We start from the raw sequence: 144,179 nt of genomic DNA, 5'->3' as shown, positions 1-144,179 counted from the left end.
GCTACTCTTCCATCAGGATTACTAAACTATGTCTTTGTGTAGTACTCTATGTACTAAATGATGTCATTAAGTAGTGTTTGCTGTTGACTTACATTTGAGGTGACTACACATGATGTAAGTACCACATGTAATTAACAGATGATGAGGATAGTTTTCCAAATTTTACCAAATGTATTTTTTTTCTGTAAATAATTTTTCAGCTTTTTATCTCTGCGATTATTCCAGACTTAAACCAATATAAACAAAATCTGATCTGGGACACTAGTTACCTTACGATTTCCAAAGCAAATGATCTTCCTACTACAAAGTCACTAGTTCTTGTAGATGGGAAGCAAAACAGAATAATGTGGGAAAAACAGAAAGTCCCCTTTACCTGGCTGACCTCAAAGAAAATTGCCTTCTGAGAAGGAAAAATGTTATTTTCCTTTGGTAAAAGTCCTTTTTTGTCTTTCTCATAGATTTTTCTGATGATGAGACATGACTGCACTGAGTAGTACCTGTGGAACAGACAAGCTAATCTATAAATAAAAGTCTTTCTTGATGGTGAACTCAGCTCTTTTTTGTTCTTCTGTCATAAAAAAAGACAACTACAAGTACTACAGTGCTACAATGTCCCTGTCTTTTCTAAACTGACTTCAGTTAAACTTCATGGAGAAGCCAAAATGACAAATGGAATTATTCTTTAAATGAATGACTACCAAGTGCTCCCAAGGTTAACAGTGTATTAACATAAGTATTTTCAGTTGTTCTGGGCTATTTTCTATTCTCCCATTGGCAATGAAGAGAGCAGGACCCAACCCCTTGCTTCTCACTATCCTGAATTACTTTCTGCACACGTGTACTGCAGAAAATGCAATCTAGTGTCTGTTTTCTGCTGTGATCTCATCTTGTGGCCACTCTGACTCCCTTTTCTTACAGCCACTTCTTTCCTGACTCTTTAATAAGTCCTGAAGGAGTTGCGCAGCATGACTTGGTATCTGCTGCTACCCTCACATGCTGCTGCATGTGAGAAACACATCTTTTCTTCATAAATGAAAGACTTTATACTGAATTTATTAAGACACTGGCTATTTTCTACATACAGCTCCAGCTCCGTGATTTTCCCTTTACAGAGATTTCAGAAATTTGTCATGAGAACAACTGCAGTATAATGTTAGTCAATAAAAATATTTTGTTTTTATGTTTGGAACGGAACACTTGGTGTTTAACATACAGAAGTATGTAGTAAAAGGTGCTGTTTATCATTCTTTGTTGCTCTGGGGCCCTTTAGATTGCATTTAATATTGGGGCTTTTCTGTGACAGACATTGTATAAATTGATAAGGATCAAATTCCTTTTCAGATCATATGATCTATATTGACATTGCAGACAAGAAGTAGAAGAAGAAATAATCATAGAGTGAAGATGTGACTTACTGAAATTGGTGTGAGCATTATCATTTCAGAAAATGATCATTTAACTCTTTTCATTCCAAATTCTGTATCCCATAGCCCCTGGAGTTCATCAGTATAGCTCAGAGACTTGTCATGTCTTTTGGTCTTTCTCACCTTTCCCACAGATAATAGCATGATCTATATAGATCCTCATTTTAATGAAGCTGAGAGTTTCAGTTCTCCCTGGAATATGTGCCAAAAATCATCTATAAAAATCTATATTGTATTCAAATGTTATGTCATTTGATTTTTGTTCAGTTACCAACTCTGTCTAAAGCAGCAACTTTTCCTCTAAAATGTTGACATATATGAGCCAAAACCAACCTTTCCTTTGTAATAATTTGTAACATTCTGAGGTTTTTTGGTGACTCTAATTAGATGCATATTTTTCATAAGTCTTCTTTTTAATAATAACATTTCCTGTTTATTTATTTATTTATTTTCAATTTCCAGTTCTTGCTCTAAGGTCATCTCCAATTTTGGTAGCAATGTCAATGGGATGGTTCTTGGCAAATGTATTGCTCACATTTTTGTTCTGTGTTTGCATTCAGTAAGGCCCTGCTAATATCCTGAGACCTTGAGGGGGCAATAAAAGTCTGTTTTCTGTTGCAATTTTTTTTTGTGCAATCTATTTCCTTCTGCTGAATTAATAATGACTTTATCTGTAAAAAGTTCTCTGCTCTTTTAATAACTTGGGGCTGATGTAACGGTAGCAATTTAAATACTTCTGGGCAATGTTACTCCTTTGTGTGAGAATATGGTTTAATCTACCAACAACATGCACTGGTGATTTATCAGAAGAGCTTCACTTTAATAGTCTCCTACCTTGTACTAGGAATCAATTTAATTTGGAACAAAATGAATTCCCTAGCTCTCTCATATTTGAGTGTGCTTTCAGAAAGACAAATTCCACTATCCTATAACTGTGCAATTATTTCATGTCACCTTTTCTTTGACTTAGTGACAGCCATGATAATTCCATATTTCAAAGTTACGTGCTTTATAGGGTTTTCTTCCTTTGCAATGTGACTAATTTATTCCACCCCTTATTTGTTCTTGCTAATCTGATTTTACAAACTTAACAACATTCTTCTATTGTCACACATCAGGCATTTCTTTTCCTTCACTCTATGTTGGCTGACTTTGCCATTTGACTCTCAGCATGTCAAATGGTTTTCCACAAAAATTTCATTGACTGTTATTACTATAAGTTTTATTACTCTCCTGCTTTGGCTAGGAGACCAAAACATTCTAAAGAAGACCTTTTTTCCCTTTGTTTTCTTCTTCTCCTGTTTAATGGCACTTTTTTTGTCTGCTAACATTTTCACAATTTGTTGGAGCACTTAATATCATCCTTCAATCTCTATCGAATAACCCTGATTTGCAACCTTTGGGAGATATTTTCTTGCAGTTTCATGTACTGCGGACATCAGAAATGAGTCCTTTATCATGTTAATAGGACTTTCCTGAGAACAATCTGTTACCCAATCTTAGTTAAGTGATCCACTTGTCAGAAGTGTCTGCTGTGTGAACTTGCTTTACAAAAAAACTACAGTAAATCTGAGTTTTTACATGCAGTATGTTTTCAAGTACATCTGACATATCTGAATATTATCAGGACACTGTGGCTATGGCATGCAGATTTGCTCCAGTGAAGTTACTGTGGTACAAAAATCCAGATAAATTATAGAATGATGCTAAACTGATGCTAAGTCAACACGTGTGCTCCACCTGCATTGGTTTCTAGCATCATTTGGCTTTTCCTGCTTCGGATGGGTCTCTGACATTTTTAAAGGCTCAGCTCCTTTTAAAATTTGCTAATAAAGATCCTTCCTGATGGAGCAAGATCCCCCAATAGGAAGTTTCAGTAATGAACAGCATCTCGCGGAAGCGTGTGCACAAACTTATCTACTCACTTGTGTTCTGGAGGCCCAGATTTGACTGAATGGTAACTTCTCTCGTTCAGTTTTGTAACCTGATATTTAGAATACTTTTTAGACATTAGTATTTGTTTTCATTTCCTTTGACATGAGTTTCTGGATGAATAAAAACAGTTTGGGGGAGCATCAACTGTTTCCTGCATTCATGAAACCTACACCACTTTCCAGTATATTCAAAATGGATACTGGTGGTCAAAATGTTATCCTTATTTATATCCACTTCAAACTATTTTCTACAAGGGATGGCAGGGGTACAACTGGATATAAAACATAGTTCCCAGAGAAAACAACAGCAGGGAAATTGGATTTCTGCTGAAATTGCACTAAAGCTTTACTGGAATCAGATTCAGTACTCAGAGTAACTCCAGATTTGAAACTCTGTTCTTGTCTAGATGGTTTTTAGCCAGACTTCATTATTTTTGGTGAGCTCATTTAAATTTTTTACTTTATTCTTCAATCTGTGGGCAGATGGAACATTTAACTTGCATTTCAGTTCTTCTTTTTCTTAAGATTTTGGTAAAAGGCTGTGCAGTTCCCTGTCTGTTAATCTTCTGGACTCAAGCAAGAGGCAGCCTCCTGAATACTAACAGTGTATAAAGAAAAGGACTGTCCTAGGAAATCAGAATAATGTTCAGCCCAGTTTAGTATCCTTTTTCCAACAGCGATCTCCAATGAATTTTTGAGAGCAAAGTGCCGAAAACAGATAATTTTTGCCATTTTTGTAAGTTTTTAGAAGTGAGTTTTCAATCCTACCTGAAGATCCTATGCTACAAGGATGAGCTTGCTTAGTTGTAGTACAAGGAACATCTTCACTAATTTACTGTTCAAGTAGAAAATGCAACAGATGTGGTCTGCAGCATGAGGGGCCCAGGTAGCCAGAACTGAGAGTGGCTATAAGTGTTTTCATTTTTTTTCTAACCTGCTTGGGTTTAAGCTCTGGACCTCAAGCAGTGTCCAGTGACAGTGGGTTCTTCAAGTTAATCAGGAGTTCTGAGAATAATTCCATTTGTTTCACATCTGCTGCCTTTCAGTTTCGTTGGAACTCCATCTTTCTTGTATTATGAAAAAGGCTAAATGTAAGACTCCACATGCTTTTTCTATAACTTCCCATACTTATTTTGATAACCACCATTACATCTGCTCAGCATTCATACTCTCTGCAATGCTTCATATGAAAGGCTCTGTGTCTAACAATTGCTGTCACCAGTCGTGGGCTTCTTTCTATGTTTCTGTCTTCCCCAGAACCAGTGTGGTAACCAATGTGGTATTTCTTGGGGAAAGGTGCTGCTGATTCACAAAGGGAAATATACACAATCTGCAGGTTCTTTCTGTGCCCTGACTATGTGCTGTCACTTCTGCTCTTTCAGTGCTGATGCAGATGGGGGATTTCTGTGGCTGACCTCAAAGAAATTCTTATGATAGGCAGGAAGGATGGCATGTTTGTCCAATGACTTTATGCCCTTTATGCCTTTGCCTCTTATATTTGAGTGGTACCAGATAGCACCCATTAAAAACAAAACAAAAAAGTGCTCTTATAACTTACGGCTCTTCATAACAATCAACCTCTGTCTTCTTTGGGAAGCTCAGTGCTAGAGGAAACCACCAGCAAAAGGGTTGGATCTGGGCAACAAACCTCCATAAGGGCTCTTCTTTGCTGGGTTTCTGGGCTGTGCCCATCTGCTAAAAGCCCTTGTTGTTCTGCCATTGCACAATCAAAGATAGATCTTGCATTCAGATGTTGAATTCAGAAAGTTTCAAGTCTAAACACCATGATGGCAGTTAAGGAAAAAACACATGACTGTTTTGCCAGGAGAAAAAAAAATCAGTAACAGTTATTTATATTTAGATCTTGATGCTGGATTCTGAGAATCCCAAATGTCAAAACACTAACGTCAATAAAATGGAAACAGTACTACTGACAATTCAACCGAGTGACAGAATAAGTTTTTTAAGTAGTTATTTGTGAGTTAGCGAGTGATTAACAAGTTACTCTTTTTAATTACTTTTCCAGAAGGGCTTCAAAGACTTCAGCTGGGATTTCAGATGGGTTTGGGTAAGTCCTGGCAAGAGCTAGCCTGCAAAATTGGTCAGGTGTTGGACAGGCGTTTTGGTGATATTTCTAATTCTTCCATCTAGCCACTTGGGAATCTCAGGACTATGTTCTAGCTTGATCCTTTCTGGCATTTTTAATGCAAGTTGAAACCAAGGAATGAAAAAGCAAATGAAAACCAAGATGAAGACAACTCAGAATGTTGTTGAACAGATTCTTTTTCTTTCTAAAAAGATTTTGTTAACCCTAAAAATAAAACATTTCCAAATCATGGTAGATTTTAGAGAAAGTACCTTTGACTGAGCAATGAATTTGAATGCACCTGATTAAAATCAAGTAACACGGGATAGCTTACTTTTTTTTTTCTTAATAATGCTTATTAAACAATGTGTACAAACTCTGCATTTCACAGACTCAAAGTCCCAAAACAGAACCAAAACCACTACCAAAACTGATTTTGGACATGGGAGGTCCAATAATACATATATTGCAAAACCACAAGACTTAATAATAAATTAACAATTCTCCTTAGCTCTGTCTTGCTTTTAGGTAGACTAAGTACACTACTGACTAAGTTCTCAATTTTAGAGTGTGGTGTAGGCTATGTAGAAAACAAAAATATTAAATGAAGTATCCCTGATAAATATTGACGCTCTGGCAGGTTTGAAACCCATAATGCTAAGTAAAATATGTGGTTTCTAAGTGACGCTTGACAGATTAAGTCATTTCCAATAATGTTATAATACATTGGAACATGAACAAAAACCAAATGAGGTGTCTCCTGGGACCAAATGGTCACAACAGCTTTTGACTAACTGTCTTCCCTTTCCTTTTCCCCTTGCTGTTTGCCACCTAGCACTCAAAGCTTATTTCTTATATTTTAAATGCCTGGCTTTCCTCTTTTTTGTAAGTTCACAGAATATTAAGTGTAAACATGCACAGCAGTTTAATAGTTACGATAAGAAAGATGTAATTAACAAAACACTTTGCAAAGGGATGGAGGGATGTGATACAACACTATCACAGAAGCACCTTTTGAAAGCAAAATGTCTTTTTTTTCACTTCTTAAAACCCTGTAAATAATCCTCTACATGTTTTTTGCAAAGATAACTGTTATAAATTTATGCAGCTCATATAAACATGAAACCTCCATAATACGATTTGGGATAACCCTCCAGCCACTTGTAATCTTCCCCTGAATACTGTGATGACATTCAGTAGTCATGCTTACAAAGCTCATTTTGTTTTTAATAACTCTCAAGGATAAGAGCTAAAACAGAATAAAATCAGCCAACTCAACTCAGCTGAAAAATTTTCTGTGCAATAATGATCTCCAGTTTACAAATTCATCCTGGAACTACTATCATATATAGGCCTTAAAGCGGTCCTACTCTACATGCCTTATGTTAGTAGTGCCACTGAACCTAATAAGACTGGGAACAGTGCATTGCTTGATAGAAGAAAGCAGAGAAAAGTCTAACTATTTTGTGATAAAGACTGATGAATTCTTACTTTGCTATGGTTTTTAAGTGCAGTTATGGTTATAGAACCATGCAGTTCCATAAATTAGCAAAAAAGTGGGAATAATGAGCCAAGTCCTTGGTCTTTATTTTCTGTAGCCAAGTTCATGATTGTCCTGAGGAGAATAGGACAAAACATTGCCTAAGCCTATGCCCTGACTACACCTGATCTTCCCAAATGGTACATTTGGGGTAGAGATAGGTTAAAGCTTTAGCTTACAGTTCCCACAGTATTAAGCTGTGGGATATTTGATATCATGAGGTATGTTGTGTGCCCACAGCAATTACAGCTTTCTTCTGAGAATGACCTGTGAGGTACACCACCCCTGAGACCTCCCCTGTGACAGTGCAGCTTTGCTCAGGACCATAGGGAAGGAGTAATTAAATGATTATATAATGTATCAAATTCTGTCTTCTTAATCAAACAAAAATTCTGTTGTGGGTCGACGGTTTTTTGCTTTACACAAGACCACCAAGTTCAGGAAAGTTCCTATTTTTACTGTTGGCTGGATGCCACTGAAAGAAATAATAAAGTAATAAAGGTAATTATAACAAAAGTACATTACAAAGAGAAATACTATGGGACTCAAATAAAGTCTTTCTACATGCTTAGAATTTTTACAATTGACTGGCATGTTAGTAAAAATCTGTAACTACATGACAACTGAAAAAAAAATTTTGCTGCAAAGCCAGCACTGCAGTTAACACTGCCAACAAACTAACCTGAATGAAAAATACTCTGTAGAACAAGAAAGAAAAAAATGAATCTTATAAGACAATAAATGTAGTGCTTCTTTGAAATGTTCCATTATTAGATATTAGGCACCTGAATTAATAAATATTAATTAATAGGATTTAAATTAAATGTATATTAAGCGAAACAGTAGATAGCAAATAAACTACAAAGGAAAAGGTTTCCAGTACAGTGACTGACTTAATGTATCCTTTGAGATATAAACAAAACCTCTGTCAAGTGAAGAAAATACAAGTCTAAAACCATCAAGCTTCTTTTGTTGTTTTGAATGGTCTAGATCTAAATTAATGATAACAATGATTATAATTATATTATTATTGTTATCTAATTAATTTAAGCTTTCAACATGGAAAAAAAAGTGCATATGCCAAGTTTTAGCCAGGTGTGAATTAAAGTGTCTGGGTTATAAATTAACTGCAAAACAAGGTTTATAATGGAACTAGCAACTGACCCTCGGCAGTCACAGTGTTAACTGCTGCTGTAGTATTAAGTTACATCTCTGTTCCCTGGGCACAATCTTACAAGTTATATAACAGAAACCATTGCCTGATTACTCAAGCCCTTTACCTAACCCTAATTGCATGCTGGACTTGTGGCTCCCATAATAGTTCTCTTCTTTGACATGCTTAGAAGAGTCCTCAGTGACAGCACCAAACCCAGATCCTGCCTCATGCACTGACCAATAATGTTCTGCTTACTAGTACCACCCACCCTAAGGGACATTATTTTGTTTTTCCTTCTCTCCTTTCCTCGCTGGCAACCAATTCTTGCCCAAAATGATCTACTCCTGGAAAAAATCTGCACAAATAATAGATGCATAAACTACAGGTACAGTACATACTGTACTTTAATTCTTGGCATTTGCCTGAGACAGCCACCCAGCTGCAGAAGGAAAGAATAAGACATATTAAAATGTGCTATACAAGGCTATATTTTTACTTGGATTTTCTGGAAATCATCTGCACTACAGCATCAGATATTAAGTGTTTTTTTGTATCTGACACAGTCTTTAATATGCTGAACTTGACTAAGCCAAGATTTTCAAACTTTGACTATTTATATTAAACAAGGCAAAAACCTTGTTTAAATTGTCTCAAGGGTGATCTGATTTTTCAGAAAGCTAATCATCGGGTAGATCCCTGTTAATATCTATTTGGTACCACCTTTCAAAGATAACATTTTAACCATCTTTCAAAGATACAGAGCAACTGTGCCTCACTGTTTTCATAATCAGGAGCTTATGTGATTACTGATTTCTAGTAGCACTCCAAAGTCCTTGATTCAGGTAGAGTCCCCTTTACCAACTGATGGGCAAACAAATACTGAGAGGCAGTTTTCTCCTGAACAAAAATACTTATTACTGCCTCAGCACTTTTGACTTTTCTAGCTCATCTTATAAAACTTTTCACAGAGGGGAAAAAAAACCCTCTGATGCCAGACTGCCCAGTGCGAACCCAGGCCACTGACAGCGCAAAGACAAGGCTACAAAGTGGGACAGACTCTCTGCCGTCCCATGGAGCCATGCTTATCTAAAAGCAAGTGTCTTTCTGTGATAAAGTGCCTGCAGAAGTCCAGCCCACTCAGTTTTATATATTGTCTGCAGAGTCATCTTGCTGGCCAGTCAGACTGGATAAGGAATTTAGCTACCTCATGGTGTTCAGAGTGTCATACAACAGATGGAGATTTCTCAGAAATCTGTCTGGCACAGTTTCAGCACAGGAAATATCTGCGTGAAAGGCAATGGGTACGTAAAGAAGTTAAAAGAGTTCCTAAGTGGCGTGCTCTAACAGATTTGGTTATTAATGAGGCAAAAGGCAAAGAAGGATGTGATGTTATGAGAACATGCTGCTACCTCTCCTGACTTGAAAAGTTAGCAGATATCCTAACTTGGGGATGGGTCTCCAAGGAGAAGGAAAATTTGGTGATTGATTCAGGTATTTCTCTGCTTCAATTCCTTCAGTAAGAAAGTGCACAAAGAGTCCTGCTTTTCTTTGAACACAGTGGAGCACAACAGCATGAAATGGTGTTTGCTCACTGTTTGAAAGCTTCTTTCCCAAAAGCATTCTGCCCAAAAGTACTCTTTCTGCTTTTCTTTCATTTTCCCTCAAAGCAATGTTACCAGACATTTTCTTAATTCACTCTACATACATTTGGCCACCTTTATTCTTTTCTTCCTCCCTTCCCTTAAACAATAGTTATAGAAATCACTTTCTATTGCTCAGTTTTAAAGCATTAGACCTAAGTTTGGGTGGTAACCTTCTCATTCTTAAAAGGAGATCAACTGTTTCCTAGATTTATGTGGATGCTATTCAAACCCCACCGTAACAATCTGACCATTTCCTTTAGTGTTCTCATAACATGCTCTACAAGTGGCAAGACCCAAATGGAGCTGCTGGGTATATATTGCATGATGTTTAATCAGTGAGGCAATTCAGTCATTTCATCTTTTCTCTGGCACACCTGGCAAGAGAGGCTTCATGTTCCTGTGTAGTCAATAGATCAAACAAAATGCCTATTACCATACTTCTCACTGTGGTGATAGCTGTGCACTTCTAAACTAATCAAAAGACAACCACTAAAATACAAAAAGGAGTACATTTTAGGGAAGTGAGATTGACTATATGCGAGTAAAATGCTAATTAGGAAAAGCTGGGTCAAACAAGTATGCCCTGCTCTTTATTTCTAATATTGGCATTGTGGTCTTTCTAATGAATAATTCCATAGTCTATCATATTGTTAAAGACAAACTTTGTGTCATAATGCAGAGCCACAAGATTATGCTTATGGTTGTATACATAGCCCTACAGTTTGATCTCAACACTTCCACTGTTTTTGTGAGGAACATACACATGTGCTGTATATATTGCAGTGAAGTAACCCTACTAAAGGGGCGTGCTCAGCTATAATGACTCATTTTTGACATTGCTGTTAATGAAGATTGTCCTTTAGCTAAGTGCTAACTGTACTTGACTGTATTTGGAGCAAGAGGATCTGTGCTCTGTCTCTGTTACCATGGTCAGCTGGTTGTACAAAGTGTTCAGGATTACAATTGTCTCAGTGGGTAGCTGGAGCTAGCAGATCAACACTATGCTCTTTTAGAAGTATAATAGTGGACTAACCAAATCAGACAAGTGTAACTAGCTGAAAACATATTAGTGACCCTTTCCTGTGTCTCTCATAATTTTCTGCCACAGAAGGGCAAATTACTGATCTATTTGATCTGACACTACTGTCTGCTCACAAATTACCTAAGGCAGACTTCCACTTTATCAGTGGGCCAACTATTTAAACTACAAGATGGATTCATGGTTTACAAAAATATTCCCTGGGAATATATTGCTTTTAGCATTTACTAATCATAAATCTCCTGATGTTCAGCTAAATCTTGTGATATTACTTCAGTTGCCTCTGTGGGTAACTTACATCTAGAAACAAGATGAAGATGAGCGTCAGACAGCTTTGATCTGTTTACAAGATGATACACAAGCCTTTCTGTGGAAATATATTTGTACCTTATTTGCAAGGCTTTCATTTCCTATAAAAAGTTACAGAACTGTATCTTTTGTGGAGCTGTTCTAGTTTCTACCAACGCAAGTTTTATCTCACTGAGCTACTCCAGGAAAAAAGAAAAGCACCGAGCTGCACAGACAGTCATTGAGAAAAATACAGTGAGCAGGAATGTGGACTGTAACCATAAAGCCACTCATCTCTGTAATACAGAGACTGGGGCTGCCTGCCTAGCTGCAACATAGCAGGGCCTGTATCCCAGCTGGGACCTCTGAGAGCTACCAAATATATTTCCGAGTAACAGTAGTAATAGGACAGAGGACACACAGAAATCCGGCTTGGTACTGACAAGTGATGCTGAAGAAGTGCCAAGTGATGTCTGCCAGAAGGTTGATGATGCGAGCTGGGCCCTGTTAAAATGCCTGCACCCACCACCAGAGCAACCTGTGTTTGCTCTGTCACTGCACAACATTTCGGAATTACAAAGCACGGTATGTTAATGAGAACAAGGGCTAATGGGAAAGGCAGTTGAATTGGAAGCGGGGATGATTTTTGAACTTAAGTTGTCTGCCAGTGCTGCCGCTGCTGACGTTGCAGTCTTTCACAGGTCCCCGTGGTGACAGCCCATGGGTATATAGGGCTAGATAATCTGAATCTTTGTTCTCATTCAGACAAACTTCTCTTGGCTCCAGAGGAAGTTTGAATGGAAACTGGATAAGGTCCCTGGTATTTTGCTTAAAGCTACTAGAGTTAGAAATAGGCTATCAGGTTGTTGGGAAACACTATAACATGTCTATGAAGGTTTATCAAAACTACATAGGAGCAAAAGAGTTACACCCTCCCACAAAAGACTAATCATGACCAATCTTCCAGAGCTTACTCCTACTGCTGATTTCATGTTTACAGTCTCTGACTATGCTGCAAAAGGATTAGTAAGGTCCTGTGAGATAGCAGTGTTTACTTCAATCTCCATGTCGATACGCTTCTCAGCGGTATTACTTCATAGCCTAGATATCTACTATCGAGCAAAGACATTGGCCAGCTCATGAGACAAACATAGTAGTCAGTCAATAACTGATTGCAGACATCTGCTGCGCTCAGGAGCAGCATTCAGTGCTTGTATTAAAAACCTTTTGTGGCTAGACAGCAGGACTGGCTCGTTTAGAGCTTGGTAACCATAACAGTCCCCCAAGGCAATGACGCATAGGTTTAGAAAGGAAGCAAATTCTCTAATTTACAAACCATGCTCCCCCTCTTCTATGCCAAATAGCTGGAGGGTCTAATTGCACCTTAAAAAGTGGGAGGGATCTGTAAGAAAAAACAAGAAAGTTATACCTTAGTGCTGACTGCAGTTTACACAGCCTGTGTATTTGCTCTTTTCTGTATCTTGCTGCTAGCACTTTATGTGTTCAGCCAGAGCCCAGGGTGGGGGACAGTGTGTATCACTCCAGGATCTGTCCTGAGAGGCACTGAGATTCAAGGAAACTGTGGTTTTCTTAGTCCTTCTGTGAACAAGCAGAGTGTCCAGGCAGCACTATCCTCAAAGACTGTGTCCTCCGTGACAACAGGACCTGCCCAGTATACCTGGCCTGTGGAGGGGTTGGTGCTTCCTCTGCGCCTCTTTAAAGAGCTGTTATTTCCTTAACACTTACCCATTCCCCAAACAACAGCAACATCATGAGTACTGGGTTTCCTCGAGACTCTGACAACCGGCTCATTAATTGGTCCAAATTTCTGGTGGCAGTTAAATTTGTGGAAATTTGAGTATCTCCTTCATGGTCAGGGGCTTATTTTCCTTGGTGATAGGTGTAAAGAAACTCTGAAACTGGTCCTTGTCTTTCTACGCTGGTACAGCTACAGCTGACCAGTGGTGGCTTGACTTTTCTCCCTCAGTGCTTCTCTAGAGGCCTGATCTGGTAATGTCAGAGAAGGCCCTGCCTGACACAGTAAAACTGGGGGAGACAATCAGTTTTTAAAATATGAATTTACTTTGAAAACACAAAGTAAAGCATAAGAGCAAAGAATGGGGTTCTGAGACATGACCTAAAAGCTTGAAAAACTAAAGCAGCCTTGAGAGTCACCCTTTAAACCTCCATTGACAATAACCCTTCACATTCTCAGATTCAAAGAATAACTAAAGCAGTTCTGGATTACTGAAAATGGTGAAGACATGAGAAAAATTATATGGCATATTTAAACCTTTTTTTTCAAAAATCTGTCACTGTAATCTCAGTTTCTACACATGTATTTGGCAATACTGATCCAAATGTTGGTAGTCTTGCATGTCTTATTTGTATTTTCATAAATACTGCTTTTGCCTGTTCATCATTCATTGTTTGATCTGTGGGATCTATTCCCTACATTTTGCACTCTGACTGGACTGCTGAAAGTTTCCAAGCAAATTAATTACTTGTGCTCAAGCACCCTTTTTTGATTATAGAGAAAAGTGAAAAACTGACATTTCTCAAACACTGACATGAAAGAAAAAAGAATCTCTGAGTGAATGTGGGCAAGGGAGAGAATTACAAACAAATTGAATGCTGGAATGTGAACAAATATTCTTCAGCACAGTGTTTGTAGCAATCAGGCATCTCTAACTACAAGAAAGGCAGTCATTCCAGGATGTAGTGAAAGGCTCACAAGTTTAATCTTTCAGTATTTCTGTGCCAAACAGGTTGACATAGTTTGGACAACTTTTGAATAAGCATTAGTCTTCTGGATACTTATCTAAGACAAACTTCAGAAAACTTTCAACTGCTTATACTGGAACTAATTAACCCCTTGAGTGAAAAGCAGCACAGCTGGGTTTATGCAATTTTCCAAGGAAGAGAATTATTATATGAAACAAAGGGTTATCAATATATTTTTAAGAACAAAGATAGGATGCCTTATTTAATAGAACAAGTTTCTACTTTTGAAGCTAAAATCATAATGAACTGGATTGTATTCTATGGTGTTAAGTAGTAGATTAACAGGTGACTCCTCCATCTACTTTTCTCCGGCTGGTACTAATCAATGGTGCAAGGATTTTACCTTAGAGCTTCTACTTTTACTTTTATGTGCAGTACAGTTCCTTTATTTTTGTTCCTTGTCAGAGCAACCTACCCCACTTCATAAGTGCTAGAGAAGTCATTTTCTGAGTGCATGAATAAAGCTCAGCGCTGAGCTGCAGATATTCTTGTGGACTGAAGTACTCCTTCCAAAGAATAAATGTGTTTCCTTGATACTTTTCCCATGATCTCCTTGCTTATAGAGCTGGAGAACAGGGGAGGTAGAGGATAGGTGAGCTGAAAACATGCAGAGCTGTCCAGAAGGTGACAAGTCTATTATATTGCAGAAACCCATTTCCATTCCACAGTGAAATGATAACAAAATCTTCCAATATTTCTGTAAAAACTGAATTGTTTCAGTCTTTGCTTTTGTTTGAATCAGACCTCAGCTTTTCATCCCAAATTCTTTCAAATCAGGTAGAGCATGGACTTTAACCCCAACACCTCTGGCTAATATATTTACCAACAGGCTGTAAAATATGAGAGTGTTTTTCTTCATTTGTCTCATTTCCGTGAAACATACTGGCTTTGATGATCTGACCAATTCTAATACCAAGTGTTCCCCATTACATCATTGTCTTCTCAGCTGATGAATATTATGTCTATGCTTGTTTGTAATGTGAAGACAGAATTCCAAAGTCTTGTAGCTCAGTTATGCTTACATAAGATGCATACTCTTGCTATTCTTCTCCACTTCCCTGCACCCCCAAAAGCCCAAATAACATGTTTCTGGAAAAAAATACCAAATAGCTCAAAAAAAGAAAGATCCAGCATCGTGAATTCTTCCCCTCTGCTGCGTTGTTTGTCCTTTTCATACCTGTCATTATGAGGTATATAATGATTTTCTATCACATTTCATGTGATTTCATTTTCCCAAGAGAAATACCTGTGTTTTTCTTTTTAATGACACTTAGATTCAGGCAGAACCGCTTTTTTTTTCCTTTCTTTCTTTTTTAGGGCTGGAAAAATGAAGGCCCAGCTTGAAAAAATCCTTGTTGGCCAGGTCCAGAGCAGAGCTAAGCTGACTCTCAGGTGCAGGCACGCAGCCACCTTGCTGGGTAGGAAAGGGTCTGAACTTGCAAATGACAGCTATTTGCTTTACATCCCTGCCCTGCAGGACATCCCCATTTTTCATTTAGGGTCAGCTACCTCCCAGTTACCTCAGGGTGAAAGACTGCAGCCTGGGGTGCTGACACACTGGTGACTCACAGGCACTTGCTCACCCAGATGCTCATGTCCTGGAGCAGCAGTGTTTTCCCTAACCAGCTGCTGCTGCCTCCTCCATGCTGGCTCTTGCACAATTCCATAAGAGACCATTTTCTCTCTTAAAGATTTTTGTCAGTGATCAAAATCAGAGATAGTTCCCCAAAAAAACCCATAGCCTCATGGACTCTTCTGGAAATTAAATGTCCTTTTGTGGTTAGGAGTGCCTGATTACTAGTTTCTAGTCCAGGGTATTTCTTTATCAGGCAGTAACTGCAGCATTCAAAACCAGGTCTGAACTTCGAAACAGAAAGTTTGTGGATGTTTAGCTTCAGGACAAGGACATCTCTAACTCATTATTATTATTAACATACCTCCATCTCTCATGCTTGCAAACACATGAGGTTTCCACCACAAGTCTGCAGAAAGCTTCAAGTGGCTGGATAGCTTGATAAGTTCTAATAAACCTCTAAACTTCCAGCTGTGCCTCATCCAGACTCCAAACCTTTCACCCACATTTTCTTTTGTATCATTTGTTTTCAGTGCTGCAGTGAGTACGTAGCTTCAGGATATATTACAAAAAAGTGTATCTAAGTCACAAATGACAAATACAATTCCAGTGCTAGTAAAGACCACCTATTGCAGGCATGGACAAAGTAGAAAAAGATTAATGAAAGTTACCCTTTTCTTGGTTTCACCCGTTTGTAACAGCATGATTTATGCAAGGTTCTGTATACCCTGCACCTCCGCTATGAACTAATAGGACATTCACATGACAGCAAAGCTCAAATTCAGCCCTTAAAAAGCTGCTTGCTGAGGTCTGAGTTGACGTGGAGGGAGTAAAACCTCCCTAATGCTTAAATCCTCCTGCTGCTTCAGAACAGTCAGCACCTCATTAGAGTTAGCTCTTTGTTTGATAAGAAATGTCAGCTCACAACAGGAAATCTCCTACATCCAATGGCAGAAGCATCTGTCTCCATCTAGTGTTCATTAGTCTGCATTCGTACTTGGCTCCCCCACCAAAGAAATTTTAAACAGAGAAAGGAAAGCAGGGGACATGCTTGTTTATTAAAGCATCATGAGATGTCAGAAGTAAATGTCTGTCATAGTTAGAGGTAATAGCTGACATATTAACCCTACTAATCAGCTGCCAGGACGTTCAGCACCTTGGTCTTTGTCTTGTGCTAAAATAGTGGGAAGAAAAAGGAGTGAGGTAGGATAAGTGACAAAAAGAGTTAGGAAGTCCTGTCTCTTTACAGCATTGCTTTCTCCATGAATAAAGTTAAATTTAGACTTTTTCTATTGTTTGATACTGAGGGAATTTCTTAGTATGAGAAGTAAAATGTTTTATTAAGTAAAAATCTAATGCAAACATTTATAAAAATACTTTCCACAGCAGCTCCCAAAATAGCAGATGAGAGTTACTCAATTTACCTCAGAACATCATGGTGAAGAAGAGAAACGTCACCCCTTTTTTGGGTTGTGAAACCAGGATAAATTTCACCAAAAAACTTTTGGGTGATCAGAGGGTATTTGAAGAGAAACCAAAGACAGACTACTACCAAGGCAACCCTCCACTCCAGATGGCTGGCTTTTCACTGTGCATCTTGCCTGATCATTTGTAAGAACAGAAACCTGCATACAAAATGCTCCTATGCCAGGATAACCATTTTGCACTGGTAAAAGCAAACCTTGAAGCAGGATGGGAGGCCATACAGGCACTTTTGAGATGAGCATGATTCCCTTCAAAATGCTTGAAGGGAGCCAGAGGGAACTGAGGCGAGGCTTTGAGCTGTCCACCTGGAAGGTGACTCTGCCTGGAGAGATACCTCTGAGACTGGCAGGGACCCGCATCTCTCCACAGCAGCATCTGCGGAGCCACGGTTCCCCTATGCTCTTGGTGCAGGGGCTCAAGGACCCCCTGCATTTAGGAGTCAAGGGAGGCGCTGTGCTCCTTCAGTTGTTGCTCCTCGCAATGGCAATACACTACTGCTCAGCCCGGTGGGTTTCCCTGCCTGCTAGGCTGAGCCTTCATCCATCCTGGGAAACTCAAAATGGATATAAATATAAATTCTTAGTTTTAAAACAAGTGGTGGAAGACAGAGTCTGCAAGCTCCATCAGTGGCAGAGTACGTTAAGAGCCTTTGTGGCAGCCATGGTCTTTTTCAGTCTTTGGAGATTTCCAGAAGTTCCTTAAATGCTGAAATAATCACTGGCTGAAGGCATTTTGGCTCTGCTATCCACTTCTTTCCACTTCTGTAGTTCAGTAAGTGTAACTAGTTCTAAAATCTCAGAGGACAGTCTGGATGTCAGCAGGGTGAACCCAAATGATTTTGGTGAAAGCCAAGAGAGGCAAGCAAGGAACTCATGCAGCTCTGGCATGTAGTTAGTATGTGTACCAGCTTCTACTGCTTTGGTATTGTCTCTAGGTAAAATCAAATTTACAGCAGCTGTTAACATGTAGAATTTCAGTTCTCCCATCTCAAATCTGACTGTCTTCCCAAAGCATCTTAGCCTATTGACATGTAGGATGCTGAGGGGAGCAAATATGTGAGAGACCCAGACTGTCTTTTGTGGTGGGGAAAGAAGAAGAAGGAAGCAGAGAGGACCTTGGCAGGAAGGAATTTAAGACAAATATATTGTCTGATCTGTAGGAACCCATAAAGTCTTCAGAGAGTTCCTGAAGCACAGGAGGATGGGAATTAGTGCATAGGACACGCCTGAAGAAAGGCTGTGGGAATACAAGGAACTCCAGCTCTGGCCTAAAATAAATACTGTGCCTGAGACTCCAGGAAATGACATTATTCCACATTTCCTGTTTTATTTGAGAATTTACTCTCTTTTGTTCAGTCACTCTGCTCTAACATTTGACAGCTTCTCCTTTATTCTGAAGACTCATCTCAATTATAAGCTCTACCGCTGAGTTCTCACCGACCTCCAGTTAATGAGAACAAGACAAAGACCTCCCGTGATCTGACTCACGCAAATACTGCAAGTGTTGCTGATGGTGAAAATGTCAGTAAGTGAAAATAGGTTAAAGCAGTCTGTAGAAAGATGATAGGCATTTCATCCAAGTCTTCTTTTCATATTCCACTGCCCTCATCTCTCCACCTCACCATTCCCCTGAAGAAAAGACTTTCCATTTAGATTTTGAAACAGTCTTTGCTCGAACACGTACACCTTGACTAGAGACTGTTCCAATTGGCATTATATATATGAGGAGGTATAATTTCCTCCGGGTGCTAAGGGTAAAAAAGGATGTGAGCATAATGTGTTTTTCAATATACAAGGGCTGAATTTAAACTTTATAACAAAACCAGATGAGTTTTTCATACTTCTGAATTTCACAATGACAGTTTCACATGGTACCAATCATTATTAATGGGCACATGCAAAAGAAGTTCAGTTTTGGTTAAGCATCCAAAAGCTTGGATGCATTTGCAAGCCTTCTTGGTTTGGAAGTGCACAGGCATTTTCATCAGATCCTGAACATTTTCCAGGGATCTTCTGCTCCAGCCAATTCAGAAATGGTACAAAAAGAGTCACTGGGGCGTTTCAGTGTTCATGTAACTGGCTGACAACAGACAGAGGGATGCAACATAAGATGAATTTTATTATTGTTATTATAATTTTAATATTATTATTATTATCACTACTACTACTATTATTTGCATGGTTTTATATATCTCCCAAACTTCAAAATGTTTGTGTTCTGAAACAGTTTTTATTTCTGCTGAACTACTTTACCCCTTTCTAGGAAGTAACAATAGTTCTGTTGACTAGGCAAATACATACTTGTGGGTATACGCATAATTTAAAGTGAATGTTGCGCTCAGGAAAAGGCCTGGAGTGGTAAGCATTAAGTCCTTTATAAATTCCCAGAACAGTAAAAGCACTTGCAGTTGCAATGCAGGCTTTCTCATACTACCAACATACCTCCAGTCTGTTCTGGCAGAAATGCCATTAACCATGAGAAGACAGTACAGTTTCTGAGGCCATTCAACTCTCAGCTTCCCTGCTGAAACTACCAACAAAGTTATTCTAGAGAAAGAGATGCCTGATGTGATTTTGGATGTGAACAATGGTAACAGCAAAAATGGTAACAATGATAGCAGTTAATTTGGGGGAATTTGGGTATTGGGAATCTCAAAATCTCTCATCCTTCAATGCCTTAGTGCATGTCAATGCCAAAGCACCTACATCTGGGGTACCAATTCCACACTGTATTATTCTATGCAGACTGCATGCAGACAACTGTCATTTTGAATAAAATCAAGTTCCAGTCACTTAAGTAACAAGGGCACCATAGAACTGTCTTGGGTTAGCTAGGATTTTAGGACATATGTAGGGAAACACCAAATTACAAAGCCCCCCCCAAAAACCTACATTTGAAATTTCTCTTAACCTGTAATGAGGCCGCAAATCAGTAATCTACTTAGTATTTAAATATATTGTATATGGCCTTTACCACTCTCATGGTAACTCTTCTGCCCTGTAATGCATACATGTGACTCCAACTAAGTTTATGTGCATTTTATGAAGGCATAATCTGCCTCAAGAGCAACTCAGGAAATAATGACTGGAAAGAATAATGATCTGTGGGAAATCTGCCCAAACCTATGAGAACTGTTAGGATCATTTTCCCCAGACTTATGAGCCCTGGGCAGCAGCAGTTTGCAGTGCTGAAATCAAGAGCATTTTTGAGGGAAAAGATTTTAGAAGAATGTCTCGAAACTGCATTTTGTAACTGTGGAGAATAAAGCGAAGACTTTGTGTGGGGGGTGAGTTCGAGACTGCTAAAGGTAAGATGCATGTCACCTAACTTCTGCCATCTTCAAGGCAGATATTTCATTTAAATTAGCCCTAAAATGTTTCCTCTGTAATCAATGGAGAGAGACAAGTCTATATTTAACTTGGATGAAAGACTTCCTTGTGACACCTATTTTAGGACATGACGCATTATCGTCTGAAAGTGTCAGTCTTTCTCCACTCATTAGCACCTAGACAACTAGATTAGACAGGAAATCTATCTTTTAGAAGGATAAAGTTAGATGAGATAAATTCTCCTCTTCCATACCTCGGAGAGGATACTGCATATTCACTCCAGAACCTGTGGGCAGGCTGCAGTTTTATTTCTGTCTGTGTGAAACCGTTTGGGTTTGGCTGATGGAAGAATAGTTGCTCTGACACATTGTGGCCCTGAAGGTTGGAATCCAGAAGTACAGACTTGTTCCTTGCTGATGTTTGGCCCTTACCCCTGGGATGGACTGAAGAGGTGAGCTAGTAAGCAGATGGTCTGTGTCTAGTGAAATGTGGCTGTGATCTCTTTCAGTCCCCTAAGATGTTGCCTACCTCCTTCTCATATGAGAACACAGGTCTGTAGCCATCTGCACAACATCCTTGTGGAGGAACCCCAAAGATACGTGCTTATCAGTGCTGGAAGCTCCATCACTGGACTGTAGTTCACTGTATGTGATATTTTTAAGGAATCTCATTGTAACTTTATGTATAGTTCCCAAAGACTCACACCTTCTTCCACACCTTAACTGCAGATCTACCTATTGATGACAGTTTGTAGTGCTAACTGCCTGGGCTGTACAAGGATCTAACCAAGCATCTGAATAAAAATTTTCAAAAACATTTATCATCTTCATTCTTTAGATGTGTAGGCCACTCCATTGTAATGACACTTGTTTAGCACTACCCCACAATGTTGTCCTTTGCAGAGTCTAGTACAGTTTCTGACATGGAATAGATTATCTTAGCCAACTTTGGAATGTGTTGAAGAAAAATCAGATCTTTGTCCAAAGGCTCTCTTCTCTCATCTATAAAGGACTTGGCCAAGACATAAAGAGAAGGATTCATCTCACTAGTTTGGTAGTCAATGAAGAGAAATAGCCACCCCCTGAAGTTCTGATCCTAGACAGACATCTGACACAGGAAAGATGGCTCAGCTTCGGGGGGTTTTATTTGTGCCAGGATGATGAGTTTAGATGGGATGAAATAAATCACATGAGATGGTGTGTCTAGCAAAACTAGGAGGCAAATTTAGCTTTCTCAAGCCTGATAAAGTGGTGATATCACAAAACCATCCTTTTTGTTGTATAATATTTAGCTTCAGAAGAGTTGCTGTTATATGTCTAATTAGGTACTTTTATTTTAGTAGTAAAGGCATTAAACAGATTGTCTGATTTATTATTACCAGTTATGCATCATGCATAGCTGATTTGTTGGCCCCTTGGAATTAAATATAAACAAAATATTTTTTTTAGAGTAAATCCAAAATGAAAATATATGAAAATGTCAACTCTATCATGATTACACTGAAGCTGGAGAAACTTGTAAAATAACTGTTCCTAAGAAATGAAATTAGAAATGAAAATGTACCTGTACAGCAATGTTCACAGTCATTTTCAGATGACTATAGCTCAGTGACGATCATTTGCTTTAGTAAAAAGCTTGGCATAAAAAGAAACATTGGACTCACCACATGCTGTGGCAGCGGGTCTCCCAAGCAAGTCTGGGACATAGACACTTTAACAATTTATCCAGCCTGTAGCAGGTAGCTTAGGCAAAGAGGAGGGAGAAAGCCTCCAAGATGGTCAGAACCCTCAAGGGCAGGGGCATTGCCAACTAATTTCTTAGAATTTCACTTCAGAATAATTCCTTCTTATGCTAAGGACTGACAGAAAAAGGATAAAAACCAGCTGGGGCTGTATATGCACATATATCTGAGCCCTCATGACACCTCTGTGTTCCTACAGCAAAAACATCATCATTCTCCTTCATTCCCTTTCTTACTCTGGGGTTCAGAGCATAGCTGCTGCCTTCTGTTTGTTAATGCAAAAGTAGCCTAATCCTGAGGTATGCTGAACGCTTCCAACACCAGTGTTAAATCTACATAAAGTGAGCTGCACAGTGGGCCACAAAAGTATCTCTGACTCTTGGGCTGGGGTCTGTTTGTTAGCTGGAGAGTGAGAGCTCCACGGGAGTCCAACTGACCCAGAAAAGCAAGACTGCCTCACAGGAAATCTGGTTCAGTCCACTTGGAAAACAAGCAGTAGCAGAGGAGTTGCCAATTTTCCTCTTAATTTGTTTGCCTTTGAAATAAACTCGGCATCTTTGAGACCGTAAGAACAAGTGTGAATATGATCATCTTTCCAGAGGAGTGCAGAGAGCATGTGGATCAATGTTTTGACAGGGCACTACCTTTCCTTCTTACAAACTGGAAAAAAAGATTGCATATAATTATCTAAATGCCATCATACTTAGGAAAGCTTCTGGCACCTTTTCACTCAAAATGTTCACTTCTCCCCAAACTCCATCACCCATTAGAAAACATTCTGCAATGCCAACAGATTGTTTGTGGGAAGTTTTAAAAAGAAAAATATAATTGATGTAAAAAAAAAAAATCCCTTTTAATCAATTCCTCATGCCAAGGATTAGCAGTGATCCTGACATGTGCAACATAATCAGTCATAATCAAATCCTAGTTGGAGTAGTACCTCAAATGTAATTAATTATATTCCCATTAGCCTAAATTTGATTTACCCATTAAGGATGAAGCAGAAACTTGTCCAAGATACTGTATACTTGCCTTTGGCAGCCTAATCAAATGGATGGAAATATATAGCAGGGGAGCACACACAGTGCCAGCTTGGAAATGTCCATAGGGGTTGGACTTTGTGGTGCATTGTCTCTCACAGAGCATTTGCCTGATCTTCCCTGCCTCTGAGCCTAAAGACTTCTGAATGCTACTGAAAATAATACCATCTCTACCAGATATTAAATTATCCTTCCAGAATTTAATTGTGAATTATGGAATTCCCCACACAGTTCTTGTACTACTTTATTAAACTCTAGAGGCGCTTCCCTAAAAAGGTACAGACTACCCTGATGTTTCTCTTGGCTTTTCCACTGCCCGAAGATTTAGATAGTCTGTTACCATGCGCACTTAGGCACTGCTTGGGCCTATAGAATTTGTTATCTCTGTTTAGAGTAAAAGTGTGTCTTTCCTGCAACTTATATGAAACCTGCAAAGCTCTTGGTCCTCTCTGAGACCTCCCACTGTGTCTAGGGAATATTTTTGTTGAAGTTCTCAGATATTACTGGATCTCCCTGCTCTTCTCACCTCAGTTCACACTGCTTTTCTTTCCCTGTTATGTATTATGCTCCACTTCTTGCTCCTTCCCCATCTTCTGCCTTTTCTGCAATTAATGTCACTTGCCCAGGAATTATGAAATAATATAGAGAAAAATGGAAAGATGGATATATTTTTAAAAGGAAGAAAAACAGGCAAATAACTTCTTCAAAAAGGTGTAGGCAAGGCACTTATGATCACTGCAAATGCACATATCTAAACAATTGAGGCCTGCGTATTTTAACACAGTATAAATTCATGATCATATAGCTGCTCACCATATTCCTTTCCTCATATACAATCATACCTGGCTTTAAACCAGAATTCCCCCTTCTTTTGTTCAAAACTTTTTATCAACCTAAAAAAGGGTGAGAATCCCACTGAATGAGGCTGTAGTTTTCCAGGGAAGTACAGATCAAGTGTTTTACCTACATCAATAGGTGTTGAAAAAATGGATGAGTGGACATGACTGAGAGCCCTGCATCCTGCTGGAGCAGAAATAGCATATGGATAGTAAAAGTAGCGGCATGTAGTCTCAAACAAGTATCTGCACCAAGTGTCTGCGAACCTACTAGCCCCTTAGGGAAACACACCAGTAGCCGGGATTCCTTAAAGAAGGAAAGTGCCCTACTGAACCCTTTTTCTCATGGGTCTTTTCCAGCCTGTAAAAGTCCTCCTAAAGATGAAGATTATATGACAACAAAGATGAAGCTGTCACAATGCAGAATGCCAGACTTTGTTTCTACATGCCTCTTCCCCATGTTACAGGCCAAATCAAAACAACAGAGCCAACCCTGGCTGTGCGCACCGGTTATTGTCAGCTGCTGATAAGAAATACCATCTGGTTCTTCAGGTAACTAGGTAACTAAAACAGTCTCTCATTTTGATCTGCTTCATGTAAGGAAAGACCCTTTGCTGTGGTCAGTCAGATGTCTTCTATTGTTAAGGAGGTATCGCTTCACCATTTCTTCCACCCTAACAACGTTATTTTGGCCCTGATGAGAGAACAGTTACTTTCTGAAGATGGGATACACATTTTATCTTTCTCCAGGGTTAGAAAAGCTTGATTTTTCTGTATATTTGAAAAGATATAAGTATTACCAGTATTTCAATTTGCAAAAAGCAAAGCAGCATTATATCTTGCACCATGCCTCTTACTACAATGCTTTCTGTATCAGAACTAGGACAGACCATAAGAAGAAATGTATCAGTCAGACCAAAGGTCCATATAGCCAGTGCCCTTTTCCAACAGTGGTCAATGTAGGTAACTAGGGAAAAGTATAAAAACAGAGGAAGAAAATAGAGATATTTTCCCCCCCAGAAAATCTCCCTCTCTTCAACAGCTTTTGGTTCAGGCACCTCTGGAGTCAGAAGAGCTATTTTTGTATATAACATCCCTTGATGGTTTTTTTCCCCACAAATTGTTTATGTGGACAATGCAGACTACACAGAAAACATCTAAGCTAAGGGAAAATTTTTGTTAAATGTATTTCCCTACTTCTCTCAAAAACAGTTTGTTAAATAAATACCTTGGTACTGTTACTTCCAGTAATAGTCATGGCAAGGACCATTCTAAGCAGTGGTTAACAATCTGAGAACACTTTTTACTCAGCTTGTTTTCATGAACATGCCTTTTTTTTCTTTTAGATTCAATTTTAAACATCATCTTGCATAACAGAAGAGGGATCAGCAGAAAATAATTTGTAATTCATTTCCTTTGTTTTCCAAAAAATCCTCTGTACAGTCATTATTTGGAAGCATGGCTGGTCTCAGTTTTGCTCTTGAAACATGGTTCAAGTACAGTTGCCAAGACGTACTTTCATGTCACACATTGTACTGATTCTGCAGCCTGATAAATGGCTTATGGGTGCTGCTTTCTGTTTACTGTTATTGTGTCATTATATAACAATGACATCCAGGTAAATACAGCTCAGCACAGTTCATTCTGCCTCAGCAAGCAATCATTCTCCCTTTGGGGGTTTACTACAGCAGTCCTGCAAGACCTCAAGACTTTCACATCAAGTCTTTTCCTTTTGTGTTGCAAGTCAACAAGTTCTTTGGGACTGGCAACACCACAGACAGGCAAAATGCATTCTGGACAAACATGCCAGAATGCCCATAATTTGCTTGGATTATTTTGGTGTCTACCTCTTCCGACAGGAAATGGTAGGCACTTCCATTCACCCAGGATCCAGTTGCTCAGTTATGCCTGCTTGGGGTACATAGAGCAGAGGTGGTAATGACAGAGGTGGGCTGAGCAGAAAGTGGCCAAACTAAGTTGCTTAGACAGATTCAAGACGCCTGAGCCTTAGACTCACTGGATCCCACCTTAGTGGTGCCTGAAAGGCAGCTGATGAGAATTTCAAACATGCTGTGACAGGTCAAATGCTTCGATATTTCTGAAAATCCCAGGAGAAGTCTGGTTACACAATGTCTTCAGAAATCTAGTCCCTGGTGTGCCAGTGCTGGCAGTGGCATGCAATCTTGAGTGAGAATTTTTCGCCAGCTCTTCAACATCAAACACTTCCTACATTTTGTTGAGTCTTGCTCTTAGACATTCCTAAAATGCAAGGGGATCATGCAAAAATCTGTGCAATGAGGAACTTGCTTTGTGATGAAAGGAACTCAAACTAGGTCCCTCCCTGAACAAAAACAGATGGAAAAATACAGACAAACCACATCAGCGCTCCATGCCCTAGATCAAACCTCCTTCCAAAACATCTCCTAAACTGTGCAAGAACCACATCAGAATAAACTTCCTATTACTGAAATCTGTCAGACCAACAGCTTACAAGCACTGGGGCATGACCCAAAAGTGGGTCACCAGAGGACACCCACTGGGCTTCATCCCACCAACTGAAAGGGCAGTAAATCCCTGTGGCTGCTAAAACCAAGCTGGAATTTTAAGCCTGGAGAAAAGGAACAATTCTCTCCCTCACCCACACCTTCTCTGGCTGCTCCAGCTGCCCTTACCCTGGTTTCAATCTTCACTTGCCCACAGCTAAGTAGGAGACCTGCTCTTCAGTTGCCCTTTTGTCTTCCCATTGCTCCAGCCCAGCAGTGACAAAATGTCCATATGACCCTGTGGTAACGTGTCAAAGTAACATTGTGCAGGTGCCGAAGAGCACAAGAATAGTCCTATTTCACCCCAAGTGTCTCGTTTTATCAAGCAAGCAACGTCTAGTGGTCCTCACCCTGCAAACCCAGGTGTAGCAGTTTCGTAGTGTTTGAGTTTGTGTCTAAGACTACCAGCCGTGCTCTCTTACATAAGTCCTTTTCCCCACATTGATAGTGGAATCCTCCTCAAGTAAAGCAATGCTTGCATTTGATGGCTTGACATTTTTAATGCTCCTACTTTTGTTAAATGGGAGGCAGTGAATAGAAAATGTAGTCATGCTTATGTAGCAAGAGCTTTCCAGGCATCTCTAAGTGTATGCGCAAATGTAAATTTAATGGAGAAAACAAGAGATCTGGTAGGCCACCAATCAGACTTAAAAGTCCTTCATTAGAGGACTCTTTTCGTATTTTAGCAGATAGAGCTGACATTGATAAAAGACTAGGATTGCAGCTATATATTAGCTCTATTGAGGGAACAGGTGGAAGAAGACTTGTCTTTCAATCCTTTCTGCATAGGAACAAATCAAAATGCAGGCATTCCTACTGGATAATTATTATTATAATAAGTAACAACAAGAAAAAATGAAAAAGAATAAAAATAGAAAGAACACTTGCATACCCAGAGTGTTTTGTCTCTGTGGTAAGCACAATGGAAATACAGAATGAAAAAGCTGTTCCTGTCCTTGTTTATAATCTAAAGAAACAGACTGACAGTAGAGCACAAGGAAACATGAAACCAATACTGGTAAGCAGTGGTTTCAACACATCAATTGTTATTAAGTTTTTTTCTAAAATCATAGCAGAAATCCTGAGGCAAATTCTGCTGGATAGCATGTATTAGGACTGCTGGCATCATATTAGATTGCAGCAGGCCAGAGATGTGACAATGATATTTGTGATGTAAGCACAGAAAGTGCTGCTGTTAGGTACAGGCCCCCAAAATCTCCTGTAGGAATGGTACCTAATGCAATATTAATACTTCTTTTGTCTCTGCTAAAGAGCTTTAGACTCCAGTCTCAAACATTTCATAGGCTTTATGGTATTAACATACTGTGACATCCCACAGCAGTTGAAGCACAGATAATGTTATCATGCAGATAACAAGCATGCATGTGGGTAATCCATTTAAGTTCTTCCCTAAATTATCTCCTAGCTGTAAGTGCATTTAAAAAATAATTGCTCTTTCTGTTGTGTTTTTGCTCTGAAATCCATTTTTTTCTTATCTGTAGTCAATAAAAGCTTATCCAAATATTAAGATAAATAAATAGTCCCAGGGGAGTTTTAAAACATGGTTCTAAAGGAATTCATAAGCATGTACTTTGCATGACTGAATTTTACCTTTGTTTCACTAGTTGGTTTGGGATGTCTACATTGACACCTTATGACTGCGGCTCAAAAACCCCTGCCCCTTGTCTGACATCTCTTGTGTTATGTACACATGCTTGATGTGGTTTTTCTGGTGTTCACAAGATAGTCATGAGCTCTTGATGTGTTTTCTGTGTCACTGACGTGGTTTGCTTGAGATTTATATGAGTGCTTTCATTTGCTTTTTTTCAGGGAGGAATCTGGTTTGAGTTCCTGTTAGCTGAATGGAGTGTATATTCATTGCTACTGGGAACAGCTAATGGTTTCCTGGCGTATTAAGAAGAGTCAATGGCAAATTCAAGTTTTGAAAATATTCTGCCCTTAGAGAATGGCTTGAAAAACTATGTGCTGTTTACATTATTTTATCTGATGGCTACTGCATTCTCAGAAGAGCTCTGGAACCACACACAAGCATAGTGAACATGCAAGTCAGTACAACAATACAGATCCATAGGTGCTGACTCGCTAATAGGGCAGACAACTGGCTTGGTAAGTGCACAGCCATCTTCATCCCATGGGAAACATAGGCTAAAATTCAGGAGAAGCCTTTTTCTCACTCTTTGGTAAACTGATTGCTGATCTCCTACAAAGAAAACCCTCTGCAGTTGGGAAAAAAGAAATCCCAAACCGAAACACACCAAAACACTGAGAAAAACTGTTGCATGATATTCTAATTCCCTGGAGCAAGGAACAGGGAGAGAAACAGCTTCCTGTGTTTCCTACAAATTGTCCTTAGGTGTTGGAGAATATTCATGAAATGTATTTTAATGGCCGCTTTAGAGACTCTTTTCATCTGTTCAGTATAACCACTGCAGGTTAATCAGAGCTGGTTTAAAGTGATACTACTGTTATATTCAGCTGAGCAGATTTTAATTGAAGTATGTTCATGGTATGTATTTATCTTCAGTTTTCAGCTCTGGTTGTGTTTGACATGAAATAGCCAGACAGCATATTTAAATCTGCAGAGGATTTGCTCTGGGTGATTTCAACCCTAAAGGATGGGAGAAGTACTATACTATACTACCTTTACTAATTCCTTCCGCTCCCCAGGACAGGAACTGTGCCCAAACATACCCCTAAATTTTTGAAAAACTGACTGCCAGAGAGGTCCGTTGTGCCTTTTAGAAACCATACATGAATTAAGCACAGACGCTGATCTGTATTATACATGGAATCTGGCTCACTCCTATTCGGTTTCAGGGTCAGATTTCATATCCCACCCCCTCCTGAACCTGTGCAGCGTAACATAGCAGGAAGAGCCAAAGCTAAACATGCAAGTATGATATACACAGTGTACTCTCAAAACTCTCTGTGGTGCAAAGCCAACACTGGGTTGTTGAAAAGCCTGATAGAGAGCTGTTACTTACTATATTCCAGCTGTTGTCATAAAAAATCATGTTGCTTTAGGTAAATGGTAATAAAATATCACATTCCTTCCTTTAGTAATAAATTAGTGTCATGAAAATATTACAGAATTAATAATATTTGGGAGGATCTAGGTTTTTACAAAGCAGCTGGATCTGAAAATTCTGTGATTTACAGCACAAGCTTGATATCTTTTGAAGTAGAGCATGGCAGTTAATATCCCATTGGCTATTTTCACTCTGTCCATTTCTTGCAGTGGAGGCCTACTGGATGGATGAAAATTTTCAAAAAGAAAAGTAAGGTATAGAGGCAATGCAGTTGACAGCAACTGAAATGAATACCTAGGAGATCGCTGTTGTAATGGCATATTCATAGAAATAGACTTCCTACAGATTTTTCAGATATCCTCACTAACTTTTGTCCTGATCCAATGCTGTGGTATTGACTATTCCAAATCATAAAATCCTGCTTTCTTCTCTCTTTGAAGTTGTGGCACAGGCTCAAGGGGAACAGGAAAAGGCCAATGCAGCTTTTGTAGGCTTCTTGCAAGATACGTAAATAAAATCTGTAGCCATTATTAAGATTAAATAATAATTATATTTACATGTATAAAAACATAAAAAAGGACAGAAGACTAATACAGATGAAATTCATTACAACATTAAGTTAGATACAACACAGATCATGTGTCATATGTATAGAGGTTAGAATAGCAAAGTGAATAGGCACAGCAATGATCCATTAATTAGATCACCGTCTCATGATACGAGGCACATCATAGAGTAAACTGAGCTGGGGCCAAGAATAATGAACAGAGATCTCATTATCTGAGATTCTGCAAGTTTCTAAATTTTACTAAATCATTTTAATACAGCCTCTCACCACTAAGTGGCAAAAATAATACAGTGAAAGCAGTCTGTATTTGCAGTACTAGACATACCAAGCATACTCCCCATGCCTCCACTGAGCTTATAAAAATATAAGCAAATATTTTTAAATCAGACCCAATTAATTTATTCTTAATCCTTTCCAAGATTTTTTAAATAATAATCCTGGTGCTTTCCCTATAAAATTCTCATCACACATGGAACATTATTATTTATAAAGTTATAGGAATGTACATGCAAACATGCTTTGCCAGTGTGTAGCAAACATGGAGAAGGTTATAATTTATCTGGGACTAAATGGAACAAATTCCAGTTCTGCAGAAGATTTAAGCTAATACATTATTTTATGTAGCTAAACAATTTTGGCATTTTTGTGGCATTATGTGCCATAATGCTTCATTCAATGATAATTTAACAATTTAGGAGAAACGGACATATGGAGTTAAAGAAATAAGCACAGAAGAAACCCTGTGGCTATAGCAGAAAACCTTGTCACACCGCTCATCTCTACACGTTGCCCACATTCACTAGTTGGTACCCCTCTTGTCTGATCCTTGTAAAAGTACCAAGTTCTCCACCAAGGAGAAATCTCACACAAAGCTGAAGGATGGCTTTTCAGGAAGGAGGAGTGTGGAATTTGATCAGAAAAGAAGTATATCATTCCAGTGATAATAAGGAAAATCAGTGAAAATTTATGCAAATACAGTACAAGTTACAAAAATTAATCATTTTCCTCTCCAGAAACAGCATGAAGGATGAGCGGTAGACTGGAATTATGATCTGTCTCAGCATAGATCACCTTGGGATATCTACCCTTTACTAGAGGGTACTGAGATTTTCTACCTAATACCCATTTCTCTTTTTCTTTCTCTCTCTCTCTGCCAAATAACTAAGGAATAAAAAATTTACTACCTTGGGAGACTCAAGAAAAAGTGTGCAGGGGCAAATAATCAAGGTAAACTGGATTCCTAAAATGACAAGGCAAACTCAGTTTCAGTTCTGAGCTTTGTGGTCCCTCATACGTTACTCAGAGCTGACTGTGAGGTAGTCATGGCTGACCTCATCTTTGTTTTACTTAAGATGATGACATTTACTTCTGACAATATGAAGTACCGTAAAGTCCCTCCATGCACAGTGCATTCACACTGTTGGGAGGACTCCCACATGTACAGGACTTGCAGAATTTGATCCTATAGTTATTGGTATCTCACTTCTCTCTGCAAAAGTTTTCCAACTTTAATCAGAGACTATTTTGTCCAGTCTTTGTAAACCTTCAGTCAGCCAGGCAGGCCTATAACCCGGTTTCAACTCTCTGGCTTCCAGCACCCAATGGGGATTCCTTAGGTAGGAGCACAATTGCCATTTATAACACCTATAGACCAGGGAAGGAGAGGGGCTACACCTCAGGGAAAAGTGGCATCAGAGATGACTGCATTGGACTGAAAGCCAGGAATAACAAAAAAAAAAAAAAAAAAAAAAAGGCAAGAAAAAAAGGAAGACTACCTGTCCAAAGACCTTCTGATTTCTTAGTCTGGGAATAAAGAGATCACATTAGTCCATCTGTAGAACGTCATATTGTTTTAAGTATGCCACTCACCTTTGTACTGATTTTTTTTTTTTTAAGGGGCAAACAATCTTGCTTCTTCTTTATGGCAAAGGAAAAAATGGAGTTCAACTCACTGGTCCCTTTCTCTGAGGTGATGCAGACCTATGAAGTTAAATTTATGCATTTCCTTCTTTCTTTCTAAATTGCTGATTCTGAACTAGAAGGGCAGGTAAAAATTTATTTGGAAAACAATAGAGCAGTGAATTTTACCTTTGTCAGAGTTTCTTTGCCAACAAAGAGTCTACCAAGCCATTGGTCAAGTATGGAACTCCTACAGAAATCAGCAATATTTTTCAGATCTCAGAGCTGGTGCCTCCTCAATGGCTTCAGGAGAGGAGATGAATTCTTCTCAGGGATGTCTGCTGGCTGAAATATTATGTGTTCAGTGTTTCAGGTGTTAAAAGATCTGGGATAATCCAGGGAGTCTATTCCAGGCCTTTCCTGACACTTCTAACCTCTGTAAAACATTTCTGCTGGAATCAGTGGCCACAATCTTATTCCAAGAACACTTTGAGCAATTCTAGACTAACTCTGCGATGAATTTTATGATGCATTTTACAGGAAAAAAACCTTTTCATGTTTAGAGCAGGTCTACTTCAGCAGTCAAGAACAGAAGAGTCTGGAAATCAGAAAGAACAACACATGCACAAACGATTACCTTTACTGTTTCATAAAGTAAGTGAAACTGAGAAAATGCTGAGCTAAGTAACAATTAAGGATTTCTCTTCTGTAGTAAAACAAGCAAATTGTCAAATTTCTTGTGAACTGCCTGCTCTTTTATAAAACAAAACCCATGAGAATAATAGCACTGCTTCTAAGAGCTATATTGTGGATGATCTTCTCCAGTTCACTATTTCCAGGTAATACAGTTTCAGTTCTTGAACACAAATCAAAAATAAGAGATTGTCTGTGACAACCTGCAGACTGTCAAACCAGCAGTGCACTTAGATGTTTTCTGTGTGCGCTTCAATGCTTTGATTTTGCCCAGAACCTTTGTAAAGCCTCAACAGCAGCCAGAAATGTACCAAGGCAACCAGTGGGTATGCTACCAAGATAATTCATTTTATTTGTGACAAAAAGCCTTCTTTCCCACTTCTATGAACGCTATTATATATGTACTATATATATGTATTTATAATTGCTTACATGTAGTATGATGTGTGTCTTTTTATATAAAAGTTTAAGGATAATTCAGACCATCCTCAGAGGAATCCATTTTGTCCCAATATCTCATCTGTCCTCCGTGATATGTGTAGATACAAAATTTTAACTGTAGAGTGTCAAATTTGCTATGGCTCTCCTTCGTCAGCCTGTTCTTGAAGCATGCCAGGACATGGGGAGAGGTATGTCCTCTGTACAGCCATTTCTGGAGATGAAGAACAGTGTGGAAAGCAGAGCCCAGGAGGGCAAACGTACCCCACCATCTGTCTGCGTCACGCATGGGGTACAGAAAGAGGGCACCCCCTCACAGACCCAGGAGGCAAACCAGCAAATGAATCCCTCCCTGTCACATGGAGTCTCTCCCTCACTGCTTGCTCACTGAACCATGTGCTAATGTTTAATCAACCTATCCCTCTTTAATAAATGTGTCCGTAACTTATAACTAGAGTTGGAGGAAAAAATAAAAACAAACAACAACAACAACAAAACCAAACAAATCTCCTCATTTATGATTACTCTCCTATACAAGGTTTGTTATGCTGTATAAACTTAAGCTATTTTGTAACTGGTATCTGTTTCTGTAATCTTGGAAATACCTATTATTCACACATCTGAAACTTTACACATAGATTTATCCTGAAAGTTATACAGTATCTGAACTTTTTTTTTTTAGTTCAAAAGAACTGTTATGCTTACCTAAGCCAGAAAAAACCTGCACTATGTGAATTATATAACTCAGCACACAATATTATTAATAATGAGCTAAGTGAAGAGGTCACAAACAACTTGAGGAGTGGTAAAGAAGGTACACTTGGAATTTGCCATTGAGAGCTGTCAACTGAGGGGAACAAGACAAATCCATTAAAAAACAGTAAATATGCTATTCTAGTTAACAAATGATGAGTGAAAACCCCATCCCTGCTGCCAAACCACAAAATTGATTTTAAAATCTTGATTTTTTTTTTTTAAGAAGATCCTGAAGGGGTTTTATATATTGCATTGGGAGAGATTTAGGTCCCTTTCTTGAGTTTTGTACACCCTGTAAAACACCAGCCAGAGTGATAACTCTCACTGACATACTCAGAACTGCACCAGGACAGGGTCCCAGCACGCCAGCCCTGGGGACGGCATGGCCTGGCAGGTAGGAGAAAATTGATCAACTAAACATCCCTCTTCTTCCTCCCTGGCTCTGCAGATGGGCAGAGCAGCTGTGCAAAGCCCAGTGAGGAGGGCTCTGCTTTCTCTCACTTTGCATCTGAGTCCCTGCCTGGCCAGGTGCCTTCACCTGCCCCCCAGGGAAGCCACTCTGCTTCCAGCATGCCCCACCTTACACATCACAAATAGTAGTCTGGGGAAAACCATTGTAGCTGCTAATCAAACTCACATTTTCTTGTTACAGCAATTGCTCTAATGGGCCTTAAAAGACCGCAGGTTGTCCTCAGGCCACAAACTGGATAGCATTGATGGAAAATCCTCCCTGAGGGCTTTAACTTGCAAGTTAAATAAACAGTGCACACACAGATGTAAAATCAGAAAGGTGCATGTGCACTGTCTCTGCAAGCAACCCATGGCACATTACAGGAACTGGACATTGATCACCTTTTAGAACTGTCATTGTTTCTTAGTTCTGACTGTCTTTTAATGTCACTATCTATATATTGGGAATTTGACCCCATGTGCAAACATGGCAGCTGACTGTGAGATTCATGATCACAGGCAAACTCATGGGTACCCATTGCTCTTACTCAACTTCCAGGGCTCCAGAATTTTCTGTAAAAATCAGTGGTGTATACTAAGCTGAGAATATTTCACAATAAAGATCCCCTCAGGTGAAACAACCATGAACCTGGCAATTTAGGCTTGCCAATTAAATCACTGTATGGAATACTTTTCTTCTAGAAATAAATTTCACAAAAACTGTGACCCAAATTCGTCTTCAAAAATGCTAGACTGCTGGTCATCATTTTGTCAGCAGGGCAGGAACCATTCGAGATATTCTGTTTCCCTCTTCTTGAGGAAGTTGCCAGCAGTAGGACATGGAGGTTCAAGGGCTGTCACACCATGCAACGAGATGCCCAACGAGATGCCTATCGAATTACAGCTCTCAACCCACAGAGTGAGTGTGTTGGTTCAGAGAGACCTTAATATGTTTTCTAGGCAAACTGTGGTATGACTTTGAGTCCACTCCGGATATCCTGATGAGACATAATTAGAAGGACTGTGCCGTGCCCAGGGGCCCACCACCCAGGAACAGCGTGTGCATTGCAACCTGCCTTGGGGCAGTGTTTCCAAGAATCTCTTTGATGTGATTTACACCCATAAAGGCAGACAGTAAGAGCAGTTCCTGGCTGCGCAGGAGTGCAGAGGCTCAGACGGTTGATAATGTTTGTGCAAGTGGGCACCAGGATAGAAAGTGTCTTTGTTCCATGCCCTCCCCTTCTCCTTCATTCAGCTTTCAAATGTGGGTGCTGGATTCAGATGCCACTTTTCAGCACCTACAATGACATGATTGATGCACTGGGTATCCTGTTTGCTGGACTGAGATATTTCATTTAGGCCTCATGTTTAAAAATTCATCAGATGTTAAAAGTTCAAAGTGGTTTCAAATGATCTGAAGCTAAAGAAGAGGTCTGAGAGAGAGTACATTAGAGTTTGATTTCTCTCTCTGCCACCACCACTGGATACTCCTTGTCTAGGTTTCCTCAGCTGGAAAATGGCAATAACATCTTGTTCATTTGCTATATCGATATCATCACACTGAATAGTCTGAAGCCATTATCTTGTTATGATGTTATATTTCATTAAAACATCGTACTGTGCTGCCTTAAAAATCAGCCCTCACCTAAGTGTCTTTTTTTTTTTTTTTTTTAATCTCAGAATTAGTAGACTGAAGTTAGTGGTACCCCTGTCTTTACAATAACATTGGAGAGCATACAACTGCTGCTTCAGCTTAAGAATTAGCAGATTAAGGCATATGAGGCTTAGAAGGAAACAGGCTATTAATAGAAAAATCACAAAGGGTATGTCTTCACTCTGCAGTCCCCAAACATTTGCTTTTAACCATCTTTTCATCACTGTAATTTCAGAACTTATATTCTTACATCTGTTCTAAAGGACATGGGTGAAGGCAAAAAGATCAAGACTGAATGTTCCCGTCAACCTCACCTGGCAACTCACCTATTTTGTAGTAAAGGTGCTACTCAGTGTTTGTCTCTCTAATTATCAGAGAAAACTAACACAAAACTACCATTTTTCCTCAATGCATAGGGAGATAGAAGTTACACCTTTTTAGCTGCACCTTGTTTTTTTATTGCCAAACACACCTCCTCTTTGCCTCTCTCTGATAATAATTTTAGGCACATGTTGATACTCAGAGTCTCCCAACAATACCACAGTACCATGCTGTACCCCTGAGAGGAGCATTAGGGCTGAGACAAGATGCTGGAGGACAACAGGAGCAGGTGGATGAAGGAAGTTGTGGCTCAAACTGTCCTGTGTACGAGCAGCAGGGAGAGAAGGGTAGGAGTATGTATGCGTGTGTGTTTCTGGAGGGCTCGTCAATACTCAGATTAAACGTGGAAGCCATAGCTAGACTGCATTAGGCTTGGGCTGTCAAAGTATAGGTAAGAGTAGAAATCTTAAGCCTTCAAATCAATAACTATTTTTAACCACTTTTTTTCTTTCAATTGTCAGGAGCAATTTCCAGTTAAAATGAACCTGACTTTGTTGTAACAGTGAAAGCTAATCAAACCTGTTTGCCATCCCACATCAAACTCCTCCCTTTTTCTGCATCAAAATACTTTGGATGAGTTTGGCCTGACATCACACTAAATGTTCTAGCTGCTAAGCATTGTTTTCTTTCACTGTCTGTCACTTCCCTTTCAATAACAATAAGGTATTTTTATGTGATCTCATTTAAGTATAGTTTTGTTCTCCTGTTGCTTTCATGCTTACGCAAAAAGAAACTTTATGATGGAAAGAGATGCTGGGGGTAGGTGGAAGAACCAGACAGAGAAGGCAGGAGGAGGGCCCTGAGAATGAATTATTAAGTTGGCCTAAACTAGAACATACAGAGAAAGGGCAGACTTCCCCTCAGAAGTCCCTCCCACCTAAATACGCTTGTGCAAAACTGCTCTAAATGCAATTAGATGGACCTCACGTAGGGATTTGTAGTGCGAAGCACTAGACAGCCTCAGCTAGTAGCAGCTAGCTCTGCAGTAGATATGTCCATTGCATTGCACAGGTCAGAGCCTCTGAGCTGTCTAGAAGCCATTGGTTTGCAATGGTGGGGCTGTCCATCACACAGACACAAGTTTTAACATCTCTGTTTAACACATCTGGCAGAATTTCATTCACTTTAAAGGAAACCAATGCTGGCCACACCAAAACATCACCGATGACTGGCTGGCTGTAGAATAATAATAAAAATGCTAATTACACTTATTTGCAAGGTGAACAAAGGTCATGTAATGCTCATGAAAAGGTCACCTTGTGAGGTGGCTGAGAATGAGGAATTCTGACCTTTAAAATTGAATGTAGCCCTCTGAAAATATTTGGTTTTGCTAGCTCTGAAAACAAAATAAACTCCCAAAAAATGGGCACTGGCCGGGGAAACAAAGAGATTCAGGGAATTAGGCTGCTGCCTTTCTCCCAAAGAACCCCCTGTTATCAAGAGAAGTGAGTGGTCTGGAAGAAAAGTTGTTGATGTCTCTTCCCTGAAGGTATTTCAAACAGTAAATGAACACACAAGATCCCATGTTTATTTTCTTTTAAATATATTTTTGAAAATATTGTGTGATCCAAAATATGTGTTTTTCAATATTGCATGCCATAGCCCGGCCGTGAGTGATGTATTTTATCCATATTCATAACAGTGTACAAACTTTCTATTCATAGCTCTCTCCACAGTATAAATTTTGGTGGGCATGCTGGAATTTCCTTGTGCGGCATATGGTAATCCTTCACCTGAGGGCCTGCTCCAAAAAAATGTTTACATTCCTCTGACAGCTCACTTCAAATGTAAAGGAACAAGGTATGTGCGTCTTCCATTAAATAACTGACTGCATTTACATGTTTGAGGGAGGAAGGCACATACTGTTCTTACACTGGACCGGTCGCAGGAATGTCCAGCCTTGTTTCCTCTCATAAATATTTCATAATAGAAAATACCTTAAAAATATGCCAATTCAAACTGCGGACTGACCCTTCCGACTGTAGCTAGGAGGGACTGAAATAAACACCACAAGTAAGCAGTGCCTGCAGTGGGCAGTCATCTGTGGAAACCACAGCCTCCTCTTTGGTTTTGGGGAAGATCATTTCGTTCGGCAGCTATTACAGGGAGGGCCTGGTGAAAGAGAGGGTGGTGGGTGGCAAGGGTCACACATCAAAGGTGCCAAGGAAGGTGGAAAAAATCTGGAGAGAAACTTCCTAGTCTGGGATTTGGTTTTATTTTATTTCGCCCAGTTCAAGCAAATAACATTTTTACTTACCCTGATGAAAGAGTGTCGCCATAACTAGGGTTAAGTGCACTGAAGTAGTAAATAGGGTAAATGTGTATATTCTACATATACATCTAATTAGTGCAATAAATGTGCCGCTGTTCATTTCTTAGAGTACCTGGTCTACTCATGCTCCTGTGATTCCAGCTAGTCACATGGGGCTTTTTTAACCTTTTAATCATTATTCATATCATCAGAGCTATTTGTTTGGCCCATTTCCATTAGGCTGCCACCAGGCTGAGGCTGGCCAGTTACCAAACGTCCCCAAGAGAAAGAGTAACACAGGAAATCAGGAGTTTGTTATTCTGCAGGAATCCAAACCCACAGTTTTCTCTGTTTATTCCTGACCACCTTCCTTGGCAATTTAGCTCTAATAAGATATCCTTCAGCTGCCTTTGATATACGTTACTGAGGGGACATGTTGTTTGGCCCCAGGAGGAAGGTGAAACACAGAGGCTTTTTCTCCTCAGTAACATTATTTACATTCCAGCCCAGTGAAATATCTCACATTTCCCAGTTACGAGTCTTGTGTTTCCCATAAGTGCTTGTCAAGAGGACCATATTTTTTACCATTCCTCTTGATTGCTATCAAGACCACTTGCAGCACTCTCTGAATGGATACAATGAGTTTGTGAAAAATGAACAGAATTAAAATTAGTACTGGAGCCTCACAATACCTCTCAAAAGCTGAGAGGTGCCCGAGTGACTGCTTGTCTGAGATGCTTAGTGGCTGATAGGTAGCCAACATCCTCACTGAAGATGAAGAAAAGCTGCATGGATGTTGCATGATTTACACTGGCACAAAACTAGAGGAAAGCAAACAGACCCCAGTAACTACAGTAAATTATAATTACCACAATAATAGTTTGTAACAAAAGCCAGCCTCTTCTCTGAGGGACAAAATTGCCTTTGCAATCTTTAATTAAGTTGGGTCTTGAACTCTTTGTGGCCTAAATTTCAGTACGGCCCCCAATTTACTATGTGGAAACCAAGTCATGCCTATGTGAAGTAACTTATCCAAGTGTCACAGAGGAAGTCAAAGCCAAAGTCAGGAAGGGAAACAAATGAGACCGTAATATAAATGTGCACAATTCCCACTGGAATCTGAAAGCACATTGATTCAATGCTGAATTTGGCCCTGATTTAATGGACTTAAGTCCTGTGCCTTAAACAGAAATTATTCTTTGTCCACCAGTATTTTAAAAATCAACCACTGGGAAGATGTCACTATGAATATATTTTGGAGAAATGCAATAAAGAAAACACATGCTGAGGAGGAGAGAGAGGTTCTTTCAGATAATTCATAAGTAAATGCACATCTATTACTGATCAGTTAACCTTGCATGTATATTTACAATCAGATTTTTTAAAGCAGATGAACAATATTTTCACACCCATCTTAGGAACATCCATCAGTACTTGAGATTGTATACTTGTGATTAAACATTCATTTCAAAGATTATCAGACAGTATGGCCCTTGAAGTCTCTGGGGACCATCTATAATCAATAACCAGAGCCATATACACTAAAGTTAGTAGAAATCTTGGGACCCAAAACACACAGGGCTTTATAAACTAGCTTGACATAAAGGTATATATCCTTCAGCTTAGGTAATAGCTTACACAATAGCTTACTGAGAAGCCAGATGGGATTTCAGGTGTGTTAATACATTGTACACACAGATACAGACAGGCATCTCAGAGGTTAATATCTGTGGTTGTCAGCAATGACATAGTCAGAATGCACTGCAGAACTGTACATTTTTTTATAATCTTTATTAAATAAGTGACTAGCTCCCTTGCTCTCAGTTTCAGCTATTAATGAAAACATGATCAACCTTTACTTCTTCTCTTCTGTAACTGTTCATGCATCCTAGTTCAACCTTTAAACCAAAGCCCCACAAGGTAACTTTTCAGCATGCCCCCAAAGCTGACAGGTCAAAATTCTTAACTTTGGCATTTCTTAATGGTGGAGATACAAATCTTGCCACCTTAACATTTCAATCAAGTTTTTTTAATGGGATTTCCTAGCATTTGGAGAAGTTCCATTGTGTTTAACTGTTGAACTGTAACATCTATTCACAGTCCTACACCAAACCAGTTAGAAAATCACTGTGAGGGGGAAGACTCACACTTAGGCTTGGGCCATAGTGTATCCCTGGGTCTTGGTTTCATATCTTCAGCGGAAATGTGAGGAGACATCTCTTAAATTAACAGGATATTTCTATGCATATTTCTGTAGTTCGTGGCCTACTGATCATCACACCATCAGTCTCATCCAGTTGGCTCCACAGAAGTGGGAGTTAAGAGCCCTGTAGTACTAAAATATTCCTCTAGCACATGGATAGTCTCGTATATTTAAACCATGCCTGGATTAAAGCCTGCCATTGCAACCACTCTTCAGGCCCTTCACGGAACTGTCGTGCAGCAGAAGTCAAGCTAAGGGGTTGCAATTTGTTATAGTCAGGGACAAATCCATGCCAGGGACTGCAGTTAGGGGGAAAATTGCCACTCAGCAGCCCTGACATGATCACACAAATAGCTGGTCACACAATCTCTGTCCTTAGCAGAGGGTAGAGTCATCCCTTGAGACAAACAAGAGAAGCTATGTAACATTGTGTGACAAATAGTGACCAAACTGAATCACAGATTACAAATTACAAAGCAGCAAATCAGATAGTCTCAGTGAGATTAAAGGTGGAGAAAATAAACATTTAAATAATATACATAAGTCTTCACAATTTTTTCTTGATCTTTACATTTTGAAGACAGCAAGATGGTTTTGAAAAGTACTATATTCCTCCAAATCAGCAGTGCACACACTTGCACCCAAGTATTTAATTTGAGCTGGAATGCTGTTTAAAGCTCATAAAAAGAAATTTTCATTCTTCTCTAACAGAATAGAATTTGACTTTACAAGTTTTGAAATACTTGTAAATTTAGCTAGGTTTGCAAAAAAAAAAAAACCCAAAAAACACAACAGTATGTGAGATGTATAAAACCTCAAATTCCTCAAGGCTTGTTTATTGCAAGTTAAGAAACCAAAGCATTTGATAGTTACCAGAAAGAGGACTGCATACTTTTATGCTGGATACACCAAATGCAGTTTCCCATTGTCTGAAGAACAGTTTTCTGTCAAGAAATCGTTTTGACTGAGCTTTGGGTAGTAACTGATTTTTTACAATTAAATACAGTTCTGTTTGTCACCATCAACCCAATGGCAGACTGTGGATCAATTCCATTTGGTAGTCCACTGGCATCAATTTTTTTTTGTGAAACCAGCACACTCTTGCACCATTACAGACATCTCGCAAAAAATGCAATACACATGCAATTGTGGCTGATATTGAAAAAACGCAAAACTCTGAAATGTAATTACTGGAGTTTAAATCTCGGAAATGTCCTTGGTTTGGTATATTTAAGCTTTTATTAAATATATTTCAGACCAAATTTGCTTGCATCCATATAGGTTTTAAGTTAATGGGAGGAGCACATGATGAACTTAGTGGAGTATAGTTCTGTGTATAACATGACGTCCATACCAGGAAATGACAAAGTGGTCCACAGGGAAGTTAGTTCTCTGATGTCAGATCATTAGCTGTGCATTTACTAGCCCCTAAGCTGTATTAGGATTTTTGTATTACTGTTATTTATTGCTACCAATATTACTCCATTGTAATTTTTATTCTTGTTCCTAGGCTTCCCAGTCAACAACCTAGATGCTATTGTTCTAGTTTCTGCAAAATTTAGAACAAAATGTGTAAGGAAATTGTATTTTTTTATGCACATTGATGTTTTAAAAGCTGTAAAAGAGACAGCAGTTTAGCTGATAAGCATCATTGAAATGCATCCAGCTATTAGCAAAACAAGATGTTCTTTATGAATCAGATTTGGAGTGGTACTTTGGACCCTGCATTAAAAACAAGTGGCCACATCCAGTGAAGCAATAGAAACATAAAAAAATCAATATTACAGTCTGTTTCAAATCATTTCTCATCATGTCTAGTCCTGCCACTTTGCAGACCCCCTTCAGGACTGCTGGACAATGGCAGCAACAGGCCCTGACTCTGCCAGCCTCACAGATACCTCAGTTCTCGCAAAAATCTTGTCAGTTATTCCTAAATTCACTCATCCTTCTTTGTACTGGAGGACTGAGGTCAGGGCTAATTAAAATGTCCAGTCCCCTGTTATGCACCCTCCTTCATAGAAGCTTGCTCTTTCATGCTTTCTGGCACCAGCAAATGAAAGAATAGTTCATCTGTTGTTACCTACATTATTTTTTTACTTCACAAGGATGCAGTAGCTCTTTTCAGGAGACCACGGATCATCTGAAGCTCAGCCCCACCAATTCCAATAGAGCACCTTGAAGAATATAGCCAGCAGCAAAACCCTGGGGTATTTAGCTGATTTTCTTGTCCCATGATCTGAATTGGCTCTTTCAAACTCTCCTGGGAGGAAGACTTAAATATCACCCTTGGATGTTGCTTTTCAAAGGCAGCCACATCATTACTCATTTTAAAGTAAACAACTCAAGTGTTGCACAGTAGAATGAGCTAGGTGTTCCTTGTACTATCTATAAATTGTTGGGTTTGTCTATGTTCTCTGGTATCTTTAGTTCCTATGGATAAAGGGCAGTAAAATATGAATAAACCTAAGTACCAGTTTAGGTTGGTTATTGGTACATACATTTATGGCAAAATCAGTTTCCAATATATAAGCTACGCAATGGCCTTCTCACTCAGCAATATTTGGACCTGCTCACCACTCCGATGAAGCTGTGAGAAGATATAATTTGACCAGAATTCTGTTCTGGTAACCTTATTCTTTAAGTGCCCCGTTTTCTTCCTCTTCCCTCTTATTTCTATTGTATTTTCCCCTTTTTTCATTTTCCTTGCCTCCCTCTTTAATGATTTTTTGCTAGATTCTGCTTTTATGTACTCTTTCTTGACCAAGATAGCTCAGCAATCTTTTTTTCTTTTATCAGAAAGAAGCCAAGAATGATAGTCAAGGCCTATCTCTAATAGCCAATTTAAACAGTGAAGAGTTTAAATGGATCATAGATACTTTCTGTAGTTGATCCATAACTGTCCTACGAGTTGGCACAAAAGAGGAGCTTCTGCAGACATCATTACTGGTGGTATTAATGATCTCATCTCCTGTGACATAGGAAACAACAGCTAGTGATCAAGGTGGCTGGGAAGAAGGAATGTGCTGTATTTTTTAAATGGAAGAAGACCAAATGACCACACAACCACCGCTGCTAGTTTGGGGGGGGGGGGGGGGAGGGAGGAAAGCACTTTTGCTTACATTTGTGCACTAACTTGGGGAAAGTTCCGTTACTATATGTGTTTTTTTAAGAAAGTGAAATCATCCTTGTGCTTTGTGACCCTGTCACAATGAATTCAAAGTGAATGAAACAATAGAACTATATGGTGAGAGCTTGTGGACTGAAATTTCTGCTGTACTCACTCTGTTCAAGACACTCCTATTCTGTAAAGTGCTGGGGGACCTTGAGAGCATATATCCTACTGCCTTCTTCACATGGGGCCATACTTCTACCAGCAGAAAACCAATAGGATTGTTGATGTATGTGGTGCAAATGAGGAAAAGGGAAAGCAGATTTAAGCATAGTATTATACTGAGTTACCATAATAACTTCTCTGTTCTCTGTGATTTAAGAAGCACTGCATGTTGGGTCTGGATCATGGAAAAAATACAGTGCTGACATAGGAGGCAGGAAAAGCAGTTCTCCAAGAGACATGTGCTTTTCATGTGGAGATTCACTCACATGATGGCAAAGTAGTGTTTCAGTCTCTCAGTTGACTGATTGTTATAGTATTTGTCGCTGTGGTGCGTATTTGTTTAGCTAAAGGAAATGCTTTAGCAGGGAACGCACACACAGCTTGGCATAAAATGGAGAGTGCCCACATTTCTGACAATAGCAGTTTACTTAGCTGTGTGGGGGAGGCTGTTTTCAGCTGGATGTTTAGAGCACCCATTTTTTCCTGAAAAAAGGAAAATGTAATAATATCAAAGAGAACCATGGACTTGAGCAGCTTGATTTCACCAACAGATCTAAATTCTTCCAAAACAAAAAACCTCAAAATATCCAGTCAGCAACAAGGTGCGTATTTATGCACAGCTGTAGCAGGCTATGGATCATTTTTTTCATGGTAAGATTCAGTCTGCTTATTATTACAAACAGAGGCACAGTAGCCTCATGTATCTGATGGTCCCCATTCTGTTACTATGGACTAAAACTTCTCCAAAAACTCTGCTTTATGCTGCATAAGTTTTGTACTTAGCACATTAAATCCCCAAGGGGTCAGCTGAGGTAGTTTTAGGAGATGAGGCCACTGTGAAATCCCCCCAGCAAGAGGCTGGGACTGTTCAGTTTGAAGCAGAGGAGGCTGAGAAAGTGCAAGACTGAGGTTTATAAAACCAGGAAGGTGGTGGAGAAGGTGAGTGCAGAACTGTTGTTCTGCAAATTCTGCCATAGCAGATCAGGGAGCACACACTGAACCCAGTAGGAGATTATAAACAGGTAAAAGTACCTTTTACAGAGCAGATGGTGAACTTCTGGGACATGTTGCCCCATGAGCCATGGTGAAACTCCAAGTTCAGAAAGGGATTACATGAAGGACAATAGGTCCAAAACAGACACTGCTGTGAATGGGGAGGGATGTTCCCACTAGCATCCCAGATCCAACAGCTGTTATCTTATGCAATTGTTAATTTTAATGTAGAAAACCTGATCTCCCTCAGTTGCCTTCCTCTAGAGAGCAAGCCAGAGGAGGACCCTGTCTCTCCCCAGTGCCTCTATAGTGAGTTCAAGGAGGCTGGCTGATTTAGGCTGAAGTTAGCTTTGGCTTCAACTCTCTCCTGAGATGAAGAAAAGTTTACTTAATGAATCCACAATAAAAGTAAGAAAGTCATATAGTAGATATTAGGAAACCAACCCTTTGGACATTTTTAGGGTGAAAAAAAAAATGTGCAAAACCCAAAAGAACTGGTGCCAAATTTTGCTCTTACCAAAATCAGAAAGTATTGAGCATCAAAGGCAGAGCTTGGCCACAGTGGCTCGGTTATGTCTGTGTCCCCTTGGGACAACTAGAGCTGAGAAAATTGCACTACTTCAGCAAAAGTGGCCAGTAACTTGGGCCACATTCTGCCAGGAAACATCATTGCTAGTCTTGCTCTAGTTGGTAAATGAGGATATTTTTTAAATATTCTCATGTTTTTAAAATCATTCTCAGGAATAAGATTATAGCCTATGATTCAGAAATGACTTTCAGTATTCATCTTGTTCTATTTCTTTGCATTTATCAGGTCTAACTACTTCAGCATTCAGTCATTGTCTTCCCCAATAAACACATGCCACAAATTACTTTGGTATAATACCTTTTATTTTATCTTTTCTCACAGAAACCTCAAATTCCTTGATGAATGGTAACCTATGTGTAAGCTGTTTGTAAAAATGAAAGATAGCCTCTTACTGGAAAGTGTACCACACGTAATTATGATTCAGTCTAAAAGACAGCAAAAACTACACTGGTGTTTTGATTTGTAAGTTCCACTGTATAATCCAGTTTTGGTAATCCAGGGCAATAACACAGACTGCCCCATTCCAAATTTTATTTACACCATTTACTTAAGAGGGAAAATACATTACCTTTTCCTGTTATTACCGCTGTCTTGCCTCTGCACTACCTTTTGGTTCTCTGTGGCTCAGCAGACTTCTGATGGGCATAATTTTTCTGGTGTGACACTGTACTGTCTGCTGTCTTATGAGAGACCAAATCTTCACCCTCTCCACATGAAGAACCAGTGGGTGTTTTGGGCCTTACTTCCTTCCTAGGAAAGATTTTTTTATATGGAATGACACAGTCCATATTTGCTTCAATCTTATTCCCACCAAACTATTCTGTGCAAAGCAATTTATTGACTTTATGCTTCATGCCTTGCTATGAATCCAAGATTAGCATGGGTTGTTTGCTACTGTTGGGATTTACTGATATAATGAATTTTACTAAATTTAGAATTCCAAGAAGTCTGTCTCATAGGGTAAAGGGAAGTGAAGGAAGAAACAGAGAATGCGATAGAAAAACATTCTCTTGACTAGTGCAGGTATCAACTTAATTCTCATTGAAACTAGTCACAAAAAGTCATCCGTAAAGGAACCAGAAGTAAAATTAGTCATCAGCCTGGTAAAGCTGTCTGCACTCGGTGCTCTTTGTGTGTTGCAACAATGTACACAGTTAGTTTAAAGTAATAGTCACCAGAAACCAAGACAAATATGACTGATGCTGACTTTTTATAAATGTAAATGAAACAAAACAAAAATAAAAAATACCTCAAAGATAAATACGTCTTTTTTTCCAGTAGGCTCATCTTGCTCTACAGCAACCCTTTCTTTTTCTGTTCCCTTAACTTTCTTTTACTTAATTTTTAGAAATCTTTATAGACTAATATTAGCATATTCATCAGTCTGATCATTATGCCTCCAGGAATTCCTGGAGCAGAATAAACAGTCTTCTGTTTCACACAGCTCGTTCTCAGAATATAACACTTTTCAACAGTGTGGAACTCAATTAACATTTGCACTTGGGCTGTGGATGTGCATCCTCTTTGCTGGCAGCTGCACCAGCTGAAGAGCTAAAATCTCACCCTGTCCCCACATTCTCGGCAGCTTCTCTTTGTGGCCCCTTACCAATATCCAGCAAAATTAGATGAGTCAGTTTTAAGAATTTAAAGAATGGGTCACTGTTACAGCAGCTTATTTTGACTGAAATGGGTTACAGGAAGTCACATGAGCAGCTTGGCCAGCAGATGAGAGGGAATGATAACTCCCAGCAGCGGCGAGAGAGGAGGGAAGAGAGGGGAGGAGGCTGGGGCAGTTACCTTGTCATTGGCACAGCTGCAGCTGGAAAAGGACAAGTATCTGTAGACTTGTACAAACGCCAGCTTAAAGAGAGGAGAGAAACCCAGAAGAAATGCCATGTAGGCATCTCAATGTACATGCAGCTGGAAGCAAAACGTCTTGGACTTGTAGTGAACTTATTCCACTAGAGACAGTGGGACGTTTGCCATTTACTCCTGTGACAGAATTTCTTCTGAGTTCTCCAGCTGGCTTGAATGGCAGTAAATGAAAGGACAGTTTATCACACATCATAAGTTGAGTGGCAGCTTGCAAAACCACATAATTAGATCAAGTGTCTGAGTTCTAAATTCTTACTTATGCACCTAAAGAAATAGATTGAATATCATAAGCACTGGGAACCCAGGCATCTGCTGTTGACTTAGTCATTCCAAAGGCAACTGTAAGGTACTCAAATTTTAGGAAAATAAAACCATTTATATCCTTACATAAGGGCCAAGGGACCTACTTTTAAGTACATTTGTGTTAATCTTTCAGTCTGTGCAATTGAATGCACGGAAATAAAGCCCATTTGGAAAGGAAAATTTTAAATATTGCTTCCCTTACTCTAAAACACTGCAAAAACTGTAAGAATAATCAAACAGACTAGATTTTACAGCAGCACAATTATAGTGTTTTAGATGACTGTGGCAATATCTTGGCCTAATGAAGTCATGTCTAAGCTTCTACAAATTATATAAAATATCTCTTCAGAATAGAAACCTGTTATTCCCATCAGCTAGAAGTCACTTTGTAATTCCTAATTCTAAAAGGTTGGAGTGTGTCAATCACTTCAGCAGGTGGTGTCTTTCAGATACATGTAAGATCTTTCAGCCTTTGTGTCTAGTCATAAAAGAAACTACTTGCAGTAGTCAACAACGATCTCAACAATGCAAGGACATTTGGCCTCCTCACTGATTATCCCAGATCTTTTACAGCATATTTAGAGCTGCAGCTGGTCCACAGTCAGGGATGGAAAATTTTAGGGTGGTTTTATACATTCTGTTCAGAAGTTTCATGAGAGCAAGGATGAGCAATTGCTCTTGCAATGTGGTGGTTTCTAGATTTCAAGGTGCTTGGTTTACTTGCAATGAGTTAGGGATGCATATCCGGCCATATCTCAGCTGACTGGTGGCATTTTCTTACAACGTGATCATTCAATTTCTGACCATGTGAGCATTCACAGGTGGATTTAAGCACAAAACTCCAGCTTAACTGCTTTGAAGGTGCCTAAATTCCAAACATGGTTCATCTTGACCTTTACTCAACTGCTTTCAGACCCTGCAGGCACTTCCATTCTCAGTCAGTCAAATTCTTCAACCTAAACCCAAGAACTCTCAACCTAGTCCTGGTCTGCTTCTCTCATCTGATTTGATAAGAGTTTTTGGAGCACTTCTACTAAAGAACTGTCCCAGTAGTAGAAGCACTTCCACCTTTTTGCCTTAAATCATGTTCAGCTCCATTCTCCTTTCTCTGTTGAACTGTAGGTAAAGCTGTTATCTGGAATATGAGAAGATCATGCTCAGTTCCATCCTCTGATGAAGGGTCTTTGAATGTCCCACATCTTTAGATGCAAATAACATAAATTCCAGGCAGTAGACTACTGTGATGATTTGAATAATAAACTGCAGTGAGCAATTGCAACTTTATTAGGTCAGAGAGAGAGAATGAATGACTTTACAGACTCTTAGGTCACGTGTTCCCGTGGTAGGGGGAAACATCTCACCTGTGGTCATTCTTGACTGTATGACTATGTTGTATAAAGGATTTAGTTGTGAGAGAGGAATATGGAATACCTCTCCCTTTGCTCACAGCTCTCCCAGGCTTTGCACTGTAAAATATTGCTTTTGCCATATGCTGTCTCAGAACATCTGATACCCCTGTAGCGTAATGGTTATCTAGGAAGTAAGAAATACTGCTTCCAGTTCTTACAGACAAAGGAAGGTATTTAAAATTCACATTCTTCTATTTGCTGGTCCTATTTCTCCTAGCCACTACACTGCTGGGGGAAAGAGTACCATGACTGTAGTGTGTGAATTCAGCACAGTCCAGACAGCAGGCTCTGAAGTAGAGCTCAAGGTGACAAACTCTGGTCAAAGATCACCAGTTCCCTGCAGTTTGGAGTCCTAGGAAGAGGACTCAGATAATATTTCTTCTAGTTTACTTATAACCCTCATGGCTTTTGTGGATCCAGTTCATAGGGTTTTAGACTTCACTGCATATTGTGAAAGGATGCTAGGATTTTTACCTTTGAGGCAGTGGAGTTCATTAGGACATGTGAAAAAGTAATGCTTTACTAAACCACTGCAGGTCGCATTCTGAGTATCAGTCTTGTAGGAGCCTAATTCCCAATGATTCAGATGAGACTAGGTACTTTTTAAAAACTTAACTCTGAGACCTTAGGTTACAGTCGCTTCAGGGCAGGGACCTGCTATTTCCTCTGGTTTCAGAGCAATATCCATTCCTTGAGTTTACAATAATAGTGAGTGTAACAGCTTGGTCAGCAACTTAGTAACAATTTAAATGCAAATTTTAGCACCTGGCCTAGAAGTATTTGTTTCTTCCTCTGTGTTTTGTCTCTGCAAAGACTGTTGTACTTGCCAGTCTGGTGAGCAAAAGCTTCATCACTATCTCCCTCCAATGGTAAACTTTGGTAATTTCTTTTGTGGAAAGAAAAAGATATTCAAAGATCTTATAGCACCAACTATATATTAATTTTTCTCTAATCTGATGAGTAGAGGGAGACAATGGGAATTTTAGAAGTCAAATACTCATTAGGACATGCAGGGACTTCTAAAGAATGACTTCCATTTACCTTAAAGTTATGTGTTTGCATGCCATAGAATCACAGAATTGAGTCAGGGAATCGTTCCAGCTGGAAGGGACCTCAGGAGGTCTTTAGCCCAACCTCCTGCTCCAAGCAGGGTCAGCTCTGTGGTCAGACAGGTTGCTCAGGGTTTTGTCTGGTCAGGTCTGAAAAACCCCCAAGGATGAAGACTGCACAACCTTGCCGGACGACCTACTCCACTGTCTGCCTGTCCTCATGGGGAGAAAGTTACTCCTTATACCCAGTCTGAACCTCTCTTGTTGCAACTTATGCCTTTTGTCTCTTGGCCTCCCAACATGCCCCACTGTGAAGAGCCTGGCTCCATTTTCTTGACCACCTCCCTGCTGCTGTTACACCCATGAAGCTGTCTCTTCCCCTGACTGAACCAGCCCTGGTCCCTCAGCCTTTCCTCACATGGCAAGTGCTCCTGCCCTTGGCCACCTTGGAGGCCATCCAAAGAACCTGCTCCAGTTTATTGATGCCTTTACTGTGAGGGCCAAAACTGGATGCAGGATCTTGGTATGGTCCAATGAGTGCTGAGTAGAGGGTGATAGTCACTTCCCTCAGTCTATTGGCTGTGCTTCTATTAATGTCATATAAAAATACCTTAGAAGACCTCGTCACGTTTTTTTTCTTGCTAAGATGAGTAGTGAGAAGTCTTACTCAGCTCCCAATATTCAGATGAAGACAGTTGTAGCTGGGCCTCTCTGATGGCCCAATGCCAGGTGAGAAGTGTCTCTCTCCCTGCAGTGCCCGCAGGGGAAGGCCTAGCATGGCAGCTTCTGTCAGCTTTGGGCCCTTTCTTTTCAGGGGGCGCAGAGGAGCTGCGCCGGGGCAGACAGCTCTTTTACTCAGATCATGTATGTTTTTACTGAAAATGTGGAAAATATGAATATAACTCAGCTGAGAACACAGATCACACAAGTCAAGGTCAGGTCTTGCTGCGGTTTTACAGTTTCCCGGTAGCAGTCGCAAGAATTTCCATGCTTTTTTGACTTGATTTTCATTTGGAAAGTATGTAAATGGCTATTTTCATTGCTTGTACTGGCTTAGTCAGAAACTCATGCTCAGGGACATGGGCATTTTCCAGAATTTTCATAAATAGTGAAGCCATCATAATTCATTCAGAGATGCTAAATCAGAGAGAAGATTTGACAGCGTAGCTGTGGAACAAGCCAGTATGGCAGAGTTACTGGCTGTTGTGATATGGTATGTGGCACTGGAAGGCCTGTATGAGCTAGTAAAAGCAGTGTTATTGGACTCCAAAGCATCCTTATTAATATCTGCAAATTTTCCTCTTGCTACTGATACCTTCTTCTCCCAATTTCTTGGCAGGGTATAGTTAATAACATGCTGATTTAGTAAATAATAAACCACCAAGAGTAACACATTTCAAATGGTGAAATACTTCCTGAAAGACAAAAAAATTGGTCTATTGTGTTCACTGTGAAGATTTACAAACGATTTCAAAGACTATACTCACATAAAGAATTTGTAACTTATTCAGGGAATTAAAACTGTGTGTTTGTGCACATGTGTATATGCATTGTAAGATATGTGCAGTAAAATTTGAGAGATTATTTATTCACAAAATATAATTTGATGAAAGAAATTTTTCAGAAGCACCCCTAAGAAGGTGCTCAGCCCTACCAACCATCACTGAGACAGGAGCATTACTCCAGCTGTCTCTAGCAGAGAGCCATCATCTATAAGATACTCAAACTACATCAAATTTTAAAACTTAAATATACAGAAGCAGAGAAAGAAAAGAAAAAAATCACTGCAGGCACAACCAAAGCAAGGCATTTTGGTGCCCATGGTGTAATATCAGTGAGGTTTTCCTCCTCCCCCTGTCCTCAGGGAACATCAATACAACTGAAGAATCAGGACACTTTGCAGAGGACTCCTGATGGTCTGACATATATGGGGAACCAAACTTTGCAGCTTTCTGGTTGTCAGAAGAAAGCTAAAGACCAGTTCCTTAATGTCTGTAACTTGTGGAGGTTTGCATCCTTGAGAGAGCTGCCAGCGAGCCAGCTGTGACAGGCAATAAGTAAGAGCCGTGTCTGCGTTTAGGCTTTCCCCAATACGCAACACAAGAACTATCCTTACTGTGATATGCAAACTTTGGAGATTGTTTCTCTTCTTTTGCTCCCATGAAAAGATTATTTACTTGTGAAAAAGGTACAGGTAAGAAAGTCTATCTTCTGATTGCTCCAAACCATGATCCTCTAGCTGTTGATCCAAGACGATGCCTCAGGACATATACAAATAACAGGTATGATATAGCCCTGTATCTATTTCTTGGAGGTCCATTGCTCTGGGCTAAATTCTAAGCATGCAATGAACTAAATGCTGGTTTTCTTCCTGCTCTTTTTATATCCTTATTCTTTTGATATTGTTGATTGTCACGTTTCCCCTGACCTTCTCTGTGACATGCCAAAGTCCTATAGAGAGAAAAAAGCCAAATCAAAATTGTGGTATGAAGATCTGCCTCCTGGTCTTTCACTGTAGTATAATATTGCTCAAAAGCCTCAACATTTCAAGATTAAATTATTTTACACATACATAGACCTAATTCATGAGCAATCTAGTATATTCAAATGAAAAAAATAGATTGCAATGTTAACTGAGAAGCACTTAATGCTCATCCTTAATAAAAGTTTTTTCCCCAGTATTAAGTACCATTATTACTGTCCTCATAAAATAAAAATAAATAATAATGTGATACTCCAATTTTATGTCAGCAACCTGAGAAATTGTGAGTAACTGTATCAAGGTAGAAACCTTCTGGGAGGATGAATGATAGTATACACAGCAGAAAGAAAAGAGATAGCAGCCCAAAGGTCAAAGAAGAGGGTGATATCTTCAGGTGAGGAGATTCATATAAAATTCAAACTGGGACCAGTATTTCCTAGGTCTAGGGTCTTCCCTCTCTTTTACATTTCCTCTCTGTCTGAATTGCTGCCTAATAACTTTTCCTAGTCAATTTTCACACTCAGCTGCCTAAACTGCATGAAAGTAAAAACTACAGTGGTACTTTTAGACAAGAAAACAACATATTCTCAGCAAGAACTCTCAGTATCTAACTTTTAAAATGCTATTGGTGAAGATATGCTGCTCCTTTTATCTGAAGTAATCTAGGTCCATGTTCTTCTTTGATATCTTTTAATGAAAAACAGAAGGGATTACATATCTAACTAAACAACACTAATGGTATTTTTCCTCACTGACAGGAAACTTGCTAAACAAGTCAGTCAATGTGTTATAGTCCTATCTGTACCCTGATCTATCTTCTTTCCATCACTTCAGCTGTTCCCCATTGCTTGAATTTTAACTGCTCTGGCCTGAGACCCTGTCCAATGCCTCTGCTTAGTTTCAGTACAATAGGATTTCAATCCTGAAAATGGTCTTGGCATGTTACTTTAACAGAAATACATTATAAAATGTTTTTTCCAAAGAAGCAGAGAAAATAGGAAGAGTTGAAAGAGAAATGCCATGCTATATAAGCAGTTAAAGGTCTGTATGAGTCCTGCCATGGACAGCTCTGAAACACATTACAGCACATAGTGTTCTCTATGCAGGGTCCCATGGACATACAAGAGAGCAAATATTTATTTCACAAATTTGGATCCTGTGGTGGAACATAAACATTTTGTATGTTGCCTGTAGCACATTATCACAGATACAATATCACATTTCTCAAGAATCAATCACATAGCACACAATTTGTACTGAGATCCAGCCTAGGCAAAGAAAAATAATGCTTTGTATTTCAACAATAATCCAAATGTAAGTATAGGTGTATTCTCCAGCAGCCTGTTACAGAGCTCTGAGTAGTTTGATCTCTGGCCAATCACATCAGTATTGTACTGTTTACGGTCCATTCCTTGTGTTCATAGTCAGCCCTGGAGCTAGCTCCATTTGGACAGTTCAAGTGAACTGGGTGCTCTTGGCCAAGGAGCGGGTGATTTTCCACAGCTGGGACAGGAAGGACTCAAGTGGGTACTCATGAACACAAGGAAAACTGGACAGGTTTCTTCAGCTGGAAGGAGGTAACTTTTGGCCAGTGGTAAGCTGACAGTGGACGAAGAGCTATATGCACGTCTTTCAGGTAAGCAATGAAAGAAGTCCTGGCAGTGGCCACATTCATTTTTCCACTGAAAAAAATCTGCTAGTTGAGATGCCACCTGGAGGTCTTAATTGAGAGGCATAAGGGACTTGTAGTCTTGTGTGTTGCCAGAGATGTTTCTGCACTGGAGGAGAACACTAGGTGGGATCTCTAAAAAGATCTGAGATGCACAGGAGTGTGCAATTTGCTGCATCAAATGCCATAGCAACCAACCCATTTACTCTTTCTTACGGTAATTAGAGGCAATGCCTCCCGATCCACACCCTTTGCAGTATCAGGTAACTGAAACATGTTCTGTTTTTGACCACAAGAAGCATTCATTTTATAACCTGAAGCAAAATATCCTACTGATCTTAGCAAAAAGTTTATTCAACCCACTCTAAACCCAAGTGTACAGTGGACTCTGTAAAAACATATGGCATGAATTGCATAAGCTGACTACAAAAGGAATTATGTTTGTTCTTAAATTGCTGCATTTAAATGCATTTAAATTGCTCCAAATAGACTCTTCATGTTACAATATAACAAAACAAAGGAACTGTTTAAAATTTTGTTTTCCATAGGTCAAGTTGCCTTCACCTCTTCTCTTTCTTGGACTAAAGCAGCCTTGTGCAAGTTTTTGCAGTTTTTCATGCTCTGCCATAGTTCACCAGTTCAGTATCTCTCCTCAGAATCTTTTCAGTTTCTACGAAAACATTTTAATGTGAGCTGATTGTTACAGACACAGTCAAATAAACTGTGTGTTTCCCTGCTGAATGGGAGTTGTAACAAAGCTGGCTCAATTCTATTATTGGGCCATTTTAATTCTGGCCTCACTAGTGATACCCATGGCATAAATTAGGGCAAATTTACTAGCTCTTCTAACTTGTCGTCTCTCTTCCATGATGCTAAACTTTTCTGTTACTTAGAACTGGCCAGAAACAAACAACCCTTTCTCATCTGCATGTCCCAAATCCCAGAAACTCTAGAGAAAGGTACTAAAAGACCAACTGTGCCTACTTTATAATGCTCCTTTTGTGTGTGAATTGCCCAGAAGGAATATTAGGGGAATATTAAAGACCCTTGGTGTCGATGAAGGCATACGGAGAGCCCTTGAGTGAGGACCAGAATCTGGCTCTCTACTTGCTTGATGATGATGAAAGCCCAAGGACGAATTTCATCAAACTCGTGCTCATTTCTTACATACCTAAGATCCTATGGATTGAAAGAATAATAAAAAAAAACAACCACTATCCCTTATTGAGAGGATATCTTTGTTGAGACATCAGTACTAAAAGTTGGATTAATGCCATGTAATATAAGCATGAGTCAGGGCCTGGCTTCCTTAGGCTACTGGTGATAAAGAGTAATAAGACCAGAAGATAATTCAGCACATCTGGGATCTGAGTCACCTTCTGGAACACCTCTTCCTACTGACTATAGAGGGAATCTAATACAGCTTCTGCAGCTCTTCAGTGTCCTCCATTACTTTTACCACCTTGAATAACTTGGTATTATTAGCAAACTTTCTCACCTCACCTCTCAGCCCCTTTTCAGAGCATTTCTGGGTATGCTGAAAAACAGAACCCTGAGGAGATGCTTGAGGAACTCCATTAAGGAAGTTTTCCATTGTGACAACTTAGCACAGCTCTGTAGATTTTTTAACCTTTTTTGTCCTGTAGAGGGGTTGAAGTTAAGTACACAGTGATGGCTGGTAAGAGCGATTATTCCACTCTTCCAGGAAACAATCACTGATAGTATCTAAAAATTTGGGTCTGGTTCATGTGTCAGTGCAATATTTGACCAATTAATACAGACACTGGAGTATCCAACTACAATAACCTGTTGTGCCCTCACTGTGTCTCTGATGTCCCCTTGCATAGCGTAGTCAGTGCTGCCATCCAGCTCAGGCAGACAGTAATATAGACCCCATACAACACCCTTCCTATTTAGACCTGAATTTCAATCCACACAGATCAAATGAGTTCTGTGGTATAGTATGTGGTTATTTTGTTAATTCGAGTTGATTCTAGGTTGTCTATGACAAACAGTGCTACTCTACCACCAGCATGTTTTATTCTATATTTTCTGTATATTCTTTATTTGTATTACATTGTCTAACCAAATGTCTTCCTACTACAGAGGTCCCAATATGACAGTGTCTTCATTTAGGGCTAAACATTGCTGTTCCCCCATGTCATCTGTTAGCCTTTTTTCACTTGTGTAAAAGCATGTATGTCATTGCTCTGGTTCTCTTTTTGCCACTGCATTTCAATGGCACTGTGTTTTCCACTTCACCTTTGATTGCCTTCATCCTCTTACTGAGAATGCTACTGTGAAGGTCTTTGCCTTCAATAACCTGAATTTTGGGGTCCATAATGTCTCCCCCACCCTTTGCCATATCAACAGTACCCACACAGACCTCTGTTGCAGAATCCTTGCCAGCGCTTCCTATGAGCCTACCCAATCACTTTGTGAGGTCTATCAGCTGAGCAACAGGATGAAAGAGGAGGGGATTTTTTGTCCTTAAAATGCAAAGTGGTTCTTTATTAAAAAAAAAAAAAACCTACTGAAAGAATATAGTTGCATCTAACATTCTAGATAAACGTATACAAAGTGATGTTCTGATGCATTCTCCAAATGTTTTTGCTTTGCAGCCAGTGCTCTATAAGCTGCAGAGATATTGCTACTCCCTTCACTACAATGTCAGGACCATACGACATTTGTCCAAGTGTTCAAAAAGAATTCAACTGTGAACTTGCAGAATTATTAACTATAGTATATAACATATCATTTAAAACAGCCTCACAACCAGAGGAATGGAAAGAAGGTTTTGAAATAGATTTCTTTAAAACTTTAAAATAGGAGCTTTTAAAATAGATTGCAGGAGCAAGGCAGGGAGATACAGACCAAGATGCCTGGAATTGGAAAAAACAGTAATAGAGAATGGACTTAGTAACTCATGCATGAATATGATATAGTGTGGGAGGAGGGGACATGGCTTCCCCAAATGCTTCACAAATATGCTATAGTTCTATGAAGAACTGAACATGATCAAGCTTTTATAGGTGACCAAAGATATACAAGGCAAATAATCTAGGTAAAAAGTGAGTGAGTGGCTAGATAGGTGGAGTGAGAATGCAAGAGACTTACAGAGTCATGAACAGTGCAGCAAATGTACATAAGGAATTATATTTAGATTCTATAGGCTGTTTTTAAAGGCTATAAGTACAAGTAGTCCTCATGAGACTGAGTCAAATAGTGGTTTCTCAAAATATCTGATGGTAGGAGCAAAATTTTCAAAAATTACTGATGTTTCTCCTTGTCTGTGTTTTTGAGCACACGGTTTCGGACAAATAACGCATGCCTGTCAGAAGTCCAGGACATCAGATTCTCCCTAAAATAAATGGAGTAGATAAAAGGCCAGTTACTCAGTTCCTTGGACAACAAGTAGGAAGATCATCTGAAACTGTCATGTCAAAATTCATGAAGGCAAAATCTTGAGACTATTTTCTTGTGATTGTTTTTTTGTTGTTGATTTTAAATGTCAATGTCTCAGATTGTCCATCTGGCAAAGAATCATAATTCACTTTTTAAACACACCCTTGAGCCATAGATATAGAATACTATAGATGTTCCAAGTAGTGTTATAAAGTTCTTCTTTGCAAAACTTCTACGCTTTATCACAGATGTGATCATACGTTCATTTTAGTGAGCTTAAATGGCATGCATTTTGATGTGCATTAAAATAAATTGTTCTGCAGCAAAGCTGTGATTAACAGCAGAGACAAAGACAAGAGCTAAAGCTCTAATTTAAAATTGGGTTAAACCAGTTTAAAGATCACAGACTTTCTGGGTAGGCGAAGACACAGACTGAACATCTTGACTTGGTCTACCTCCAGGTGCACAAGAAGAGTTCATGAAACTTCAAGGAAGCAAGGAGTGATTCAGACTGTCTAGTATTCAAAGCCTGTCATATATACCAGTTTGCTCTTTTCTCTGTGTCTCAACAAAACTCTAGCCCTTGGCTCAGAGCCTTAGTGGTCAAAACTATCTGTGTACTACTGTTCTTACAGTAAGCCAGTTGTTTTGGACAACATTGTGATATACAGTGAGAGAAACTGAGTTCTGCAGATAATGAAAATTATAGGTTCCTTAACAATGTGAATGTGTGTGTATGTCTGCATAGAGAAAAGGAGAGTGTAGGTGTGGGTGTGTATGGAGAGAGAGAGATCGAGATCATTTTGTATTGATATCAGGCCAGGTACTGTACAAAGCAAATATTTTCACCATCAGACTGCTTTTGCATTTTTTTTTCCAAACCATGGCTTGAAGAAAACAGGAAGTAAAAATACCTCTTTTTCCCTGATATCATACCAGCATGACAGCCTTTTCCTAGGTCAGCCTATCAATCTTGCTGATTGTTCAGCCCACTGTGATCTGCGTAAGTTGTTTTAGCAGTTGTGTACCAACAGCAAACATTCGCCCTTCGCCTTCCTGTGTCACTGAGTTCCTCTCTTTACCCAGGAGTTCCTGGCCAGCTGCCACAGACAGTAGACTCACCATCTTGACTCGGTCATATTTATTAACTCAGTCTAGATAAACACAGCTGATCAGCAGCAGCCAGTGTACCTTACTCGGCTATTTTTCCTGACAAACTCTAGTCATAGTGCCCAACTGTCTTATTGACTTGAAGGGTTACTATTTCAATAAAGCTCTGGAGGAAGAACCAGTGGCGGTGAGAAGTGTGCAAACACAAAATTCCAAAACAAGCCTTCTAAACTTTTAAAACTCCTAGGAAATAACCTTTTCCAGTTCAACTGAAGCAAGCATAAATTAACAGATATGGGCTCATCTAATTTGCAGGTTCCAGTGGAAAGTGACATTTCTTGGCCTGCCCAAAGAAAGGAAAGTATGTGCATTTAAAGATGGGAAAATATTACAGCCAAAAGGGCATAATTATCTTCAGGGAGGTTGATTAATTGCCTGAGAATTATGTGATCTGAAAGCTGATGTATGAATATTTAGTAAACATGTAAGACCAGTTCATAACAAATTTCCTTGAACTTAACTTCTGCCACACTTCACACTTCTGCTTTCATCTTAAAGATGCAAGAACATCTTGCATCAAGGCTGGAGCTATATGAAAGATGAATGCTAACGGTGGACATAGAGCTCAGGTACCTAGGAGGGCTGCTGTTTGCAAGAGGGCATCCTGGCAGCCAGTTACCACTGGCATGATACTTCTCATGTTCAGCAGTTCTTGGGGGGGAGAAGGCAAAGATATATGAAGCTGAAGTTTCCAAAAGACAATTCTTGAGTATCAAAACATCCAAATAGTGAGCACAATGATTAAATATAGTCATCCAGTCTGTCTGCTGTTTAACTTTCTGTCTGCGTGCTGAACTATTCTTTTTTTTTTTTTTTTTTTGCATTTCCTGGTTTACATTTTTGTCTTGTTGAATGCTGAAGTTCTCTGAGCAGGGAATATTAAGCCTCTGTTAAAAATGCCCTGAAAGAGGAGAATTATTTTGATGGGCAAGGGTAGGAAAACTCTACCATGGATCCTTTGTAGTAGGAGGAAGGAGAATGGAGTCTTTTCACTACCGACAGCCGTAACATAAAACTTTATTAGTTTTATCGTGTTTGATTAAAATAGTTCTGAGCTGGGCTCTGTAAAGGAGTCAAGGCTACCCTTTGCCCTTGTTTTTCACCCTGAATAGGACTCTTTATCCAATAACCGTACCTCTGATGTCATGAGCTAGATTTTACTCTAGATGTAATGCCCACTCTTACTTCTTCCACAACTGTCTGCAGCATGGTTACAGCCACAGAGATGAGAGAGCCTGTGTGTCCAGTTATTTACCCATCAGAACATGGGATGGAGAACAGAAAAAGAAGATGAATGGAAAGCAGTCCAAATTCCAGTCTTATTAACCGAATAAAATTACAGAACCGAGTAAAATATTCCCTTTTATCTTTGGACCTGCTGCCTTGGCTTTGGATTCAACTGCAAGCTGGCTTTGTTTTTGTGATCAAGCCTTTGGGTTGTGGAATAAGGAAGGCAGCCAGCTGCCCTTGCCCCTTACTGGCAGGAGAATTAAGGGAACGCTCTTTCCAGGACAGACAATGGGTGGGTCAGGTGGATTTACACGTACCATGCACACCTCAAAAAATCCTCATTTTCCACTATTTTGAGGTTATTTGAGCAAGCACAAACCTTTTCCATGGAAAGAATGATACAATAGAGACAATATGGAATATTTTCCAAGTAAGATTTCCCTCTCCTACTCTCTTAAAAAAGAAGTTGATAATATATTATTAACATTTACCCTGTTCTATAATAAAATTATTGAAGTATACAGCACAAGAGAGAAAGCACACTGTAACTGCTAGTAATATGTCATTTTTCCAGGTTTTTTATATTTCAGAGGGTTTTTTCATATCATAGAAATTATTGACTTGTTGACTATAAAACTTACAAGTGAATTAAGAATAAACATATGCAGTAAAGTCTGGCTAGGTCTGTAAGAAACCTGAGGAAAATATTGAATTTAGAGTTCTTGGTAGTTCTCACTTCTAATAATTACAATTCAGGAAAATCTTGTTAATCCTTCCACGAGTGATCAAAATGTTGACGAAAAAGAAAATCATAGTTAGAAGTGGTATTTTGTATTAACATCTTAAGTGACGTACACAAGTGCACTTGTTACATGAGTTAGAAGTTCTGAAAGGCAAAAGTTAGTATTGAAGAAAAAAGGTGAAAAAGAACAGCAACAATCTTTGTTGAATTATTCAGCTTTCCAGTACAAGGACTATTGTAAGACAGCTTAGCAGCATAAGTTACTACTAAAGTTTCCCTGTCTCTTCCCATTTACAAATCCTATTCTCAGTTGTGTATAGTTTTTCTGAATTCTAGTCATTTGGACAAAATTTTCCATGTCTAGTGTCTGCTTTAGGCTGCATTATTTATGGAAAACTTCAGCCAAAATGATTCACTTCCAAGTAAGAGGTTGGTTAAAAATACATTGTTTTTCACACAGTAAAAACATTCTGGTCACTTTTCCCTGGAGAGATTCAAGCACCCCTCTTGACGGAAACATGGTCTAGAAATTTGGCATGGCATGAAGGCTGGAGGGGAAGGGGTGCACAGGCAGTGCGAGTGGGCTTAGAGCACACTCTCCTGTATATTTGTAATAAACCAGCAGTTTCCTTAGACTCTGCATGTGGCTCCTGCCAGCAGAAACCTGTTGTGGAGTCATGTATCTTTTTCCGCTCTTCCCTATCTGCTGCTCCTGTGCAGATCCACGTGGGAGCTGACGATTTCCTACTGCTGTGAGTTAGCTGGTCTTTTGCAAGCCCTTGTTTTGGAATTGCAACCGCAGAGCGTGCGAGGGAGCCATAAATCCACCCAGGCACCACGCGCGGTGCTGCCTGTCACAGCTGCTGGCTCTGGGTGCAGGGGGACCAGGGGCTACCTGTAGCTCCAGCTACCGCCTACGACTGCCTGCGCCAGGCAGGGAGCCGTGAGCTCTCTGCCCTTACCGTTCCCTGGCTTGTGCAAACTGTTGTGGTCAAAACTTGCAAATGCTTCTCTCTCCTTGCCCAGGAGGAACTGCTTTCAGCTGCTGAATTGTTGACATCTGAGAAGAGCTGTCTACGTTTCCATGCAGGCAAGCTCCCTCCGGCTTTGCAACCCTCCATGCAACCTCCTCAGGGAAAGGGTAGAGATCTACGCCTTATACTGACATGTTCTGGCTACACATGTGACACAGTCAGTGTGGTAGCACCTAGTGACATCTCCCTGTGATCGTCTTTTTTTTGTTTGTTATTTTTAAAGACAACATTGCAAAAAAAATTTTTTTGAAGAGCATCACCCAAATTGCAAAGTTAGGCACTGACAAGTTGGTTCCCTCCCAGGTGTGCCTTATGATACAGTCTGCAATCACGTGCTGTGTTTTCTGTGAGATCTCTGCCTCGTTCATTGTAAAGGATGGACAGTGGGAAATTCTTCATGAATAGTATTAATAGCTGACTGGCTGGCAGCTTTTAAGCAATAAAAGCCCAGGAAAAGATATGTTGTTAGGTTATGTGATGAAGGCTCCTCCCCATGCACGGGGGGCACAGAGAGGTGGGGGGGCCCCAATGCCCTGTTGGGCCCTGCCCGGCCCTCGGGGCGTCCCGGGCTGGGGGCAGCCGCCGCCGCGAGCTGGGGAGCTAATGCTGGGACCTGCCTTCCCCCAAAATACCTCTGCTCACTCCGTACTGACGGAAAAGCCACACACGGCTGCTGGTGGGATCCCGGGGACTGCAAGGGCGTCTTCTACGGCGTGGGAGTCATTCTCCCCTGGTGCCACAAGGTGGCAGGGCCTTCGTTTTCAGCTTCTGTTTTATACTTCTATTTTGTTTATTTCCATTTGTTTCATTTCGTTTTGGTGCTGTATCACGCTCCCAGCTACTGTTGTTTACATGGTTTCTCTTTGACAAGCTTAAACAAGGAGTTTAAACTAGGCTCTTGAGTGATGAGGTTTGGTCTGCATGGTGTTTTTGCTTTAGCTGTAGGGTAGGTTAAGTACTTTTTAAAATAACATGGTTTTAGCAGTATAACCCTTGATGTGAGTGCTGCTATCCCTGTATAAAGGTTCCTTTTTGCAACCATTTATTTCCTTCCCCTGCTGGGAGCAGGCCAGCCACTGCAAACATTTTTATACTGATATAAATTACAGACAATGTAATAGTTTACACATATGATGCTTCAGCTTTGCTCCTGGGCAAGACCATAGGAAAATGACTTTTATTTGGAGAAAGCAGATGTTCTTTCTGTCGTAAAGGTATTTTCTGAAATACACTGACAGAGCCCATCACTGGCCTTGCCTGATGTCAGCCTCCTCTCCGTCCTGTCCTCTGCACCTGCACAAGACGCTAAGTCAGTAGGAGATTAACCAGGCTGGGACTGAGGATGCCTTTTAATGTGTGCCTGCAATCTGAGCCCCCCTGCTCCTTTTTTCATTACTACTGAGCTCTGCCCCTTGGCTGGGAGGGCAAACAGCAAGGTTTCACCACTGGCACCAAAGAGTATTTTACGCTATCCCCTCCAGTTCCTTGTCAGAAGAGGGCGTTTTTTCCCCTGTCCTATGAAGTGTTCATTTTAGCATTAAAAAACTTTGCACTGATATCACATGCAAATCTCTCAGGAGGCAGCAGAGAGTGCTGTTCAATAAGCAGTTATTTTTATGCCTGATCCTTTTTTTAATTTATTTTATTTTAGTGCAGAATTGCAGAGGAAGACATAAAAGGGGAGAAAAAAATCACTGACTTCTTTCATTCATAAGAAAGAGCCCTCCATCCTCTGCCAAATAGGTGACAGATTACATATGAGCCAAAAAAAAGATGTGAGCATCTTGTATTGTACAAGCCTCACATTTCACTGTGTGCTTGGCAAGTCCATTTCTCCTGCCTGGGTATCTCAGCTGCACATTCTTTAAAGGCTAGCAAGGGGAATATAGGGTCAGACCCATAGCCAGACATGGGAAAGGTGGCAATTACCTACTACTAAGACCAGAATTTAGCCCTTTAAAATTCCTCCTCAGCTTACCTAACTCTGCAGGCAGTTAAACACTCCACATCCAGAGGAAGCACCCAAGTTGTGGTAAATGGGCCAAACAAGCAAAATAGTTCTATTTCTTTATACCAGCCAAAGTACATGTATTTTCTTCTTAGGAGACAAAAGCAAATGGAAAACCTTAGCGGTAAAAGGAAGATCTACAAGGATCAGACTTGTGCTAAATGTCATGAGGTAGCTAAAGAACAGGAAAATTTTAGGGCCACAGAAAAGGAATAAAGGGAGGAACAGTACTGGCTGCAAGCAAAGCTGGAGAAAGGTCTCCACCTCCCACAGGCACATCTGAACAGATTTATCCACCACCACCCTGTGAGGCACAGGTGTATCAGTCTAACTGCACACAAGCCTCCTGATGAGGACTGAGTCCAGGACTCCTAAGCTCAGGTTCTGTGCATTAGGTATGAATCCAGCTGTTCTCACCTTTATGCCCTTCAAATAAGCAGAGAATTCCCATATAGATATTATCCCTCTTCCCCTACCCCTCAACTCTTCCCCCTACCCCTCAACTCTTCCCCCCCCACTCGAAAAGCACTAACATTTGGAGGTATGTTCAGCTGGACAAAGCTAACTCTTAAAAAAATCCTGCCTAGGGGATGCTGCCTGGTGCCTCTAGTGCTGTTCTTTGCTTTCTGACTTGCTTTTCCACCTCTTTCCAGCCTTGAGGGGCAAAATCCTCTGGTGCTGAAGGACATGGGAGACCTATATAGCCCTATAGTGGATTTGGGTCACTTTATGCCAGCAAGTGAATCCAACCTGTCAAGTCTAAAAATGTGTCCAGATTTAGTGCTTGAATTTCAATCCCCCCAGAGACATGCAGTCTGGAAACAGCTTCTTCCAGATTTATTACTTGATGCCACAAATAATGGCCAACACTTGAGCAGCTTTTATGGCTTTCACAACATATTGCAAACTCATAGCTTGATGTCTAATAGACAATATTTATAGGGTTTGCTGTATTCCTCAGAAATACTTTGAAGTGCACCAGATTACAATTAGGACAGGCAATGAAGAAGTTTTTAAATCCTATCCCTTTAAATATCTTAATACTTCCTCTGATGACAAGCCAGGCTTCCAATATTAAGTCAACCAGACAAAAAGAAAAAATATAGTGTACAACATGCCCTTTTAGACCCGAGAGCAGAACCTTTCAGTGAAACCAACAGGAGACCCACAGAAATGCTATTTGTGTTGATCAAATTGATATTTTAATGTTTTCTATTGTATTGATAATCTGTGCTTAAATAAACCTGAAAGCCATTTGAGATTGTCACATTACCTTCATAAACTTTTCCCAGCATCGTGTCAAGCTGTAAGAACTTTTTCTTCTCAGATTCCTTGGCTAGAGTAGGGGAAAGAAGGAGCATTTTGGATTTAGTCAGGTTTCCTTTCAAGAGATTAGAAATTAGCGATGAAAAAAAATACTGTATTTTTCTTAAAAATCACTGCAAACAGAGAAGTCCACGAATAGTTAAATAATAACAATGTGCTGAGGGAATGGTTGCTCAGGCCTATAAAACTAAAGGACAAAGTAAATTTTTTTGCTGTGCCATTTTTCTATAGGGGAATTGTAAACCATCTGTAATGAGGCTGCCTGGTAGTTAATTAGTGAGAGAACCACATTCAGCTCCTAGCCAGCTTCTTGCTTTTTAGGGTGGAAGAAGCTGGAAGCATTTACAAGGTGATATATGTAACCTATGGGAGACATAAACAGGAGAGGAGAGAGCAGTCACACAAAAGGCAATTTACTTTTTCAGTCTCTCTCTGAATCTCCAGGAGTATTTATAAAGTCTGTTTGTGCTTTATAATAAGAGTTTTCTGTCTCTCAGGGCTCACCTCAACCCCACAGTGAAGCCCTTTGTTAGTGAAATTGTAATGTGTTGTCCTAGGTTAGATGTGATATCTCAAATTCAATGTTACATGATTCTCTTGCATGCAGAGTAGTTGGCAAACATATAAAGAGACATTTGCTTAAAGTAAATATTTTGTTAGTATGATCTTGTGGAAAGTTTTTCTTCATATGAAATACTGGCGGGGAGAGTTGCCTCTCTGGGAGGACCCATGTTCTGCGCTGTCCTCCTCTGCTGTAAAGAGCAACTAGATACCTCAGGTGACTTGAAGCCAGAAAGAGGGAATAACATTTGACCTCATTTAAGGACATCTCCCAGGTAAAATCAACAATATTTGGGGATGCACGACAACTAGGAAAAAAGGGGCTGTTATCTTTATCATTGCAGTAGGTGCCAAAAAAAAAAAAAAAAAAGTTATAAAAGCACCTGTGGTTTAAAATGCAAGATATAAGGCATAAGTTGAATGAAAAATATGTCCCACTGCATATTCCATATCTTTTCAATGATTAAAAGATTGATATATTTCAAGGTAGACAGTCCTAAGATGAGCAAGATTGGAACAGCCCTCTCCCAAAAAGCATGCTCTGCAAGCTAAAATATTTGCAATATTTGTCAACTTGGTTAATCATCTATATGCTGCCTATGACATAATAAAAGTTGATTCCTACAGTATCATCTGGACAAGAAGTTAATAATTAAAAATGTAATAGAAATAATTTAATTCAAATAAAATTAAATAGAAATAGTTTAATTCTAATAAGTGGGGAGATGAAAGCTGTTGCCTGTCCTAGCTAACAAAAGCCCTTCTCTATCTATCCTAGACTCTTCTAATCAAGGGAACAAGCAAAGAATTGAACAATGATTTTATTCTGAGAAAGCGGTGATAAGGAAGTTGCTACCATCAGAGCCTGTAACATTATCTCTTACAAGCTCCCAGCATACCAGCCTTCCTTTTTCTGAAGTCATTTATTTACATTATTAGGGTTGCTTTTGTTTTAACTAAAAAGATGCCTGTTTAATTCAACATGCCTCCTTAAAATGTTAACAACACAGTTTAAACGTCACTAAATTTAAAAGGACACTTCAACAGGCATTTAATCAGCCACCACTGCACCATTCATCAACCTTCCTAATCATGCACCATTTAAAGTACATTGTAATGAAGATTGTGTTTCTAAGGCAGGTTTTCACAGTGTACTGAACATTTTCCTTATATATAACAGTAACTAACCTCCTTTACACTGTTAAAAAAATCATGCTTTCTTTTTCCTGTTAAATTCAGCAGAGTCCTGTTTTTCAAATCCTTCCAATATATTGACAATGCAGCTATGCAGTTTCTTCAGTTCAGAGTTCCTGCCATGTTTTAAGATGCAATTCTACTAAACTTTGTGCATGTATTTTAAAAACAAGGAAACATATTTCATCTAATCCTTGTCAGTTGCATTGAGATTCAAGGAAATTTGCAGAGCAGCCATGAAAAACCCAGGGGGCACAGTCACTTCTAACCCTCTTCCCCATGGCAACATGGCCAGGAGCAGCAGAGGCTTGGAAGACCCCTGTGTGCAGATGCAGAAGTCATCACTGAAGTAATAAACAGGGAGCCATCAGTGCTGCAAAGACTGGAAAGGCAGGGCACTGGAAAGGACAGATTTTGCAGGAGTGAATGGTTAACTCAGTTGCCTGGAAAAAGCTTCAAGCTCTCTTTATGTTTTTACAGCTGTCATAGGTAGTCTTGAAAGTTGGCAGATTTAGCTTAGATTTAGCTCACACTGGAAGTGTGAGTTACCATTCTTCTATGCTTTCTGAAGTTACATGAACCAGGGCAAAGTAGATATAAAAACAATTTTGTCAATGATGGCATTTAAAAATCACTTTGCACCATTTAATATTGGCACTGTTACACTGTACAGGAGAAAATGGCCCTCAGTGAGCATTACCTTATGCAAATTTATTTTACATTGGAAGAGAACAGGATGAATAGGAGAAGCAATTACAAATTTAGCAGAGTAAAATCTTGGTGCCTGTAAAAAATTTGAAGTGCAACTGAAAATGCTTTTCAATATTGAAGTCTGTGCATATAATGTAAACCAAGTAGGTAATGGGAAGAACCACATCTGGTTAGGTGGAATAGTTCTAGGGGTGATAGGAGTAATTTTTGCTCACCAGTTGGAAAAACTTGTACTGAACTTTACATGTAATCTGCTGAGCAGGATGCAATAAATCTCAGAACCAGACTGTAAATCACATTTTTAGACACATTAAATCATCTTATATTCACCTGGGATCTTACAATTGTCTTACAAACTAGAGTTACTGGAAAAATAACAATTCAGTTTTGGAAAATATTGGAAATTTCAACATTTTATTTTTGTCACAATAGAGAACAGAATCAAGCTCTTTTTTTCTTCATAGAACAAGAAAAACTCACTAGAAGAAATAGCTCTGTAGCTAGTGAGAGACAGAAGATCAACTCTCTACTTTTGCTAGTTTTGGTGTATGAACATGAACCGTGTTCAAACCTGTATCCCAGGTGAGTGCTCAAGGCCCTGGGATTTAGATTTGGTTTCTCTTATCCAGTGAATAACTATTACTTTGTACAGTATAGCTAGACCAGCAGGGAGGGAAGAAAGTGAGAGAGCAGACCTACATAACTAATTCTTCTCCATGCTCGGCAAAGCAAAGTCTTTGATTTTTGTGTTAACAAAACAGTTGACTTAATAGAAAGTTCTGGTTTTGGATGAAGCATGAGAAGACCAAAAGAGATGATGGAACAAACAGAAATGAGGGCAGAGTGCTAGAATGAGAAAGAAACTTTGAGAGAAAAGAAAAGGAAACAGAGATGACGGGAAGCTTTAACAGGAAGGCAAAAGGTGAAGTAGCTTTAACATATACCTTCAGAAATCATCAAATAGGCTTGTGTTTGACTTAGATGTTCTAAAAAAAGTATTAATAAACATTTTCCGGTCACATTTTCCAATATTTCTCCAGAGTACTAGGTTAGGAACTTTATTTTGTTGGTACAAATTCATTTCTGGATTCCGGGAACTACAGCTTTACAAAAAAACACGTGATTCACAGTAACACTACAAGTGTTACACGCCATATTATTCCAACAGCTCACAACCTTTTCTGTGTTTCTCCAAAGCACAGAAGGACCAAGGTCATGACTCTGAAAGATACTTACCTGCCTAAGGCACAAGTTGGTAGCTGTCATATATTTTTCTGGGTTTTTTTAATAATATCTAACAGCTGTGTGTTCCTACAACCCAACACAGACACAGCAGTTGAAATGCTTTAGAAAACTCTGACCATGAGTGATTTATGCCTAGAGTCACACAGAGAGTAGAGCAGCAGTGGGCTGCAGGGCCCTGAAGTCCATCCCTTTAGCCCTGAAGGCTCAAAAATAAGAAGGCAGCTCAGAATGGAGTGTTTAAAATTGTATTTAGAGCAAGCTTTTGCTGGTTAGTCAGTTGACTGGGATATTTATTTGTTCCTGGGATCCATTTCATGACTCCTAGCAGGAGTGCTGCAATGTCTCTGTATAAGGCCACCTGAACACCTGTGGCGTGGGTGGTGGGAGCTCCTTGGAAGAGGAATTTCTCCCCATATGTGTGTATAAACGATGAGCCCATTCCTGGGTATGTTAAGAACCACGATGACTTGAACGAAACAATTGAGTGCAATGGCTTTTGCATGCACGTGAGTCAGTGAGCCCTAGGTTAAACCCGATGGTCAGTGGATCTCCTCAGATGCCACACCTACAGCCTTACCAAGCCTGAGGGTTAAATAACCGGGGTAGATGAACTAAAGAAACCCCAAGGCCTCGTGATATTTAACAACACAAATAAGTAAAGCCTGGTTTATGTCATGTCGGAAGTCTCTCGCCCACTCCTGCAGCTGACATTTGCAGGCAGGAAGTCAAAAAGCATCAGCTCTGCACACAAACGTGCGTGATGCTCGGGACCCCAATGCTCCCTGACTCCTGGCTGGTGGGAGCAAGCTGCACCTGTGGGTATCCTCCACTGCCCCTTTCCCCACCAGAAGCTTCCTGGGGCTTCTTACCTCTTGGTTGGCAAATCCAGTTTCCAGGGACAGACCATCCCCAGGGCTGCTGCCCCAATTAGCATGTTGGGTGGCAGTGCTTGTTCCCTTACAGAGGGGTGAGGTTGTGGGGAGGACAGGGGCACTGCCAATGCCCCATCCCTCCCCAGCCGTCCCAGCCCCTGCAACTGCACTGCAAGCAGTCTCGAGGGGCTGAATCAGGGGAAATTACATGTAGGGTTTTCCCCCGCAAACCAGTGGCAGGCCCAGTGCCCCCTGAGATGCTGGGAGAACTGATACTCCTCAGAGGGCACCTGCAGCCGAGGGAAGCCCCCATGCTCTCTTTGCATTACAGCTGTCATTTTCTTTTTCCCAACATCCCCCTCTGCTGAAAAGTTCATGGTAAGTTTGCTATCTCATTCAAGTAAGACCAAAAATATGAGGATCAGAGAGGAAGTAATGGAAATTCTTAAACATTCCAGAAGTAATACATTTGGTCTAAAAATAGTCACATTCTGCATCCAGGAAGGAGAGAGGAGAATGAGGCCAGTGTTTTCACGAGGTTCTATTTATTAAATTTGTGCCTCTTCAGCATCTGGGATAATATGGCCATACAGCCCCTCTTTTTAACCAGTCTGGTTATGAAAGCAGACCTCACAAGTGAAAAGGCTTAAGCTCAGCACAGTTCCACTCACAGCAGCTGGCTACAGCTCTGCTTCACGCACTTGCATCAAGCAACACTTGCAACCAGCTTAGATGTCACCATGATCCAGTCACGGATGGACTGACGCAGGATCGTACGACACGCCCTCACAGTGGAGACACATCAACAGAGGATGACACTCGCCCCTATATGGGCAAACCAACGAATTGCATAAACTCCAAATGCTCTTTTCTCAATATTCTTGAATCCTGGTTTTACGATAAACATAAAAAAATCCCAAATGGTTATTGATTCAGGTAATGTGAATATTTGACATGAGCCATGTGTTCATTAAATAGAAGTTTCATGTTGAATAAATAGCAAAATCAAAGGGGGCAACACTCATAGGTAGTATACAGGTGACGGGCAGCTAACCCATTGAGTAGGGAATCTGGTAAAGGAGAAGAGAATTTTCAGGTGTGATTCCAGAAAGCAACTTCTTACCCTGCTAAAACACCAGATACAAAAATATTTACATATTTAGGCTCTCACTAGAAACTCTTAACATATTTCTTCACACAAAATACCTTTGAATGGCAAAATTATTAAGAAGAGGAATTACATTTACTCAAGTTTTCTGCTTATTGTCTCTAATTCACTGGATCTTTCAGTGTATACTTAATATCCCCTCTTCCACCATGGTATGCTTGAAACCAGTATTTACTGTTGTCCCTTTTAACTATAATTATTAAAAAAGCTATAGGTAACTAACTATACAGTGCACAAGTATACTCTTTAGCATAGCACAATACTGAAAGAAAACCACAGAGATTTGTACCTGAGAACTTTTTCATATGTAGTGTGACTATGTATGTTTGTACTACCTGCTTTTTCATCAGTGGCATGGGTGAGCTTGTGGCATTTCTCACCTTTACACTTGTTTCGATTTTTTGACAATTTTAGACTTTTAGCTTTTATTTTCTTATTTCAAATGTCATAATGTAATGTGCTCACATTTGTTTTAGATCCTTTTAGTTAGTATCCCAGAACTGTATCATTAGTCTCCCTTTTTATTTACCTGTGAAGCAAACTTTTCCCTTCTATTCCTCCAGAAATTGTAGAACAGTTGCAGGTTAAGCCAAAACAAAACTTTAGTGCATACAGCAGGTCCTCCTGTTATACTGGCAGTTATCTTTCACAGATATTCTTTCTGAGCCTGCTTTGCTTTACATCATCCCATGGCATACTAGATGGCAGCAACAAACACCAATCTGTTCAAATGTTATTGGGCTGGGTGCCCATGGAAAGGAAATCCCCTTAGACAAGAAACTGCATCAAATCAGAGACCAGCCAAGTGAATGGAAAATAGCCCTAGGTCTGCTTTATCTTTGTTGCAAACTGAGTCAACATAGGACTGATGCCAGGAGCCCACGCGTCTGCTAGCAAATGCCTGAGAGAGCACATTGCGTTTGGAAAGAGTGCCCTGTCCAACATGTACTCTCTTTTCTGATTTCATCCCCCCCCTCCATCCCCTGACAATAAGTTGTGCAAACATGTCCATTTCTAGGGATCAATTTTATGGTAAGAAAGGAGGAGGCTCCCTTTGACTGCTTTTACGATAAGATGCTCACTGGAGTCCTGTGATAACTGTGGAAAGTGATCTAATTTTTTCATGTCCCGAATAGATCTGCACAAATAATCATTTAGATTTTTCTGTTGATAATTCACAACATCTGTTATTTCTTTTTTTCATTTTTCAACCAGTTTTATCCAGGAACATGAAACCGAAAAGTGTACTGCTTGCAGGAAGGAGGCTTTTAGGTAGTTACATGTGTTTATTCAAACTTCAGATTTTGACAAAAAATATTCTGTATGCTCTTTGGCATTTACCTTTTCCTTATTTTATCCAGCAGCAGTAGGAGAGATGAGAACATACTACTGTCCAGATACATTTAGAGCAAGCAGCTGCCCAGCAATGACTAAGAAATATCTCAGGATTTGCTGGGAGTTGCTTTTTTTTTGCTCCAAGTGCAGACTGCAGCATCAGGAAGCTGTAAGTAGACCCTGTGAACCTGTATCTTCATGGCTCAGTTTAAACTCCCTTTACATATAAGTGTCATAATGACATTGCTATATCTCACAGAAATTTAATCTAGCCTTGATTAATTCTCTCATCTCCAGGCATCTTGAGGCATCAGCTTCTTCAGTACCTCTTTTCCGTGAAGCTGATAACCACATAAATTGCCATTTTGGCTATCCACGCAGGAGACTTGCTAGTTTTGTGATGCTTCCCTTCTCACTTCTGAACTACAAAGAAGACAGTTCCCAAATCCTGCCCTTATTTTCTTTCTGATGTGATATCTTTTGGCCTCAGAATGCTCTGCTCTCATTTTGTAGGTATATCTACACAAAAAAATGCAGGTGCCATTTGTCAACAATCACTGAACAAACGTTTGGAAAACCAGTTCAGCTTAGCTAAATCAGGTTCTTGACTCTCTCTGGACTCACCACACTGCACAAGAGTGCTCAATGACGTGAAAGGATGTAAAAAATCCACAGCAGTTAGTTGTAGCACAGGCACTGCCATGGCCAAGGAAGCACTCTCAACATCCAAACCAGCTTATTTCTGTATCCACACTGCAGTCACATTTTATGCAGCACTATGGAAAATTTTTAGTTAACTGTACTGGAGTATGGGTTTAAAAATACAGTTTTTTGGTTGTTGAAAGTCATTTTCCACTATGTTGCATAATTTCATTATGGAGCAGAATAATAATAATAAATTAGGCATCTTTGGGAGTCTTCTCTGCTCAACACCATCTGAATAAAAAAGATGCAGATTTCCAAATAAATAAAAAAATAAAGGAAAAGTCATGCACATGGTGGGCAAAAATAAACTCTTAATCAACAGTCTGGCATATCACGATGCTCAGGATGTGTTAACAGTAGCTCCTGGCAGGCTTGTACTCTGCATCCTTGTGCATGCCAGAGCCTGGCTACAAGACAGATCTTTATTGCTGTTATCCAGATCAAATCTAGCAAAGGTGTGCCCAACTCTGCTCCAAAGCTTTATTTAATATTCAAATACCTTAAGACATATGAAAGACAAATGAAACCCACTGAATTGCCAGGGACTGGGAAAAAGATAAAGAAAGGGGGAATGAAATCCCTGCTATGACAAAAGATAAAGAAAGGGGGAATGAAATCTCTGCTGTGACAAAGGACGTGTATATGAATCACTGTGGTGAGGTTTGGTGCTCTATCCACATTTTCATCCATTTTACACCAGTGGCAGTCTTCTCTGAGGAGGAGAGATGGTTTGCAATGCATTGTTCATAGAAATGTTCTCCCTAAACAAATCCTTCCTGTGGCTTTACTGCAGGTGTCAGTCAGGCATACCTAAATACATTTGCAAGATCTGTCCATACAGCAATAATTTCATAACCTGTGGATGCTGAGAACCAAGACAAAATAACAAGCACACTCCAGGCTGAATGAGGTTAACTAAGTTGCTTTTAGTTTATTAATTTTACATACATAGCCAGTTTTGGAAACACCATGTGGAGAGCCAGGACAAAGTGTAACAAAGTGGTATGAGAAAGAATTTCAATATGTAACGTGCCAGTGTACCTACTGTGTTTTATACATACTTTACATTGAAAACCAGATAAACTAGAGTTTTCCAGAGGAATTATACATTTTATTTTGAACTAGCAAATTTAGTTTATTAATATGTAAAAAAATAAATCTACAATAGCAACAGTGCAAACACATCAGAACTTGCATGGCATACAGAACACAAATGAATAAAAATTATTATACAAAGGGCCTCATGTTTCCTATGGTCCTGGCTGTGACATGTACAACAAACAACAGGGTGAGGAGTATACTGCAACATAAACACGAAGATGAGCTGCATATTACTGGCTCTGTCTTGTATGGTCTCTCTATTTCAGGAGGTAAAGCTGTCATGCCTTGGATCTGCAATTAAAATCATCAAAAAGGGTCAGAGTTTCTTCACAGAAGATTAAGAATCTCTGTTTTGCTCTCTAACTAGTTGGCTGCTTGCATCAAAATCTATGGTTAGCTTCATATTGAGGTTGTGATTCTTACTGTGGAGACCTCAAGCTCAGTAAAAATATTCATATATTCCATGCCAAATTATCAGCCAGTGTGCACACCTATTGTTCTCAGTTTGTGAACAGCTGTATGCACTGCCATCCTCACCAGTAAAGTAAGGTTAGGCTTTTGTTGGTTGATTTGTATGACCTTATTTTGTTTCATGGGGTTGTACGAGATGATAAGAAAGGAAGCTTACAGTGTTACAGCGCTATAGTGATATCGAATGGTATTTGAACCCATTCTTTTGTACCTACAAGGCTTATATTTGTATGTACAAGGCAGTTAACTGGGCACATATCTATTCCTATATATTTTCCATTTTTAACTTTTCCCTTAGAACTCAGTGTAATTTTTATGGGGTTTGACATAGCCACCTGCCTGTCCTGGCTTTGATATGAAATGGGAAAGATTTGGGTATACTGCTTGGTTATGCTTTTCCTAAATGCACTCCCTACTTACATAGTTTAATTCTTGAATTAAAGTAACACTGCCAAATATAGTATGCTGAAGAAAAGAAGTTCTGTGAAAAGCAGAACTATGAAAAGCCACTGAGCACAAACATTTCTGAAAGTTTGAATGCCCACGTATACAGCATGTGTTTGTCTTGGGGGGTTTCCATGTTGCAATTATCCTGCACTGCTGAAAAAAACCTCCAAATATTGACTTAATCTTAGCAAATGCAATACAAAACTAAAACTGACCAAGAGGCCATCCCTAGAGGAGGAGGAAGGTATTTTCAAGTCACTTCCTCTGTTTCAAGCTTTTTCTTTTTTGTAACAACGCACTGATTGTTTGTCTATTCAGTTTAAGTCTGTTCTTGATTTTGATGAGGATGGCCAATTAAATGTAATATCGCCCATGAGGGAAGGAAAAGGAAAGAGTCCTGATCTTAGCTTTGATGACTATGCCTTAGTCATTTGAAATAAGAAACTAATGATAAAAAGAAAGAACTAAGCACTCCCTGTTCCAGTGAGATCTCTCTTTGACTATGCTCTTTAAGTTGTGAGCATTGTTCTTTCATCCTGTAAGATAAAAGGGAACAGCATTTTCCAGAAAACATACCATTTAAAAAGTAAAGCCTATCCTCTCCTGATAAAATTTACATGTGTTTTCCATCTTTTTAACTTGTCCTCTGACAAATAATCAGGGAAAGAGTGGCTATGCAGTTGCTACTGGCAAGTAGTTGTAAAGGTCAAGAAGTTTTACCAAAAATAGTGAATAGTCATATGTAGTGTCAATCACTGCTTTTCATAGAAGGTCTGCAATAGGGCAATATAAAGAATAACTTTGATTAGTTATAGCTCATGGTATTTCATTCACATCCCACAGGCAGAACAGTCTGATCAATATTGGAAATACCTGAGAACACTGCTGCAGGAGGGGGAATTTCTCCACTGCCCTAAAAGCAGTGTGTGTCCAGGTAAGAGGCAAAATGGGCTGTTTTGGGGGAAGACCAGGGTGAAGCAAAGATCCCTTATTAGAAAACACTTCACCGGTAGTGTCTGCTATCAACTCTATTAGGCTGGCTAAAAATCATATTAGGAGATTAAGCTGGTTCCATGATGCAATTTCCCCTTCTGACCAGAAAAATTAAAAAAAAGGAAAACTGAGTCTTGAATTTGGACTCTAAAGGAGTTCAAGGCACAATATATATTTTTCAGTGTCTCTTTCATGGATGATACTCTCATGAGCTACTATTTCTTTATAAATATGTATCAACACTAACGATGATAGTTTCTCCCAGAGGTTACTGTTAAAATACCAGTAGACATTTAGAACAAGTAGCAACTTACTGGACAACTATTTTTATCTTACAATTTATTAATCAAGAGGAATGAGGAAAGGAAAAGAACAGAAGCTAAAATCTTCCAAAGGAGGACACAGGAGACAGATAGTGCAAATGTATTTTTTTGGCCTGCTACTGTAGACATCTCTAAGACACAAGACTAACAAAAAGTTAGAGATGTAGGGAGAGTACTCATATAACTTCAGACAGTGTAGAGGCTTGAGTTAAGAAGTTAGTTTCTTGAGATTTCCTTAGGCAGTTAATACCCCAGAGTGATTCAGAGGAGAAAACTGATTTAGGAATTCTGATTCATCCATTGAAAGACCCTAACCTGAGCTACTGACAATGCAGGGAGCCAAGGCAGACTCGCTTTCTAACTTGGGCACCTAGTCTGGATACATATGGTTGCTCTGATCAGTGTTCCCAATGCAATGGAAGACTCCATGCTCCCATTGCTGATCCCAAATGCTGATCGAAGTTCCAGCTTTTCTACTCTTTTTAATACATTTAGAACTTGAGTCAGGTGAAGACAATAAAAACATTCTCATCATTTGTTATTTCAGTTCTTAAGTGGCCATGTAAACTGTCTGAAGACATATAACCAGCTACTTATTCATACCCAATCAAGCACAGCAAATCCCATTTGTTTCATGTCATTGTTGCGTCATTTTTAACACTTAGAAAGCTCAGGTAGGAATAGACTTACCGACCATTCTGCATTATCTGTCTTTGAACATCTCACATTCACTGGTAGTTTAAGGACAAGTTCATTATAGGAGAGACCCTCTGATCTGGACCATTTGAACTTGTTCATTGCATCCATAAAAGACAGGTTTTTGTATTGCTTAGGACTCTTGATAATAAAAGGCCAAGTCCTGAAGAAAAATAAATAAATAAATAAATAGATAAAAAATAAATAGATAAATGAAATACCACCAAGTTGAAACCGATGAGGGAAAGCTTTTGGAGAATCTACTCAGAAAAAGAAATGCACTATAAACTTATACAATTAAATGCAACTCACATTCTCAGCTAGTGAAAACTGATGTAGTTTCACTGACTCTAACAGACCTATGAAAATCTGTCCTCAGTTTAGGACCTGCTACCAGATGCTTTTAAAAGTGAAGGACATTTAAGAAAAAAATAACATTGCTGTTCTCTGATCTGCAAACTGAATACACAGGAAATCCAAAACAAATCTTCTATTGTGACTTTTCAACAAAAAAAAAAGACAAAAAGAAAAAGGCACACTCTCTGCTAGGCTTGGCAGACAGCGCTGTAAAGAAATATTTGCCATTAGAAAGCTTCTTCCGGATCCCTCTGCCTAGCTGTGGTCATAACTTGTATAATAGGCCAAAACTCAGCATAGCACCAAGGTTGCTCTAACATGTATCAGTCGGCAATGGTCCCAAAAGACCAAATGAGAATAACTGGAATGGAAAGCGTTCTGGACATTGCCTGTTGGCATGTCCCAGCACCCTGGCTGCAAAGGAACTTTTGGTAAAGGCTGGGACAGAAATCTGACAATTCTCCCACCTTTGGGAATCCCCATCAGGAACAAGTGGGGTCCAATCCTGCTCCCTCCCTGAGATGTGGAGGGGGAAGGAATGACATCTCCCGTCAGTCTCTTAACAAAGAAGAGGGTATAGAAACCAAAAAATGTATGAAGAAAACTTTTCCCATAAATCTTGCTTGCTTCTTGTTTGACTCTAGGAAAATGAATGGAAGACAGCATGATGAATATGGCAGGCTTTTAAAAACAGAAAGCCAATGTGCTAGTGCAAAAATGAATGTGATTAAAACTTTATTTAACTAACCTAATCAGTACTTTTGATGGGAGCATGAGTTCATCTTTTTGAAATACTTTAGACAGACCCTGTGTCATCCTGCAGTACAGTCACTCATTTGCTTTGGGTACAGTGCTGCCTATGACAAAGTTCAGCTCCATTCAATACTTATGCATGGGGGATATCATTTTAATCACACACTTATTTTATACTATTGTATCCCAATGTTTTTCATCTCAGCTCCTTATGATTTATACCACTGTCTGTGCCACCAGACTAAGGAAAATAAGAGTTTTAAGGTGAATCAACAGTGCCTTGATTCTGCTTCCAGTTTGCTTTCATGTGTAAGTCAAGAGTGAATTTAGAGAAGTCAGTGAAGTAATTCCAGTGCAAAACTGACACAAGAGAGATGAGTATCAGGTCACATATCCTTAGGCTGACAGAGCTTAATGAAACAAGAATTGTGGATTAGGTCATAAATACTAGAGGCATTAATAATCTCTTCCAATTACTATTCCATATGCAGCAGACAGTCTGCATACTTACTCTATTCAAAACATCTTTATTTCCTCAGGCCAAATGCACTTTTTTTTTCTTAAGTACAGTTATCATGAATGAACACTCAAGAGAGCATATATTTGTTAGAATATTTTCTTTCTAAGCTCAGAAAGACTCTTTTTGGTAGGACTAATATAGAAACTATGTTCTTCTAGTATTAAAAGAGGTTGTAAATAAAAATGGCATGAAAACTGAAGTAGGCATTGCGACTTTCTTCAAACTTTTCAGTCTCAGATACGGATTTCAGAATTAAGACCAGTAAGCTTGTATATCAAATCATTTTGCAATAATAGTTTTAAGAAGTTTTGTTAAGATTTACTGCATAAAGAGAACCAGATTTTAAAATTTAAATGTGATGACAGACTATTAGTCTATCAATCTATTGTATTTTAAAATCTTACTAGTGCCTTCATTTACGGCAACTAACTTCATAAATGTGATTTGCCTTTCACCATTAGTAATGTACTATCACAAAGAACTAAGGGTCATATGAAAAATTTATGCAATCTCAGAGACCAAAACAAATGACAGAAATAGAGGTGCTCTGCTATACACATTCATAAATATTTTACTTGCCTGACTGGTCTATATATTTCCTTAACACCAATAAACTGAAGTTGTTCCATTATGTCTGGAATACTTGCACATCGGGTAAGGTTGATTCTTGGGTAATAGAGTAGATATGACAGGCACATTTCATTCCTGGTGCTCAGACCACCCTGAAAATGGAATTTTTCTTTTAATCAAGATAGTGTTGAAATTCCACAGATAAAAACACTGATTAGCATTTATATGATAATGAAATGTGTAACAGGAGGCCCAATTTGACAGGTGTCCTTTGCTCATTAGATTATCAAGTAAAAAAAAAAATTACATAATTAGTTACAAAATGCATTGCAAGCTCAAACAGTATCTCCCGAGCTTAAAAGATGTCAGAAAGAGTGACTATCAATATTTAAATGGTGGTACAGTTAAAATAAGCTTTCTATTACGTTGAAAAGTATGATCTGAGAAGTGCAGATCTATCACAGACTGTCTCCAAGGTACTTATATCTACCATGTCTCAGAAGGATGGATTCAAACTGGAACAGATATAGAAAAATCTAGTAGGATAACAAGTAGAATGAGTCTTTTTTATGAAAAGAGATTAAGTGAATTTTGTCTAGTAAAATGGAGGCTGGGACAGAATATATATCTATATGTAATCTCATTGTAAATACATAAGCAAATAAGAAAAAGTATTATAGTCAATAGATAATGTTGGCTCAAGAACAAATAAGCACTAACTATAAATGAATACATTAAAATAAGATTTTTAGCTCTCAGAAAAAAAGGCCATGAAACACTTTTCCATTGAGAGTTGTGGGCAAACAACTAATTTAAAATTAATCTTGGGAAGTATGGACAAGATTGTGACATGCATGTTCCTAAATCCTGTGTGGGAACAGTGTCACGGATATCACAAAACCATATATATTAGCTATGGAAAAGACAAAAAACATGAACCAGGGGCCAAGAGCTAGTGTGGTCGCACAGGAAAATAAGAAAACATGTCGCCTTTAGGCGACAGATCTAAAAGTACAACAGGACTGAATAATTAAATTCTAATTGCTTGCCCTCCTCTGATAAACATCAATAACAAAAAGATAGCAACAGATTTAGTTCTATACAAGGGTACAAGCATCAACAGTCTTATTGTATGCTTCATTTTGAGGTATTCTTTTTTACTGAGCTTCTTAAAACCTTACGCCAGGCTTTATGAAATTCCCTTTCCATATTAGTATTCCAACCTGTACACCTTCAGAAATATTTCACTGCCTCACTGCATGTTATGCCACAATAGTTAGTAAAGTATCGTACTAATTAAAATTACAGCATTCAGTTACCTTTCTCACCCCAAAAAGTAAACTAACACCACAGACCACAGACTTCCTACAGGACACCTTCTGTGTGAAGAGTACTTTAACAGGGAAAAAGCACCGGAGTGCTTCAATGTTTACATTTTCTGAGTGTGTTTCATACTTTCCACGCTCATATTTGGCTCTATTAAGATACAACTAGCACAACAAAAATTGAAAAGACTTCATTCTCACTATTTTTTCTTCATATAGCTACTGCATGTGCCTGCATAGGCAAGCCAAGACTCAGTGAGCCGGACCACTGTGCTCCCTGGATGCTATGACCAGGTCCCAGGCCAGTCTTCCTCACTGAACAGAAACCCCTCCGATCTCACTTCCTGGAGATCTACACTCAGCCCCTCCTGAGGAAGAGAAATCAGCACCAGGCAAAGCTTACATTGCTTACAAATACAGTGGGTCTGGGATCTTTCTCTGCTTTTGCCACCAGCTGGCACCGTCCAGCATGTGTCCTGACAGCTGACTTCTCTAACCTTCCAAAACCAAGTGGCCGCATGCTAACAGCCTTCTGGGAAAGGCTCCCAGCCTCTGCTAGCCTACAAATTATGTCTGGGAGACCATGACCTGCCATGTGCCAAGCTCAGCCAGTCACTGTTCGACTTCCATGGACCACAGCTGCTGGATTGTGCACACGACCTTGTCCTGACACTGTCTGGTCTGCAACTGCAGACACTTGTTTGAGCTGTTTGCTGGAAGACCCACTACATGGAAAAGGTAACACACCACAGGCTCACTGCTCTCTACCTCCTTGTCTCAGTGATGGCTCTTCCAGTTATTTAGCTGGCATTGCACAGCATTCCCATGAAGAGCAGTGCCCTGGCATTGTGGGAGAAGGCCTTCACTTTAACCTGAACTGACCCCACTTAGGTCATAATGCAGCAAAGACTTCTTGACAGAAATTACTGATCTTTTGCAAAAATAAGCAATAGAGGAAATCTCTGTTTTCAGTATTTACATCAAGCCACTCAGATCAAGTGCCTCTGGAGATGCAGGTACCTCTCTGCCTTAGCTTTGTAATTCATGGAGCTTAGTTAGGAATCAGGTGTCTGGCACCTCATCTGAGTGTTTTAATGACTGTGTGGGTCCTGGGGAATGTGCAGTCCAAAATATAGGTGCACTTGAATGAAGGTGTTAGATGAGTGCTGAGCTGTGAGATGTCTGGATTGCTTTCTTGAATTTAAGGACCTACATTCTGCCTACATTCTATTTTAGGCACAATATTAAGTGGACTGATCTTGATCACAGAATATGTAAAAATCAATATGTATGAATTGGTAAATTACACCTTTAAAAAGGAAACAAGTTCATAAAAGTCATACATTAGTATATGTAGACTTGGCTTGCTAATACATGTTGCGAAGAAAATACTCCTTTTACTATTGAAGTCTGATTTTTCAAGAACTTTTATGTACAGGTTTGCTTATTTTTATAAACTAGTCACATGAATGCCTTATGCAAGAGATCAGACTATGATCATAATAGTCCTTATGACTTTAAAACCTAAGAATCTGTGAAATGAAAGATAAACAATACATAGTCAAACTGAAACACTCTAAAGTGCACAGAGGAATTAGCAGGGGGGTTCATACTTTTTAATAGCATCTTATGAAATGAAAAGATTTTGGTCCCTAATATTGTTTGTGTGCTTATGTTGATCCATTAAAAATTTTTCTTACCCATGTCATACGAATTCGGTCCACAGTACTGTAGTGACATTCGGTGATTAAATTATCGCCCTGAAACACAAGATTTAAGATGTTCACAGTTACGAAGTTTATCAACACTTGCTTCAGGTGACCACAAATGACTGCAAAAACTTAAGAAATAAAGCTTATAGTAGTGGATATGAGTTTTTGAAGAGCAAAAAATTAGGTAATTGGCCTAGGCTAAAACTTGGGCACTTAGCATTCATCTTGTTCCAGATCCTCAGGGATCCATCACTGATTTAGATGGAGTCTTATTCAGTGTTTGATCCATTTTTTTGAGTAGCAGTGAAAATGCCAAGTTAGGATCCTATTTTCAGGGAAATTATATATGCAGACAATGTACACACATGATTCATGCTCCAAAACTCTTCCAGCGCTACTTTGGGTATCTTGCCCCAGGCTCATTCATCCTGCCAACGTCAATAGAATTCCTTGCCAAATCAGGAAAAGAAGGTTTTCCACATCACAATAACAACTATTTATCTGCCAAGCCTGGGAGTAGAGGAGTGGCAGGCAAAGACTCATCTACATTAACAGATATGTATGGGAAAGGCTGAACGGTTACCTTCTCAAGTACCTGCAATTAACTTTTTGCTGTTTTGATAAACTGATCTACAATGTTTCTAAATAAAAAGATAGTACATTTATCCCCTGCACCTAATCAAACGCATACCTCAAAATCACCATGATAACCAAGTGGAAATAAAAATATTGAAGAACATAGCCATACTTAAAAATCTGATATTTTGGGGGCAACTCTGTATCACAGGGATGCCAGAGGTTTATTTGCTTTGGTTTGTTTTTTTGGATCGTCATCTTCCCTTATCACCCACTATATTAATTTTTCCTGAAAAAATCAGGAGATAATCCTACACAAGTTGAGAATTTCTCCTTTCCGGTGGGCTTTTTCATTCCGAAATCAATGCTAGTCCTAACTGTACTCTGGGCTACTGGAAGAGGGTGAGTCAGCTTTGTGTTGGCCAGATGAAGACCGAGCCTTCTCAAGCAGTGAAAACTGGCGCAGCTTCATTGCCTGCAGTGGGAATATGCTGATTTGCACCAGCTGGGCCTCTGGCCCTCATGGTATAAGGAACTGGATAATATTCACTAAAGATCTTCCTTATGTACAATCATCTTTTGGTTCTGAATTCAGGAGAGGGTGTTGGTATGTGAAGAAAACAAATAATCTGGACTCCACAAGCTGAAAGATGGATACACCATGTGGAAGAGCTGGCAGAAGGACAGAACAACATGAACTTCTATGAATACTTTTGATATGATTAATTATTATTAATTGATTAGACTGTGATCAGAATTACACTAGAATGATGGATATAGACTTGTATTTTTACATGAGGTGAAAGCAATAAATGGCATGAACAAGGCTCACTTCAGAGAAAGAATTCTATCTTCTATTCTAGCTGTCCTTTTAAAGTTGCAGCTATTATCAAAAAACCCTTTTGTCTTTTTGCTGTCTATTCCCTTTTGTTCTGGAATTTTAACAGGCCTTGCTCTATAATCTACATGGATTTTCCTAAAAATATTACAGGCTTTCTCTGCAAAGGCATCTAAACCTGTCATCTTCTGCCAGCCTTCTTCCTAAACCCTAAAACACGTCTTTCCTGGAGGAGGTAACACCAGTTTGTCTTTGAAGTCCCAGTGGAGTACAAGCAGTAGGACTTCAAAGAGTAAATGCTGCACTTGAACATCTAGGTTAAAATAAATAAGAAAGTTGCTATTTGAGCTTCTTGCCTTTAAAGGACAAATAACAAACTGCCCTAGTGGGGGAGAGGAGATATAAGAAAGGAAGAAAAACTGGATGTTTCAAACTACAGTGTTCCTGACCATACCCAAAGTTCAGTCATTTCATCAGCCTTTTCAACTCCATTTTCCTTCTAGCTTCAGTTATGAACAAAATACAGTTGTTTAGTATTTTACATCTGACCAGTTCCGTGAAGTTAAACGGACTTGTTCACGTGCACCAAGACAAGTGCAGCTACTCTGCTGGTCAAATCTGGAGCATTCAAACCTTTGTAGCACTTAACCTTCTGTCCTCAGGCCAAAGCTTCAAAAATGCATTGCCAGCTAATAAGAGATGAGTGAATAATTTTTAAATGAGTAACTCTTCCAAAGAATGTAGACTCTTTTCATGAAGTATCTATGGATAGCAACTGATTTAATTTAAAGTTTATAATATGTTTACAGGTTGGGATTTTTTTTAAAAGTATATTACATTATTATCACAAGAAGAGCAATAGGATTGCATGATTTCTTATTCCAGAGTGTTTTGTTTACTCAGCAAAACCTCATGTGGAGCATAAGCAGTGAGTTTTTCTCCCAACAGGGAATAAAAACATGAAATAACAGAAGACCTAGTTGGCTGATCTGCAGAGGCATGTCTGCAAAGCTGAATACTTGCTGTGTGCAAGTATTTGGGATGGGCTGCTTAGTTCCACTGGCTCAGTAAAGCCACATCGTGGTGCTTCCATTCTTCAGCCGGCTGGATGCGCAAAGATGGCACAACCACATGTGCGTGATCTTATAATCTCTTTTGTACAAACATTTATGATAGTAAATCTCAGATCAGCTAATTGTGGACACCAAACACACCCCAAAATTAGCTTAAATGGATGGTCCAAACCAGTTCTACGGTGAATAAGTGGAGACATTTTTTTGGCAGCTTTAATGCATTAGGGATCTTGTGATAAGTGGAAACATGAACAAAACATTAAAGAAAATCAAAGAAATTAAAGAATTTAAGGAAATCCTGTAGTAAAAATAATCCTTAGTGTGAGTAAATGTTAAGCACATGATCTCTTAAAACATTTTCAGGGAAAGAATGAAGGGTGTCATACAGGCAAGATGGTTCTTTCTTCTTTCAGATACTGAAACTCCTGGAAGTTGAAGTCAAACTCATCATCATAAGCAAGTAGCTTCTGTTCCTCGCCATTGCGGAAGTGGCGCATCCTGATAGCTCTGCCAGCAAGATGAGCATGAAGAAGTACTGCAAATACATGAATCCCACCAGGCCTCTCAGCACCTAGAGCCTGGCCAGGGGAAACCAACATCATCAGTGTGCCCAGATGCCATGTACAAACAGAGGGAAGATATATTAATAAATGCATTTCATGTTCCCTCAGTCTACAGTAAAACAAGCAGCATACAGGCAGGAGCAAAAACAAATCAATATGTGAAATTAAATTTATATATAAAAAGGGTGGTTTGGGGGGGAGTTTCTTTTGTTTTTAGTAAAGATATGTTTTAACTTGAGGCACATAGTTTTTATCAAAATCAACTGGACTGCCAATAATGCTCAATAGAATATGACTTTTAAGGGTATTATATTAAAACTGACACATTATTTTAGTCCTTTGACTGATACTGCTGAATGAGGATGTTTATAGTGAAAAAAATTTTCAGTGCAGCCGAGAATATTGTCATCAATATTGTGCCAAGAGAAGCACTTTAAAGTAAGAGGCTGTAATTACTATATGCTCTACTTCCCATCTTCAAGTAAACTGGTAGTGAAATACTGAAGATTTATATCTGAAATTTTCTTTCCAGGTCAAAACCATTTTAAAATGAACTTTGCCAGATTAGCACAAATCTGACATCACTCCCACTCCAACTGGGATATACAGATCCAAACTTTGCTATGCTAAACTTTGGTTCTTGATCAGAGCCAAAACTGGAAAGAGTCTGTCATTGGAATACCTTTCAAGTGCAGCTTTTATGTTGGAAACCTCATGATAAAAGATTACTTCGGTGACGACAAGCAACATTCAACATCACCAAGAACAAACCTAAATTCCATACCTAATATGCCCTTCACTCCAAACTATATCATAAAATGCAAATATTGATTCAGCCTTTCTCTACAAATGACAAAATATCTGAGAATCTCATACGATACATAGATCATCATAGATTACATGCAATATTTCCATAATGTACACATTAAAATCATTTGTAGAGAAATTTAAGTTATCTTAACAAAACCAAGTATTTAATGAATGCACAATTTTGTACTTAGGGTCATACAGCAAAACCTATTAAGGTTTTCAGTTTCTGTGGTTGATCTACGAACACTTCTCAGGCTTTCACTTCAAGACCAGGAGCCTTTTGCACATAGATCTGAGTTAATCTCTCTCCATTTTTCTGCTAGGCTAACTATTCCAGGTCATTAACAGCTTTGCCATGGAAAGTAAAGTATGCGTATACATTAAAGAGAGGATTAAATCAGTGTATGTATTGCATCATTCAGTACTACTTATATCAGTAAAGCAACATGAATACTGAACATCAGCCTAATGATGTAATAGAACTCTCTGAAACCTGAGATAATCATAATTTAAAAACCAAACAGTTCTTTTTCATAAAGTGCTAAGGTACTGATATCCAAAAAGATTCAGAAATCTGGTGTGTAGCATGTAGCAAATGCCTTTGCTCACATGTCTTTAACGAATATCTCTGTCTTCCCAGAAAGTTAAATAGGCTGCCCTAAATTATGTCTGAGAATACAACCCAGCACTGTCAGACAGGAGACATACCTCTTCCAGACATTCCAGCGTGCAGTGACCCTCTGACACAAATTCAGGCATGCCTGGTGGGATATTGTGGAAGAGGCTGACCCAAAGACCAGCTTCAATAACCCCAGCATCATATTGCCTTAAAACTGGAGTATAAATTAGCCTCAGACCGGAGTTATCTATCAAGCCTGCAACAAAAGAACACAGCTGTGGCTGTAAATCAGCACAAAAAAATCCAATAACTTCACATTTTTCAAGGTTTGTGCTTAATGTTTTACATGAAAATTCAGGAATTAACCTCAATAACCTGGAAAAGAGTCAAACCATTCAGGGGGATGCAGAAAGCACTAAATAGGGGCAGCCCACAAGAGGGTTGTTAAGATGTTGGTATCTGCAGTGGTCAGATGTGAATGAAAAATGTGTCACTTCTGTTAAGTTTTCCAGTATGGACCTCAGAGAAAAAAGGTAGAGCATTGAGAGAGCAAACAATAGAAGTAAATAAGTTCTCAAAAGGTGCTATGTATGACTTTAAAATGAAACATTTAAAGAATTGTCTTAAAGTTCTATTTTTTTTGTTTGAAATGTATAAGGCTTCTGCTTGTGAATTTATCTGTTGCTTCACCTTGAGCCCAAGTATAAACTATATTTTTCCTTTGTTTTGGATTGTCTCGACACATTGCAGCACACATCAGAAGACTAAACACACCCCTTTTGCAATCTCTCCTCTTAAGAGAGCATCAACTTAACGTATGAAAATTGGCTTCCTAAATCTCAAACTTGAAGATAATACCAGCATCTCAGGTAAAGGAGACAAGAAAACTACATAGGATTTTTGATGCTACACTCACAGACCCCTCTTGATTTCAAAAAATAAGCTTGCTGTAAAAAGGTTGACTTTTTAAGAGTGAAAATGGTGAGACTTTCATTCATCTAAATGTTTAGCCATATTAATTTGCTTTTTTATCTATTCAGAATTTATGTTGCCTCCATCAATTAACTGCTTATAATTATTTCTCTCATATTAGACAATTTTATTAGGCAAGATATACACAAAAAAAGACTAAATTGTGTTGCACAAGTGTTAATTTCTGTGTTAGCTCATCTGTTATTCTTCTTTGTTCCCCCTTTTTAAATGTTAGCTTTGAAAATTAAAAGTGTAAACAAATAATTTCCAAGTACCTGAGAGAAAGTAAGAGGCTTCCCAGTGACCTATATTAGTCTTCTAAGAAACATAACAGACATAGTAGTGCCTGAAAGCAAACAGTTCATCAATATGAAATCAGTAGGCTGTTTTGAGATAGACAAATGCTAGAGGAATAGAGTAGGGTCTAAGGTGACCAGTTACCCTAATACCTAAGATCGAGTAGTATATAATTACTAAGGAACAAATGATATGAGCTATGTACAGCCAATTAAGAGTGGTAATCAAGAAACCAATTATGAGACATTCCACAGTATACAAATTATGATCCCCTCTCCAGTGATATGTGCTGTCCCACAGCATCTCAATTTTAATGCATTTGGGAAACTGGACCCACTCCCTTTCCGACACTGTTAGTACAATCATCTTGTCAATCTGAATCTTTCCCTTGCCATGTGATACTCCACATTCAAGTCTACCTGTTGCTAAGACTGACGTGCCAGATCTGTTTATGTGATCTAAGGATATTTAAGTGTTTTTGATAAACAATTTCCAAGGGGACTGTCTTTTAAGTTAAAAGTGAATGTTAACAATTTCAAAACCAGTAACATTCAAAAAAATGCAAGTTAGAAACAGTTGAAACATTTGTGAGTCTAACCGAGAGCCAACAGTTCCTAGGTCTCTGAGCAGCTTAGGAAAACATTAGCCAAAATCACTAAGTGACCCTGCTGGCAAACAACGTACTCTTTAACTGCAAGAGGCAAACCTGGAAAATATAGATCTGGAACTGGGGAAAAAAACATGCTTTTGTGGCAGTTTCAGCGCTGCACCCGGAGGACTGGCAGGCTGGAGCTGGGGGAGTCAGCCCTTCACGGCAGCCTCCTCCCTCCAGCAACCCTCCCGCTCCTCGCACAATCTTGCATCATTTACTGCATCAGCGAGCAGAGAAACATGACTTTATTACTGTCACCCGCTCTTGCCTCCACGGTCTGAATTTTCCCTGCTGTTCTGTGAGACACTGTGTCCACACATGAGCGTCCCAACAAGGCAAAACTGTCCCCACTGCTTACAAAGGGGAAGAAATGCGATTAATTCCCAGGTTTAATAAGGCATGTAACATTAGTGATACAAATGAAGTTTACTGTATTCCATGCAAATGTGCATGCTGAATGGACAGAGTTTGTCATTGTTTGTCAGTCTGTCAAAACAATTTTAAGACAACTTATCTGAGATATCACAAACAGAAAAAATAACAGTAAGACAGAATGCCCTAACCAACACAGAGAATTTTATTTAAACATGTGTGGACATAAAGAAGGGTCAGTACATTATGCTGCAATGGCTTTTACCCAGTTCATGTACACCAGTCATCAGAATATTCTCAGGTATAGCAGCTCAGTATAGTTTTGTTTAAGAACAAAGAAAGCATTACTTATCTTCTCAAAAGTCAGCTTTGAAGTATCCTAGCTTTTCTGGGGCACCCTGGCTTCACAGCAAAACTTCCTTTTGCTTCTTTTAAATATAAGTAAATTTTAGAATGAAGATTTAAAAACACCATTACAAAAAGAAAGCTTATCTTTTAAGATAAACTGCTTTTACTGAGGGAATGGTCTAGCAACCTGAGACTTTACTTCGCTTTCAGAAACTGCCCTTGGTTGAGGTAGATGTCTTAAAAAATACTAGAAAAAAAAAATCAAAGGCTCTTACCCTGACTGTCACTTTTTTTTAAAATGTTACAAGGCCACTGAGTGCTGGGTAATTCTGCCCTGCTATCTGTCAGCCTGATTGGACCTCTCAGTAAAAGGAACAGGATTCAGAGAGAGCTAACATAAGGAATGTAGTGATAAAGAGGTATATTCCTCTGGTCCACAATCCTTTGGGTATCTGAATCTCTCACTGGCAATAACCAGAAACTACTGACTGGGAAAAATGAGCCTCAGTTTTGCCTTTGTTCTGTTTGCTGTGGAATGCAACGAGAAACACCTGTGTCCAGTACCTTTCTCAATCTTGCAGGTTTTAAAGAGTGTGAAGGTACAAACCTTCTATATATGATGGGTTGTCATAATGCACCTCCATAAGTACGAACTGAGGGTCACCTGCTGTGCCAATGGATAAACCAACATGAGGCGGGTAGGTGAAGCCCTGGAATTCAAAACATGCATATATTGTCAGAAGATTTTTGACAATGTTAGGAGTTTATTGCTTTTTTTATCTATCTATTTTGCAATCACATAAGTGATACAATTTACAAATTTAATTTCTTTTAAAACTTCTTAAATGTAGCATTGTATATATATATATATATATAAAAAATACATAAAAATACTGAATGCACTAAATCATTATGCCAATATAAGATATTAGATTCTGTGCTTTCTAGAGGATAAAGCCCTGAGCAACCTGGTCTGACCTCATGGCTGACCCTGCTTTGAGCAGGAGGTTGGACTAGAGACTTCCTGAGGTCCCTTCCAACCTGAATTAGCCTATGATCTTATGATTATTTATCTTGCATTTGTTGCTTCAGCTGAAAAGGAAAATTCCATTTTAAATGTATAAACATTGCGTCATCAAGCAGTTAGTTTGACAATAAAACCCTTATGAAAAAAGTGAATCTACATTTAAAATGTTCCTAGTTTTTAAAAGCAGTAATTTCCAGGGGATACTGAGGTTGCATGTAATGAGATTGCTTTTACTGCACAAATCACTGCATTCTAAGCAAAATGATTTGAACAGTAAAAATGATCTTTATGGCTATGTCTGCATTAGCAAGTAGTGTGGTGCAAAAGGAATAAATCTGTACAGTGCAACAGTTTGTGCTGGATCCACTGCCCCCACACTGTGATTCAGGGTCATTTCCTTTGGACAAGCTCTGGTCTGACCCCATGTGCTGAATCCCATTTGTGGCTGAAGATGCCGGGTTCACTCCAGGATGTTCACGGTAGCTTCCTCCCAAGGGGACTGTGCACGATCTCAAACCATTCATCATGCAAAACAGAGCTTGGTATGTGGGGGTTGGAGGTTTACTTCAAAAGCACACTCCTGATTTGAAGTACAATGCTTATAACTACTAAGTGAAGTCATTTACCAAATTCACCTTATGAGGAATCATATCTGCACCATTTTAGAGTATACAGAAAATAATATTTTAATGTGCAATTTGAGATCCTAACTTTCTCATTTTGACTGGCATTAATGAAATAATCCTATTGATATATAGTAATAAATATTATCACCTCTGTATTACATATGGGTAAACTGAAGCACTGTGAGTTGCATGGTAAACCTGAGTGTAACCCAGATCTGCCAGATTCTTCTCTGTAGAGTTTTAGCAATGGAGCCATTCTTGCAGAAGCCACCATAATCCTTGTTAAATGATAATTTATTTATATGAGTTTTTTATTTCACTTGGATGAAGACAGTTGAAAGTGCAAATACTAGGTCAGAGCATAGCTAATGGCAAAAATGCACAAAGTATACATCAGGGATAATGCTCAAAGTGGATTAAGCTGCTTTTGATGGGTCTGTGTTGCAGCTCCGTGCATAGCAGCTCTGAGATCTTCACCTCCAGCCCTCCAAGACAGTTCTTGGGCTGCAGCTTGGCAAACGAAGGCCACATAGATTGCCATCACCCCAGTCCCTGCCTGGTACCTGCACCACTGTTTGTGTGGGCATGCAACTAATCAAGGGGGTAAAGAAGGGGTGGGATGCTTCTTTTTGCAGCAGTGCTGGCTTATGTCAGCTGAAAGCATTGACTGGAGCCTAAATTAAAATATGAAAGAAGATAAAAACACAGCCTGGGGTCAATATGGCATCACAGACAGTGTTTTCTGTAGATATAACCCATTGGCATGAACCAAGTGGTCCTTGCACAGGCTCTACGTCAACACAAGATCGCTCCTACATGGAAATGATGTCTCTTAGGGCTGGCTAGAGCAATTTCAGAGCCACACAGTGACAGGCCTGAAAGCGGCAACGCTGTAACCAAGGTGCTGGTGAGGCATGAAATGAATTAAATCAATATCTAACTTCATTTGGAAAGAGTCTTCTTGGCTCCCTGTCTTTTATATGGTTACCTACAGATGGTGCTTTTATTTCTTTCTTTGCCTACAAGTAACAGAAGCTGGTCATTGGTGGTGGCAGTGTATGGGACCAGCTGGGACAATCTGATATGGGGACAGACTTCCATGCTCCTGAGTTGCCTTTCTCCCTGTAGGGCATCAGTTACCTCTATATTATTTTCATTTCTTTTAGTTTTTCACTCAAGATGTTCATTGCATTTCATACTTAAAAGGCCAAAAAGAAGTTGAGCACTTAGTGGTCAGGTATTTGGGGACTGTGATTATACATACCCTTAAAAAGAGACAGATTAAGTAATCACTAATACACTAGGAATAAGCTTTATTACAATACACAATCCCTTCAAGCCCTGTTGATGAATCATTCTAGAAAGCTATTCATCCTACCTCTCCTCCAATGGCCCAAGCAAAAATGACTGTCTCACACATGAGAAAAGAATCTGGCATGTTGGGGTGGTAACACTCATGCCCGTAGTCCAGCACGCTGTCATTCAAATTGCTGCTGCACTGATAGAGTAGGATATGGTGCACCAGATTCTCATGGCCTTTCTGTATCAATGGCTCAACCTGTTGACATTGAAATTAAAAAGGACAGAAAATACATCTCAGATTTGACCATTTCAATGCAAATATTCAGACAGAACTGCAAATTATGTGGTGCATTTATTTTAAAGGAGGACGTTAGATTGCAACTAGGTTGAGATGCTCTTCAGCACTCTGCAACTTCAAGCATTAAAATGAAAAAACTCTTAGCTCAACCGTGTCAATGGGGGACAGGAAAAAAATTCTGTGTCCTGACCAAACCTATGTTGCCATCTGTCTTGTTCTCCCTTCTCCCAACCCAGTCTTGCACTGTCGCTTGTCTTTTTCCCTGCCCAATCCTGTGTAGCCACATTTGAACCTGAAATGGATATAAACCAGTCGAATGTCTGTTTAGCTGCACCAGGTCGGTATCTGAACTACTCAGAACTTTTTGTTCCCGTTTCTGCTTCTTCTGTGTTATCTTGAACTACAGCTGCCCATAAATTCTGTATACCTAGGTTGAGTCTAGAGGTATACACCATATTCCTTAGCAGCTTAACATACATGTTCTGTTTCTTTTGACATCTATGAAAAATTAGAATTCATTTACAATCTGTTAAGTTGCATAGACTTTATTGACATGAACTCATTCCTCAGAGGTTGGGTGCTCCAGTCTGTTTGTGGAGGGCTAGAGGGCTCTTAGGAGTGCCCCAGTGCCCCCCGTAAAATTTGACCACTGAACTTAAGGGTAGGCTGAATTGATTTCATTCCTATCTAACAGCTTGTTCACTCTCTCTTTGGATGGATGATGTTAAATTATTTCTGCCAGAGATGACATCCCTAGGGCAAACATGAATACTTCTGAAGCAAAATTATTTTGCTTTTCAAAAAGACCACATTCAAAAAAAATCAGCATATGGAAAACAATATTAAAATGAAAGGAGTTTTTGCCTTGCTTTTGCTTTCAAAGATTTCATCCCATCCCCTACTATATCTACCTTCAAGTCGAATAAGATAAACATTCTCTGCAAAGGTTTTCACAAAAAAAATAAACAGTTTTGTCAATGCAGTACTTTAGATGTGGGTATACCATGCAGTATTGCCTTTTAATATTATTAGGAAAAAGAAGCTACTTTAAACAGGGAAAAAATGCATATACACCCTAACTTTGCATCCATTTGTTTTGCAAGCACATGAACCCCAGGTACTGGAGGCACAGAACAGGGTAAGCAAGAACTTTTTTTTTATTACCCTGTTAAAATATCTTCAGCACAATATTGTCACCAGAAATTTCTCTCTCTGTACTTTATTCAAACCACTAAACCAAAGTACAAAATAGGGCAGGGGAGGAAGAAGCAACCGGAGCTTTTGCATATCAAGACCACCCTTGTTGATGTAAATCAGCAAAATTTCACTGAAGTCAGGCTCTAGGGGAGTCCAGTTGCTTGCTGAGTACCTGCATGTCGATCCAAGAAGTGCAGAGCCCCAAACCACCCACTTCACTGTGCTCAGAAGTCAATGGAACGATGCCAGTTTAAACGGATGTACCAAAGTTTTATTTTGACAGCAAGACTGAAATACTTTTTTGCATAGAGATCTTCTGTATTGTTTTAAGTAATCTCTATTTTGGTTAGCGTTACCACCATCACAAATTATCGTACTAAGAAACTAAAGTATTTTTGAAAAGGAACTAAGATAATGCAGTCGGTTTTCCCATCAGATAAGAATTCATTCCTGAATATATCACACTGACAGACAAAGATTCAGAAATCCATTTCAGTTTGATGTTGCTCCTTACTTCTGCTCCTTCATATATCTACATATTTATCCAAACACTGCAGAACCAAAACACATCCACATCACACTATCTTATACATTAAATAGCAGTATATGCCTCAAGAATTCAGAAACTCCATATAATGTATGGACTAGTCACTGAGATGGTTATCGGAACATTATCTCTGCATCTACCAAGAAATAAGAGTGTTTTTGTCCAAACATGTGATAGTTCTGCCTGCTGCTACAAGACCCCAGCACCTGCTGTGCTTACAATCACTGCTTCAGAAACAACTTCCCCTCGAAACAATGGGACATCACCAAAATTAGAAACGCGCATCCTGCCATCGGTTCCTTAGTGGCAGTTACCTAAACAATAACAGCACTTCAAAAAGTATTTTTGTTCAGCTTTCTTTAGCTAAGAAAAGAAAAAAAAATAGAACAAACCCTCAAGCATCTTCCGAATGCATCTTGTAGGACATTTTATATTCTTCTGAAGCATTTATAAATAATAAAAAGCAGCAGTGAAGACAGACTTTTTACTCATTTTTATTACAATTTGGTTAAAGAAATGACACCTTTCTCCCTCACTTTTTAAACAAATAGAGGAAAAAGATGACTAGGATGGGTCAAAAACTTTTAAACAAAAATAACAGGAAAATCTCATTAATCAGAAGTTGTTTATTTCCCAGAATTGTATGGGAATGTTTTCATGGTCAGATCTCACAGGTTTCCAGCATCATTTCTGACTGAAACAAGAGAAGGAAGAGGAGCAGACCCCTTACCCTCCTTGGGTTCTCTTTCTCTGATCCAATGAATAGCTAAATATGTGTACTAACTAGAATAACTTCAGCAGAAAAGAAGAAGAAAAAGTTTGATTCTATTCTCTGTCCTAGTGATTAGCTGGAGAAGGGATTTAAACCTGCCATTTCTACATCCCAGGTGAGTGTTGTTCTAATTACTCGGGCATTTGTTATTTCAGCTTATAGAATAAGCCAGTTGTTTGTGCTGCCTGCCTCTTCCTCTCTCACCTTCCACAGAGAATATCTGTACAGCTTATTTTGCTCCAAGCTGAAAACAAATTCCAAAATCTTTCTTTCTTTTTTTCAGTAAACAGGATTCTTGTTCTCTGGCCAGTCTTATAAACAATGATGAGCAATGGCCGAGTTCCTCAAATATGAGGCCAAATCCAGCATGTCACCAAAACATTTAAATTGGCACATAAGTAGTCCTAGGTGTAAAATTAGTTGCTAGAACAGGTATCTACATTAAAATAGGTAGATCACGGTGGCCTGGTTTCCAGAGCACTTGCAGCCCCAATGAATGGTAACTCAATTTGTAGGGCTCATTTCCTACAAGGTTATTCCTATTTTAACAGCTAAATATCAGTCTTAATCCCTAATTATAGGCATTCAATTTTACAACATGGATTGCTGAATGTACACATTCAAAGTTTCCATTTATTTAAAATTTTTAAAAATAAAGTTTTGGATTTTTGATAGCCCTTAATTCCCAAACCACAAAACTGAAAGCTAAATTAATCTAAGGTCTACTTTTACAGGTCTCCAGTCATAATAATAGTGGACCAACCCTGAAAAGTTACCATGACTGTCTTGCTAATTTGTCTTGGGAAATAACCCAACTTTCAGATAATTATAAAAAGATAATCATTTAATGCAGTAAGTTATGGCAAAGGAGTGAGATACAGAAAAAAAAATGATAGAAGTAGGCATATTACATAATCAACAAATTCTGCAGATTGAAGTGACCAATTCATTTTTATTTGGATTTTCATTTATACTTGGTCTTGTTTATATTGTTCTTGTAATGTCAAGGGACTCTCAGGTGACACTTTCTGCCACTGGTACCTGAGGAATTTAGAATGGGTTGTAGTGGCAATGGAAGTCAGCCTTTCACTTTCAGTAATGATGAGGAAACTTGGGACTTTAACATGCAGTTCCTTCCTCTTTCCTTGCTAATTCCTACCCGGTTCTTCTTAGCCATGGGAGTCAAGAAAAACTCAATAATCAGACACTGTTACTTAATTGAAAGAGGAGACTGAAAGGAAACATATATAATTACTACATTATTAGTTTCCCCATTTTACCTCATTCTGATCTGCAGCCCTTTCACTGCGCCTGAAATGCAAGGAAGACTCAGCTGTCAGGGTTCATCTGCTTGCCCTGTCAGGAACAAGCCTGCAGAGACAGCGCACTGGCAGGGCATGTCCCCCAGTTCTGCCCCTGCAGGCAAAGTGCATTTTCTGCTTGACATTTCCTAATTGCCAGAGGCTTGGAGAACAAAAGCCCTATATCCACCTTACATCGAAATGCTCAAAGCCTTTGGGACTGCAAAAAAATATGTAGACACACAAGATGCGATCTCCCCTGCTTTTCACAAAACCTGCAAAAAGAAACTGCTGTTTTATTATTCACGATGATTTACTTTCTGCATCCTGACTATCTTGCTTGAAAGCTTGGGCAAAAGATACTTTCTAACTGAGCACACCAACATGTATGAACAAATCTGACTCCCAGTGACAGACAGGTAAAAACTGACATACTATAATCCCCCACCGCATCAAACTGTGGTTTCCTGAGAAGGGAGTATCGAAAATACACCTGGTTCAAATGCAACCAAAAGTATGGGTTATGGTGTTTGATTAACATGACCTGTACTGACTGGGTAGTTTCAGAGGTTTTTAAGAGCACTGTGGCTCCTCTCATCAGACTGTATCTCTTAGCACTTCTCAAAATGTTGACTTTCAAAGAACATACATAAAATAATAATTTTTCAACTTATTATCAAGTTAAAATAGGTAAGATGCATTTCCCTCCTGTTAACTTAACAGCAACTCTATTAAAGCCAACAAACTTACATCACACTAACAAAAGAAATGCTTACATTCTCTAGTGCGAGGTTATTCAGCTTCAATTTTCTCCCTCTTTTCTCTGTTTCATATTATTCCTTCTCCTGCTGCACAAACCAAACATACCACATGTCTTTTTTTCTTATAAAAAAACAAGACAATATTGTAACATAACAGAGGCTTGCATCTCAACCTGCTGTTAAGCAGAGTCAAGATACTAATGTAAGACATATTAAACAGGGTGAAAATGCAAACTGCTCAAATGGTCCAAGCAGTCAGGTTCCCTACCAGGGAGAAACAGCTCCAGAAACCTGGAAGTCTTTCTTGCTTATTCCTATATTCTCTCCTTTTTTATTTGTTTTGCTTTCTTTGACGTTACAGCTGTGGTTTGCTCTTCATGCCTGTTTGTATGCATGATGAAAGTTAGTAAACTATATCCATATTCTCCCCGTAGCGTCCCTGTTAAAAAAACTAGTCCACTGAACTTAAGGAAACAAAATGCCAAATCTACTTTTGTATACAAAAACGGCAACAAGTTTTTCGTCTTATCCCAGTGATGTTTTTACACTGAAATGTCAATGAAAACCAGAGTTTTATTTGTTCCGGCTCAAAAGCTAGCGTCCACTTAATTTTACCTTTTAAAGTCTTCAAATAAAAAGTGCTGCCATTATTCTATTACATCATCATAGAGAGGTATCTAGGCATCTTCGGCTGAATGTATACTGATAAAAACTGCCCGAGGACTTCTCCCTGGTCTTGAAGCTATCTGGGATGGCACATTCCTATATTCATACACGTAAACTCTCTACTACTTGATTATACAATTGCCCAAGCCATGCCTTGGCATTATCTATTCAGTACATGCCAGGGAATGTGCAAGTAAGTAAAAGGAAAAAGAGGCAAGGGTCACAATTTACAGCGAGGGAAATTCCGACTAGACATAAGGAAAAATACTTTCTCTGTGAGAGTGGTTAGACATTGGAACAGGTTGTCCAGAAAGGCTGAAGAGTCTTTGTCCTTGCTGATATTCAAAACTCAGCAGGACCATCCTGGGAGCAGACTCATCCAAGTTTGACGTTAGCTCTGCCTTGACCTCCAACCTAAATTATTCCAAGATTTCTCAACTGAACAGTATGGAACAGGATAATATTCAAGCCTGCACCCACGTATCCTTCAATGAAGTTTGCGATACAGAAAATGAAAGGGAATGGTTTTGAAAAAAGAACGGATGTCCCTCAAATTGTAGTATCATGTGCACATAAATTAAACCAGAGGCTTCTTCAAGTGACTTCAGTTACAGAACAGTAATCATTTAATCCAGTAATAGCATCAGGTATCCTGCTATATCCTCTACTAACAGAAAGATGCTATAGAATGTTATTCCATGGTAAATGACTCCTAATAAGGCTTTAGACTTACACAACACTGCACATATGCAGTTGGCTGTGAAACAGAGAAAAGCCATTATTCCATAATCCCAAAACTGGCAGTACAAATCTGACAGAAGATTTTGTGCTGATTTTGCTATATCTTAGTTTCTAGCCTGTGGTTGGCTATTTTTTTAATGTGAGTTTGCTATGTCCTTGATCAACTCAGACCAAATAGTGATAGTCATGAAATTGAGTTCTGGCTGAGTTTACCTTGGGAAGAACTATCACCTTCTTATTGATTACTATTGCTTTGCTACTTCTTTCACAAATGTATATTATGCATATATATTTAATTATTTGTCTAATTTAGAAAAGTTCTTCAAGGTAGATACTGTCTTCTTATTAAGGATAATCAACATTTTTCTGATTTTTTTCTTCTTTTCAGAAGTGAAGTTCTGGAATAAACAAACATTTACCTAAAATATCTCTTTTAAGGTTTTAGATTTTTCTTCAGAAAAGCAAACACTTGGAAATACTTGTCCTTAAAAAATTTGGGTCTTTTTCAGCAACAACTCCACATATTTCAGAGAAAAAGTCAATATGAATATGGTGTTATTTTCGTATAAATTTTCAGAAAGAAAAATACTCGTCATTTTCCGGCTGGCATTGCTTCTTGCACTCAACCCAGAGGTGTGCTAAGCAAAAGCTCCAAGAGTTGGAAATACACCTCTGAATGGGGATAGACATCTAAATCCATGACTTCAGCGTAGACCAGGATTTTAACCCCAACAACTGAACAGTGACCTTGTATCAGGAGAAAAGCCTGTCCCGGCCAGCCTCCTGCCTGTGACGCTAACCCGCTGCAGACTTTCACCACGGGGCTCAGGAGTGCGGGGCTCGGGAAGGGACCACCCTCCCCACATGCCCACCCGTCTGTCAGAAGGCGTTAAGTTCCTGCCTCAGAGCAGTTGGGGCTGACAGAGGCACCTCAAATGCTCCACAGACTGCAGTTGGGCATGGGCTAGGTACAGCAATCTTTATTGAGATCAGCGGTATAATTTGCATGTATATAGCCAAGTGTCCAGTTACGTTTTTCTTACAGTACAATCCAGAACCTAAACTCAGTCTTCATTAAGAAAACCCTATAAACCTCTCTCCCAGGTGTTTCTGAATTTGTACTGTGCTGGTTCTTTAAAAAAGGGGTATATTTTGGTGACTGACTTGCGCTAGGTGGAAGCCACTGTTCACATTTCACTCATAGTTACCTATGCAGTGAGCATTACTGCTTATCTTGATTTGTCTTCCAAATGTAAAAATGTTCATCTAAATTATTTTCATACACATTTTTCACATCCTGAAACTGAGGAAAAAGTATAAACGGTGTTTTTTTTTTTAACGACATACCATGCTTCTTACATTTTAATACAAAAGAGATGGACATGAGAAAAAGGTCCAAGCAAAAGCAACTTCCCCCACCCCCACAACCAAATAATGTGATTAGGTAAAGTTTCCTTGGAGGATGGAAATATTCCAGATGAAAAATAGAGGTTCCATACAACTTAAGGCATTTAAATTTGCATGACTTGTCCCTAATATGTGTGCTTTTTTTTCCCAAAGTGAGATTCAAATACAGAACTTAATCCTGAGCTGAAAAACAGTGCTGTCCTGTTTATTTATTTTTGTTTGTATTTATGTTTATTATTGTTTAACTGGTTCTGGGTGTAATTTAAAACACCTAACAAAAATTCTAACATCAGTGTGAAGACAATCATCCTTACCATATGAATGGAAATCTTATTCAAAGTGCTGATATTTCCTGTTCTCGATGTAAAGAAGAAAAGATTTGTTTACTTGCTGACTGCGTTGTTCAATGAAGGCTCTTATTTAAGTTTTATTAGTAAATCAGATTATGAAATAATTACCAAACTGAAGTTTTAAGCTGCAGAATTTTCATAGGAATAAAATATGTAGTTTTAGAAAAAAGTTACTGTTGTTGTGTTGTTAATGTGGAGAGGGGTCTATATTTCTGAATTCACACAATTCCTTCCATCCACACATATTACTATAATTAAATAACTGCTGATGGTTATGCTGTACATCAAGAATTTGTATAGGTCAGTGTGAAGAACAACTTAAATATTTTAATTAGGAAAGAGAAATTAAACAACACAATAACCAAAAAACCCAAAGCATTTTAAAATGAGAACTAGAGATGGGTTTAGGGCTTCTTGTTTTCACTGCCATCAAGCCCCTTCCTAAATCTTTATTCCTAACTAATCACCTGGAACTCTGCCACTCATAAACAGTTTCAGATTTTAAAGGCATGCAGTAACTTAGAATAAATCCAAAGAAGCAAACCTCAAAGTAATATTCATAAAAAATTGTTTCTCCCTCAGGTATGTCTGAAGATTTAAGATAACACATTTAGAAACAGTTAAAAAATATAACCCTGAGGACTAATCTGATAAAACAGTTGAGTCAAGAAAAAACATGTTTCATTCAGTTATGCTTCCTGGCAATACATTCATTACACTCCTAAGCAAGAGAAATACAGGCAGAGTAGTTGTGGTATTCAGTATGGCCATAGTCTCTCCATGCAGTTGACACATACCAAACAGAATTAATCAGCAATTAATCAGTAACATCATTATTTGCTTGTGAAAACAATGTAATAATAAAGTAGTATATAATTAAATATGTTTCAGATCTAAAGCCAAAATGGATAGTCTGTAAAGAGTTTATATTTATTCAAGATGAGTATATAATTTGAATAGTGTAAATAATATAGTCAATGAAGGTACTCCTTTTTGTTCATGAAATCACCATTTACACACAGTGATGTCTATCTATTTCTTTGAGATAGCAAGGGAAGAGTTTTTAATTCTATTGTACAACTGCAAACTGTTCTCTTTGATCATTCATCTTAATAATATTATACATTTTCTCATATTTTATACACTCCTGCATGGGAATGAACAAAAAGTTTTACCCAAAGACTGAATGTGTGAGAATTTACAATGTGTCCATTTCTTGTTTTACAAGTACTCTGGCATATGGATATGAAAGGTACTTCCTGACAAGTAAATGCTGACTTCTACAAAGGAGTACCAAAAGAAAACACACACAAGAAAGATCTTAAGCGTATAGGTGCAGAATTTCTACAATAGTCACCACTCTATACTCTCTGCCACCTAAAATTTACTAAAGTGAAAGAACAGGATAAAAACTGCAGAAGTCTTATGGTTTTGACATGACCTAACTTCCTGAGTCAGTAGAATAATTTTGGGGAACTATTGCTTATACCCTCCAAAAAGTTATGTTTAAAAAGTTAACATAAACATGAAAAGGAACACAAAATACATGTTGCTGAGTAGTGTGTGATGTTAGGTACTGCCTACACTAATTTAACAATTTCAAACTTTTCTCACCCTGAGCCAGATCCTGGTATCCTTCTGCAGGGCTTCAACACACTTCAGTGTCACTTGGTAACATAAAGTATGCACAAAGTCACACAACACGGGTTGTTTTCAGATAACATGGTTCTTCTGAAGTATCTCAAGAAGTACTATATTATTATGTTCTCACACCAAGCAAAACTTCATTTAAATCTTGGTGCAAAGAGAAACTGTTCATCATTTACCTGTGATTTAGCTGCCATCTGTGTGGATTCTGACATTATGTATGTTACCTGTGGCTTCAGACAAGAACTTTTTTCATGTGGTGGAGTGGCATTGTATAACTAAATTATTTTTCCACTGCTATTAATGTTTTTTCTTTTGATTTTATCCTCGGGAATCACTGAATCTATGCTCTGGACATAAATATAACTACTGAGCGTTGCATAACTGGTCAGTGGAAGCACAAATGAAGAAGGTATCATAACATTATTCTCTGAAGACTGAATCAATAGTTAATGCTGGGGTTGGAGAGTGAGCAGGGTACTGAAAAGAAACACTTTACAGTTAGACTGGAAATGAAATTTCTTCTCCAGCTGCAAAATACATAAATGACATTGGGGCAATTAAATGTGGCCCCACAGAGAATTTGTTTAAGGATGCCAATATTATGTGATTTGTCTGAATCAGAAAGTTGATTGTCAGAAACAATGCCAAGAAGTTAGTAGGACCAAGGTAGGTATGGCCTGTGATCCATCCAGATGTTCTCACCTCACACCGAGTAAGCCCATAAAGTGAGATTTTACTACCTATGAACCTGCTTTTCTGGTATTTGCACAAAAATGGTTTATAATTGCTTATCAGAGGCCCGATCCTACTTTTTGAAATATTTTATTGCCTGCCATGAAAAGGAGTGTGGATAGATTGACTGCAGACAATTCCCAGGCAAGATTTTCATATGTTCTCAGCACACTAGCTAGTTACAACCTTATTTTAAAACCATACACATAGCTAAGGATGAAGAAGTAAAAACAAAAAAGATATGGTAGAAGATGAAACAGAGTCATAATAGCAATCCTATACTGATGATCAGCTCATAAAGATCTCAGAATTGGGGGAGGAATCTCAGAGAGCTTCACAAGAGTCATACCCTCTCCATGCTCAATTTCAAGTCATATTTTAAGTTAAGGCTCCTTTCACTTAACACTTACATGTAACCAGAACGTACATAACTTAAGACTTTCACTTAACCACAAAATACCATAAAATGCATATTTTCCAACTATATGCTGTCAATACATTGCCATAATGGATGGATGTTGTTTTAATTAAAAAAAGAAAATCAAAGAAACTGGAGTAAATTAACTAGATGCTCAAGTTTGCTGTTGACAGAAGTGGAGTAGATTATTTTTGCATACTAAACATGGAATAATTAATGCAGCAAAAGCTGCATACTTTAAGTTTTCTTACTGTAAAATATACAAGAGAAATCAAGGAAGACTACCAAAGAATAAGAATATCTTCCACTAAGAAATACAAAGTTTGGTGTGACAGTAAAATCTGCGGTCATACATACTTTAATCTTTGATCACAGAGTCTTAGGTATGCATATACCTTGCATATGAAATAATTTAGCAGGATATGAGAGAGGACAGTATTTCTCTTATTTCCTGAGAGAGTTGCCTGGGAAATTTTGAATTTCCAGCCAGTTCAGTTATATGATTCTTTAACACTGCAAAACCTAATAGGCCTATTCAGGCTTGCAATGAAGAGACAGCCCACCAGATCAAAGGGCAGATAGCTTGCAAGCTCTGCAGCGTATGATGATCATTTAGTTCCCAATCTAATTTACTAAGGCTGAAATTGTTTTGCAGGGGAACATACACTAAAATACAGAACATTTGTTTGTTTCAGGCTGCATGATGCAATTTGCCAGAGTTATCACATTTAGCAAAACGTGAAAGTTCAAGCCAGAGAATAACAAGCAGTTACTGTCTGGTATCACTCAAGTTAAAAATCAGTGCCCTCATTTAGGTACTGACGGTTACAAGCTGCCCTTATTATTCTGGCTTTCAATCAATCAGTCCCTTAAACTGGGGTCCCTTTGTATTTTCACACTGGGGTCTTTAGTATTACTAAAGCATTTCACTGTCAAAAACAGAGTTACCCTTGGCAACAAGTTTTTTTGGAGTTTATGCTTCCTTATCAGAGATTGCTCTGAAACTGAACATGAAGATTAACTTGCAGCTGCTGGTGCCCTCTAATACAGGCCATTCTTTAATTGAAAAGAGGCTCCCTTTTCTAATGAGATCGACAATGGAAACTTTGGTGCTTTTATAAAAATATGTCCAATGTAACACTTTGCAGCTAATGCTAAACAATTAAGTTTTTTTTACTGAGAGTCACATATCTATTCCGGGCTAGCGCTCTAGTTTCTTTCTTCAGACGATGGAGAAAGACTGATCCATACCAGGAATGTTTGAACTCATGTATTCTAGACACCTATTCTAGGATGATATAAATCACTATTTGAAAGTACCTATTTTTTGCCACTGTCTATTGATGTCATTTAAATGGCTAGCTCAGACTTGGAAATAATTCAAGTTAGATGAGAGACAGCCCATCTTCATGGTTGGAAATTTACCATCTTTAACATGTTGTCTGGGTTTAATTTAGTATGCATGAGGAGTACTAAATATATACTTAATTTTGACCACATAAACCTAATCCCCAACACAGGGCTTCTTCCCAGTTCATCAGTGGTTAACCTGTTTGCTCCGTACTCATAAGCAGGTTCAAAAAACACACATGAAAAGAGTGCTTTATACAGACATCCAAAAGTTTAAGTACTTACAAAATGCAATCTACTGTCCTCCTCTCCACCTCTGAATGGCCTCTAAAATTGAGCTTCCCATTAAGATGTTCTCTTACAGAATTTGAAGTACTTTATGCTCTTGAGCACAGCTATACCACAACCTTTCTGCCAGTATTTCTCCAACTCTGCTTCTAGTTTCAAAATAAAACCCAGAAAGTTCAGAACTATATGAACATGAGTAACTCTTAAAGAAAATACAGGTACATATAGATGAATGACTCTACTACTCTCTCTGTTGTATTTTTTATTTTATATAGACTGTTTTTTCTGTTCTTTATAGTGAAATTCAATATCAGACATGCTTTTGTCTATGGGATTATTACTACTCAAGCCTAGGGAACTACTTCCCCTAAGGTAAACAAAGTACATTGCAAAAAGGCTAAGAAAGTAAGAGAAAAAATGGATGGTGTGTTGAAACTAGCATGGTCATGCTACACACTAAAGCTGAAAAACTTCATACAAATTGATTATGGCATGCCTGGCATGTAAAATATACATACCATTCCTCCACCAATAACTACTGCAAATTTTCAGAAGTGTACCCACAGCATTAAACAATTTGCCAGGTGTAGTGGTTGAACACAGGTATAGAAAATTTAGAGAAAATCTAGAGACAGTGGAGGAAATACTTTAAGTTTTCTGACTGCAGCAGAAAAACAGTGGTGCACATGGGAGACCAGAGGTTAATGTAAAGCCAGAGTAGTGACTCTTTGGCAGAGGCAGTTATATTTATAAGCAATCCAATTAAATTAAACAAATGGAAGACATGCAGTATTGAAAAATAAGCTGAAAACAGTAATAAAAAAGCTGTATCTGCAGAACCACAGGTGGAAAGAGCAGAGAGAAGTAAAATCAAACTTTGAAAATACAGCTTTGGGGAAAAGTATTTCTCATGAATGTGAAACAAACTTTCACTTTCATGACATTGGTAAACATCTGCATGATGCCAGCTCATGGAAAGAAAAAAATAAAATCAGCAAATAAGCAGAAAAAAAAACAATCATAATCTTACAAGTTAAAGTAGAAAGACCTTGTGTCAACACACACACACATGCATGCACACTGAAAATCACGAAAACCAGACATCTTGATTAATTAATTAAAGGACTTCAGAAGCCCCAGTGTGCTGCCACTGAATAATTTTTTTAAACTGAAAGAGACAAAATAAAGAGACATTAAAAATGAAAGATTTACAAGACTGAAAGTGCTGCACAGATAGGTCTTTTCAATATGTGCTCTTTTCTGTAAGTACCTCTCACCGTCCAAGTCTCTCCCAGCCCCGGCATCACACTGACTGCCCATCTGTCAGGCTTATCCACACCCACAGGAGCTGCCCTCAGTGTGGCTTATGCAGGGAAACAGAAAGCCTTTCATGAAGAGGGTGGTGCATGGACATGCCTGAGTGTCTGCCTTACCAGCAGCTCTGAGAAGTCCTCCTGGAGTAGAGGTCCTTCTCCAGGTGCATTCAGTGAAGCAGGAAAACTTTCTTTAGTGACGTGATGAAGAGGCACAAGCACGACCAGTCAGAGGAATGATATTTACAGTGCACTACAAAAATCTTAGCAAGAAATAACCTTAAACCCAGTTCCAGAAAGTCTGGGATAGTAAATGGAATGCTTTTTTTTTTTCTAAAAGAAAGCTACTTCTGAGAAAACTCAGGGCTAACTTCTGTATTCAAGAAAAATAAAATCATACTGTACATGTGGTAGTAAGCCCTAAGCATACAACACAGCCTGAAGCTCAAAGCAGCAAAACTGGCAAATGCCCATTTTGCAGACAGGCGGTGATGAATGTTCTCCCATATGAAGGGCAGTCAGGGTCTGGGGTTGCAGGACCACCACACAGCCATCCTGCAAGCTGACTGACATAAGAGAGTTGCCTGCTACCTTCAAGCGATCCCTTTCCTCTGTTCTACCTATTGTCATTTTTAAAATCAGCCTATTACCCTGCTATTTGGTTCTGCTAACAAAAAAACACGCAGTGAGAGGGAAAACCTTTAGAAGTTTAAAAAATTTTGAAGTAGCCACTGCTTAGCCAAGTGGATAGCTTGAAGCCGAGGAGTAATGTATTCTGTCAGAGTCACAAAAATAGCCCAGTGCTTGGCTGCAGTTTGAACAACTCTATCACTATTACGTCCAGCTACTGAAAAATCATTTTGTTTTATTTCTTAGCAGGCACATTATTATTAGAAATAGTTTTATTTGTTATTTCTCCAGGAGTTCCCAGAGGCATAAGAAATCTTAGCATTGTAGAGACATGTAGGAAGACACGATCTCTTCCCTAGGAAAGATGTTGCAAGATATATAAAACAAAGGAAGATTAAAAAGAAAAATCTTAACCCTGACTGAGTGCCCCATTATCATACTGAAGCGCTGTTCTCCACTGGTAAATGCAGCACAAGAAGAAGTTACTTATCCATGTCCTTATTCCACCTGATATGAATGCAAGATTACAGTCTTATCTATTGCATAATTTACATATCATGTAGTGCTGCTTGCTCAAGAACAGTCAATGAAACTATGCTGATTTTCATCACCTGAGGTTCTTGGAAAGTAACATAAATATTATGTAAAGAGAAGGAAAAGACATAAGATCTTACATAATTTACCTTCCAATGATTTTGATATCTTTTACGCCAGTTATTTCATTATATTGTGCTAACAGAAAAACACAGTCCTTTGAGTCCTTACCCAAAAAAGCACTTCGATTCACTTCAAATCAATAGGTTGCTCATGTGAGCTTATATTTACTGAGTATGTTTGTAAATGCTTTGAATATGTTTTGCCTGACAGCATGTATAGTTACTCTTCTTAAAAATAATGTGAAGTTATTTTTAAAAAGTGTGAACTTGAAACTAAAAAATCATTTTTAATTTAGAATCTGAATTCAGAATCTGGCATTTGTTAACTAGAGATGATTAAGTGTCTTGGCTTCTACCTTCACTGCTAGGTCTATTTTTTTCTTAGACATTTTCCTTCATGAAAATATTGTGCTTTCCTGAGTAAACTGATGTTTAAAAAAAAAATCACTATAGAATGATTAGAGCAATTTTCCAGAAGAAAGCAAAAACAGAAAACAGCTGAACAATATGAAAAAAATTCTCATTTACTTGTGGTTGTTGCAGGTATTCAAGACTCCAAACCATCAGCAGGCACACGTGCACATCTAAATGCACAGTTCCATGTTGTTGGTGGCACATCTTGTCCAACTGGAGTCAAACTCCACTTAAGTGTTTCACAAAATCATGAAGAAGTGCAGAAATGCTCACATGTACACTACTTATGTAGATTGAATTATACCACGGATGAATTTGTACCATTCTATTAACTCTTTTTTTTTTTCTGTCTGTAAAAATGGGGTGCATAGGTTGTATGAAATTTGTACTACAGAAGAATCGTGAATCATGAATCAACATCTACATATGTATTTAACACGATCAGTTTGATCAGGGCACATAATTCATCTGTCTTTCTCTTTGTCAAATTTAATCTTTGTTTGCATGACTGATGTCCTTTTGAGTACTCATAAGCCCAATCATCTGTGTGTCAGTAAGCTTTAGGAAATATTTAATAGGTCTGCAAGAATGCATAGACACATTTCCAAAACAAACCTGTGTGCGTCAGCTATAAAATTACATATATGAAAATTTAAGCTGTACCCCAGAAAGAAATGCTAATGAAGTATTTCTACAGTAATTCTTCACTCTTTCTGAAAACATTTTTCTCTCTCTAACCATTTTTTAAGTTAGAAAAGAAAAAGCAATATGAAATTTGTTTACTTTTCTGAAGCTGGAAAATCTAGGAATGCCATTCTAATTTTAATGGTTAATAATAAGCAAATAAATTGCAGCCCCCAAAATGTGATTTCTAAAATTATAATATTCTTTATACATCATAGTAAAAATAAAGAATATGAAACTTTTCTGAAAAATTAATCAATGCATTTCTGAAAGAAAACAATTTTTTAGCTTCAACTGAATACAAGTTATCTTTTTAAATAACTGTGTGTGCTGTCAGGCAAAACATATTTAAAGTATTTCAGATAAATTTAGTAAATATAAATAATAAATAGTTCCAGACAGCTTTTTTGCAGAACAGCCTATACGAACTTCTACCAAATTTAACATGGAAAGCATGATTCTGAAGCTCTCTTGCTTGAAAGCAGAAAGCTAGGAATCTTAACAAATATATTATATTACAGGCAAATTCTGTTTTTCGCAGACATCTGTGAAACTAGCTGTCATAAAATTCACGTGTGTTTAACGACTAAGTACCTGAAGGAAAAAATTTGGACCTCACAATTCTTCATTCTGATAAAGTACTGAAACCCACAATATTTCAGAATAATTATATACATTTCTCATACATACAGTGGAGATCATGTGTTAAGTTCTCTTATTTTAAATTTGCAATCTTATTGAATTCATTGGAGAAATATGAATGACAGTAATTCAAAATGGAATAAAACTGTATACTTAAAAGTATTAATGGAATCAAAGAAAAATAAAAATGAGGGGCCTGATTCAATAGCCTTGTCCATATAATTAATTCCACTAGGGTCAACAAGTACTAGCTTCAGAATCAGCCTCTTAACCAGCCCCATTTTTTCTTTTTCTTCATGTTTTCCCTGCAAGTCTGAAATAACCTTTTGCTCTGTTTTTTTGATGTTTATTGATATACATGCAATGATTTTAAGGCTACTGTTTATAAGCCACTCAATTAATGATGAATGACTAGCAAAAGTACCTGAATGCTTGGATATTTATTTTAACTAGCTGTATCACTGTGCTATCTTAAGCAGCCTAGAATAACAGTAAGAAGGTGTTCTTTTATGACATCTTATATATATTGCTTCTTGGAAGGAATGTGAGACCTATCTTTCTCGCAGCACTCTTAAGCTTTCAGTTCCAAATAGAAAGAAAAATTAGAAGATGTATTACAGGAAATGTTTATGGATGTGAGTTTTGAAATCAGTTTGGATCTCTCTGAAACGTGTATAAAACTTTATACATTTTCATTAATTTCTAACTAAAATACCTCATCCATAATGACAGCTTTTTTTCATAATATTTGGATTGTACACAGTCAAAGATGATGAAGTCTGTTTTCACATGATGTAACATGGCATAGCTTCACATTGAAAAAGAGGTGACTGAAATCAAATAAAAGGATCTGGCCCTATATTTTAACAAACTTTTCCATTTAGTTTTTTGAATCTAAAAGTACTCCACTTTAAAAGAAATTGATGACATTCTTATATAAAAGTAGAAACTTGATGGAACATGCTTTTGAAAAATTTTGCGCAGGCTTTGCCAAATTTTTTTATGGTTAGAAATAATTTTCAACCTCGTTTTCTTAAGGGAGGGAGGATGTAGGAGAAGAGAAAGGCAGGCCCTCTGTCACCCTGCGTGCCAGTTGTTAGGGCATGCCAGAATCAGTCTCTGTGACACATACACATCCCCTTCATCCGTTCTTGTGAAAACATTCAAGAGGTCTTGCTTTTACTCCAGTAAGTAGGGAAGCAAGTTTTGAAAGCACAAAAATTGATTTGAAGAGAAATTGTTATCATCTGAACTCTTCTAAGCGTAAAAACATGAATGGGATTTTTCACAGTCTGAACCACTCACCTTTGTCACATGATGCTTTTCATGTCGTACAGGAATCTTAAACATTTGGCACCAATATGTTGTATCTTTGTCTGGTATAGGCACCTGTCTTAATAAAAAGGGAAAGAAATTACAATTATAAAAGTTGCATTGCCCTTTTGCTTAAGCCAAGAAGTCTCGTTGCCACCTCATCCCTATCTCCACCTAAACCCCAAACCCAAAGTAACTTACGTCTTTGTTTGTCAGGTCAAAGTATGGCAAAGAGGCAGATGAAATTTCTGCTTTCTCGGGATTCAGTAAACGTAGACTCTTTGAACCACGGTTAGACCCATGGTAATTTTGACCTGCCTCTCCCATGTCTTTGTGGTGATAGGCCCATATTACCCGTACTGTGCTCTCCTTAAAAAAAAAAGAAAAAGAAAAAGAAAAAGAAAATCAGAAGGAATAGGAAGAACGTCTTCCTCACAGTACGCTTCATATAACTGCTGAAATAGATAAGACTTAGGTGTTACTGTATTTGAACAATGACAATTCATACTAGATGAGAAAACATCTACTGACACAATTTTGTCTTTAAAATTAACCCTCATGCTTCTGCTTTGACTCCTCTTGATCATGTTTTATACTCATAGGTTTCACTCTAGATCTAGAGAAGCTGAATCGCTCTCTGAGAGGTTCCTTCCATTGATGTAGCAAACTTGAATCCTATCTGCAAATAGCAGAAAAGATTCATAAAAAGATAACCAACTAAACACAAAATGAATTTTTCTAGAGGTGTCACTCATTTGGCCAGCAGTTGGAAACTATCCACCCAAAACAATTTCCAGGCTCAACTGTGTAAAATCTGAATACCTTCTGTGAATTGTTGTCCCCTATATGGTAGGGAAGATAGACATTAAATTACAAGAACAGATTTACATCTTAAAAAATCTGTCTACAGCCACAGTGCAGACTAACTCTCTGTAACCTATTCTCAGAATGCAATAACCACCCTTGAGACAAAATATTCTAAAAAATAGCAAAGGGTCCCAGAACGTTAAGTTATACTGAGACAATTTGGAGCAGGTGCAAAAATCACAGATCCATTGACTGCTTGGAGTTCTGGCAGTTTATACAGCTGTGGATTTGCTTCATGTATCTTTCAGCTCCTCATGTTGTTATTATTGCACAAATTATGAAAATACAGATAATTAAAATAGCATTAAACTATTACAGCAATGCTTCTAAAATCAGAAGTAAAAAAATCCAAGGCATACAAATTGTTGCAAATCTCTGTTAGGTCCAATACGAAAGTCATCAACTTCATATAATTTAAAATTGTGCTTAGGAAAGAGTACAGCTGCCACTAGGACAACAAAAGAATTTACCATGAAAAGTGAATATTTATCATCACACTCTTTGGCTTTTTAATTTTTAATACAGAAATAAAGCCACAAAATACAATTTAATACCATACTCTAAACTTTTTTAAAAGCCTAGCTTTGAGATCAATTACAAGTTCGTGTAAGACTTGAACAGTGTTTCTGAAGTTGGCATCTCTTGAATGATTGTCTGTAACTGTGGGATGTAGGACCTGATGGGGTACCCTGTTTCAATACCGTCTTCATACGGTGCCTTAGAAATTAGAGAACGTTATGCACTAAATTAGAGAAATAAAAGAAGCTGAAACCAAAATGTAACAGTCCATACCTAATAAAATAAATAAAAGTATTTTTCCTGGCTAATTTAAGTTGAAAAATTGAGGTTTTGGAAAGCGTATTGGGAGCTGGATAAACACATTTTCTAGCTGAATTTATGTAATTCTTTCCTTTTACTAACATGAGAAGATTTTAATAACCTGCTTCATATTCACATATGCTCTTGGCCTATCTTAATTACTTGATCTCTCTCTATATAGGCAGCGCATCTTACCGTTATACTCTTATCATTTGTATCACAAGTGTGCAGTTCTCTGCTAAAAGCCAATATTGTATGTGTGCTATTTTCCATGGCATATTCCAGATGGTAATCCTGTTGAGGGTCCTTTTTTAGTACTCTGTTTTCATCTGTAAAATAATCCTGTTGAAAATAAAAGGGGGAGCATTATTAAAAGCTAATATATTATTTAAAAATACAACTTTATGTCAAATACCTAACCCTTAAAACAGATCTTTATGTAAAACATTGAAGCATCACAGTTTTGTCTCAGATAATAATTTTGTAGTGATACTTAACAGTTTTCTGACTAAAAATGTTCAGTAAGCAAGTCTCCTTGATAAACTACCCTACTTGTACAAAACTACAAAAATAAAAGGCATACCCAAGAATCAATAAGCCTAATTTATTGCAACTGGGATGTCAGGAATTTCAGGGGAAATTAGAATGAATTTCACTTAAAATATTCACATCAACAGTATTGTCATTCCATCTTTCCCAACTGTATTTACCTCTTTTTCCCACAAAAAAAATAACACTTCAATTAATTAAAAACTACAGGAACCAGAAATGCTACAGTTAACTGGTATAAAAAAAAAAAGCCCTGTTCATACAAAAAGTCCCTGAAGTGTTTTGGTGTTTATTTGCTGCTTTGAGCTTTTTCTTTTTTCTTTTTTTTTAAATCTTTTTTCTTTTTTTCAGTTAAAGACAGATGACCCCAGTCTCCAGTTTAGCAGGAGTATCGTATAAAGCAGAAGCTGCTCCAGTGCCGTGCCGTCATTAACCTCCTCACCCCTGAATTCCTCAGCGCCACGGGCAGCTGCGGCCTGGCTGCGCCCCACTCTCCGCCGGACACTGCCTGCTCCTGCCGCCGGCCTGAATGCAAGGCTTCGGCCACCCATTTTTAAATTTTAAGCTCTCTCTGCCCACTTTGGGACAGGGGAGGTAGGGCTGGGGGGCTGTGCTATGCACTGAACCCTAGAGGAGAGCATCTGGCCCTCGGTTAGAGAAACATCTCCCTTTCCCAGAATACATGACCTTCCTCTCTGGTGTCAAACAATTTTGTCAAGAGATTTTTTTTTTTTTCAACTAGTAGAGCTCTTTCTGATGCCCAGCAGCTTACAGGCAGACACCATTAATCATGCAGCTTTCTCAGCAAAATAATGCAATGCCTGCTCTTTCTTGAAGGCATTTGCTTTTGAAGATATTTAGACCTTCATTTATTTTTACAGAGATTTGCAGTTTTCACATCCTTTTGTCAAAGTGGAGATAAGGCTGTAAATTTGTAAAATCTTATGTCCAAGTATTTTGATGCTGTTAAATTAGCTAGCTGATTCCTTTCTAACTCACTAAAGGATCACTTAGGAGCTTTAATCCTAGTCTTAAACTTAATCCCACCCCTGAAATTTTTGTGTGTGTACAAGAGACCGTGTGCACACGAGTCAGCATTCACAAGCTGATCAGCCTTTTATACATGCATGAATAACCGTATGCCTAAACATTTCATTAAGGTATATTACCTTAGATGAACATTTTTATAAAATCATGTCTCAGTGAGGATGCGCTTTCCAGGAAGAAAAGAGTAAAAAGCTGGCCATTTTTAACAGAATGAAAATAAACTACAGAGAGGTTTTGGATTTTCTCTGTCCTAGAAAAAACCTAAATTTCAAAATTTTTGAAAGGTACTGAAAAGAATCATTCTTTTCCTGTCATCACTTTTCATGACTATGGGTGAATGAATACATATGTGAAAGAATACACATGTGGAAACATGATCATCAACAAGGAGAAAAAGAGAGGCCTGGGACCTGCAGTTATATGCTGAAAGAAAGGAAACTGATGGGCTATGTTTGTTTAGAGAAAGAATTTTGGATTTGCTTTTCCAGATGGAAATAATGGACCTGTTCTTGGCTAGTTCTTGAAGACGGATATTTTATGGGATCAAAGTGATGGAAACCCCCTTTACTCCTACATCAGAGCTTGGAAACAGACAGTGTATACCTATATGCAGCACTATCCCTGCTTTGAAAATATTTCTCTCCAGAATCTCTGCTTTCATCTAAAAAATAGTGAGGGCTTGCCTGGACTAGAAATGTAACCTTGTGAACAATCAACTTTTATCTAAGCGTGATAGCTTTGCTGAAATGTTACATTAAATTGGAAGAAGGCACTCTTTGTATTAGAATAAGCAACCACACATTGAATTAAATTATTCAGGAATAGAAATTTAAGAATAGCTTTTCCAGAATAGTTCCACATTGAAATAGATTGAAAGTCTTTGCCTGAAATGGCTGTGAAGGAAACTTCAGAAATGTGAGGCAAAGTTAGGTGTCTATGAGTTTGGTCTACACTGCAAATATTTTTCTGGTAGAACTGTATCATTTCTTAACAACTCTAGAGGACATAACTGTACAAAAAAATCGCTTGTGCTATAGCTCTGACTTCTAGGAACCTGCAGGGAGAATGCAAAAATAACTCAAGAAGTTGTATAATTAAGGTATTAGCTCAGATGTGCCTCAATAACATCAGTGTCAGCATAATTATTTCATTTGTATGGATGACAGTCGAAGAAAGGTCACAGATCTGATCTACCATGAGGGGCTCATTTTGTATTGACAAGCGAATGCTGCTCCAAAGGTGCTACCACTGTGGCCCATCCCAGTGCCTGGAGCTGTGGGAAGCCCCTGGAAAAGAAAGGCTCAGGCGGGGAGAGCATGGGGTGCTCGCCAAGCCATAACGCCAGCTTCGAGCGGCATCTACTTCTGATGACTCACCTCAATGTATTTTGTGGGTAGATGTTAATCTGAATGACTAACATTAATCTGTCCCATGTGAAAACTTCTGTGAAGTAATGAATTCACAGTCTCTGCTTACACTCGCTGCCTGATATGTTCCACCTTGACACATCCCTTGAATACCAGGGTGTGGAGAATGTTCCCCAAATCCCAACTCCACTGAGTGCAAGGGCACTCCACTAGAAGAATCAAGTGTGAGTGTGTTTGACAGGAGCTACTTCAGAGTTACTAACTGCCTCTATTACTATTTTTATTACTTCTGCTGAAAATTATCCAGATGTTCATCACAAAAATCAAATCAAATGACAGGAAAATTTCTGACCAGCTCAGAATTTGATTGCTCAACTTCTGACATGAAAATGGTTTGTTTAGCAGTTTGAAAAGAAAATAAGGCCATAATGTCAGGGAAACATACTGATGTCTTTCAGTTTCAAGCAGTGGATTTTAAGTCAAACTGTGCAGACATCATAGCTTAAGAGCCTTTAAGGTACAGTGTCTGTGTACAAAGGCTAATGAACAAAAGGAGGTTCTCAACAACGAAGGCACTGACAAGTTGCTGTGCCACATCCTTTCAGCAGTATTTTGGTAAAGAAAAAAGGTGGCCGGGCGTTCCAATCAGCTAGTCTCATACTTAACAAACAAGGCCGGTGTAAAGCCCATTATCTATTAAACAAATCTGCTCAGGCATTAACATGGAGGACACATATCCTTTGGCTTATTTTCTTTTAACATATTTAGTAAAGGCCCTTGCAATTTGGGAAGGTGGTATCACAAACCTTAAAAACAGATCTAGAGATGCTTCCTTTCAGAGTGGAAAAATAAGAAGAAATTAAAGTCCTGTTTCTATAGTAGAAATCCAGTCAAAATGCCATATTTGGGCTGCCTACATTCCACTTAAATCTTTGTGCCTAATCAAAGAGAAAGCTGGGTACCTCTGGAGGCCTTTGAAAAGTAACTTAGAAGGCCAAAGAATGGCAGAGAGGATGGATCCACCAGGTGTCAGACAGGAAACATTAAGTACAGGGACTTCAGCTGAAATTTGGATATCTAAATATGGTTCCAAATTCTCCCTGGAATCTACTCTCATAACACAGAACTCATCTCAATTTACAAGTTTCACAGATTTAATTTTGTTGAGAATGGAGTGTGACGTGCATCAACAGAATTACAGTGCTTCAATATCTATCATGGATGGGCTTAAATGTGCCTCCTATTAGAATAGTTTCTTCTTCTTACTGGATAGGAAAAGGCTCTAATGCTGTGGCTGCTTTCACATAGATTTGGTTTTGCCACCCCATATAGTTATTGTGAAAACCTGTGTCTTTTGTAAGAAAGATTATACTGATCCAAGTTGCTTGGAATTTCATGGAGCTCCAGCATAGATCTGTGATAATCATCAAACCCTTAAGACCGAATTTCTGAAAGAGTCTGCACAAACCAGAAAAATATGAATTAATTTACTGATTCAGCACTTGAAACCGGATTCTTCAGCTTCTTGTACACACAAAAGTATATATTATACTTAAAAGCAAAACAAAGTTGCTGAAGTTTTACATTAACTTTACAGAAGCGTAAGCAGTTGCAGAAACGGAAGATAAGGGTGAAACAGACTCTATATTTTTCTAGTATGAAAATCTTATTTTGGTTATTTAAATAATAGATGTTTAAAACTTACAAAGTTTTGGAAGTGCTATTTGTCATGCTATGTAATAGCAAAAATTTTATTTTTATTTGAGCATTTGACTATATAAACTGTTTACATTTGAAACGTAACACATTTAAAGTTCCTGCACTCTCTTTGATTATATTGCATAAGCTCGTATTTTATGCTCCAGGCTAATTTGTGCCATCAGTCAAAAAATTAGATATCTTGTTCCTTATGCTAGCTAGAAGTTAAACAACATATGGAAAATGAAAAATCTTTCTGATTATACAAGCTCTTTTATGTTCTTCACCACAAGTGAAACCAACGATGTTACATTGTTTTTCAAATCCTATTAACCTCTCTCTCTCTTAAAAAATGTTTTGCAGCATATATGGTTTCTGATTGCTGCTATATAAACCATCAGGGAGAATAATTTCTTATGGCTGTAAAAAAAGATGCAAATAGGCTGTTTTATCCTTCAAGAACATAAGCACAGCTGCACAAGGAACCCTGACCAAAAAAAATGTTACTAGCTGTCATCACATACTCGAACAGGTGTCTATGGAGCTCCCTCCCCGAACCTTAACAATGTACAAGACTGTTTTGTTTATGATACCCGTTTCCTATGCTAAATTATATGCAGCACCTTTCAACCTCAAGGAGCATAAAATAACTCTCAAACTGAGGCCCCATGCAGCATTTGCTTGGCAGGCTTGACTTGTGAGCAAAGATCTGCCTCCAGGATTTACAAATCCTGCCTGGCTCTAACCTGGGGATTGCTCTCGTTCCAGCACCGACTGAGCAGTTACGAGAGTGCGAAGGGACGAGCCAGCAATGGGAAACGGGAGGGAAAAACAAGCTGTGTTGCAACTAGTCCTGGCCTATGGCCACGGCCAACTCATGCAGTTCTGAATAACCCCAAACTACCCAAACTTGTGTCAAAGACCAGGGCTGAAGACAAGTTTGGCAAAGGAATTGGGAAGCTATAACCCAGATGAAACTTGGTGCAGCAGAAGATCTATCTTCTTATAAACAGGACAGATAAATTGCTACGGTATGGAAAAGAACAGACCAAAACTTTTGTTTGAAAACTCCACCAAGCTATGTCCTTCTGGGTTTCCAAAAAAAAAGCATTTCTCCTTTTTATTGTTGCATTTAATTTAGATGAAATCCTACTGCTCATGGTTCCAGCACACACTGGATAATACCACAAAAAAATGATGTTTTCACATTTTATTTGGCAAGAAGTAAACAGAACATGAGTTTACAAATAAGCAAACCAAACTGTTTTCAACCTCAAATAAATTTCAGCTTGAGTTTAAGGCAAAGATCTTATCATACTCTTATTTTATTAAAAAGCAGAGAACCTACAGAAAACTAACATGAAGTAGAAGTCTGAAAGCCTCACTGCCTCATATAAAAAACACCTTGAGATCATTCCAGCTGACTGACCCAATCTTGGGATTGGCCCCAAATGAAAAAATTTTCAAAGAAAAGAGTATTGTAACAGCAATTAAGCAGTTGCAAGAAGTTCCTAAAGTAGTTGCACAATAGTGAGTTCAGCTGCTGCTTATGAACAGTTTGTTCATAATTGATTTACTGATATATATATATATTTTTTTAACCTAAACACCAAATCAGTAAGAAATGATTCACTCCTTGTTAAGAAGCCTAGATCTTACTCATGTGAACAGTTCCAAGAAATTTTATCTCCTCCTGGTACAATTCCAGTTAAACTGACTGAATTACATTACAGCAAATGTGGTTTATTTATTTCAGGTAAACTATTAACTTTAATAAGGACAGAAAATTTTTATTTGTACCAAATAATTGTGGATGTGTCTGTATTTTAAATGCACATATATACAAATCCACAAAGACACACATTTTCTACTTCTGTATTTACATAAATAGTGTGTGTACATGTATATATATTTTCTTTGCAAATGAAGGTTATGTACTTTTTACATATGAAGCATAGTTATTTACTTAGAGACACCTTTTTCCTCATTCAAACTGTAAGTCATTTGCATACATTTTAGTGTATTTCTAATACCTAGTTAAATACAGCCAGGGGCTGCTTCAAGGGTAGCCCAGAAACTACAGTGAAATCCCTTGGTTTCTGTGGCATTCCAGGGAGATTTAAAAATACCAGTTACCGCACATACAAATGAAAAACACTGACATGTGGGGAGCTCTCCAGCTTATCACTCAAAGGCATAAGAAGCACTAGGGTTAGAAGCTGAAATATGACATCACTTTTCGGTGTGGATAGTATGACTTTGCAGTGGAGTCCCAAGGACCTCTTGGAGCCTTTGCATCAAGAATAAATATCCATTTAAAAGGTTATCCTCTAGCTATATCAGAAGCTACAGAGCTAGATTAAAGGCTATCCTAACAAAAACAGACTAGACAAAACATGCAGCAATGTGTTTTAAGGGAAAGAAAACCCGTAACTAGGAGATACTTCATGATCCAATCTCACAACTGTACTTTATCACAAGAAACATTCCTTATACAGGAGCCACATTTAAACAGTATCTATTTTCTTGTTTTAATTACTTTAATTACTTCAATTATGAGGAACAGTTTTCAAGGGATTTTGGAGCACAATTAGCAATGATGTTCATGCCGAAAATTCCTGTATATGCCTAAGAAAATCTCCCCTTATCCTCCTCCTATTTCTAAGATCCTTGTTTATGTGAAATTATTCCCCCATTATTTAGAACTTTTGCATCACTGAAAGTGGTTACATCCCCATCCTCTCCTAGGTGTGAAACACTGAAAGTTGAGAGGTACTGATTTTTGTGGAGCTGGAAGAAAATTGAATTTTCTTGGTGTTTCTGAATTCCTAAGTACAAGAAAAGTAACAGAAATACAAAAACCTTACCAAAAAAAAAAAACTTACCAAAAAAATCCCCCCAAAGCCTGCAACATAGAAGACCTACAGAAATATTCTTATCTTTTGTTCATCAGTTGTTGCTTCCTTGTCCTAACTATTGTACCTCTGAAAGAGAAATACAAAGCATCCAGCCAGCGGAGATGTCCGTGGTAGTGTCTCTTTATGCCCCACACTGAAGCCAAGAGGGACTCATTAGTCATCTGGAGATTTTGCCACAATGCCCAAAGACATGAAATACCTCCAACAAAGCACCAACTGAGATATGTCAGTGTGGCACACACTTTGCATCTCCCTTCTGGTGCCTTTCAAGTTGTTTTCTAAACACTTCTTTTGTTGCTGTTGCCATGAATGCACTTAAAAGCAGCATATCGTTAAGTACAGAGAATGCTCACTGTTTTCTGTCCTTTAAAATCTATTCCAAGTACTTCCCTATGAGCAATTAAGCTAACTCTATGGGATACATTTGATAACAGATATTCTTTAGTTTGGGTGACAGTTAACAAGCAAGGTTGTAATGAATAATAAAGTACTTTTTAGTGATACACAGTCCCTATTCACCCCGAATAAGGACTATTTCTGTGCAAGTTCAACAGAAGATTCAAACAATGCAACTCTCTTGTATAACTTGCACAAAATAGGCATTCATCAAGGAAGATTACTCTCTCCAAAATGGGGCTCTCAGCAGCTACGTGCTGTGGGTGGGGATGCACAATTCCAGACAGGGGTGGAGACCATGGAAAAAGCTTGAGTCTAGCATGAAAATGCATGCTGTGTCAATTCATAAGCACAAAAGAGGGATGTGTAGAAAAAGAGGAAAACTAGATGCAAAAGCTAAAGCTGTCCCAAGAACTTTTATGGAGAGTAACACATGCTGCAAGGGACCATGACAATATTGCAGGGTAACATTTTTCTAAGTATGGACTGTTCTTCAAAGTCCACCCCCCACACACACACTTGTAGAGATAAAAGCAGCTCCCAAGCTTTCCAATGCCAGACTTTGCTGGTATGTTCTTCTACTTTTTCTCAAACATCCTCACCCAGACCGCACATAATCTGCAGCTGTGTCACCACAGGGCTCTTGGTGACACTCCAGAATAATTTCCTCACTGAACTCCCTCTTCTTCTCCATCCGCATGGTAAAGGTGGCTCCCTCAGAGCAATACAGTATGCTATGTATCCATGCTACACATGCACTCTACATCCTCCCAAAATATGTCTAGATTTCCATTCCAAATACTGAACTCCTGAAACATTAGGATAATAAATGTATCATTCTCCAATCATTCAAAAGCTCTTTAAAAAGCTATTCTGGTACTCCATGAAGGTTCTTTCTTTTTATTCTCTCACATGGCATAGAGAGACATAGAGAAACACCTTTCACCTTGAGATACTTAGAGGGAACTAAAATTCGGCCTTTCAAATCATTTTAGCCTTTGCTCATTATGCTAGACATCCTTTTAGCTTCAATATGGAAAAGCAAAGCAAAACAAACAGAATACTTCATTACACCAAAGGTCAGGAATCACCTAAAAAACAGTACAAACTACTGTCAGATATCCAGGACTTTGAGCTGTCACATTTTTTTAAAGCATGACTGATAATGGTGGGAATAGCATTTTCTTGCTGTGAGAGGATGAAGAATAAATGCTGGAGGAAATGCTTTCTCTCTTCTCCGAAAATTTTCTTTTACCTCAAAGCACTTTCACAGATTGAGGAGTATCTGCTTTTACCTTTATTGATGGTAGTAGTCTAACTACATTTACATGTCTGCTCCCAGAAGACGACTCTTCCTTCCATAGAACACTTTCTACTTCTATTTAAAGGAGGACAGAGGACTTAAGAGGGAAAAAAAGAGGCTAAATTCTCCCAAGAGACTAGCAATTTTTAATGCCCACTTGAAAGGCAATAAAGGTGTTTCAGAACAACTTCTGAAAATCAGGCCACTAACAAGCATCTCAAAACTTTCAAAGAAACCAAAAAATGATCTTTTTAAGAGTTTTGACCACGATGAACATTTTCCAGCTGATGACCATGGAATAAAAACATACTTCTAAAACCAAAAAGAAAAGTAAGTTCTTTCATTATAGGGTGTACATATTTTATAGAGCATAGCTAAGCATAAAACCATACACTTTCAAAGGCACTATGAAAAATTCTTATTAAATAAGAATATTGTAAAGATCATATACACTTAATAGAGTGCTTTCAAAATATTATCTGTATTTGTGGCTCTAATCAAGGGAAGAATTAGATATAATTGAAATAGGATTCTAGAATGAATTATTCTTTTTATATCAATCTGAGCTGACTGCCTAGAAAAAGTCTTTGGATTAATTTTGTTCTTCCAAAGGGTTCACTCCATCCTCTTTGTTTTCGGCCTTTCTTTCTGTTTCTTTTTAAACTGGGGTGAGGTCTTTTAAAAAAGTTACTCTGTTAACTCTGTCAACTGTTGCTCTTAACAGAGTAACATTTTTAAAAGACCTCACCCCAGTTTAAAAAGAAACCTTGCTGTCTAAAACTGAAGAAATGGGGATGGAGAAAAAGACATGGAGAAAATGATATGTTGTCAGCAAGTGCAGCAAACAGTAGTATTCCATCAGGGCACTACCTGCTTTGAGAGTGCAATAAAATAACTTATAGCACTTGGCCTAGCAGATGTTCATATGTTAAATAAGAATTTCAGGAAAAAAGATTAGGTGTCCTGTAACAGGAGGCACTTGCTAGGATCCATCCCCTTTTTATCTCAGTTGTAATTTATTGTGTGATGACAACAAATAAAATCTGTGGAAGAAGAATGGAATTCTGTATGGATCGATCCATTTTAAAAGATGTTGAAAACCTGTAAGGGGTGCTGACAAGAGCCACAAAAGTGATTTGAGTGCTGGGGAAAATGCCCTGCAGTGGGACACTTAAAGAGCTCAGTCTATTTATTTTACGCAAAAGAAAACTGAGAAGTGACTTGATTACAGTACATAAATAACTACAGGGTGGGGAGCAGACTTTTTAATCTAGTAGAGAAAATGCATAGTAAGAATCTGAGCCCAGACAAACTGATATTGGAAAGAAGAAATAGCAGAGACCCGCCATTTCCACAAACCACCATGCACGGGAAGTGATGGATTCTCAGTCACTGGATGTCTTTAAATTAGGTTTGGATGCCTTTCTAAAAGGCTTGTTTTACTCAAACAGAATTTATGAATTAGCCAAACACAAGGCTTGGATTTCTTTTAAAGGTTAATAGGTGTATCTTCTGAAACGTAAGGCTCCAGCAGGCCTTACATTCTGTGCCTCTAAGAGCTACATTGCCAGATGACTAGAATAGGGTTTTTTATTATTAGTGTTTTATTTAGACTGAGGTTTTCTGAAAAATGATCTTCATTTTGAAACATGGAGAAAAAAAACAAGCATTCTGAAAATCATTGGTTTGAACTTAAATAAGACAAATATTTGCCTGCACTTCATGTAGTAAACTAATAGAAAAAAGAAATATTTATATTAAAAGCTCCCTTTTTCTAAAAAAGGTTTAATTCTATGAAATCTCAGTAAATAAATACTAGGAAGAATATTAAGCGTTTTGTTTTCTTGTGCTGAAATGTTAGTAAGATTCCATATTCTTTAAAAGAAAAAAAAAACTCTCAAAATTGAAGGAGTAGCTTCAAAGATCAACTAGCTCTAGCATGATGAAGAAGAAAAAGATAACTCCTCAACTGTACTCTAACAGCTGGGTATTACTCAGCTCTTGAATTGACTCCCTAAAAGTTATTATTTAGGCTAGTAAGGGCGACAAGTTGTCATTCAGGCATGCTGGGCCTGTCTGCCCTCTTGGTGACCAGCTGGACATGCTGCCCCTACTTCCTCGGCCCCAAGGGCTTCCCCCAGGCTTGTGCCCACCTAACTTAGGGGAGGAGGAGGGTGCGTGCCCCTTCCCCTTGCAGTTTCGACCTGGTCAGCCAAACACTCCTGAAGTCATTTTTAAGGACAGAGTCAAAATACTTCCAGGTGAGGAGGAACGCAAATGATGGGAGCTGCATATACACTGTGTGGCAGCAGCTGAGGATGCTAGCAGCCTGGGGATTTAGTGGGATCATGCCCTCATGCCGTTGGGATTTGAAAGAGGAAGGTCAGACGGCACCGGAATGATAAAGCTCAGTTAATCGTTAATTGCATGAGTAAACTACAGCACCATGAGGGAAAGGAGCTCCACGGTGCTGGAAGAGACTCGCCGAACTTTCCACTTTTGTCTTCACATCTAAGCTCAGAGGGACAGCAGGGAAAGAGTGCCCAAGGAGAGAGAAAAAGGCTGTTGCATTTTCTGGGTAAAGAGGAAGGAAATCTGACACCTTTGACGAAACCAGTGTAGAAGTTTAAAGGGAAGGTTGGAAGGGAGAGAAGGAGTCGCTCCTCCGAGGGGAAAAGAGCGGAGAACAATGGGACTGACCAGAGAGCGGGCAGAAAGCGGCAGAGAGATGCAGAGAAGAGGCTGCGGAAGAAGCAGGGGGGAGCAAGAGAGAGAGGGGGGCGTCGCGAGGGCCAGGAGAGAGGTGAAGAAGGGGGGACACCGGAGGACAAAGAGGACGCGGGGCGCGACGCGGGGCCGGGGGGGCCCGGCCGGCCGCGGCGGGGCCGGGGAGCCGGGCCTTACCTGCAGGTAGGGCTTGCCCCTCTGCACGCCCCCCACCACGATGTCGGCCGAGGCCATGCCGCCGCTGCCCGACAGCCCGAAGCCCACGTAGCCGCGGGTGCGCACCTCCAGGCGGAAGGCGAGGGCGCTGCCGCGGCGGCCCCAGCGCAGGCGGTAGGCGGCCGCCCCGTCCAGCACCGCGCTGTGCGGGTAGCTCCGCGGCGGCGCCGCGGCGGCGCACAGCAGCCCGCCCAGCACCAGCGCCCAGGGGTGCAGCCGCCGCATCCTCCCGCCGCGCCGGCTCCTGCTCCGGCCCCGGCCCCGGCCCCGGCCGCGGCCGCCGCGCACTGGCGGAGCGAGGGCGGGAGCGCGCGAGCGGCGGAGGGGCGTGTGTGTGCGTGTGCGTGTGCGTGTGTGTGTGTGTGTGCGCGCTTCTGTGTGTGTGGAGAAGGGGGGCAGGGCGCCCCGGTCAGCCCGCCCCCGCTGCGGGCGGCTTTTGCCGGCCGCCCGTCGGGGAGCGCGCCCCGCGGCAGCGCCTTCGCGCCGCGCTGCCCCGGCGCCGCGCTGCGGGCCGCCGCCCCCCGGCCGCCCCCCGGGGCAGGGCGCCGAGCTGCAGCCACCCCCGGCCGCCCGTCGGGGCAGGGCGCCGCCGGCAGCACCTGCCGCTGAGGCGCGGTGCCTCTGCCCGCGGGGGAAGCGCGGCGGCGGCCGCGGAGCTCCTGCTCGGACTGCCCGGCCCCGTTGCGTCCCCCGTCGGGGAGGGATCGGTGTGGGGAGCGGCCTGGAGGCTACGAGTGCTTTCTAGCTTTAAGACCCCCTTAGAGCGAAGCGTGGTGCCACGGAGGGTGGCAGAGCATGCGGATCCGGGTCGGAGGGGAGAGTTATTTTTACCCCGCAAGTTGGGGACCCCCAGAGGGATTTGCACCAAAAGCGCAACTGGAAACTGCGTCCACATCTCCCGACAGCCCCCCCCCTCCCCCCAGCCCTTTCCCCGGTGGCACCATCACACCTCCAACCTGGCCATGTGCTCCCGGGTACACTAGTAACAGAAGTTGCATCCAGTTCCCGTTCATGCATTTCAAACTCCACTGCCTTTTCGGGAGGAAAGGAAAGATCAGAGATCTTTGGAGGAATGTGCCCCCACCCTCTGCAAAGCTGAACGGGAAAAAAAACCTAGCATGGCACCAAAACCGGGAAAATCACGATCAACAAGAAATCGTTTCAGCCCTTGGAATCTCCAAGTAATATGAAATTAGTTTTAAAATTAAGTTGCTTTGCTTGAGCTGTGTTTCGGACATGCTTAGATGAAACAGCACCTGGCAGCCAAAAGAAATGAAATATTACTTCTGTGAAAACCAAACAAACTAGTACATGAAGGAAATTAGCAAAGCCTCCCTTTTTTGGCTTTTGCATGAAAATATTTTACAAATATCACTGGGGCTTCCAGAATATCACCACATACTGTGTTATGAGGAGTACATCAAACTGCAAAACAATTTCTAAAACAGAAAATGCTAAAAAATCATAAGCCTCAAAAATTACTTTCACCTAAAACATCACAGGGAATGGGAGAAAAACAATAAATAACCAGATATTGGTCAAATAAAAGTAATTTTTAAAGGGAATAGACTGGCCTGACCTTTCTTCCAATTATAGCAACAACTTCAAAGGTACAAACTCAGATGGCAGACAAAATAGACAGCAGTGAGATGAGGACCGCTTAGGTTCTTTTCTGAAAAATTGCTGAACACCTGCAAGTGCCATTAATTTAAACAGAAATTGGAAGTGCATGATACCTCTCAAAGCCAAAGGTGTGGCCTCAGCACTCAACTGGGATAACACCTCCTTTGCAAATCTGTCTTAAAGAAAGGATCCTAAAAGTTAGAAAAAAGTATGTTTATGCTTTCTGGGAGCAGGGACAAAGAAGGAATGAAGGATATTTCTTAAAATTTGGCTTAATTTTCCTTTAAAACTGTATATTATATTCTTACATAACAGAAACCCTGAGATAAAGTTACAATCATGTGGACTTTGTAAGCTCGTACACCAACTTCACTGTCAGAAAGAATGATTGAATTACACATCTGGCAGAAGAATCGTTGCCATTCAACCACAACAGGCTGTCAAAGTCTAGCTAGCACTTCCTAGCTAGCTAGTGCTATATTGTATAAGCATTTGTACAAAATAATGAAAAATACTCATTTAAGAGTATTCCATGATGTTTCAATTTAGTAAGGTTGCTTCCGAAAATGTCTTAAAAGCCATACAGGATATTGTTATAAAATAAGCGTGATAGGTCACTCATGTGACTGGTGAGTTGCTAGGACTCCTGTCTCACAAACCTTTGAGAGCACACAGCCCCTAAACTGCCAGGCACACAAGTGTCCTGTGAATGCCAAGACTGTGGCCAAAGTTTCCCTGTTCCATGGCTCTGGAGCTAACACCCAATTGCTCCTGGGCTTTATTTACTTTTGTGGAGAAAAATGACATTTTGGAGTCTGAAAGCTGGAATGGAAACAATACTAGAGTTCTTGAAATCCCCTGTGGGACTGAATGATCTTGTTTCCACACAGCGTGAGGGTCCATCTGCTGCCTCTCAGAGCTAGAGTGCCATTATTAAAGCCTTTGTTCACAAAGTCTTTTTGACCCCTTATCCAAAAGGGGCAATGCTAACCTGTCCTTCGGTAATGGAACTGAACTCAGTGGCACTCCTCACCCCTTCATGCTGGCTAAATTTAGAATAGTAAAAATGCCAGAAGAGCAGCCCTATTGCTTTCAAATCTCAAACAGATATTTTTCCATTAAAACAAACCATCCAAACAGTTTTGCAGAAATGCACACTTGATCTACACATACAGTGACAAAACCAACCTTGTAAACTTGCTGCTATTTTTAATCCTAAAAACAATACTAATGTAATAAAACTTTCCTAGTAGAGTTAGAAGAGGCACTTTGTGGGCAAATAGTATAATTCCCAAAACTCATATTAAGAGATTTTGGTGACTTCACCAAAAATTCTTGCATCATTAAGAGACCAAACGCGTATGAAAACACACTCTAAATCTGATTCTTGGCCTAAAAGTAATCCCACAAGCAGGAGTACATGTCACCATCAAATTACCTCTTTCTCCTGGTTGAACTCAATCCCATCTCTTCCTTTTTAAAGGAAGATAGCCACCTAACTAAGCACAGAATGATTCAACAAGTGTTTTTCTCTTTTAAATGTCTCAGTGTCATTATTCAAGATGATCTTGCCAATTGTCCCCTCACACAATTAAACACCATGGCTCATCTACTAAAATGCCATGCAAAAAATGGCACTTTCTTCTTCATGTCACAAATATTTGAGAAAAAACACAAGTTCTATAAAGCCTAAAAAACTCACTAAAAATGTAGACATCTCTTGATACAAACCAGTGCATCTTGTTCTAGGAGACATCAATTCCCAAAACTATGAGGAAAGAAAGAACATGTCACAGCTGAAACAACAAGCTATGACTATCAGGAAGAAAGCTGTGCTTCAGCCAATGAACTACTTAAACCGTGCAAGAAACAAATCGTAAGAATCACTCGGTGCTAACAAGGGCACTGCGTTCCACCCAGAACAACATCAATGTCTCCTTCAAACATACCGCTTACCTAAAAAACACTCCTGCACTGGACACCTCTCATCTGATTAGTGTACAAGCATTTCGAACCATCTGTGTGAGGACTTTCTCAGGAAGGACTACGCTGCAAGAAATGCATCCGACATACGAGTGTGGCACCACATACCTGGAAAGAACCCTGTGAAGAACAGTACATACCGATTACTGGAATACCTTTTGCTGCTAGCTGTATGTAAAAAGCATTTCAAATCTATGTGACAGATAGATGGACAAACAGACAGACAGAAATGTAATCACATGTGTGCTAACTTAGTAAACGCATATATGATATATTTTTAAAATGCTTCAAATGCTTTTTTAAAAGTTTGTACTCATGCTTAAAGGCACATATTTTAAAAGTATTCCACTTCAGGGAACATTATTGCTAGTGTCGATACATTCTATGAAAACATGAAAGAATTGAGATTGAGAAAAATTCAAATGAAAGGGAATTAATTCTTCCACACACCTGAGGAGATATGATTGTGTAGTGCTGTCATTTCTGAAATATTCCCTTGTGGCACTTGCTGTGAATCAGCTCCCAGAATTACACTGTATGAGTGACTGAAACTAAGTGCTTACTTTCACAGAGGTACTCTTTACAAGAAGTGAAAAGACAGCAATCACAACCAAAAGAAATGAGAGACTCTTTGCTTTCAAGCTTGTATGCTTTTCCAACTGGTCTAATAAAAATCTCTCCCTCCAATTTTCACTTCCAAGAGAAGTAAGAAGTTTTTATGAACTCGACTCAAGGTATTTGTAATTTGGCAATGTCTGCAGATATCAGCCTGTAAGTATGGAAAAGAAAGCTAAATAATTCTGCTAATGCCCCAAGCACGGGATTGGGAAAATACTTTTTTTCTAATAACGACTTTGTTTTTCTGTCCTCAGGCAAGTAACTTAAAACATCAACCAACATGAGTCAAAACTCATCATGAGAATAGCTGAAAGCATACTAGTCCTTATTTATACTTGTTTGAGATTAACAGCATTTAGGATGAAGGTAGCACAGATGATATCCAAAACTATCCTAACTTGAGCCAAGGTCAAAGCTGCTTCAAGAACAGAAAGTTAGAAATGTTCTACTTGTGTACCCAGTGGTGCCAAACATTTCCTCCAGCTTCAGTGATTAATGTACATTGGCTCATAAGAAGAATTTGTGGCTCATCGGTATGCCAACCAGAAAGCGAGAACAACTATTTCTTCTTCTTTACTCCCTCCCAGCAAAAGAAAAGAAAAATACAAAACAAATACGTATAATGTATAGTAAGAGAATTAAAAAGATGTATAAAAGCCTTCATGCAGTTATTCTGCTTACTGTGATCGATTAAATTGTAAGGATTTTCTATTTTACTATGTAAAAAAAAATTTCAGTATCTGGGAAATAGGGTGGAAAAGGGACAAGGAAAGAAATAAAACCTTGAGGACCAAAAGATGAAATAACAAAGCAAGCTCCAGACAAAATATATACTGAAGTGCTGGAGAACTTGCATCCTCATTTTGGTTGATATCTTCCTTCAAGAGGCCTTCTATTTTCAGAAGACTTATAGGGCCCTATATTTCTCTGCTCAAGAGCTAGTCAATGTCTTTGATGCCTTTTCAGCTAAAACACAGTAGTACACAGGAACGGTATACACACAACTTCTGATGTATTTGCATGGCCATGTTGCTATTGTCCTAAGTGTAGCATCAATAAAGATCAATAAAATTAACCACCATGCTCTTTTCTCCCACCCTAATCCAGTAGATTAAGACAAAACAGTTGTTCCAAACTTGAAGATTTTTTTTTCCTCTAAATTAAGTAATTTAAACAAATGTCTAACAGCAGCCAAATCATTGCATGTGCCTGAGGAAATGTTTGGCACTGGTAGAGACACGGGTGGAATATTTCCACCTTCCTGCTCTTGAAGCAATTTTGGTCTTGAATCAAGATAGAATAGTTCTACATCTCCTCTTGTTTGTACTGGTAGTAATATTTGTTAGGAATCTGTCCTGCTGGCTCAGCATTACAGAGAGAATATTAAGGTCAATCCAAAAACCTTTCTGCTCCTGGCACCCTGTCTATGTTGAACACAAATAGAATTATGCACCTTAGAGTCACAGATGTTGGTTTTACTCCAGATAGGTATTCTCCCACTATAATAAGCTAATAGGAAACCAAACCTGCACAGGTCTCGACAATCCTCTTTGTCTATGTATCGACAGACAGAATAAACCGTTGTGCTGGGCTGCTGCCTAGCAAGAATGCTTCAATGCCACAGCATACCGGCACAGGACTCATAATCAGGCTAAATCATCATAATCAATAAACTCATTAAGGAACAACAATGAGAAATCATCTCTTTCCCTTTTCTCCCCACCTTATATCAACATCTTAGAGCACACTCAGTAGGGTAGCATCAGGAGCAAAAGTGCATCTCTTATTTCCCAAAACTTGCTACCATCTGCTACACCTATTTAACACAGCACTAAAGCCTACCATATTTAGTAACATATAGGGTTGAATTAATGAGACATTCATTATATGTAAAGAAGAATCTAATTTTAAATGCACACAAACCATAGGTGACAAATTAACTTACAATCCCAATATCTTTATTCTAAGTTTAGAGTTGCATATTTATTTTTGCAAATCAAGAGAGTGTCTGAAGCTTCTGGTTCTGTCTCAGTGGTTTAGGGTACTCCAAAAAGTCTGAAACTCTGACACCTGTAAATTGGCTTCCCATAATCACATTAAAAATTTAACCCATCTTTTAGAGTAATAATTCAACGATTTTTGGGAATATGCATAGCATCTGGATTTGAATGACCAAAAGCCAACACAGCTGCTTTTGGAGCACAGCTTTTCCTCGTCCCTAACCCTCGCTGTCTCATTCTCTTTGTTGATATTGTTCAGCAAACAACCAGTGAATACATTTTGAACCTGTATGATTTTGTAAGAAGCTGAAGACCTCCCTCATGTGTATCCTCCATGAAGTTCAATAGACATCCATTCTTCTGAATCTAAACAGACAATCTCCACTTTTCTCCTAAGTTAAATATGGGCAGATGGATACAGAGGGCATAACTTACCTCTGGATTTAATTTCCCTCTCTTATTTATAATGTCAAAATTAGCAGAACAAACACAAAACAGAAGGACAGTGGGAGGTGGGGCTTGGAGCCTTTATGGAAATACATCAATCTGCAGAAACGGAGTGTGTCTCTCTGCAAACAAACTGTGTAACCAGTCAAAAGCTATAAATATGCACAAGAAACAAAAATGTAGCAGAAAGAGGATGCCAAACATACTGCATCTTTTGGACAACAATGACAGCATCTGTCTTCCCAACAAATTATGAAGATCAGCATGCGATTTCTCCATAACATACAAGTTTCCAGAATTTTTCAACACAGCAAAGCATTGAACCCAATCCTGTTTCCACTGAAGTCAGTGATAAATCTCCCAATGCAAACAGGAGAAATAACCTTCCTTTTGAAAAAGAAAACATTCCTAGGAGGAAAAAACTTACCCATCTCTAAAACCTTCAAGCACTCTGTCGAACTGAATTTTTTTCCTCAGAACTGATGCAATACATTTTGCCTTTATATATAACACCCCCAGTCCAAACACACACACGCACACACACACAGAGACACACACACACACAAATATACATATATACATATATATATATATATATGCAAATATACAGCAAATGACTAAAAGACATACTGAAGGCCTGGAAAACCTGCCTCCATTTCTTAGCTCTAAGCCAAAGTTAAGAGATGATTTAATCATAGCGGGTAAATACTTATGTAGGATAAAACTACACTAAAAAAAGATATTCCTTTAAAGATATAACCCAACTGCATCACCAAAATCAAAAGCTATACAGATTCAAAACAAGAAGGGCAATTGTATGGAAAAGTTAAATGATAAATATAACAAATGCTTGATCAGCTTCCCAAAAGATGTGATGGGTACTCTGTTACAGGCATCTTCAAGGGAGGATCTGTGGTCCTACACACAGATAAGTGCCAACTTAATACAGAGCTGTGGATTTGACGTAGCAGTTCATCTGCTGCCCCTATAATTCAGGGGATCAAACTTTAGAATCATAATAGCCATTCCAACTTTAACATCTACAGGAAAAGGTAGGACTTGGATTTTAAATAGAAAATCCTCACAGGAAAGTTAAATGCTTAATAATGACTTATCATTGCTAGAGATTTTCATCAACAATCCAAATAGTAATATAATCCAAAGTGCATTTGGGCTGCTGTACCTGTCCTGTTCTTGCTGCAGGTGATCTGGGTAAAAAGATTACTGTCCCAATCAGGTTTCAGATACCCAGCATCACTTTCCTAGCCAGTAGTTTCAACTTTTCTCCCATCTTCTCCCCTCCTTCCTTACACTGCTTCTGTTTCTCAATTTACTGGACGAACTACTTCCTAACCCAATGCTTTCAAAATGAACTGGTCTAAAAATCCTGCTCTTAAATCATTTAAACTAGCCTAGCTAAAGAGATTACTTTTTTCTTGCTTGCTATACAGCCCTGCTCCATATTTCTACAGGTAAGTAGTGTAATCTCTTTGTAACACCATTTACCCTCTCATCAGCTGTTTACCTAGAGAGAGGTTTGCACTAGATTGTTTACGACTGTATGAGAATGTCATATCTAGCAAAATATACTCCCATGCTCAATTTGGTCATTTCAGTGCTACTTTAATGGAAATACTAATAACTTGACATTCTTATTATTTTCTAATATAGCTAGGTTAAGTATATTGTGTCATCAGTACCTATTATTTTATGAATTGTTAACATTTTTTCAAAGATGCTATGCAAATGTTGGAAAAGAAAAAATAAGTATGATTGAAAGATTTCTAGATTCATTGATGATATTTAAGTCCAGATAACAACAAATCTCAATCATTTCTTCAAAATACCAGGAGAAAAACAGCTGTCAAATGTTCCAATATGAGCACTAACTGTTAAGATCTTCAGCTGCTTAATGTTCACAGGCACAAACATTTTCAAATTATGGCTCACTTCACCAAGGCTAGAGTCTTCCAAACAAAACTAAGCAAATCATTGCTTGCAGCACACAATACCAATCCAAAGCATGAATACATGTTATTTCAATTTTCAGCGATGACAGGTTTGCTAATATACCCACAAGACTGAAGTCTGAAACGCATACTTACACAAGTAACCTTTCTACATGTGACTGTACCAGCTGAACTCAGAAGTATCCACAGACTATTTGCAGAGGTTCTTGGGTGGAGCTGTATTTAACACTTTGTACCGGTGACATGAATTTGTCTGCTGTATAAACCATCAGATAAACCATCAGATGGCTCTAACTATGGCAAACTGTGTGGGTGTGTAGGGGGGAGAATATAAATCATGCAGAAGCAATTGCCTATTTGCTACTTTTGTTTTAACCAAGACTTTAATTCCTTTTGTATTAGTCATAAGTCATGATATTAGCAAAATACATAGATAATCCCATTTTGCCAAAACATTACTGGGCTGCGGGAAAAAGAAACTACCGCTTCCCGTAAACGAGCTTGCTTTGAACTTCCAGGAACTGCAGTTCTTTAATATAAAAAGCTGACAAGTAAAAAAAAAAAAAACTTAAATATTTATTTTATTTTAGGAAAACATTTACTTTTAAATATGAGGATAAAGCCCAATGACTTGATTCCTAAATTTACTTCAGGTCAGGTTGTGTGTGGTTGCTTCACAGTTAAGGGTGGAGGAAAGAAGGGAAAGGGATGCAAAAGAACACGGGAGCCCTCCCTGCTCCTACTTTCTTACAGAAAGGCCAAAGCAAGAACTGCCCTTTGCCTGTTCCCAAAGGTTGCAAAAAAGGCATAAAGATAGGAAAACAGCTCTGATCTGGGGATGATCCCTTCAGGCTTTGCCATTAACACTGCCCAGTCTACAAGCTTGAAATCAATGGGAATGCACCCTGGGCACATGCCCCAGCGAATCCAGGGGACACTTTGTTGGCTGGCAAGCAATGCATTTACTGCAATTGCACAGGCAGCTAATGAAAGTGCAAATATAGGACCAGTGGCTTTTGTACAATCTGGATATGGAAATACATATGTACAAATAATCTTCTCTCCACAGGAAGGGAAGGTGGAAGGAAGCCCTAAACTTCATTTCTGTGAAGAATTGTTTTTTCCTTAAATGTCTGCCTGCCCTTTTCTGGTGCACAGATTTCAAGCAGCTGTCTTCTGTGCTGCTGTGTGATGATAAAGTCTGTGAAGCATCTTGCAAGCAAAAAACTCTTAGAAAGTGTTTTCAACAGACCGTGTACAGGGCATAATATTGCACAGCCCAAGATTTCTTCATGATACGACATTTTGAAAACAATGGTGGTCTTCATCAGAGCAGGAAAAAAAAACAATTTTTTTTTCTTCCTTCAATAAGAGAAAAATGGCCTTACTGAGATCAACTGGATACAAGAACAGTTCAGCAAGGAAAATCCACACGTAATTACAATCCCTGCTGGGAGTGACAGTTTATTAGAGAGGATCTTCCATTTTTCATTTGGAAGGGATGTAGAAGAAAGTAAGATAGGCCTCAGAGACAGAAGTGTTCAGGAATCTCTTTGGGCACAGAGAAGCTCTCCTCCTTCAGTGACCCATTCCAGCTGCTCTGCCTAGGAGAGCTTGCACTTCCACAGCCATTTCACAGACTTCTTGTCTCTGAAGCTAAGCCCTTTAAAGACACCAATACCACATCTTTATTTCCCAGCCAACACATCACTACAAGCACTTATCAGAAAAACGTACCAATAGTGGTGGGTTTTTTTTTGTTTTTTTTTTTCTGATGGCCCCTTGCCCTGTTGCTAGGACAATATCAATACCACTGTTGCCAGCGGCAAATTATTTGTTCCGGCAGCATAATACTCCAGGGCTCACTTTTCTGAACTTGTAATATTTCTGCTTTTGAAGCAGATCTTCTCAAGAAAACAATGAATTCAGTGCTCTCCCCCAAAAGCCTTTGTGGAAGCTGAAGACGATGGCCATAGTACACATCCATCTGTGGTCATGACCTCAAAAGACTCATGTGATACCAGTGTTCTTGTTGACCATTTCTTTCCGACCTAGATGCACAACATGTCATTTTCAGTAAGCAGTGGCATTACATGTACTTTAAATCATAATGACTTTTTTGTTTAGTTTCATTCAGCTCTCTCTATTCCTATAAGCCTCACATTGCAACAGCTAAAGTCTCAGTTTTCCACTAAATAGATGGTCTACAGGTAAGGAACTTTGGTTCATTGGTGCTGTACTGTAATTTCACCGTACTAAGTATAGATCAGAGTCTGACTCCTCAGCATTTTTCAATAGCTTCTCTATTATTTTAACACCATACTCTTGTTATATGCAGTCCAAGGCCTTGGTAGGATAAAAGGTTACATTCCAAGCCCAAACTTCCCTGCAAATTACTAGTTTACGTTCACTAGACTGCAGCCTCTTGTCAGAGATTTCTCTGTGAAGTACATCACCACTAGTTCAAAAAAAAAAAAAAAAAAAATCCACAATCACCTGTTCATTCTTCTAGCAAACCAAATCATCATCTGGAAAAAGGACTAATGATCCAAAATAAACCTAGAGGGTTTTTCAGGCAGTGTCTGCAGATCTAGGGCTATGCTGTATTTTGGCGGAATCTTTTTTTTTTCCTTGGTACCCCTAATACGGACTCTTATAGCTGGTAGTACAAGAGGCAGAAAAGCATCATAAACAGGCTGATTGTTTTGCCAAGCGTCCGGGGTTTTCTGACCCTTTTTGAGAGAAAAGGCAGTCTAGATATTAACTCTACAGTTTTTTAGGCTTCAGACTCCACCACTAGGCTATTGTCCGAGTTTCAAACAGACAGTGAGGGCTCGGGTTTTTTTTAATAAATGGTTTCCCCATCACCACCTTGGAAGCAGCACTGTTCTAAGGTGCAGTTGTTACCTATTTGTTCTCAGCTGACGTAATAACTACACACCCGTCCAGACTAGCTTGAGTCTTGTGCCATCCAATTAAATCTATTTCATTCCATTGCTCACAGCATCTTTAACAAAGTAAACACTTAAGGTACTTTGGCACCCATTAAAAGCAAATCAGTACTATTAGCACAGTAATGAGTAATAGTCATTAAGTACTACTCAGCTCAGTGGGAAGTATTCTGTAATGGAAATCCATGGAAAATTTTAAAACTCTGGATAAGTAGAAAGAAACAAAACAACAAACAGCTCCCCAAAACAACTCTTGCTAGAGGATCGGTTAAACCTTGTTAAATTTGCATTGCCCTTTCTCATTTTAATTTAAAAACCCTATATACTTTTTTCTTTGGCATTCAGAAATTCTTGACCAGACAGACGGTTTCTTGAAAAAGCATTTGATAATGTTGTACTTTTACCGTCATTGAACGCTTCTGGCCTGAATCCATTAAGGATCTCATCAAAAGATCCTGTACGTGTCTACATTGCAGAGCCTCCAAGTAAAGACAGAACCCAGGATCTTTTTTCCTCCGAGGTATGGGCCCTAACCTTAAGGCTACAAACTCATGCTGCTACCTGCTCTCCTGCTTCCTCTACCCCAAGGCTTATTTGGGGTAGAACACCACCATTTGGGGTGGAACAGCAGTCGCTCTCCAGAGGAGTTTCCAAACTGCCAGGGCAGGCAGGCCTCTCTCCTCGGTGCACCCCATAACCTCTTCCACTGGTCCCCAGCTCTGCAGCTGCCTCGGGGCAGAGGCAGAATGTGTTAGGAAGGCTTACGGAAGCATTAAGAGGACCAAAATAATGCCATCCTAATAATATCAGGAAATTGAGATATACAGACATAACTTGCTCTGGGTATGCATGCATTATTATGAGACAAAATACATTCTGGTCACAAAACTTAGACATTTAACAAGTCAGATATTTTATTAAATCAAATTCAAAATGTCAGGAAGACCTTGCTATAAATATGCTCAGCATGACAGCATTCGTAGGGTTGCAAAGGTTCCCGACATGCTGTTATTTTAATGCATCATTTATTTCTTAATTATTTTTGTGTCATCTCATCATTTCTTGTTCTATCAGGACAGTGCTGGTGAAGGAAATTTGCTGTTCCCATGCATATTTTGTTCATTTGTGCTTTCTCCGTGATTCCTCTGTGCCAATATCGTAGCCACAATCCTGCTCCTACCCAGCTGTCAGTACAGGCCCTATGCTATTCTGTCTGGATGTTTCTAGCAAGAACCCTGCCCCGAGCTGCGTTTTCCATGCAGATGCAGCACCTCACAGTCCCAAAGGAGCATGGGCAAGACTCTGATTTTTCAAAGATATATTCAAAAACCCATTTCAGCTATAGAGGATGTATTAAAATCCCTTGCTTACCTGGTGTGCTGCTCTAAGAAGTATTCAAGTCTTAGTGTCAGTTAGCATCTAAATCCTTTTCTGGAACCCCAGATCTGGACTGGCCATCAGTATTCTTCTGGAGAGAGAAGGGGGAGTGGAGGGTTCCTGCCCCAATGATGCATTCCAGCTTGGGACCTTCCCAAAAATGCAGCAATGATGTTTTCTCTATGTGACCAGAGGAAGAAGAGATGGTGACCACTTTTATCATGAATCTTGATACCACAGTGATGTGAGGATCCAGAGTCTAGTTCATGCTCTGCCCTGGTGGGATACAAAGCCACCACCTTAATCCTTCTATAAGCCTTCTGAACACATTCTGCCTCTACTCTGGTCCTTAGTACATTTTCACTTAGAACACATTCCTCTTAGAAAAGAAGAACATAATTGGGAAGTCAGGAAAAGTTTAGGGATTCGAGCTCTCCCCTAAACTTGTAACAGAAATGATTCCAGCAGATTACTGAAGTCTTATGGTACAAATGAAACACAACATGCAGAAAAGTTAGTGTTTTTTTCCTCCCAAAGCTGTAAAACAACAACAGCACAGATAATTTTTCTGGATGCAGAAAAGGACAGCTTTAGAAGGCTATTCATAAAAGAGTAATTTTATATATTTGAGTCATCTATAATGAATGACAGTCGGCCACCATTTTTTGCACAGAACAATATTGCATAGTGTTATTCAGTACAACCCTCTGCAGTTACATGCAGTTTCTCAGACCTACAGTTGTCATATTTGTTTCTGCTCTTCTCTACAGCACAAGTTACAGAAAGATTCTTTTCTATCATCTCCTCTACCTCATCCTCTCCCCTCAAATATTTTTTTGACTTTTGTTTAGACTTGTGGTCTTTATGGAATATTTCTGTTTTTTTCAGAGCCCTCCTAGTCTGTGCATGGTTAGAAAAATACTCTTTTAGTCCTTTTATCCAGAGTTCTGTTTGTAAATGGATGAATGACAAATCTCATACCTTTTCCTTAAGAAATAAGTTCTACTTGAAAATACAGAGGCATTGCAGTTCAGTTAGAGATTTTATGGATGTCTCATATCTGAGAGAAAAGAGAAAGTTGAGGTCAAATTTTCACTCTCCTGGCTAGGTTCATAAGTAAACCAAAAGGGGACAGAAGAGGTCACAAGCGGGTTGACTCCAAAGGAATTGCTTGACTCTCTGGGCACTTGTCTGTTTTCAGGTGCAATCCCATCATAAAATTGGAACTGGTGAGGATTAAAAAAAATCTCACCCCTGTGCCTGCCAGAAGTACAATAAAGTTTCCTCTTCAGTATATACACCGAGATCAAGGCTGGTTGAGCAGTTCATGAAACTTATTGAACTGATTATGTGAAATTGATCTATTACTGAATGCCTTCAATGCTGAGTAAATAAAATGTCTGTTCCCAGTCTAGAACTACTGACATGCACAGTAATCATGTAGTCAACCTAAATGACCTCATTTTCTGGAAGAAAATTAAAACAATAGAATAGACAGAACCTTAAACACAAGCTGATTTTACCCATATGGGCTGCCAGACAAAAGCTGGAGCAGTGGAAAAGCTACTAGTAGAAAAGACAAGGAGAAGTTGTGCAAAAAGTTGCTCTTACAAAAATTGCCTGCTGTCTGGGAAGGTGAGCTGGCGCCGGGAGCGTAGCAAAGATGCTGAAGCAGGGGAGGCCGAGCCCTTGAAAGGGATCTCAGATTCCTGAAGGCACCATGCCCAGAGCAGCAGAGCCTCAGGGATGGACTGCACACCGGTTTCTTCCTCTGCACAGATTTGTACATCTCCTGCACTCTGTTTATGAAACAGATAAAGCCACCTCTGCAAAAAACAGAGTTTGCTTCAACTGTTAAGCTCCTACATGGACCAATCATAAGGGGTGTTTTGTAGAGGCAGTTTCAAAGGGACAGGGGTGTTACATGATTAAGCAGAATGACCCAGCAGCCACTGACAGGGTCTCAGCCCATACAGTCCTGATCTGCCCAAAACCAAAGGTTTTAAAAATCTTAGTGAAACAGCCCATCTTTTCAGACAGTTGCTTGCTTAGAGTTTAGCCTAATTAACAACAAAGAAAATATCTTACACATTTTACAAAATCATAATGGTATTTTTTCTGAATAAATCTCAAATGGAATATAATTGACTGTCCTCTATTTATACACAACTGAAAGTAAATATGTATATTTCAAAATATATTTTATATTCCAAATATATTTAACAAAATCCAGACTGCTCAAAACAGATTAGGAGAAGGTAATTTCAACCCTTATCAAAACATCCAGATACCAAAGCTGTGAGGGAAACTTCTACAAAAGGATTAACAAAGAAATTCTTAACTCATCCCAAGGCACCTGAGCCTTTCACAAGAGCTATTCCAACACTAATCTGCAAAGCAAATATTAAGAGATACCCTATGGGGATCTCAGCAGTAATCCAGCTACATTTTCACACAATCATTTTAGATTTTTCAGATGTCCAAACTCCTAATCGTATTCCTATTTGCAGCCATTAGAGCTTGACTATCACACATAATGACAACCTGTGCTGGCTGACCAGGCTGTAGAAAAGCCATTTCCCTGACTCCTAAACTCAGTCACACATCAAAGATGGAGAAGCACATATCTATTCCTCTTGCACTGGCTGATATGTAGAAGTATTTCTTCCTTTAAAAGGATGAAAAACTGGCTTTTGCCTTAAGATTTATGTCTTGCGCTTTTGTCTGGCAGCTAAGGTGCCAGATTGCCCTTTTCCAGGGACACTGCTGTCCTGTCCAGCATGGGTCTGCAGTGGAAAAGCTTTTCCTGCATGTAAGGATAGTTGCTTACTGCTGCAGGGACATTCCCCCCACAGATCTTCAAGGTTTACATTTCCCCGAGCATATGCCAATTTATAAACTAATAGAAACAATGCAGATCAGAGAAGAATGCTCTACTCTTCTTCTCCATTTAAGTTCTCTTTTTATTAAATACAGAATGATTTGCTGAAGACATCAAAACTAAGGATGACACAGGATAAGAAAGCTTCAACTTGTTTTTGTCACCTTACAAAGACAGTTTAAATCTACTTTTTAATAAGCATTTCTAATCCTCCTAGCTTCTTCAACCTAATTATCCTTGACAGCATAGTGGCTAGTCTCCAAGATTATATTTATACTTTATCTAGTTGAAAAAGAGATGTAGGGAATGGCATATCAGACAAGGAGATTTCTTGCTATTTCAGTGATACTTTGTGACACAAGTTCTTGAAGAGCAAAACATATGAAGGTCTAATTCTTCCCTTTTGCTAGATCTAGAAACCTGATTTTGGATTTTCAGTTCCTTCTCTGCAGCGGGAACATTCACACTTACGTAAGGGTGAGTGGGAGCACACACAATGCAGATGGTAGGGAATATATCCTCTCCACAAGTTGATGGTTTACGTTCTCCTCTGCAGCAGAAAAGGGTCTATGTTTGTCCCCACTTACCTCCTTTAATTAAAGGTTAATATAGTCAACAGGACTCAGGAGTAACTGAAGTTGTAGCTGAGACACTTACTGTGGGTCTTGAGTATAGGCAAATCTTCTCTCATAAGCTGCAAGTTTGGGAATTACAGTAATAGCTACAGCAGATTTTCCTTTTTGTGTAAAGGCAAAAAGGTATATTAACAGTTATACATTCTGGATTTTTCAGTTTGCCTTCTCCTTCCCACACTTCATGACTACCATGTGAGGCTTCGGACTTCTATGTGCATTGCCAAGGACCAAACATTTTCTGCTAAATGTTAAAAAAGGAAAAGCATGATCATAAATCGTTCCAAGATGAATCTTGAAGAATTGGAGGGTGCGGGGGAAGGAAACAATGCTGTTGGCAATTTACTTTTTTTTTTTTTTTGCAAGACATACTTTAAAATATGTAACAGTAACAAAAACAAAGCTGTGATCTGATTCACTTTCTTGTGCTAACAAGCATTTGAATCTAGGTTATTTTTTTCTTGAATCAGAAAAATCTATTTTATCATCATCAGCAGAAACACATAAGTGCTGCGTTCATGGACAGAGATGTGATTATTAAAAAAGAGTAGATGGTCGTATTGAACATTCCTTCTTCAAAATATTCTTGCAAAGATTAACTGAAACAAGTTTGATGCATTCCCTTATCTCTAGTACCTCTTTGATATTTGGAATAGGAGCAAAAAGAATCATGGCAGCTGTGATCGAGCCTAGATATTCAAAATAACCAACAGGGAAAGTACACGATCAATTGTATAAATGGCAAACTACAACACAATTTGGTGCTCTCATGATGCTCTACTTGAGGGAATACAATCTAGTTTTTGAAGATGAACACTTTGTCATTTCTTTCTGGTTATTTCTGGAGAGTTCCTTACTGTTGTGCAAACAGTTGGCTTCCCTTATTGTTGAATGTCTTCAGGACACACAAAGAACTAAATCAATGCCTTACTATCTGCATCCTTAAGCTATGGAAATGACTGCAGCTTTGGAGGCACCACTGGAGACATACACAAGGACAAAGATGCATGAAAGCTTATCAGTTTCAGATATTTATTCTTGAAACTCTAGGCTGCAATAGCATCTGGAATGGCTCTGCAGGTGGGCACCTCATCAGAGAATAATTACTCCTCATCCCACAACAGCTTTGGGTGAGAGACATTTGGACTTAATTGCAAACTGAAAAGGAAAGCTGCATGCTATACACTTCAGCACCACTTAGCACTGTGGGTATCATAAGAAACAGAAAGTCATCAAAAGCTGATATACAGCAGCACTACTCTTTCCTCTCTCACTAACCTTCTGCTCCTGAAGGCATCAAATAGGTTCAAACAGAACTAAACAAAAGCAAAGCAAGTCTTGTGTTCCAAACATGACACCCAGCAACACAAGGCAAACAGTCCTTGAAACAGCCCCCAAATCAGGATTAACAAGGGTATTTGATCTTTCAAACTTTCTTAACAGATTATGTCATTATCTCCCTCCCCCCACCCTTTGATCCCTTGCTTCCCAAGTTTAAAAATTGTTTCATGGTTTCAAACTATTTTTGATAGCCAAAATCCAGCCCATACTTCTGACATCCAATATATTTGCTGCCTTTATGCACACAGTGAGGGGTGTGACTTAAGAAGGCTCCTAGATAGGAAGTTATTTTGGAGATATTGTATACATTGCTGATTATCATGAACAATTTCCAAGGGGGAGGTGCAGCCAAAAAAAAAAAAAAACCCTTTAGAAAGCTGTCTGCCCTTGTGATTTTCAGTTCTTTGAAAAAGCACGAAAGAACAGAAAAGCACCCCTGGTGTGTGGTTAAGATAACTACAAAGGATCTATTCTTACCAGGTTTCTTCAGTAAAACGAGGGGTGCTTTGATTGCATTTTTTAACCTTGCTAATCTGACAGATATTGATGGATAATTTGGAACAGCCAAAATAATCTTTGTTCTAAAAACACTAACTCGTACATGTTATATCCAGATGTTTTACTAGATTCTTAATAGATATCAAAGCTTTCTTTAAATACTTGGAAATTGCATTTTATACAGCTAACAGTGCTTGCAAGCAGGGGAGGGAGGAAGACGACAACAAGAGTTCCATTAAGAGCAGCTTAAAAAGCAGTATTTATGCCCTCCAACATGGACATTCTAAACATAAAGAAACCCACCCCCTTTGCTTCTGCCTAATCATGTTTGAAAACTAACAGCACCAAGATTCTTAATTAGCAATCAGGGCCTTGCAGGCAGGTCTTTCCAATAGGTATAGGAACTTGTGCATAAATACTCCAGTGTTGACTGCCCTCCACCCCCTACCATCGGGCTGCACCAGCACAGCACAGGCAGCCCAGCCTGCCAGGACAGGTTAGCCCAGAGCAGATTGCCAACATGGAGACAGCCCCTCACTCCCAACAGCTAGTCCTTAATCTCCACAGGTTAAGGGCTACAGAGTGTTGCTCCTCCACTGAGATTTAAGCAGGGAGGAAATCTTTTGTCTTTGTTGTCTTTGTGGGGACCTAGGAGAGGCCCCCCCCCGTCCCCAGCAGTGCTCTTTACGAGTAGGAGACAATGAATGAAAGTTAGGAATAAGACACCATAGTTCACATCAGTGCTGTCTGCTCCCTGACAGCACCCGAGCCATGAAGACAGGAGAACACTTGAATGGAGAATACACACAGCTGGCTGAAAGGAAAGAGCCACTTGCACATGGCAAATAAAGACATTCAGAGAAATCAGAAATAGACACAGAAGAACAAGCAGAGCAGCAGGTTGAAGTGTGTGTTTGCGAAATGTGATGCTGTGCAACTCAGAACTTCTCAGTCACTGAAAATTGTTGCCTCAGTTGGACTCTGACCAGCTCCTGATGGTTGAAGCTTCATGTTCTGTCTATTCTGCTTTGCAGTCACCACTGGATAAACTCACTAAGGAAGGTATTCATCCCCTTGTTAGACAAGTGGGCAATCATAAAACATACCACTTCTACCCCAGGATGAACAATGATCTTCAACTTGATAAGCCTTTTAGTAGAAAACCCTCCTAGTAGAAAAATAGACAACTTGCAATGCACACAAAATGTGATGAGTATCAAGCACAAACAGAACTACTCTGCCAGGAGTCAGAGCAGAAGATCTGCTGCTGAAGTGTTGTGTTCC

The 144,179-nt window shown here is 39.1% G+C and overlaps 1 protein-coding gene across 1 annotated transcript; it reads right to left on the bottom strand.

Moving 5' to 3' along the window:
• Positions 1–74,099: 74,099 nt before the first annotated feature.
• On the bottom strand, positions 74,100–124,839 carry MOXD1 (monooxygenase DBH like 1). Its single transcript, XM_067294788.1, has 12 exons — positions 124,536–124,839; positions 112,549–112,695; positions 110,869–111,036; positions 110,659–110,742; positions 92,613–92,792; positions 90,189–90,291; positions 87,030–87,196; positions 85,335–85,526; positions 82,450–82,509; positions 79,434–79,576; positions 77,219–77,387; positions 74,100–74,585 (listed from the first exon to the last, which is right to left on the bottom strand). Exons 1-12 carry the CDS (start codon positions 124,797–124,799, stop codon positions 74,421–74,423), a joined length of 1,842 nt encoding a protein of 613 aa, XP_067150889.1. The 5' UTR covers positions 124,800–124,839; the 3' UTR covers positions 74,100–74,420.
• Positions 124,840–144,179: the final 19,340 nt, after the last annotated feature.

Source organism: Apteryx mantelli, chromosome 3 (assembly GCF_036417845.1).
Source record: "Apteryx mantelli isolate bAptMan1 chromosome 3, bAptMan1.hap1, whole genome shotgun sequence".
NCBI classification, from domain to species: domain Eukaryota; kingdom Metazoa; phylum Chordata; class Aves; order Apterygiformes; family Apterygidae; genus Apteryx; species Apteryx mantelli.
The sequence above is the reverse complement of the archived record's forward strand: the minus strand, read 5'-3'. Positions and strand labels throughout refer to the sequence as shown.

Coding starts and splice junctions, on each gene's coding strand:
- MOXD1 (XM_067294788.1), bottom strand. CDS start 124,799: ATGCGGCGGCTGCACCCCTGGGCGCTGGTGCTGGGCGGGCTGCTGTGC. Junction 79,577..82,449: donor ACCGAATTCGTATGACATGG/GTAAGAAAAATT, acceptor TTCCATTTTCAG/GGTGGTCTGAGCACCAGGAA. Junction 77,388..79,433: donor GAAATATATAGACCAGTCAG/GCAAGTAAAATA, acceptor ATTTTTCTTCAG/GACTTGGCCTTTTATTATCA.